This window comes from Pan paniscus, chromosome 11, assembly GCF_029289425.2.
Source record: "Pan paniscus chromosome 11, NHGRI_mPanPan1-v2.0_pri, whole genome shotgun sequence".
NCBI lineage: Eukaryota > Metazoa > Chordata > Mammalia > Primates > Hominidae > Pan > Pan paniscus.
In genome coordinates, this window is record NC_073260.2 from 16,985,678 (window position 1) to 17,107,573 (window position 121,896).

The window sequence follows — 121,896 nt, forward strand, 5'->3', positions numbered from 1 at the left end:
CTTTCCTCCATCCAACCTGGGGCTTTCTCGTGGGGCTGCCCAGTGGTTGTGTGGGGTAAATGTGGGGTGTTTGTGTTGGGGGGGAGGGATGTGTGTGTTGTGGTGGGGCGGGGTTATGTGAGTCACCAAGGCACCAGGGAAGGAGGAGGCCCAGCCATCCAGCCAGGACCACAGGACCACAAGAAAGAACTGGGTGGTGAGTAGGACGTGCAGCCGGCTGCCCATAGCCACCCACTCGTGAGGAGAGGAGCACCAGCTCTGTGAGCACCCCAGAGACTCCAAACCTGAACCCCTCCTCCAGGCCACCCTTAGGACAGAAACTGGGAGCCTCCTCGGGGCACCCGACACCCAGCACACAGGCGTGACCTCGCTGCTCTGTGATTCCTTCAGTTCCACTGCACCCATCCTGCAAATACTCAGAACATGACATCTTGGCCAACCTCCAGACAGGCCCCGGGAGTCCTCACCTCTCAAGAAGCTCCGAGATGATGGGGTGAGCCTCAGGAACAGAAGACAAAGCACAGACGAGAGCGCTGGGAACCTCCTTGGAGGGACTCACCTGCCAGATTCTTAGGAGGATCTTAATTCCCAAGTGCTGAAGGTCCACAAACCAGCACCTGACCTGTTGCCGCCTCACTGAGGCCACAAGTTCCATGACTAGGCCTCCACCTGTGAAGCGTCTCTGGGCTGCCCACTCCCTTATCTTCTCACCTCTTCTCTGACAGACCATTCAGCCCACCTTGTCTGCACCCCAGTCTCCTCTGACCCTCACTCTCAGTCCCCCAGCACCCCCCACCACCCTAGCTCATCACTCCCGCTCACCTCCCCTGCCATCCTTTGGTTGCTGTCACCCTAAACCATCTATGGTTTTCTGTCACTCTCTTGGCAAAAAGGGACACACTGACCTGGGTTTACATCACACTGTCTGTGTGATCTTGGCCTTGTTGCTTCAATTCATTGGGCCACAGTTCCCCCACTATAAAATAGAAGTATTTTGTGAGTGTTCAATACAACAATGGAAGCAAAAATACTCACCACATATTAGATGCTCAACAAATATTACATTTTCTTTTCTTCAAAGTCTGCTACCTATGAATTGGGTTAAGAAACTGAGAGGGGAGACTTTCTGACCTTTATGTTCCCCTTCATTCTCCTTAAAAAAATTTTTTCCAGCCAGGGATTCATCCAAACAGAACTTCTCAGTGAGAGTGAAGATTCTGCGGGATATTCATTCTCCACTGGAACATGCTGTAGCCTGGGAGGCATTTATGACTCACCTTTGGGGTATGTCAAGGGGATATCTGCACGTCTGGGTTCATTTCAGCATTATTCCCAATAGCCAAGATATGGAAGCAACCTAAGTGTCCATCAACAGATACATGGATAAAGAAAATGTGGTGGCCGGGCGTGGTGGCTCACGCCTGTAATCCCAGCACTTTGAGAGGCTGAGGCGGGTGGATCACGAGGTCAGGAGTTCAAGACCAGCCTGGCCAAGATGGTAAAACCCATCTCTACTAAAAATACAAAAATTAGCCAGGAGTGGTGGCGGGCGCCTGTAATCCCAGCTACTTGGGAGGCTGAGGCAGAGACTTGCTTGAACCTGGGTGGCAGAGGTTGCAGTGAGCCGAGATCGAGATTGTACCACTGCGCTCCAGCCTGGGCAACAGAGCAAGACTCCATCTCAAAAAAAAAAAAATAGAGAGAAAATGTGGTATGTAGATGCACTGGAATACTACACAGCCTTTAAAAAGACAGAAACATTCACAACATGGATGGAACTGGAGGACATTATGCTATGTGAAATAAGCCAGGCACAGAAAGACAAGTACTGTATGACCTCACTTATATGTGGAATCTTACAAAGTCACTCTCATGGAAGCAGAGAATAGGGAGGTGGTTACCAGAGGTTGGGAGAGGGAGGTGGGGAGGAGGAGAAATGGGGAAAGGAGAGATGTTGATGAATGAATGCAAAGTTTCAGTTAGGAAGAAGAAGTTTTAGTGATCTATTATACCTGCATGGTAACTAAACTCAGTTAATAATAATGTATTATATATTTCAAAATTGCTAAAAGATTTTTAACATCCTCATCACACACAAAAAAATTACAAGTCAGTGAAGTGAAGGATTTGTTAATTAGCTTGATTGAATCTTTCCACAACAAATACACAGATAAAAACATCACATTAGCCAGGAGCAGTGGCTCACACCTGTAAATCCCAGCATTCTGGGAGGCCAAGGTGGGCAGATCGTCTGAGCTTAGGAGTCTGAGACCAGCCTGGGCAACAGAGTGAAACCGTCTCTTAAAAAAATGAAAAGAAAATTAGCCAGGCAGGGTGGCATGTGCTTGTAGTTCTGCTCAGGAGGCTGAGATGGGAAGATTGCTTGAGTCCAGGAGATTAAGGCTGCTGTGAGCTGTGATCATGCCACTGCACTCCAGCCTGGGTAACAGAGCAAGACTCTGTCTCAAAAAAAAAAAAAAAAAAAAAATCATATTTGATATGGTTTGGCTGTGTCCCCACCCAAATATCACCTTGAATTGTAATAATGCCCACATGTCAAGGGTGGGGCCAGGTGGAGATAATTGAATCATGGGGGTGGTTTCCCCCATACTGTTCTCATGGTAGTAAGTCTCACAAGATCTGATGATTTTATAAATGGGAGTTCCCCTGCACAAGCTTTCTTGCCTGCTGCCATGTAAGATGTGCCTTTGCTTCTGCTTTGCCTTCCATCATGATTGTGAGGCCTCCTCAGTCAGGTGGAACTGTGAGTCCATTAAACCTCTTTCCTTTATAAACTACCCAGTCTTGAGTATGTCTTTATTAGCAGCATAAAAACAAACTAATACACATTGTACCCCATAAATATGCATAATTATTATTTGTCAATTAAAAATAAATAAATTTTAAAAATAAAAAAAGGAACCACCTTTGGGTATTTTTTCAGATTACACACACACATACACACACACAAGTGAGCACACATGCATATGCAATGAGATTCTGATATTCCCTTCTTCCCATGCCATCATGAGCCTCCATTACCAATGAGAGTGTAGAGTGCAAAAGAAAATGGAGAAACACTGAGATAAATCATTTATATGCCAAATCATCTCAGACTCACAGTCTGCTTAGATCTCAGCCATGGACACCTCCCCTAACCAGGACTCTCCTTGCTGGAACCTCATGCCACCTTCCTAAGGCATGATTCTCCTGGATCTGTCTCCTAGGAGTCTTTTAACTTTCTTATCCCAACCAACCCAACTTAATTCAACTCAACTCAATGCATCTCAACTCTCCTAAATTCAACTCAAGCCAACCCAATTCAATTTACTTCCACTCAACCCACCCAAATCAAACCTTACACAAGGTCAATCAAACTCAACTCCACTCAACTCAACCCAACCCAACCCATCCCAACACAACCCAACTCAGTTTAACTCTACTAAATTCAGTTCAAGCCAAACCAACTCAACTCATCTCCACTCAACCAATCCCAAATCAAGCTCCACTCATTCAACCAAACTAAACTAAATTTGACCCAACCCTTCCTGACATGACACAACTACGCAGCTCTACTCCGCTGTACTCTACCCAAACAAAACCAATTACACTCAACATAATTTAACTCAACTAAACTCATCCCTGCCCAGCTCAGTTCTTCATTTGTATCTCCTCCTTCCTTCCAACAACAAAGACCTTCCTCCCACCTCCCCACCAGATATCCTGTCATTCCCTAAATGACAGAGTAATGCCTATCCGTAAATGACAGGATATCTCGTAGGGAGGTGGAACACAAGAGTTAATGCCTGATCTAATGAAGGAAGGGGAGATTTTTCTTTGGACTTTGCCTCTCCTTGCTCTTCTCCCAACTCTAACCACATCCCCATACATATAATAACTATTATTCATCCCTGACTTTGCCATTTACTGCTACCCTTTAATGAAGCCCCAAGGCCATGAAGCCTCAGGCCTGTGACAGCTTTCACCTTTGCCCACACCACTTCTAGGGAGGTGAAGTCTGGAGGAGATTTAGATTGGGGGGGCAGGGAAAATTCCAAAAGAAGATTTGATGGCCAGAAGAGGGACCACCAGACTGGACACCTTGCAGGGAAAAGCAGGGTCTGAGTTGACCTCCAGGGAGCAGAAAACTCTGTCCCTGGCTTCTCTGCTCCATCCACCTGGCACTGTCTTCCCTCCTTTTTATGACCAGTCCTCCTTTGCCTGCCTTTATCAGCTTGGTGCTCCCTCGCTCACATCTCTCTCTCCCTCTCTCTCATTATGTCTGCTCTGTCTGTGTGTGGCTGTCTTGGACTCCCCTCCTCTTTCAATAACTCTGTATTGCTATCTTCCTCTCATTGACTCTTCCCTCTCTGTCTCTGTTTCTGGCACAATCTGCTTCATGTTCTAAGCTTTGGGTGGGGAATTGTTCCTCCTGAACAGAGATGCCTGCGTCCCTTCATCCCCTCCACCCTTTCTCCACCAGGGGAGCCCTAGGTCAGTCCTGACTGCCTGAGAACCAGGAGCTAAAGCTACTTCCCCAGTCAGGAAATTAGTATTAGACACAATAGAGCTGGAAGGAAACTGAGGCCAATCTTCTCATTTTAGGATGGGGAAACTGAGACCCAGAGACTGGAGGGGGCCTGCCCCAGATCATGCAGTGTTAGGGGAATCAGAATGAGGCCCTCCTGAGGCTGGAGAGCCCAGAATCTGAACCCAGAGTAAGGAGATTTGAGCATCAGGTTGGGAGGTGGGTGGGAAAACAACAGTGTCTGTCCCCAGAAGCCATCTTTATGAACAGAAGTATCAATCGCCATGCCATTACCGCCTCAGAGCAGTGCCTCACTGACTATATTTTTCCTCCATCTCTATCTCTTCTCTGTGCCTTTCTCTACCTCTCTCATAGTAAAATTTATTGTCTGGAGGGTGGGGACGAGGGGAACCAAGAAGCATTCTGGGTGTCCCTTTGATGACAGTCATCTACCACTGACCCCAACCCTTCCACCTCTTGGGATCAGGACTGCAGGTACCATTCTGAGAGCACCAGGGGGAAGGCCTCATAGGCCCAGGAGAGAGGAGGAAGCAGGAGTTTGCCTCCCACCACAGAGTGACTGCTTGTGAGGGATAGGACTGGGGTTTTATGACTCAACTATCCTAAATTCAACTCAGTTCAATTTACTTCCACTCAACCCACCCAAATCAACCTTACCCAAGTCAATCAAACTCAACTCCAATCAAGTCAACCCAATCAAACCCATCCCAACACAACCCAACTCAGTTTAACTCTACTAAATTCAGTTCAAGTAAAACCAAGTCCCAGTTCTAGACTGAATGTAGAATCCAGCCGTTGCACCCTTGGCCACAGGCCCCCCAGCCAGCCAGGCACAGCCTCCATGACTTTCCTGGTCAGGGTGAGCTCTCAGACAAGGCCAGGGCTGCATTCCTTCCTATCTACCTCCCCCGCCAACCCACACCAGCCTCCTGGGTAGTCCAGACTCCAGAAGCAACCAGTGCTGGGGGGTGGCTACTGGGCCAGAGGCAGGCTAGGGTAAGAAAAAGACCTCTCACCGCTCCCACGGCACTCAGTGTGGCCCCTCCTGCAGCCCAGCTGTCTCCTCCCAAGCCTGTGGCCTGCTGTATCTCTAACTGCAATCCCTTCTGCTAGAGTTGCCTCCTTCAGCAGCTCAGAGTTCCCAGGAGCCAGCCTGGGCCTTCCCCAGAACTCTAGGATATCTGAATATAGAAAAGGAGAAGAGAAGGCTGTGGTCTGTGTGGTGGGCAAAGGAGAAGCTGGGAGGGGGTGGGGTGGCTGCGGAACTCAGCTCTAGGCCCATGGACAGGCACCACTAGGACCCATCCTGACCCAACCTCCAGTTCCCTCCCCAACCTTTCTCTGAGCCCCAGCTTCCTGCCTTTCTGTAGGGGGTGCCTCAAGTCATTGAGCCCAAACCTCCATTCAACTGATCTAGAGACTGAGGCCTACAGCTGGAAAGAGTTTGCCCAAGAACACGAAACAGAGAAGGAGCTGGAATCCAGGGCTCCTGTCCCCCAGGCCAGGGTCCTTCCCCAGTTGGCTCTCAAGATGGAGTTTGTTTGAGGCCCTGATTTCTGCCCCATCTGCCCAAAAGGTCAAATTCAGGCAGCCCACCCCCAACCCAGAGAGCGTCTTGTTTCTCAGAACCCACGAACTCAGGCACTGGAGGGAGCTGGGAATCTCAGAACCCTCACTCCGAGCCCTCACTCCGAGCCCTCCCTCCTTCCTCTTCCTTCCCTCTTCCTTTGGCTCCTCTGCTGACCTCTGGCCGGACTGGCTCTTCCTTCCTCTTTCCCCAGAACCCTCTCCCCACCCCCAGCAGCACTGGGGATAGACAGAGAGGAGGGATCTCAGCCCAGGCCTGGACCTTGAGGCACATGGGTGGCAAATGTGCAAGGCAAGAGTTCATTTGCTGCCACCCCATCAGGCAGCCTGCATTCTTGGACACAAGAAACTGAAATCCACCACCCCAGCATCCCGCTGGCCCTGCTGCTGCTCAGGGCCCACAGCACAGGTCATTTTCTCTGCCCAGTGGGCCCTCAGAGTCAGGCAAGCAGCAATCACCCTCCCTGCCAGCATCACTGTTTCCAGAGGCTACAAGCTCTCGGAGGCAAGCTCCTCCAAGAGGCATGAGTTCCGCCTCGGCCCTTACTAGCTGTGTGACTTTGAGCAAATCACTTTGCCTCCCTAAATGGCCAAGCCCTCATCACTAACATGGAGATAATTGTATGCATGGGCTTTAAAGGAGAAAAGAGATAGCATGGATAAGCACCTGGCACAGAACCCGGCATTTAAATGGTTAATGTCATTATGAAGGAGAGGAAATGCCCCTCTTCTGACCATGGCTTTTCACCAGATTTGTGTCATTTATTTTCAAATCCTTTCTGAGTCTAATCTAGTTTTTAAGTTCTGTCCTATAGCACAGAGTTCAAAGTTTAACTTAATAACCAGTTCCTGGCTGAGCGCAGTGGCTCATGCCTGTAATCCCAACATTTTGGGATGCTGAGGTGAGTGGATCAATTGAGGTCAGGAGTTCGAGACCAGCCTGGCCAACATGGTGAAACCCTGTCTCTACTAAAAATACAAAAATTATCTGGGCATCGTGGCAGGCACCTGTAATTCCAGCTACTCAGGAGGCTGAGGCAGGAGAATCACTTGAACCCAGGAGGCAGAGGTTGCAGGGAGCCTAGATCATGCCACTGCACCCCAGCCTGGCAACAGAACGAGACTCTGTCTCAAAAAAATAAAAATAATGCAGGGATTAGGGAAACTGACCCCCATGCAGTCAAAAATTCTCATATAACTTTTGACTCCCCAAAAACCTAACCACTGATAGCCTACCGTTGTCCAGAAGCCTTACCAATAATGTAACAGTTGATTAACACATATTTTATATGTTATATATATTATATGCTATATTCTTACAATAAAGTAAATTAGAGAAAAGAAAATAGAGCCCCAATAAAAACTCTGAACACTGAAGCTCAGGTGCACTTCCTTAGTTGGCAATACTCCACAGATATTGTCACATTGATACTAGGAGAGTGACACATTCTGATTCCATGGGAAGGACAATGGAAGCTTTACTTTATGTTTGAAAGAAACCCCCCTGGGCTCTGCCCTATACATCTCTCCCTTTGGCTGATCTTAATCTGTATTCTTTCCCTGTAATAAACTATAACCATGAGTATAACAGCTTTCAGTGAGTCTTGTGAGTCTTTCTAGCAAATTACGGAACCTGAGGGTGGTCTGGGGAACCTCTTGAACTTGTAGCTGGTATCAGAAGTGATGGTGGACAGGCATGGTGACTCATGCCTGTAATCCCAGCACTTTGGGAGGCTGAGATGGGTGGATCACTTGAGGCCAGGAGTTCGAGACCAGCCTGAGCAACATAATGGTACTGTGTCTCTACAAAAAATAAAAAATCAGCCTGGCATGGTAGTGCATGCCTGTAGTCCCAGCTACTCAGGAGGCTGAGGTGGGAGGATCACGTGAGTCCAGGAGGTCAAGACTGCAGTGAGCCATAATCATACCATTGCACTCAAGCCTGGGTGATAGACTGAGACTCTGTTTCAAAAATAATAATAAACAAATAAATGAATAAATTTTAAAACTTTAAAATTTTTTGTCCAGGCACAGTAGCGCACACCTGTAATCCCAGCATTTTGGGAGTCCAAGGTGGGCAGATCACTTGAGCTCAGGAGCTCGAGACCAGCTTGGGCAACATAGTGAGACTTCATCTCTGGGTGAAAAAAATTAACACAAAAAATGATTTTTTAATTTTTTAATTTAAAAAATTGTTAAGAAATGAAGGTGGGCCGGGCACAGTGGCTCACGCCTGTAATCCAAGCACTCTGGGAGGCCGAGGCGGGCGGATCACAAGGTCAGGAGATCGAGACCATCCTGGCTAACACGGTGAAACCCTGTCTCTACTAAAAATACAAAAAAAAAAAAAAAAAGCCAGGCTTGGTGGCATGCACCTGTAGTCCCAGCTACTTGGGAGGCTGAGGCAGAAGAATCACTCAAACCTTGGAGGTGGTGGTTGCAGTGAGCCGAGATCACACCACTGCACTCCAGCCTGGGAAACAGAGCCAGACTCCATCTCAAAAAAAAAAAAAAAAAAGAAAGAAAGAAATGAAAGTGGTCTTGTGTGGAGTCTCTGCCCTCTAACCTTGTAGTTGGCCCAACTTAGCACAATTTCTTATGTGATATTTCAGTTAATAGTGCCTCTTAGGCACTATTATCATCAATCCCATTTTGGAGATTGGGAAAATGAGATAAGGAACCTGACTGAGGTCACACAGTTATCAAATGACAAAAGCGAAATTTAAAAGCAGATACCAGCAGGGCTTGATGGCTCACGCCTGTAATCCCAGCACTTTGGGAGGCCAAGGCGGGAGGATCATGAGGTCAGGAGATTGAGACCATCCTGGCTAATAGGGTGAAACCCCATCTCTACTAAAAAAAAAAATACAAAAAATTAGCCGGGCGTGGTGGCAGGCGCTTGTAGTCCCAGCTACTGGGGAGGCTGAGGCAGGAGAATGGCTTGAACCCAGGAGGCGGAGCTTGCAGTGAGCTGAGATTGCGCCACTGCACTCCAGCCTGGGTGACAGAGTGAGACTCCATTGCAAAAAAAAAAAAAAAAAAAAAAAAAGCAGATACCTAGGCACTAGCATCTACTCCTGTAACCACTGTGCTATGCTGCCCAGCTAGTGGGGGAAAGAGGGGGCCTGTGGGAAGCAGAGCTAGAGGGTTTGTAAGAGACTTTCTAAGAGGGGTTTCCTGGCAAAAAGGCTAAGTTTTGTCCTGGGGGTAATAGGGAGCCATTGATGGTTTCAAGCAGGGAGAATATAAGTATTCATGCATTTTAACAAAGTCCCTCTGGATGTAGACTGGGGAGTGGATTGCAGACAGGCCTGAGTGGGGAGAAGACCAGGTGAGGACAATGACGCGGCTGGACCCGAGTCGTGGTCTTGAGAATAGAGAGCATGGGACACATGCCATATGTGCCTAAAAGGTAGGCTTGACAGGACTTCGGGACAGACCGGATTTAGGGGAAAAGAGAGGAGGAAGAGTCAAGGGTAAAACCCAGGCTTCCAGATTAGACAATTAGGGTATTAAGTCCCTTAGACTGGGAAAGACAGAAGGAAGAACAGATTTGAGGTGGGCCATACCACCATTAATAGTCCCAGATTCCCAAAGGGGTCAATGCCCCAGAACAGGGCAACCCCCACCCAGGCACAGGATCCCGTGTCTAGACCATCAGTTACCAGGACAATGCAGCTAGCTCCCAGCAGAGAAGTGGCACCCTCCCCTGCCTGTGAGTGGCCACCAGGTGGCAGCATAGGCCGCCTTTTTCCAGGGCTGGCCTGGCAGGCCGGCCAGAGGAGGGAGAAGGAAGCATCTATTGCTGCTGGAGATGCAGCTTTGCCACGAGACCACGGAAACTGGACCACAGGCCTGTGGAGATGAGTTCCTGCAGCTATGAAGTCAAAAAAGCACCAATCTAGTAGTCAGGAGTCCTGGGTTCTAGATACACCAGGGACCCAGAGCAGACACCTGCCCCTCTCTGAGGCTATGGGTTTTCCTTAAAGAGGGCAAACCCTCCTTAAGGAAAGAAGGCCAGAGCTGCCAGACGGAGTATTAATTCCTTCTCTGTTTTCCATCCCCGACAGCTGTGGCTTTTAAACATATTTTTAGAGGCAACTTCTTTTTTTACAAGCAAAATCCAAAGACCCTCTCACTCCCTGCACCTCCATCCCATGTATAAAACAGAAAACATGTTTACACTGATCTGCTGTGGTTGGAGTAGAAGCTGGGGACTCTCCCAAGCCCACACAGAAGATAAAATCTGCACCCTGACATTGAGGCCCCTACCTCTCCAGTGCCATCCTCATTCTCCTATCCAGACTGAGCGATCTTTGCCCATCCTGGACTTTCTCTTGGGAATATCCTTCCCCTCCTCTCTTGATTCAAACCCTCCTCATCCTTCAATGTCAGATCCCTTGACACCTCCTCCAGGGAGCCCTCTCCAAAGCCCCTAATGGAAAGCGTCACTCCCTCTACCACACTGCCCTGGCACCTCAGTCCCCCACAAGTACCAAGCACCTGCTGTGTCCGGGCAATGCAAACAAGTGAACAGCATCTCTCTTCTCTCTGATCCTGAGCACCTGCGGGGGTCAGGGGAGGGGACCATGCCTGTTTCCCCCATAACAGAGTGTGCCCAGCCTCACCCAGCTAGGAGCTGGCAGACCAGCCTCTGCCCCACCAGGCTTCACTGAGCCACGTTAGTGGTCACCTTTTCTGGGCTTCACCTTCCCCCCTCTGTATAATGGCGGCAGCTAACACCTAATCAGGACTGTGTGTAGAATCAGGACTAGCTACATAATTTGAGGGGCCCTTTGAAAAATAAAAATACGCAGCCCCTTGTTCAAATATTAAAATGTTCAAGACAATGGCAGTAGAAGATTAAACCAAGCACAAGTCACACACCTGTGGAGTCTGTGCACTACACAAGAGGTCTGAAATCAGCCAACCTATGCCCAAGTGTGGGGCTGTGTCAGCCAAAAAAGATGGTCCGTTTTCTTCATGTAAGTTCACTTTCTGTTGGTCAAGCTGGGGACCAGCAGGACTGCATCCTCCCATTAGGGAGCACCTTTTCTCAAGTCAGACAAAGGTATGGTATTGGCCAGCAGGCACCCTGCCCGACTTCATAGCACTACCATGTAAAATGGGCTTGTTGAGTGAGGAGAGAGAACCGAAATCCAGACACAAGAAATTGGAGACCAGGGGCCAGGTGTAGTGGCAGGCACCCATAATCCCAGCTACTCGGGAGGCTGAGGCAGGAGAATCACTTGAACCTGGGAGGCAGAGGTTGCAGTGAGCCGAGATCATACCACAGTACTCCAGCCTGGGTGACAAAGTGAGACTCTGTCTTAAAAAAAAAAGATAGTGGGGATTTATACCAGAGATGTGCAATCAGGACAAGCCAAAGGGTGGAGATCCGAAACTGCAAACCTCACCTCAGAGCAATGTGATTCAAGGTCAACTTCCAAGTTCAGAGGTCAAAAGTAGGTGCTCAGTCCTTGCCTTGTTCTTTCAGCCAGTATTTACTGAGCACCTACTATGTGCCAAGCACAGTTCCAGGCTTCATGATACAGCAGTGAGCAGGACAAAGTCCCCTTCCTCCCAGGGTTCACATTCTTGCGGTGGGGAGAGGAAATAAACATTATTGAAAGAAAATAAATGAACCACCCAACTAAAGATAAGTGATATGAAGAGAATTAAACAGGGTGAGAGGGAAGGACTGCTGGTAGGTGGGCTGGTTCATATAGGGTGGCCAGGGAGGGTCTCCCTGAGGAGGTGACATTTGAGCTGGGCTCTGAATGAAATGGGGCCAGCCGGTGCCCCAGCTGCAAAGCATGGGGGTGGGCGTGTGGAGCTGCCTGCAGGAGGAGAGCCTGCAGATCCACACTTTGCTAAAAAGGCGAAGGCGAAGGCAGGCTGGGCAGGAAGTCTGGCCCCCTGTAACCATATCCCCAGGAAGGAGGAAGCCAGGAAGACGCTTTCAGCAGTCGTATTCATCAAGGCCTCTGCTCTAACCCGGGGCAGCACCAGAGGCTCCTCAGGCCCGATCCACCTTCGGCCAGGCCGCCTGGGGAGGGGACAGCAAGGGAGGGAGGATAGCCCTGGATTCTCTTCCAGACAATAAATGCTTCCAGGTTCCTAGGGAGCATTCTGTGGGTCACAGCTGCATCTGATCTCAATTACCCCAGGGTGTAGGGTTCCCCGGCCGGGCAGGGATAGGGGTAGAGGGGAGGCCGTTTCTCCATAATCAGAATCTCCTGGCCTAGTGGGTGAAGACACCTCAGGACAGGTCCCCAAAATTTCAGGACGCAGGAAGAGGGTTCTCCCCAAAAAGAGAGGTCTGGCTGTGTGTGAGTGGAGGCTCTGCTTCACAGCCATTTTGCTGTGTGACCTGGTGCCACTCACTTAACCTCTCTGGGCCCCTGTGGGAACTGCAAAGATTCAACCTTTTCCTTTCCTACCTTTTCCCACCAAAGAGGCAAGAGGACAATCTAGGCCAAGAGGGCAAAGCTCAATGCTATGGGCTGGGCTGGGCTGCAATGGGTGGGGTTGCTAACTCCTTACTTTTTCCTGACTTGATTAGATCTTAACCCTTATGCAAATATGTCCCCGCCCAAGATTATGGTGCCAGCATTGTCAGGAGTAACATCTCCCAAAACAGAGCAGGGCCGAGTCCCATTCCTCAACCAGCTGGGGCAAGACACTTTATATCTCTGGGCCTCAGTTTACTCATGTCCACCTCCAAAAGGGACGTGAGGATTCAGTATCAGGTGTGACGCGGGTTCACCCAGCAAGTGATCGTTCCATCAGTTTTTCAATCAACAACCACCATGGAAGTGGCAATGCCTCTAAGCACAGGAGAAAGCCCCCGGTTTGTAAAACTTTTGCACAATAGGGTTTTTGTTATTGATGGCCTTAAGCAAGTTTTTCCTCTTCCGGGTCTCTGTTTCCCATCCATAAAGGTGCCTGCAAACAACGTTCCGCTCAGAAGAGGGTGTTTTAGCCCAGAGTTGCGGGGCGTGGCTCAAGCTACAGTGGTAGGTTTCTTAGCTGGTGAAACTTTCCTCCGAAATCCTGGGTTTCACTGTGCACCTTCTCTTGTCAGGAGGCTGAGGAACCGTGGCACAGGGTTGGGTTTTTAGCGGAGCAGGAAACTGGACGCGGGGAGTGGAGGGGGCGAGCACGGGGGTCTTCCCTGAGATGGGCTTCCAGTAGCCAACGTTCATTTCCCAGGCTCAGGGAGGCGGCGAGCCGGGATTCGAATCTGCGCCTCAAAGCCGAGGGGCGGAGCCGGGAGTGGACGCCGGGGTCAGCGGAGCACGGGGCCGCGCTTCCCCCGGCCGCCCGGGCCGCTCCGCGGGCGCTCTTTCTCCTTTTATGTCCGCGCGGGGCCGGGAACTCCCTGCCGGGCCGCGGCCCGCGAACAATGCGCGCTTCCTGCCCGCCCGGCCGGGCCGCGGCCCGCTCACTCCCCGCCCTGCGGCCGCCGGGAAATGACAGCAGCCCGGGACCGCCGCGCGGGTACACGGGGTCGCGCCCCGGGAGACGGCCGGGGCCGCCCACCGAGGGCCGCCGGGCGAGGGTGCGAGGTGACCTAGCGATGGGCAAGCGGCAGCGGGCAGGCGGCCGTCGTGTATTCAGGCGCGCGCACAAGTCTTCTGCCGGTCGCACCCCTTGTAACATGCGTGTCTGTGCCATGCACCTAAGTCTCCACTGCACGCTGCACGTGCCCCACACAGCCGCATTGCCTGCGCAGACATCCACGTGTTGCTTCCACACGTGGTGGCTGAGTGGGTGGGCATCTGCCAGGGACCAGGCCCTGTGCCAGGCACTGGGGGTCCAGCGTGAACAAAGAGAAAAGCTGGCCAGGCGTGGTGGCGCGCGCCTGTAGTCCCAGCTACTCGGGTAGGTGAGGAGGGAGGATCGCTTGAGCCCATGAGTTCCATGCAGGCTGCAGTGAGCTGTAATGGATGGCGGCCAATACAGTAAAAACTGAGAAGAGCTTTGGACTTCTGAAGTTTATGCTCTAGTGAGGGAGGAAACAGAACATCCTAAATTACTACATTATATGGTATATTAAAAATCAATACTTTTAGGGAGAAAAGGGAAGAAGGGACTGGTGGGAAATTGGGGCTGTTTTAAACAGGGTAGCAAAGATGCACAAAATATGTTTCACAAACAAATAGATACATCTCAAAAGTATATACAATATATACCTCCAAGTATATGTATTACACAAACATACTCCACTTACATCCACATGCCTATAAATACCCCATGCATAAGCACCTCACATACATCTGCACATACTAGACCATATAAATGCATGGTATACAGTATATACATAGTCTAGTATACAACATGCATACTATCTCTGCTACATGCATACCTTTTTTTTTTTTTTTTTTTTTTTTTTTTTGAGACAGAGGGTTTCACTCCCATCACCCAGGCTGAAGTGCAGTGGCACAATCTGGGCTCACTGCAACCTCCACCTCCTTGGCTCAAGCAATTGTCTTGCCTCAGCCTCCTGAGTAGCTGGGACTACAGGTGCACGCCACTGCGCCTGGCTAATTTATCTACTTTTTGCACAGACGGGTTTTGCCATGTTGCCCAGGCTGGTCTTGAACTCCTGAGCTCAAGTGATCCATCTGCCTCAGCCTTCCAAAGTGCTGGGATTACAGGCATTAGCCACCACCTGGCCTACATCTGATCTCTCTCTATGGCATCTGCATCTATAATATGTATCACTTCTGTGCACACAAGTGTCCTGCTGTGTGCCATGTGCACATTTATGCCTGCACCCTAGATGTATACATATGCAGACCCCGGGTAGACCATATGTGTATCACACCCCTCAAGTATGTGCTTGTCTAATTTCATAAGCCACATGTCAATATAGTACATCCAAAGACATCATAATACATGGATTTACATGCCTTGTGTTCATCATGTAAAATATATCATATATTCATATACCCAAATACATGTGTCATAAACCTTGTGTAAATGTATGTCTATACACACCACACAAACACAGCTACACATCTCTCTGTCACAAATATACTACATGCCCATTTCCCACACATTCTTGTAGCTGTTTTATATGTCCCATATCGATGTGCAAATAATAGCAATAACATTTACCGAGTGATTACTATGTGCCATATGCACTTCTGGGTGGATGACCTCATTCAATCCTTCGGACAGGCCTATGCAACAGGTCCTATTCATTTAGCCTGGCTGCTAAAAGTTCACACCACAGTCAGATCACCTGAGTTTGAATCCTGGCTTCACCATTATCTAACCTGTGGCAAGCTTCTGTTTCCCCATCTGTAAAATGGGGCCGATAGTAGTACCTCCTTTTTTGAGTTGTTGGGAAGTCAATGAGATCATCATGCATGAGAAGCGTATAGTACAGTGCCACACATAGACTGAGTGCTCAGTAAATGTTAGCTGTGATTATTAGTATCTGTGTTACAGATGAGAAGTCAGGCTCAGAGGGGTTAAATGACTTCCCTAAGGTCAACCTGTAAGTGGAGGAGGCAGTTCAGCATTCCACAGTACTGTATCTGGAGCTCATGCCCCCCAATCACCCAATGGGGACAAATACACACACACACACACACACACACACACACACATCAGGCACATTCCCTGTAGACTCCAAATGCTCATATCATCAACACATGCCTCACATAGTTCCCCTGTACGTATCACACAGACATAAATTCGTTGAGCATCTATAGTTTTGTTTGTGTGTTTGTTTGTTTATTTGACGTCCAACTTTTTTTTTTTTTTTTTTTTTTTTGAGACGAAGTTTCACTATTGTTGCCCAGGCTGGAGCACAATGGCGTGATCTCAGCTCACTGCAACCTCCACCTCCCAGGTTCAAGCGATTCTCCTGCCTCAGCTTCCCGAGTAGCTGGGACTATAGGTGCCCGCCACCATGCCCGGCTAATTTTTGTATTTTTAGTAGAGACGGGGTTTCGCCATGTTGGCCAGCCTGGTCTTGAACTCCTGACCTCAGGTGATCCACCCTCATCAGCCTCCCAAAGTGTTAGGATTACAGGCGTGAGCCACTGTGCCCGGCCCGACTTCCAACTTTTATTTTAAGTTCAGAGGTATATGTACAGGATGTGCGGGTTTGTTACATAAGTAAACGTGTGCCACGGTGGTTTGCTGCACAGATCATCCCATCACCTAGGTATTAAGCCCAGCATCCATTAGCTATTCTTCCTGATGCTCTCCCTCCTCCCACCTTCCACCCTCCAACAGGCCCCAGTGTATGTCGTTCCTCCCCCATCTGTCCGTGTGTTCTCATCATTCAGCTCTCACTGTAAGTGAGAACATGCGGTATTTAGTTTTCTGTTCCTGCGTTTGTTTGCTGAAGATAACGGCTTCTAGTCATTGAGCATCTATATAATCAACAGCTATCCACCATGTGCCAGGCTAGATGCTGGGGTACAGCGGTCAGCTTCTTGCTTTCATGGCACTTACCAGCACACACCACTGTGAACACATACCACATGTAACCTGCATACATGTGGCCCTGCTGTGTGCACATTTCCCATTTGTAGCATCATGAACATACAGCCCATAGGTACGAACCACTCACTTGCCCCCTTGATGGATCAGCCCAGCCTGGACAACATAGGAAGACCTCATCTTTGCAAAAATAAAAAGAATTAGCTGGGCACGGTAGTGCCCACCTGTAGTCCCAGCTACTCAGGAGGCTGAGATGGGAGGATCGCCTGAGCCCAGGGGGTCCAGGCTGCAGTGAGCCATGATTGCACCGCTGCACTTCAGCCTGGGTGACAGAGTAAGACCCTGTCTCAGAAAAAAAGTCAAAAAAAAAAAAAAAGGTGGATCACCTGCACATAATCCATATAGACACATCTCCTATTATTTACCCACACCCAGTATATTCATACCACTTGTACCTGCAACCCACACATACACTCCAAAGTAGAGTGTGCACACAACAAATGTAGATGTACCATATACACATCTGCTCATGTTCATTCACCCTCTGCCAGCATGCACACTTTCCTTAAGGCATTTACCTATAACCTGTGTGCATACACGTAGCCGGTATGTGTGACTGGTGTACCTGTTCCCCTATCTACCCCACACGGGCAGCTTGGGAGGCCCAGGCGGGCTCCCCTGGGTGGGTCTGATGTGAGGGTGGGGGGGGGTCAAAGAGGCAGAACCTGGACCCCCATCACAGGGGAGAGAAGGTGGCCCTTGGCTTCACGGCTGGTGGCCAGGAAATTATAGTCGACACCAAACCAAAGCGGCCTCTTCTAGGGCCAGGTAATCAGGCCTCTCCCGGATTTGGTGTGACAGCTTAAATGTTCTAATTCCGCTGCCAGGGCCCCCACTCCCCAACTCCGGCCGTGGCCCAGGCCTCGGCCCTCTGCGGTAATTAGACCCACGTTTTCATTACCCTGAGATTAGACAGGTCCCCTCCGGCTGGGGGACGCCCACAGCTGCACGGGAACCATCCCCCGCACGAATGCATTTACCTGATTATGGAGTTTATTTTATATCAATTGCTCCAGAGTGTTGGAGGCCCGCTTTGCCCTACCCCCCGCTCCCCGGGCCCCAGAGGCCTCTAACAACCCCGGACAAGTGGTTTCTGCCTAATGTACTGATGCTGCCTCCTCCAGGCCCTGCAATTCTGGAGGCCCCACTGGCCCCCTGCATGGACTGGGTCCCCTGTTTTAAAATCACTTAAGGAATCTGAGGGGGATGAGAGTTAGAAAGGGCAGGAGGAAAGCATTCCAGGAATTTTCTCCTGCGGTACATGTGGAGGTAGGGATGGAAGATTCCTTTAGGGATCTTCCTTCCAAAGCTGTGTTTCATTTATTCATCCAATGAATGCTATTCAGTCCCTGAGCTAAACGCAACACCACTGATGGGTGAGAATGTTCATTCATTCAGCACCAACTGTGTGCCACAGAAGAATATGCACATGACCCCAGCATTCCTGGAGACCACAGTCTGGAGGAGGGAGGTAGGCAATAGTCATTGCAGGTGACTTTTGCTTAGATGAGGGCGGTGAGATTTGCAGGCTGATACAGAGTGGAGAAAAGAAGTTTAGGGAAGGGGGTGCGTTTCAGGCAGAAAATACAGCAAGTGAAACAGCCTCCAGAGAAAGAGGGTCTGATGTGACTGAGGAATTGACAAAAGAATGAATATAAAGTTTAGGGTGTGAGGGGCAGTGGTAACACCTGAGAATCAAGCTTTGCAGGACACCAACCATAAAGGGCCTCAAATGCCATGCTAAATTGTTTGCACTTATCCTGAGGACATGGGAGCCATGAGAAGCCTTTGAGCAAGGGAGGAACCCATTGTCTACCATTTATGTCTCAAGTCCTCACTATGTGCCAGGCATGGTTCTGAATGCCTTGTGTATAGGAACTCATCTTATCCCCTCATCAGCCCCATGAGCAAATACTCCAGGCTCATAATCCCTTAACCACAAGATTGAAATTCAAAAAGCTTCAGTGACCAAAAAGGTTTTCCACAGGTCTGATGCCAAATCTGACCTGGACTAAGGAGAGGCTATTTTGGGTCTTCGTTTCACTACCTGATATGAATATTTGTATGTTTTTGGGAAAAAACATGAATTTAATTATAAGAAATGCCCTAGATCCCACTGGGAGGTCACGCAGCACACAGGATACGTTTTGCGTTAGACTTTAGAATAAGAAAAACTCTGAAACTCATCTAACTTTACAGGTTTTAGAGAAGGGACTCTGGACTTAGAATCTTTATGTTACAGATGAGGAAACCGTCATAGAGTGGGTTAAGTACCCTACTCCAGACCACACAGCAGTACAGATTCAGACAATATAGATCCAGACTGTATTGGCTTTGGAGTCTGCAGCACACACCCTCTCTGTTGGCGTCCAGGCCTGGCCCAGAGTTTCAGGGGCCCCTGGGGATGGGAGAAGGAGCCAGCACTGCTCAGCACTTGCTCTGAACCTGGCCCTGTACGGACCCTGCTGGTCCTTGACTGTCAGCTGCACCCAGCTGTGGGCATTTCTACCACTATTTCGGAGGTGGGGAAAGCAAGGATCAAAGGGGCATAAGCTTGGCCAAAGTTCTGCAGCAAGAGGGTAGCAGGCCAGGCGTGGTGGCTCACACCTGTAATCCCAGCACTTTGGGAGGCTGAGGTGGGCAGAACACTTGAGGTCAGGAGTTCGAGACCAGTCTGGCCAACATGGTGAAACCCCATCCTTCTAAAAATACAAAAATTAGCCAGGTGTGGTGGTGTGTGCCTGTAATCCCAGCTACTCCAGAGGCTGAGGCAGGAAAATCGCTTGAACCCGGGTTGGGAGGTGGGGGGCGGAGGTTGCAGTGAGCGGAGAGCATGTCACTGCACTCCAGCCTGGGTGACAGAGCAAGACTCTGTCTCAAAAAAAAAAAAAAAAAAAAAAAAACAGATGATAGGGTAGCAGAACTGGGAATGGGGCCCAGGTCTGGAGTCACCAGAATCCTGATCTTCTTGCTTTTCTGGGGACCAGCAGATGAGGCACAAGCTGGGCCTGGTGGGGCTACGGAAGTAGACCCCAGTCAAAAGCAGATCTTGGTCAAGAGCCCCAGCCTCAGGCTGCAGGCAGCACAGCTACTGTACTCCAGGCCCTGGGTGACAGCCCCCACCCTACCTCCACCCCCACCAGGCCTGCCTCAGCCTCACTCCTGGGCTGCCCCTCTGCCTCTGTACCCAGCGCCCTCCAGAAAGCCTGCCCTGATTCCCCCAAGCCAAGCTTCCATCTTCCTCATACTCAGGCACTCTGCTTATGCCTTCTGTACTCCCCTTCATTAACTCAAAGTGTGTTTAAGCCATTTCACTCACATGGCCTCACCTGCCCAGGGATGTGGGGGTCCTCCCTTCTGAAGGTCAAGTGGTGCCAAGGGACTGAGCACAAGCTCTGGAGCCAGAATAGACCAGGATTCAAATCCTAGCTGGGATCATTATTAGCAGCGTGATTCAGGAAAATCACTTTACTTCTCTAGATCTCAATTTCCTGAACTGTAAATCGAAAACAATAGTAATAGCATCTCCCTCAGCGGCTGTTGTGAAGATTAAATGAGGCAATGCTTGTCAGATGCCCCAGCACGAGGCCTCTACTCGCGGAAGCTGCTGCCATAATCACTTTTAGCTGCCCGGTTCATTGTTGACTCTCAGTAAGTTCTGATCATTCCTTTTGCTGCTACGAGGGATGCTCAATTTTAAAAAGAAAAAGGAAAAAAAGCCCCTGAGCCTGGCTCTTCACACTGCCAGGATGTGGCCCTTGCCACTTCTGCCTCATGTCCTGAGACTTTCTTTTGGGACCCCTGACTCTGCATTTGTACTTCACATGCTCATGGTTCCCTGTCCCCTCTCCAGGGTTTCTTACCTCCTGCCTCTGCCTGTACCATTCTGGACACCTGGCACTCCTTCTCCATGCCCCATTTATGCATGTCTCAATTCTATGATTCACTCATATTTACTCATTCATTTATTCATAACAAATGTTTTATTAAGTCTACTTTGTGCCCAGCTCTCTACTAGCTACTTTCACATAAGATAATCTTCTTGACAGCCTTGCAGGGGAAGGAGTATTGTCTGCATTTTATAGAGGAAGAAACTGGGCTCAGAGAGGTTCAGTCACTTGCCTGAGATGACACAGCTAACAGGTGGCAGAGCTGGGATTTGTCGTGGTCCTATCAGTCTCCAGAGCTCAGCTATTTCCTCTCCATCCTGCAGGTGCGCAGGTTGGAAAGCAGGCGTGGTAGGGGAAGGCAGCCTTTTGTGCCTGGGTGGGAGAGAGGGGAGTAGGGAAAGGAGAGGCAAGGTAGATTCATTCTGCCAGGAGAACCTGGGGGAGGGGAGGCAGGAAAGGAGCTTCTTTGGGGGCAGCTGGCCGCAGACAGCAGCAGGTTTGTCTAGGATGATCCCAGTCGGCTTGAAGAGTCAGTGGGAGTCCTCTTGAACCCTCCCCACCCAACTCCAGCCCCCTCTTCCAGCCTGAGTGAGAATAGGTCTGTGATGAAAGAGAGCTGGCTGCTTCCCAGCCGTCCTTCCCTCGTCCTGGGAGGGAAGGACAGATGACCCAGTGCAGGTCACTGTAGGAAGACTCCAAAGAGTTCAGAAATGAGCCGCTCCCCAACCTCCCCCTTCCAGGGCCACAGCTCTAAAGGAAGCAGTCCTGGGGATCTCAACTCTGCCAATCCCAGACAGAGGCCAGCTCTGGGCAACACGTGACCTGACAGCAAAGGAGCAGATGTGGCCTGGCAAAGGGAACAGACAACCAGACCCAGGGAGATGAGGAGATGGACAGGGAGGCAAGGGAAGGGATGGGGGAGGAAGGGACAAGGAGACATACAGGGAGATGGAGACAGGGAAACAGGAGAGAAATGTACACAGAGATGCAAGCAGAAAGAGCCTAGGGAAGCTGAGCGAAAGCAGAAGCAGAGGTATAGGCATGGGCAATGACTGGATGAGTGGGGGCGTCCATTCAACCAGGAAAGAAGACATCTTCCTGACTGCACACAGAAGGACAGAATGATGAGGGAATGGTCCCCAGGGGCAGCCAGAGGAACAAGAAAGTGGCCCCCAGCCTGCATCAGGAGACTCTCACTTCAATGCTGTGTGACTTTTTACCCAGACCTCCCCTCTCCAGACTTCAGTAGTCCCACCAGCCACACAGGAGCCCTCTGCTTCAATTCAGATTCCTGCATCTCTACAAGCCCTGTCTAGGGAGCTGAGGGCAGTGACAGGAAAGAACCTGAGCCTGAAGTGGTGGCTGCACAGGTGTGTCTCGTTCCTGACCATGGCTGGCTATGACCCTAGCCACTTCCAGGTTCCCTTGTGTCGGTGATGGCAGTAGCTTGGGTCCCTCAATTTTCGTGCATCCACATGTCTCTCTCTGCATCCTATCAGGTCTATGTTTACATTTGAAGGTTTTATAAAGAAGCTGCCCAAAGGAAGTGAGGTTTGCAAAGTGCAGACCCTTGTCTTGGCTCTAATGCTTAGCGTGTGGGATGCACAGCTGTTAGCCCTGGTCCTCTTCCTCCCCACACCTCCCTCCAGCCTTGTGCCTAGTGTTGAGTCCAGGCCTGGACTATGAATCGTGACAGCCACCAGAAGCATTTGGAGGACAGACCAGGATAGGAGGCTGGAGGATGCCTTCTGGGAATGGAAGCTGCAGGAATCGAGAAGACCAGCCCTAGGAAGGTGACCCAGGAGAGCACAGTCACCAGCTGCTGACCTCAGGGGCTACAACGGGGCAAAGGAGCAGAGGTGGGCTGGGCCCAGAGCGCACAGTCAGGGCTGGGGAGGGTGGCTTCAGGAGTCATAGAAAGCACCTTCTCGCTATGGAACTGTGGGAGGCGGAAGAGGGTCCTTGCAGGGAAGGAGCTTCTCATTCCCAGGGAGGAGAAGTTGCCAAACCACTGGACAGAGGTGTCGTAGAGAGGATTCAAGCATCAGATAAGGGATGGATTAGGAGACTTCTGAGGCCCAATTCTGAGAATATCCTGGCCCTCCACCCAATAAAGCAATAGAGAAATCCAGAAAATGATGCTGGAGACAACTGCCTCAGGCTCCAAAATTTCCCACCTGCCTCGGGCTGGCTTTTATCTCTTACTGGTTGCCCACACGGCCACAGCTTAAGCCCTCCAGAGGGAGTAATGACAGTGATTATGATCATAACAGCAGCAGCAAATACACAGCAGGAATGCACTGCTATAGCCCCACCAGTTGTTAAAAGATTGAAACATGTCCACACCAGTTGTTAAATAGCCACTGCTCCAAGCATCTTGAGCACACCCTCCCCTGCCAGCCCAGCTGCCAGGGCCTTAACTTCACATTCCAGTCTCTGCCCAGAGAGAGAGCCTGTCCTACTCGGAGCATCCCTGTGCTTCAGTTCACCTGGAGAACACTATCCTGAATGGGGTGCCCAGCCTTGGCCACAGAGGCTGCCCACTGCAGGGTGCCCCCTCCTCCAAGGCCCCTCTCCCAAAGCCTGAGCAATCAAGGCTGCTGCCTCCCTGGGCTGGTGCAAGTGCCCGCCTCCTCCCGGCCCCTCTCCTCGGCTGCAAACCCAGCTCATTTGCATGTGGATCGCGCCTGCCACCATGGGTGCTGGGGTCAATTGAAACTCAAGAAAAGAGAAGAAATTTATGCAAAACTGTTGATTGCATTTGTATGTAATGAAATCATCCAATATTCATCTGACTATAGAATCTAATCTGAGAAGAGAACTGAAGGACATGAGTGTCACTGCAAAACCGTAATGAGCCACTGTAGTGATTAAAAAAGCTCTTGAGCCTTCTGAAAATCCAGGCAGAAATAGCGTCTAATCAACTCTGAATATAGGAGGCGAGATTGGGCTGGCGCGTTGCGCACGGCCCGCCGCGGTGCTGGGGGTGCGTGGTAAACCCTGGCGGCCGCGGTCTGTGGGTGCCAATCGCCCGGCACCCACCACAATCAGCCGAGCCCTCGGCGCACAAAGCAATCTCTGCCTCTCGCCATGCAGAGAGAGCCCAATCACAGCTGTTGTGAAGAGCAGCTTGAGGCTTCTGCTCCGGCCTCAAAAGCCTCACCTAAGGCCTCTTCTGGGTTTCTTGCTCCAACCGAGAGGCAGGAAGAGTTTGGGGACCTGGGCCTGCCATACCTGGACACACCTGTGGCCCAGATAGCCCCAGGCAGGGCAGGGTCTGTGTCTCGCAGAAGCCCTGGCTCATCACTGAAATGTCACCTCCTCTGTGAGGCATTCCCTGACTGCCCCATCTAAACTGACAACCCCCACCCCCTCACCAGCACCCTCCCAATTCTTTAACTTCTGCTTTGTTTTCCTTCACAGCACTCAGCTATGCCTGGCACTAAGTTATTTCTCTATGGATTTAATGCCTGCCTCTCCCAAGTAGACCGTGAGCTCCACAAAGGCAGGGACTTTGTGATGGTTTGTTTACCCTGTGGAGTGTGGAGAACCATGCCTGGCACTTAGTAGGTGCTCAACAAGTATCTACCAAGATGCTTAAATATTTGTTGAATGGCTACATCAGTTTCACTAGGAAGCCACATGTATTTATTTGTGCATTCAGCAAATACTTGTTGAGTGTACAGTGTGTGTCAGGCTTCATCCTGGGGACTGAGCGTGCAGTGTGAATGAGACAGTTCTTGCCTTCTCAGAGCTCACAGTTGGGGCAGGAGACAGATGTGAAAGTCGTTACATATAATCAGATGGGATAGTGCGGTGCTGGGGGCAGACCAGAGGCTCTCAGAGCTGCTAAACCCAATCTGGGGAGGTCAGGGAAGGCTGCCCGGAGGGAGTGACATTGGGTTGAGAGCTAAAGGACATATAGAAGTTAGCAAGGCCAGTAGGGCCTGGAATGTCCCAGGCAGAGGGAGCACCACGTGCAAAGTCCCTGAAGTGACAGCCACCGGTGGGGAGCTGAGAGACGCCAGAGCAAGGAGAGGCTGGGGTGAGATGGGGTCAGAGAGATGGTCAAGCCTTGCAGTTAAGACCTTGGGTTAAGAATTTTGGATTTTTTCCTGGAGGTCATAGGGAGCCTCTGAAGGCTAGTGGCCTGATTTGCGTTTGAAGAATTTACCCTCTGGAGAAAACGGATCAGAGGGCCAGGCATGAAGAAGAGAGAGACTGGTTAGGAGGCTATTCAGTCATCCAGGCAAGGGGGAGCCACTGAATGTTTTTGGGCAGGATGTTATAGCAAAGGCTGTGTTTTTTTGTTGTTGTTGTTATTGTTTGCTTTGTTTTTTGAGACAGAGTTTTCGCTTGTTGCCAGGCTGGAGTGCAATGACACAATCTCAGCTCACCGCTACCTCTGCCTCCCGGGTTCAAGTGATTCTCCTGCCTCAGCCTCCTGATAGCTGGGATTACAGGCATGGGCCACCAGGTGCAGCTAATTTTGTATTTTTAGAAGAGATGGGGTTTCTCCATGTTGGTCAGGCCAGTCTCAAACTCCCGACCTCGGGTGATTGGCCCGCCTCGGCCTCCCAAAGTGCTGGGATTACAGACATGAGCCACCGCGCCCTACCTAGGCTGTGTTTTAAGGTTATTAATCTGACGGCAAGAGATAGAGGAGAGGAAGGGAAGTGAGGTAGAAGCCAGAAATCAGCCTGGCAGTCCATTCATTCATTCATTCATTTGTGTATTCCTCATTCAACAGACATCTCTGTGTGAAAGCTGCCCTTCTCCACATTGTAATTTATAGTTTCCAATCTGCTCTGGGTTTTGATACCAAGTTACCTATTATTAACACAGGTTCTAAAGCTGTAGTCAGTCAGTTCTGAGACTCCAAGGGACTCTGTGGATCATGAGGCTGCTTATTTTGGCATGGACTTTCTGACATCAAAGTGTTCTTGTGAGTCATTTGCCCTGTTTAGGCCTTAAATTCCTCATCACTACAAAGAGGGCGCCAAACTAGATTATCTCTAAGACCCTTCTCTGCTCCCCAAACCCTGCCATTTTTTGCCCCATGAAGGCTTAAAGACATCTCAAACCCTGGCAGCTTAAAAATCCCAAAGTGCGGTCTGACCTGCAGTCTGTTAGACTCCACTGGGCAGCCAAAGGAGCAGGGAGGAAATCAGGAAATCTGGGTTCAAGTCCCAGCTCTGCTATTCACTGACTGTGTCGCCAGTGGATGAGTTCTTCCCCTCTCTGTGCTTCAGTATCCCACTTGTAAAACAGGGAGCTGTCTAGAAGTGGGAAGAGCTATAGCAGACCCAAGACACATCCACCTCCTAACAGGTCAGATGGGAGTCCCAGTTCCAACACTCACTGCACCTGTGACTCTAGCAAGGCACTTAGCCTTTCTGAGCCCGTTTGCTAAAAATCTAAGCCCAAAGGGCTGTTGTGGGAATGAAGTTAGATAATGTGGCTTAGGGGCCAAGCATCGCGTAAATGCTCCATAAGTAGTGGCTGCCTGGATGGGTGGGCTGGGACTGTTGTCCTTTCTCCTTCCTTCTCTACAATGGCTCCATTTTAACCAGCAACTGGGATTCACTGGGGGCTGGAGAATTAGTTTTTTTTTTTTTTTTTTTTGGAGATGGAGTCTCACTCTGTCAATCAGGGTGCAGTGCACTGGTGTGATCCCGGCTCACTGCAACCTCCGCCTCCCGGGTTCAAGCGACTCTCCTGCCTCAGTCTCCTGAGTAGCTGGGATTACAGGCACCTGCTACCATGCCCATATTTTACATCCATCCATGGAAACCCCACTCTTCAGCAGGTAAGTAAACGCGGTACATCTATACGGTGCAGTGGTCAGCTGGGGCCATGTTTCAACAAGAATAGGGCCCTCAACACATGATGGGCAGTGGAAGAAGCAAGCAGAGTCCTATTACAGCATGATGCTATTTATACGAACTGGAATTACACAGACACAAAGCAATTCCTTTAAAAATGATGCCTAAAATGTTTAAAAGGGCAGGAGGAATTTAGAGGGATTTCTATTTTTAGTAGAGATGGGGTTTTGCCATGTTGGCCAGGCTGGTCTCAAACTCTTGACCTCAGGTGATCCGCCCGCCTCTGGCTCCCAAAGTGCTGGGATTACAGGTGTGAGCCACTGTGCCTGGCCAACAATGGCTCCATTTTAACCAGCAGCTGGGATTCGCTGGGGGCTGCTGGAATTTGGGTTTATGTTTTAACCTGTAGCTTTGGGTGGAAGGGGTTAAATGCATCTCTAGCCCACTAGGATGGGTTGGGGAACGCTGCTAGCTAGAGGCCTTGTTAGCAATGTGGCCACAACCAACCAGCTAACAAGCAACAAAGCGATTCCTTGGCCACAGCAAACAAGACTTCCTCCTTCCTCCCCGAACATTTTTGAATAGCAGCTCCCCACTGGAGGTAGATCCTCATTCTAGAAGCCGTGCTTTGAATTTCAGGAGCTCCACCCTCCCACCTCCCCACATCGTAGTGGATTGTGGGTGTTGGAACCGAGAAATGGTCAGCACCTTCCTGGTTTGCCTCCTGCAGTAACAGGGTGGAAGACCTAGGCTCAGTCTCAGATACCTCTGTACTGGAAGTCCCTGCCCTTGAGGGCCTCCCATTCAACGGGGAAGACAGTCCATGAACATCACAAGGGGAACCGCGAGGGGGAAAGTGCTTAGAGCCCTGAGAGTTTGGTACAAGGGGAAAAGGGAGACCGTGTCTGATTGGTGGATGCATTCCTGGAAGACTTCCTGCAGTCGGAGGTATTTGGGGTGGGTGTGGAGGATAGCTAGAATCTCTCTCTCTCTCTGGAAAAAAAAATTAAAAGTACAGGGGAAATAAAAACAGAAAACGAGGTTAACAACCACACCTATTTTCACAGCTCCAAATTAACATTATGTCAAGTTTTCATGTACATATCCATACACACACACACACACACACACACACACACACACACACACACACACGATGACTTCAGGGTATACTTTAAATCTTCCCCCCACTCCCCAGTGTCAATCACCATTAGGAATTTAGCAAGTATCCCTCACAATCCCCCCTGCCCTTTTAAAACATTTTATAATGCAAAGTAGGCATCGTTTTTAAAGGAATTGCTTTGTGTCTGTGTAATTCCAGTTCGTATAAATAGCATCATGCTGTAATAGGACTCTGCTTGCTTCTTCCACTGCCCATCATGTGTTGAGGGCCCTATTCTTGTTGAAACATATGGCCCTGGCTGACCACTGCACCGTATGGATGTATCACGTTTACTTACCCTCTGAAGGGTGGGGTTTCCATGGATGGATGTAATAAGGGGAAGACATTCCAGGTAGAGAATGTGGCAGAAGCAAATGCATAGGGATAGAAAAGCAGGGGTCCAGGGCGGAGGGAGCACCGGGCATATTTGGAGGAGCAGGGGAGGTGCAGTTGGCACACTGGACATCTGGGTTGTGGGGGAAAAGGCCCCCCACTCAGAGCCACCACAAGTCCTCAATAATTCCACTTAACCACTTTCCAAGTCCTCCTCAGGGAGGCCTATGTTACTCTTTCCATTAATTGTCTCATTAATGACCCACTGAAGTCAAGTACCCATTGTTCTCTGGGCCTGGGGCAGCCTCCCTGGCTTTGCCCCTAGGGGGATTTGTAAACGTCTTTCCTTCCCCTGCTTTCCTTTGGCAGGCATCCTTATCTAGTCCCTGCAGCCCCGGCAGGGCTGATGCGACACTTCCTCTACCCACACCCTGTGCCAGAACCTGGGGCTGCCCAAAGCCACCGGGCCTGGCTCACCCTCCCTCTCCCCTACATCTCCAGCTGCCTCACTCCGTCTCCACCTATATGTGTGTCTGTCTTCTCCTCTCTGCTCCCCTCCCTTCTTTCTTTTTGTTTTTGTTTTAAGGAGCAAAAAGTTTAACACGCAAGAAAGAAGGAAGAAGAAAACAGCTCCCCTGCATAGAGACGGAGGGAGGGGTGGGATTCAAACAAGTAGAAAACCCCCTCCCCTCCCTTCTTTCTAAACTGTTTCTTTTCCTGGTTTCTGTTGCCTTCTCTGTTGTGTACTTCTCTGTCCTCCTCTGTGTCTGTCTCTATCTCAGTCTCTGTCTTAGTGGGTATCTCTTTTGGAGTATCTCTATAGATGATACTGTCTCTGACTCTCACTGTCCCTGTCTGTTTTCTGTCTCTGGGACTGTCTCCATCTCTCTTCCTGGGTGTCTCTCTGTGTCTTTGTCTCCATGTGCTGATCTCTGTGTTTGTATGTCTGCATGCGTGTGTGTTCCTATTTTTGTCTCTGATTCTGCCTCTATCTCCCTCCCTCTGTCCCTGTATCTCCCGTCTCTGTCTCTCTCCTCTCTCTGACTCACCTCCCCCAACCTGTCCCTCCTCCCTTGTGGGTCTCTCAACCCTTCTGATTGACTATTGTCCTGTTTCCAACCCCTGCCTCACTGCCACTGCTCACTCACCCAGGAGTCCCCGACACCCACACAGGTCAAACCACCTCCCTCCCTTGCTTCTCTCCCTAGTTACAGCTCCAGCTTCCCTTGGATGACAGCCTCGGGGACATCAGAACTAGGAGTAGGCGTGAGGTCCCCTAGCTCCGAGACTTTGGGATTCATACATTTGTGAGGTTAAAAAACAGAATGAAAGGAACCCACAGAATGTGACCAATTATTTTTTCTAAATAAGGATTTCTAAAGAATCACCAACTTATCATTTTATAATAGAAAGGATATTTTAATGCCAAAAACAAAAGAGAAAGCTCTAAGAATAGGTAATAGTCCATTAATTTAACACTTTTATAAAAACATTTGCTACATTACTTTTATTTTACTTATTTTGCCCCCGATGGGTGAAGATGTTAGGGATCAGCACAGGTTCTCTGGCCTCATTGGAAACCAGAGATCTTGCCCAAGCCTTTCCCACAGAGAAGTGGAGAGACCTTTTTTTGAGGGAAGAAAGGGCAAAACTGCGACAGGACCCAGAAGCTCTCACTGGCTACTTAGCACCTCACAAGTCCCTTTCCAGCCCCACTGTTCTCTTAGTGAAAATAATGTATGAGGCTGCCTAGTTGGGGGTCAGACAACAGACTCCCTGATGCCAAGTGTTCCTCTGTGTGGAGACAGAGTCTCGCTCTGTTGCCCATGCTGCAGTGCAGTGGTGCAATCTTGGCTCACTGCAACCTCTGCCTCCTGGGTTCAAGTGATTCTCCTGCTTCAGCCTCCCAAGTAGCTGGGATTACAGGCGCCCGCCACCACACCTGGCTAAATTTTTTATTTTTAGTAGAGATGGGGTTTCACCATGTTGGCCAGGCTGGTCCCGAACTCCTGACCTCAAGTGACCCGCCCACCTCAGCCACCCAAAGTGCTGAGATTCCAGGCATGAGCTACCGCACTAGGCCCTCTGTGTGTCTCTGGACATGTAACTTAACCACTGTCTGTGCTTCCTTCCTCACTTGTAGAATGAACAAAATAACAGCTAGCTCCTTGAGTTGCCTAAAATCTAGTAAAACTTGTTAGCCACTATTATTATCAGGAAGAGGAGGCCTGGGGAGTAGTGTCTTGGAAGAAGGGAGCTATTTGGATCAAGGCCTGAGCCAGGAAAGGAAGAGAATAGCAGGGACTTTTGCCCTGCCCTCCCCTAGGCAAGCTGTGAGCCTCCGTCAGGGGCAGCAGCTAGCTCGCGGAGGAGCTGCTGTCTTTGGAGATTTAGGGGCTCTAGAGCCTAGTGAGGCTGCTTTGGAACTCAGGGATGCACGGCAAATGTGGGATGTGGGCAGAGACCTTCTCCCTTCCTCTTCAGGGCTTCCACCCAGCATGCTCAGACCCCCTCAGCCCAGCAACCAGCACTTTTGTCACAGACACTAACACTCCCAGTAGTGGAGGTAAATCTCCCTTAAGTGTCACTTGTGGCTGCAGACGCTAGCAAAGGGAAGCGCCGGTGGGAGGGGAGTACAGTAGATGCCAGTGGCCTTGGATGCCATGCGGTCCCTTAAGATGTCTAGAAACGCCTGAGGCCGACTTAGCAGATGAGGTTGAAGGTCCTGGGCAGGCAGGTGAGGATAATTAGAGAAACTCTGGGTTATTCGTGTAAATGTGACGCCATTTGTATCAAGGCCTGGCAGGCCCCTTAGAATTAGACAAACATTTCCTCAACACCTGCTCTCGCCACACTCTGTGCTAGTCAGAGAATGCACAGACTAAGAGAGCAGGGGACTTTCTTGCCAGGAATTCACACAAGACTTATCTAGGGTTAGCCATGTTCTGCCTCTGAGCCAAGTGTCTAGAGACCCGGGTGAAGCCAGCCTGGAACATTTGCCACATCTGTTCCCTGGTGAGCACCACTCAAGGGTGTGCCCAGGAAGGAAAGGATGAGGGGAGAGGGACAGGGAGGCAAAAGTGGCTCCCAGTGTCCTGGCTTGGCACCTGGGTGGATGGTGAGGCTTTTCCTGAGAGAGGAAACGCAGGTGGGTAGCTGAACGTCAGATGCTTGAGGCAAATCCAAGCGCTTAATAGGCATAGGCAGGTTTAGGGATCAGGAGAGGCATCGGTATGGATAATGAATGAATGAATCAGGAGAAGCATCGGGATGGATAATGAATGAATGAGTTAGTGTAAGGAAGAACATGGGACCAAGAAGGGCTTATAAGACTAGGTAAGTTTTGCCTGCTGGTGGGGAAATGGTTTAAGGGAGCATACACTAGGCAAAGAAAATAGCCTAAGAAAAGGCTTGAAGGTGAGAGAAAGCAGCACAAAATTATTAGCTTTCAGAAAAGCTAATAATTCCGTTTAGCTTAAGCACTGGTGGTATCAGGGTAGTTGTAAGAGATGCATCACAATTAAAGGAATACATCAGGCCCAGATTGCAGAAGTTACTGAATGCCAGGGTGAAGAGTTTACATAATTCAGCAGGCAACAGGGAACCAATGAAGGTTTCTGAGAGAAGAGTGACATGATAAAAGCTATGTTTCAGGTTGTTCTAACTTAACAGCGTAGGATGGACTGAAACACAGACCAGAAGAAAGGAATGTAAGAGAAAGGGATCTTCAGGCACAGCTGTGCATATCTGCAGTTCCAGGATCACTTGAACCCAGGAGTTCAAGTACAGCCTGGGCAACATAGGGAGACCCCTCATCTCTTATTAAAAAAAAAAGAGAGAGAGAGAGACACAAAGAGGCAGACAGAGATAATCACTTATTTGTTTATTCCACAAAAACTGAACTTCGTCTATGTGAAGCAACCCTCTTCCTCATTCTAATCTCTAATCCTTTATCTGCTTAGGGCTAAAACACCAAATCACTTATGTTAATACTGAAAATAAAGAAAAAGTAAATGGGTTCTACTAAACATATCACTATTATAAATAAATGTAAATGAATTTAAGTGTCTGTTAAAAGGAGCTTTATATATACTTATTCATATATACAATAGATTACTCAGCCTTAGAAAGGAAATTCTGATACATGCTACAATATGGATATACTTTAAGGACATCATGCTTCAGTGAAATAAACTAGTCACAAAAAGACAAATCCTGTATGATTCCACTTACATGATGTTCCTAATCAAATTTATAAATTCATAAATGGTGGTTGCTGGGGGCTGAGAAGGGGGAACTGGGGTTGTGTAATGGGTATAGAGCGTCAGTTCTGCATGGTGAAGAGTTCTGGAGGATGGTTGTACAACAATGTAAATGTACTAAATGCTACTGAACTGTACACTTAAAATGGTTAAGGCTGGGCACAGAAGCTCAAGCCTGTAATCTCAGCACTTTGGGAGGCCAAGGTAGGAGAATCACCTGAGCTCAGGAGTTTGAGATCAGCCTGGGCAACATAGCCAAGACCTTGTCTCTACAAATAATTTTAAAAGTTAGCCAGGTGTGGCGGTGCACGTGGCTGTAGTCCCAGCTACTTGGGAGGCTGAGGTGGGAGGATTGCTTCAGCCCAGGTTGTCAAGGCTACAGTGAGCTGAGATCATGCCACTGAAATCCAGCCTGAGTGACAGAGCAAGACCCTGTCTAAAAAAAAAAAAAAATGGTTAAGAGAGTAAATTTTATGTATATTTTACAATTAAAAATAAAAATAAGAAAAAAGGAGTTTCAGAATGGTTCATCGAACAAAACCCAATTCCAAAAAAAAAGAAACACCTAAAATAGTGATTCTGAAAGCTTAAAAATCAAGAAATGGGGAAAGCAAATGTAAACAAAAAGCAAGCAAGAGCTGTAATCCTGATATACAACAAGATAAAATTCAGACTAAGAGCACTGAATGAAATAAAGAAGATGTAAGCGTCTGGAGCGCTATGTATAAAACAACACAGCAGTACTTTCACAAAGCAGAATCCATTTTCATAAAGCAGAAAATGCAAGAAGGAACAGAAATGTTAATAGCAGGGGTCTGAAACATACCACTTTCAGTCCAAGACTCATCAAAGGGTCAAAAAATAATGGAAAACCTAAACAACATACTCTATAAGCTACATTTCCTGCATACATATCAAAATTTGTACCCCCAAAATAGGGAACATATCATTTCAAATGCACATCATGAAAAATGACCGTCTATTAGGGCAAAAGAAAGCCTCAAAGTGGCTTTTGAGGATACAAGCTTTTATGATCACTCTTTGTCTAACCGCAAAGTTTCACTGAGTGGTTTCAATGCAACAAAGAATGTAGAAGCAGTTTGAAAACTAAAAAGCACCAAGCAAATATTAGTTACTGATCTGTCAATACTGTTATTGTTGTTATTATTATCATTATTCACTGCTTGGTGAACATTTTGCTTGCTCTCTGACATATTCTAGAGAAGTTGGCCAAACAGGTGGGGGATTAATATGTAATCTTTACTGTCTTCATAAGAGCTACCATTTCTTTGGTGTTTACAATGTGCCAGGTACTATGCTATTTTACTTGCAGTCATTAATTAGGAACAGCTTGCTATGTGTTTTATGAAAGCAAGACTTCTGCTTCTCTCACGTCACCGTCCAGGTCCAGAACAGCGCGAGGTCCCTTTTGAGTAAGTGTTCAGCGAAGACTTGGGAACCAAAGCACACTGATTAAGGACCTACTTCAAGGTCAGATGTGGGTTTGAAATTTCATTCTAGCACTTACTACCTGTGTGACCTTGGGCAAGTTAAATATCCTTTCTGAACCTGTTTTTTTCACAGAAAAACACAGATAATCATAACACCTACATTAACAAGGATTCATCAGAAGTTTCAATGTAGGAACACGTGTAAAGGGTCTAGCATGGAACCTGGCCGACTGTAGGCATTCAATAAATGTTAGCCTGAGGTTGAAGGAGAAAGAGCAGACCTTATCAGATAATCTTAGAATAGGGGCCTTTCTTTTTTCTTAAAAAAAAAAAAATCATCTTTAAACATTCTCCAATGCATGTGAAATAATTTTTAAATAGTGTCATGGGCTAATAGTGAATTAAGTTATGGTAGATCCATATTATGGAATACTGCATCACAATGAAAGAACAAATTGTATCTATTATGTACACACATGGACAGATGACCATGATTGTTACAGGGTAAGAAAAAAAAGCAAACATCAGAATATGAATAGTTCCCCTCTCTCCTTCTAAAAAATTATATGGCCGGGCGCAGTGGTTCATGCCTGTAATCCCAGCAATTTGGGAGGCTGAGACAGGTGGATCACCTGAGTCAGGAGTTCAAGACCAGCCTGGCCAACATGGTGAAACCCCATCTCTACTAAAAAAAAATACAAAAATTAGCTGGGTGTGGTGGCGAGCACCTGTAATCCCAGCTACTCAGGAGGCTGAAGCAGGGAAAACTGCTTGAACCAGGGAGGCAGAGGTTGCAGTGAGCCGAGATTGCGCCACTGCACTCCAGCGTGGGCGACAGAGCAAGACTCCATTGCAAAAAAAAAAAATTATATATGGCCAGGCAGAGTGGCTCACACTTGTAATCCCAGCGCTTTGGGAGGCTGAGGCAGAAGGACCGCTTGAGGCCAGGTGTTTGAGACCAGCCTAGGAAACAAAGCCAAAAAAAAAAAAAAAAAAAAGCCAGCTGTGGTGGTGCATAGCTGCAGTCCCAGCTACTCAGGAGGCTGAGGTGGGAGAATTGCATGAGCCAAAGAGTTCAAGGCTGCAGTGAGCTATGATTGTGCCACTGCATGATGGGCGACAGAGTGAGACACTGTCTCAAAAGGCAAAACAAAATGAAACGAACACACACACACACACATATATGCACAGAGAAAGGAGGTCTGGAAGGATATATACCTAATTTTAAAGGAGTAGGGCCTGGTGAGATTTTTTTTTTAACTTTCTGCATTCCAACTTATTTTGTAATTTCCAACACACACACACACACACACACACACTAAACAGGAAAAAAATTCTCAAATTCTCTCTGGCCTGAATATTTCATAGGACTTTGAAAGTCATTAAACTGAATAGAAGAGGTGGTTAATTCTTCTGGCAAGCGTGAGAATTTCCATACCCAGTGTTTCTTTTTGAGAGAGGCTGTAGGAGAGAAGAGATGGAGAATGAATTGCTCCAGCATTACTCATTCTCAGCACATCCAAACAGGTAGTCTCATTCTTGTCCCTGTCACCACTACAGCCCTGACACAGAGTCACAGAGAAACTCTTTGATAAATGTCAACTGAAATTGAGTAATCATCTGAAAGCCATTTGCTGAGCTGTCTGACTGCCCTGGGCTCGAGGTTTTCCTTTATTCATTTATCATGATACAGCTTTGGCCAACATACACACAGGAGAGAAATTGTTGACATGTGGAACCCAAGTACAGAAAATCTTTCATTTTCCTCCCTGTCTGTTCACCAAATAAGTTTTTGTTTATTTAAAGACTACAGAGGATTTGGCTGTTAAGAACCAAATGCCTTTGGAGTGGAATTACAACATAATTTATCATTTCCTCTGTTTATTAAAAAATCCTGCATCTTTGAGAAGCACATTTGCAGTGAGTGGGGGATTTCGGCCACTCATGAAAGACTGTTGCAAAGCCCCTGTCATGTGGCTTACCCCAAAAGAGGCTCCTTAATTGCTCTATCTATCCCTGCTCTTCCCCCAGCTGACTTCTGATCATGTGATGACCACTTAGGGCTGGTGGATGGGGTTAGAGGACAGGTAAGTGGGGTAGGAGACTGTGTTAGTTTAACTTTGACCCAATTTTGACCTTGAATCCTCACTGCATGTTTCACCAGTGTAAGTAAAGAGGGAAGTGCAACCCTTATTACCTCCAGCACAGGAGAGAATCTGGAGGAAGTCAAAGAGCAAAGAGAAGTTGGATGTTGCTTTGAAAGAACTCAGCCAGGCCTTGCCACCACCAAAGTGGGCTCCATTCTGAAAGCAGACACCTTGCAGAACTGGAATGAACTTCCTACTTTTCCACCCAATAGATTATTACAGACAGCAATTTAGTTCAGTGCACTATGTACCCCCCCAAAACAGGGGTCATATCTTTCCCATTTTTGTATTGCCAGTACATAGTTCAGCACCTGACAAACAATTGGTGCTCACTAAATGCTAATGAAGGCAGCAGGACACAGTGGTTCCTTCCAGATTGGTGAGGTGCTGAGAGAGTGTGAGCCCAGAGAAGGCATGGAAGCTCCACACCCTCTCCCTCTCCCTCAACCTTGCCCTGTGTACCTCCTTCATTGGGCTGTTCAGCTGTATCTTTTATAATAAACCAGTGAACGTGTTTCCCTGAGTTGTGTGAGCTGTCCTAGGAAATTAACTGAACCAAAGGAAGTCAAGGACTCTAGTTTGTAGTTGGTCAGTCAGGAGTATGGGTGGCCCAGACTCATGACTGGCATCAAGTGTTGGCAGTCTTGGGAGATGGAGCCCTCAACCTGTGGGATCTGACACTATTTCCAGGTAATGTCAGAAATGAATTGAATTATAGGATACCCAGTTGGTGTCTGCTGGAGAATTGCTTGGTGTGTGGGGGAAACAAACTCACACACCTTGTCACAGAAGTGTTCCATGTTGAGTGTGAAAGTACAAAAGGAAAAAAAGTTTGTTTTTTTCCTTTTACATTAGCACATCAGGCCTCAGTTTGAATGCCAGCTCTGCTACTTGCTAGGTGTGTAACCCTGCACAAGAAACTTCACCTCTATGTAAATGACGCTGACAATGAATCATGAAAACCTTCTACCACTGATCAGCTTTGCTTTGTTACTTTGGGCAAATTACCTAATACTGTCAAGACTTAGTTTTCCTATTTGTAAATGAAGATAATACACATCTCTTAAGTTTACTGTCAAGATTATAAATAATGCCTAGAACTATACCTAACTCATAATGGCTATATTAGGAATGAATGAATGAATAAAAAATAATTGGAGGGAAAAAAACCTAATAACCCAGTATCCGAAGATAAGCCACAATAAACTACTTGTCTGTCAACAATGGGCAGGCCCTGCAGGAAAGGTATGTCACTACCAAGTAAATGTTGAGAACAAGTACAAGAGTGGAAAATGATAGAAAGGGAGTATTAAGACTAGAAAGAAAAGAAGTCAGCATTTGCTGGGTAGCTACTATGTGCAATTTATTCACAATACAACATATGACTGCCTACTATGCTCCAGGCATTACATAAAGTTCTGAGGATATACAGGCTAATTAAGTGCAAAAAGAATACTTAGAATTCGTACAAAGCAGTAGACTGTGCTATGAGAGCCGGTAATGAGGGTCCTAGGTTAGAGGGGAAAAGAAGACTTCCCAGAGGACGTGATATCCAAGACAAGGCCTGATGATAAACAGGACTGGCCAGGTAAGGAGGGGAAGAGAGATCCAGGCAGAGAAAACAGCATGTGTGAAGATGACTCACAGGCAAAACTACTGTTCTGGGTGCCTCACATACAGATCCTCAGTGATCATCAATCCAGACCAACTCTATTCTTTCCTTTGTGGTTGTTATTCCTTCCAATTTATTTAGATTTTATTGTTTAGTGAAAATGGGCCTCTAGTAAAGTGTCCAGTCACAGGTGAAGGCCAATATCAGAGTTTTAAAATGGGAACAGAGCCTAATTATTTGAAAAGGAGACTCCTAAGATGAGGAGCAGGTGGTACTAAGCCTGCCAATGGCCTCAGTCCCTTGGCAACATCAAGTCAAAGCAAATGCCTGAGTACAGGCCTTTTGCCAGCAGCAAGTATTTTCTGAGAGCCACCCACATCAGAAGGCCCAGAGCAGAAGCAGGAAGAGAATGAACATGTCTGAGTGTTCCCCTGTAAGGCTGGGCCTTACAAGGACAGCCTTCTGTCAGCATGGTGACAGTCTTCTGTGTGGATGGGGGAGGGAGAGAAGTCCCAATGTGCCACCCATGGGATCCAGCAGAAACTGGGCTCTGGAGTATTGCTGGCCCCAGTGGACTTTCATCCAAGGAGTTCTTTGGTCTTCACTGCCAGATGCCTGTCCAGTTCTGCCACTGTGTCATCGGCCATTTGGCTGATCTGCAAGAACACAAAATGAGACAGCCTGATTAATGGGGCTGGAAAAGGGTAGGGGGATGAATATTCCAGAAACATGAAAAGGTTATGTGAGAAATAATAATAGTGACAAAAGTTCACATTAAGTACCAGTCAGGCACTGTACTAAGAACTTTATATATACATTCTTTTTTTTTTTTTTTTGAGACAAAGTCTCGCTCTGTTGCCCAGGCTGGAGTGCAGTGGTGCAATCTCGGCTCACTGCAAGCTCCGCCTCCTGTGTTCACGCCATTCTCCTGCCTCAGCCTCCCGAGTAGCTGGGACTACAGGTGCCCGCCACCGCGCCCGGCTAATTTTTTGTAGTATTTTTAGTAGAGATGGGGTTTCACCGTGCTCACCAGAATGGTCTCAATCTCCTGACCTCGTGATCCTCCTGCCTTGGCCTCCCAAAGTGCTGGGAGCCACCGCACCAGGTCTATGTATACATTCTTTTTAACTCCTAACAGCAAACCCATAAGATAGATACTATTATTATCCCCATTTTGCAGATAGGAAAACTGAGGCATTTAGATCGCTTATTCAGGACACATAGCTAGAAAGTTGGAATGACAAAATTTAATCCACAGCATTCAGATTCCACAGCCCAAAATTCTTAACTATTATTTTACAATATAGAGAAGCTAGTCTTATCTGTTCCTTAATGAGCCTCTAGAATTTCCTACACCTGAAATACTTTGTATATAAAGCCCTCATACAAATTGATAAGAAGAATATTAAGATCCCAATAGTTAAGTGAAAAAAAAAAAAGCCTTGAAAAAAAATGAGGTACATCTGGTTACCAAACATGGAAAATAGACATCAAAGAAATGCAAATTAAAACAAGATACAATTCAGCTATCATAGCAAAATTTGATGCTGTGGTTTTTAATTACAATATTCAATGCCAGCAAGCTATGATGAAATGGATAAGCTCGCATATCACTGATAGAAATTCAAATTGATGCAAATGTTCATACCATTTAACCCCAAAATCTCTCAACTGGGAAATTATCACATGAACAGGATCTGAAAAAATGTTCTGAAGTTCTATACACGAAGATATTTATCCCAGCTTTATATTTAATAATACAAAAATTAGAAAATCTGAAGTTATAGAATGAGGAAGTAGTTGAATACATATAGTCATTAAAAATGGTTAAGATTTTCTACTACTTAAGGATAGGGTGTTAATATGAATAACATTCCAGTACATATCATGGAAACATGCTCACATTATCCTTGAATTGAAGAAAAGCAGGACACAAAATTGTGTATATACATAGTAGAAATGATCTCTAAAATATGTAAACAAAAAATTGTGTATTTTTAAAAACTGGAAGGAAACTTGTCAAAATATTAATAGTGGTTATATTTTACTGATGGGAAGACAGGCAATGTATTGTTTATGTCCATCTCTGTCACATCCAGCCTAGGACCTAACACATATCAAGTTCTCAGGAAAAACACACTAAGTGAATAATTATTAAAGTTTTTTGTGCTGTTCTATATTTTCCAAATTTTCTGCCATAAACATGTACTCCAAGAATGAAAAAACACAATACAGTTTAGTAGCTGCCGCAGTCTCCTTCCTATGTCGAAAAGAGACTGAAAGCAGGAAGCCTTAGGCAGGAGGCTTTAAGGGCTGCAGCATGGTGCCAAGGATCTGCATGCTCAGCAGCATAGCGGCTGTTGGACATCTTTATTTGCAGACCACAGGCCTTGGCTAGGAATTGAGAACTAAATGCACTAAAAAGGGTAGAAACTAAAAAGGATTTAGTGCAATTGGTCCCAGGCAGGGAGGTGGCCAGGCTCTCACCATAGCAACAGCTGTGCATTTTTTCAGCTAGAAAAGCAAAACACCTGGGGGCTGCCAGACACTCTGCAAGAGTGGCTGGACTCAGAATGACAGCTTGGTCCCTCCTCACTCAGCTAGCCACAAAGCCTTGAGATGCTTTTGCCCCCTGTGGCTGCCTTGCATGGGGTGTGGCATGGTGCCCAGCAGTACTCCAACACCTGCAGGCTGGCAGCCTGGGACAGCCAGGAATGATGGCTAAAAGCCTCCTCTGGAAAAATGGCTTTGAGGGTAGTTTGGGGACAGGGATGGGGACTGGGAGGAGGGAGAGTACTTAGGGTAATACTTAGGGTAACAATTTGATAACATGGGTTCTGGGTGAAATTAGTGGGTTGAAAATGTGTAGGTCATTTCCCCACTTTGACTTTCAGTTTCCTCATCTATCAAATTAATATGCATGCACATTTTAAACTGGTTATTTGCTATTTCTTGTTACTATAACTTTTACTATCACTTCCTGACTTCTTTCCAATTAATTAATGAAAAAGGGCAGGTGTGGTGGCTCACACCTGTTATCCTAGCACTTTGGGAGGCTGAGGTGGGAGGATCACTTGAGTCGAGGAGTTTGAGACCAGCCTGGCAACATGGGGAAACCCCATCTCTAAAAAAACACAAAAAATTAGCCAGGCATGGTGGCACACGCCTGTAGTCCTGGCTACTCAGGAAGCTGAGATGGCAGGATAGCTTGAGCCCAGGAGGTGGAGGATGCAGTGAGCCGACATGGTGCCACTGCACTCCAACCTGGGCAACAGAGACTCTCTCTCAAAAAAAAAAAAAAAAAAAAAAAAAAATTAATGAAAATATTTACTAACATTTTACCATAGTACAAGCATAAGGTGTTCTTGGGGACAGCCTGCCTGTAAGTTCATCTTTTCCACCTTTATCAGACTTCTTAAAATAATGATTAATAGCAACAAGGCCAACAACAGCTTCCACTTACCGAGTTCTTACCAAATGTCAGACACTTGCCTAAAACTTCACATGCATTATTGCACACAATCCCTATAACATATGAAAGACTATTATCTCTCTTTACCATATAATAAACATTATTTAACTTGACGGTTGCATAGTAGGAATGCAAAAGTGTTTTATCTTCTGTTACTTCATTCAAATCCAACAACCTCACATAGCCTCTATAAAGCAGGTAGAATAGGTATTATCCCCATTTTACACAGGAGTAAATCAAGGCACGGAATGTTAACTGATCTGTCCAAGATCACATAAAAAGTCAGTGGTTGTAATCCCAGCACTTTGGGAGGCCAAGGCAGGCGGATCACAAGGTCAGGAGATCAAGACCATCCTGGCTAACACGGTGAAACCCCGTCTCTACTAAAAATACAAAAAATTAGCCGGGCATGGTGGCGGGAGCCTGTAGTCCCAGCTATTGGGGAGGCTGGGGCAGGAGAACAGCGTGAACCCAGGAGGCAGAGCCTGCACCGAGCCAAGATTGCGCCGCTGCACTCCAGCCTGGGGGACAGAGCCAGGCTCTGTCTCAAAAAAAAAAAGAAAGAAAGAAAGAAAGAAAGAAATTCAGTGGTGTGGCTGAGCCAAGAACTCACCCACCTTAATGGCCAGTTCGAGGCTCTTATTCCCTTTTGGAGGGGTCCCACAGCACCTGGCCTAGTCCCGCCTCATTCCAGACAGGCTGTGTTAGGGACATTAAGTGTCAATCCAAGTTCTACATTTAAAGTCACAAGACTGGGGAGAAGAGGATATAGAAATAGGGCGAACAATTATTGAGGACCAGCAACCATACTAGCCACTTTTAAGTATGTAGCCTCATTTGGTCCTCATATCAATCCTGTGCTCCCACTTTATGGATGAAGAAACAGAGGCTCAGAAAGATGACACCATTTGCTGACATTAACAGCTAAGAAGTAAAAGAGCCAGGATTTTAATCTAGGCCTGTCTCACTCCAAAGCAAGAACCCTTGCCAACATAATACCCTGCCTCATAGAGATTATAACATCGTCACCATCATTATCATCATCACATTTGCTACTTACAAATTCAGGAAAATGAAAGGCAGGGACAGAGAAGGGGAATGGCAGGAGCACAGAGTACACTCCTGGGGCAGGCCCGCCTACCAGCCATCCTTCCTGAGGCCTAGCTCAAAACACCCGCTGCCTTGCCTGGACCAGCCTCCCTGCCTTCCACCAGTCTGCCAGGAGCCTTTCCCTCCTTTAGCTCTGCTAGCACCCAGCTTTGCTCATTTCAGAGCAGCACTGTTTCTCAGGGAAAGGCAGCAGTGAAAGGATCTTGGCCAGATTTACTGGTGGCTTCTGCCAAGTGCTTTAATGTTCAGCAGGCTCATTTATAGCAAACCAAAGCAAAGGTGAAACAGCAGGCTGGCAGATGTCAGAGTCCTGAGCGGGAAGACCTCGGTCCTTCTTCAGCAGAGCTTGCCTGGAATGGGGGTTGGGAAGTAGTGGGGGGGGGGGGCGGGGAACAGGTGAGGAAATCTGGGGGTCAAACATGACTATAGGGATAGAACCTACAAATGAATCATTTCATTCTTATTTATTTTTTTTGAGATGGAGTCTCGCTCTGTCACCCAGGCTGGAATGTAGTGGCGCGATTTCGGCTCACTGCAGCTCTGCCTCCCGGGTTCAAGCGATTCTCCTGCCTCAGCCTCCCGAGTAGCTGGGACTACGGATGCCCACCACCATGCCCGGCTAATTTTTTATGTTTTTAGTAAAGACAGGGTTTCACCGTGTTAGCCAGGACGGTCTCGATCTCCTGACTTTGTGAACTACCTGCCTGGACCTCCCAAAGTGCTGGGATTATAAGCGTGAGCCACTGCGCCCAGCCTATCATTTCATTCTTATACACCAAAAACTGAAGAAGCATTTTTATAATAAAGCTTTAAAAAATCTGACCTCAAAAGATTTTTGAAAATTAAAAAAGATAATCTCACTCAAAATAAAATCCAAATTGTTTATAATCCCATCATCTGAAATGACCACCTTTAATATTTTGACATGTATAAGCTGCCAACCCCATGTGCATGTGACTTTTCTTTATAAAACTAAAATCAAACTGTTGTATAATCTACCTTTTAAAAGCAAATTCCAAAAAAATTTACCATGTCTATAAAATATTTTTATAACTTTCTATGTAGATTCTAATGAATGTAAAACAATTTACTTCCCACAGTCAGAAATTTATAGACAGTTTCCAGTTTTCTACTATTATATATATATCAATGAACATTCCTATAAATAAGGCTCTTGATTATTTATTTTGGGCAAATTCCTAAGTGACTAAATCAGAAATGTATGGATTTTAGTATATATTATCCTTTAGAAAGGTCGTATGGATTTATACAAAGAATAACAATCTTTTCTGTAGAGTGTGAAAGTAAAAGCAACAGTTCCCAGATAAGCAACATTTTCAGCTCAGATAAAAAATTCTAGGTTCAAGTGTTAGGGGTTATAAAAGGCAAATTAAATACATATATATTCTAAAAACACAGTAGTATGTACCAAGAATCTTACAAAAAATATGCAATCCCTCTGTACAGTAATTCCACACTTGGGACGTTCCAGTCTATTCTAAGGAAATCATCTCAACAAAGATTTTTATATATATATATATATATTCACTGCAACCTTATAACAAAAAAGTTTCAACAAACTAAAATGTCCAAAAAGAGGGCTTATGAAAGTGAACAGCACACCACCAACTATTTAGCAGCCATCAGAAAGAGTTTTACAGAGTTTTTCATGACATGAAAAATGCTAATACCTTTGAGGTCAAACAGAAAATAAAAAGCTGAATACAAAATTGTATATATACTATATGTTCTCAATCATGTTTAAAACTATGTAGTTTTTTTTTTTTTTTTTTTAGAAAAAAGGAAAAAAGAAATATTCCAAAATGTTAAGAGCGGTTGCCTCTCCAATGTGGGAGGGGAGGATGAACTTTCTCCAATGAACATATATTACTTTGATAATAAGGAACAAAAGTAAACAAAAATTTAAAACTGTCTGATGAAGCAACAATCAGCCATAACCTTGTTTTATATCTTTAAAACATGCACGCACACGTACACACACACACACGCACACACACACACACCAAAAATTCCAGTCTGGGGCCTTCTGACAGTAGAAAGAACACCATGAAGTATATATAAGGCTCTCTACTGTTCCAAACTTTTAACTCTATGACAGTAAATTAAGTTATTAACAATCCTGGTTAAGAATAAACATTTAGCTGGGCACTCATGCCCGTAATCCCAGCACTTTGGGGGGCTGAGGTGGGCGGATCATCTGAGGTCAGGAGTTCAAGACCAGCCTGGCAAACATGGTGAAACCTCATCTCTACTAAAAATAAAAAAATTAGCAGGGCATGGTGGCACATGCCTGTAATCCCAGCTACTCGGGAGGCTGAGGCAGGAGAATCGCTTGAACCCAGGAGGTAGAGGTTGCAGTGAGCCAAGATTGCACCACTGCACTCCAGCCTGGGTGACAAAAATAAAAAATAAATAAAAATAAACATTTAAATAATAATATTTTTAGAAAGATATCTATGATATATCGTATCATATAAATTGTATGATACTTTTTCTTGTTTCGAGAGATAACTTGAAGTTCTACACTAAAATGTTAACAACAGTCATCTGAGTGATGAGATTTCAATTACTTTCTTCGTTGTTTTAACAGCAAAATGAATACAGCTATTTTCACTTAAAAAAATCACAGTAAGAAGCACTGAAGAAAAAAAATTTAATCTGAAGAGGATGGTGAAAAGCCAGTGCTAATGAGTGAAGGCTTCCAGCAAGGTCTTTGTCAAGAGGGTTTTATCAAGAATGCTTGCTATCTGATCATTCTTCCTCTTTCGGGAGTTGTGGGCTCTGGTCCCTGAGGCAGATGTCCTGGCTTGCTGAGTGACTAGTGCCTGGCAGGCCCTGAAGGTCCATAGGCTTACCACCAAGGAGCAATGACAAGGCAAAGCAGTGAAGAAATCCCCTAGGAGAAAGACAAGGAGCCGGCCCAGCTGGAGCCAGGGTCCAGACTATTAATGAGGCCTGGTCAGTGCACAGGAAAGGCCCGCCTAATCTCTGAACCTCTTCTTTTAGCTGATACAGGGAAGGAGGAGGGCAGAGAGATGGCAAGAGGGGAGTTTTGAGGGTTTGGGTGTTAGGTACACTAATGGTGCTTTCTAGCATACCAAGGAAACCATTCAAGGCAGAAATTACCAATCCCTTTTTACAGAAAACAGACTCCAAAGAGTCAAGCAACTTCCCCAAGGTCATAGGACATCAAGTGCAGAACAATCTTTTTCTAACTCTAGTGTCATTACACAGGTACATTACCAGGCTTCTAGGTCATTATCTTCTATGTGTGCTTTTACACAATTACCTGAGAGCTTTTTAAAACTATACATTCCAGCTGGACGCATCTGTTATCCCAGCTACAGGAGGACTGCTTGGGCCCAGGAGCCCAAGACCAGCCTGGGCAACATAGTGAGACCCCATCTCAAGAAAAATGAATTAATAAAAGTAAGTAAAATAAAAATATACATTCCTAGGCAGAGCTACTGTATCAGAAAATGCAGGAGTAGGGCCCAGGAAGCCACCTAAAACTCCCCCCCAGGTGACTGTTGTGGCTGTCCTACTAGTAAAATGCTAGTAAAACTAGCATTTTAACTGCTGGTGGAGGAGAAGGGGAGCAGCTAGTCAACTTATGGACTTCTCCAGGGGTCCCTTGCTTCTCGCTTCTCTCTTCACTCCCTATCCAGCCCACATGCCTGTTCAATCTCCCTAAAACAATGCTTTATTGTGGATGAGGAGGCTTTAAGGCCTATCAAACCCTTTATATTACATTGAACATTACTAATTCTATCTCCACATCTTTCCACAGGTGCCACTCAGGTTCAGGCCACCATCACTTCCTGGCTGGATTTCTGCAGCAGCATCCCTATCGCCCTGCCTCCAGTCTTGCCCCCTACAATCTGTTTTCTACCTGGCCACCATAGTCATCTTTCATAAACATAGATGTGCTCTCTCCATCATCTAAAAAAAATCTTTTAAGTGTGTCACTGTATGAGAATCACCTGAGAAGGATTTAAAATACAAATTCCTGGCTCTGTCCCAGATTCATTGACTCAGTCTCTGGAAATGGGGCCCCAGATACCTGGATTTTTATAAGCTACCCAAGTGATTAAGGTACTTTGGTAGAGAGATGCTGTTCAGCAAATATTCACTTCTTTCCCCAGACCTCCATAAATATATATATTTCCTTGTACCAAACATATTGAGCTTGGCCCATGTGACTTGCTTTGGCCAATCAAATGTGACAAGAGCAGGTGTTTAAAATGTACTTGAGTGGTTGGGCTTATGATCTTGGCATCTGCTGTTACCATGAAAAGAGGCCCTAGGAAACCTGTTGGCTTTGGAAGATTGAGAGATATATAAAGCAGATTTGAACCCAATCCAAGATCTGGAGTCAAGCCCACTGAGCCCAGCCTAGAATAGCTACACCCCAGCTGGCCCATGGAAATGAGAACAAGAAATAATGCTTTGATATTGTCGATCACTGAGTTTTGGGGTAGTTTGGGGTAGTTGGTACCATTATTGTGGCCATACATGACTAATATAGATGCACAGCCAATGTGGGACAGTCTGTACATGTTAACGTTCAAACTCCTAAACCTGGTGTACGAGACCTTCCTTCTATTATCTAGCCACTCTGTTTTCTTTATTCATTCCCTAGTCTTATCCTACGTTCAAACCCCAATGACCTTAACTGAATATTGTTTTTATATCACCTTACCTTTGTACATATGGTTACACTTTTCCCCCTTGTCTCTCACTATTTTACTCCAGCAGCTTAAGACTTATTCAAGTGCCACTACTCAGCACACTGAGAACACTAAGTGCTCAATTCTCAGCAACCGGAAAACCAGACAGGAGAGCATTAGCGTAGAGGCTCTGAAATCAGTCTGCCTAAGTATGGATCCGATTTCTACCAATTTCCAGCAGTGTGATTTCGGGCAAGTTATTTAACTTGCCTGAATCTCAGTTTCCTTACTACCTACCTCATAGTTTTGTAGTGATGAGGGTAAATGAAGTAATATAAAGTGTTCAGCACAAAACCTGGTACACAATACAAGTGTCTTATCCTCCTCTATGGATCCCTCTGAATCTGGCATTAGGCTAGGCCCAGAACAGAGACTCAGACAATGTTGATAATGTGAATGAAAGATCAGAGGTATTCTGTTTTAACTGTCCTCACCTCAAACATGAACAAATGATTCCTTATGCTGAATACACAGACACTACTACATCGCTGGCAATAGTACCTGTTTCTCTATTAGCCTAATGGTGTCCTCCGAGACTGTATCCTTGGATTTCTTCAGCTTGTTCATTGAGTTGGTGCGAACCTTCCGTAAAGAGTCTTTGGCCTTGTTGGTGTTCTGTTTGGCCAGTTTCACCAGCATTTCTCTGTGCTCTCTGGTTACTCTGATAAAAGACAAAAGACATTCAACAAAATCATTCTATACATTAACTGCTGGCCAAGAATTTAACATCACTCTGTCAACCAGTTCAGCAGTTTGTAACTTTCCTCTCTGTGGGCTGAACTCCTGGAATTTCCAGGAGGAGGAAAACGCATGTATAAAGGCTTTAAGTTGCCCAAACATGGGCAAACTGGGTTTGACTTTGTAGAAGGTACCAAACTTCCCAGTGAGAGAACTGGGATTCAAATCCCAATATTTCTGGCCTGTATTCTTTCTGCTACTCTTCTAATCTATTTCAAGTAAATCATGCACTGCTGCCATTACTTCTGCTTCCAGGCAGAAAGCTCTTCACAGTCAGTAATATGAAGCTTGGGACTGAAAAGGACAAAACCACCAAGAGCCCATGCTTCATTTAAGGAATTGGCTGGAGCACTGATAACAAAGAAAGGAGTGACAAGAAAAGAGGCTGGGAAGCCATATCACAGACAGTCTTGCAAGGTCAAGAACCACGTTTTACGGATGAAGAAAATGAGGCCCAAAGAAATTTGGTACCTTATACAAAGTCAGACCCAGTCAAACCCAAGCTGGCCTGTCACAAAAGCCAATGGTCTTAGTATGACAGCATTCCTCTGCCCCCTGGGTCCTGAAATGGACATGCTTATGCTTCCTTACTCTCAAATCAACACGGTTCTTGCTCAAGGAAGGACAATCCTAAGTTCTGGGTACATGTTCAGTGTGGAATAGTGATGAGCAGCTGTTAAAGATTTAGTAACATCTACCTTACATTTTCTCTGCTGAGAAAAAAAATTAAAGAATTTTGAGAAAGAATAAGCTCTGAAGTGAACAGTTGTATTTATGTAAATCCTTTTGGATTCAGCTATTTGAAGGTATTCTCAAAATAACAATGAGTCTAATTACTACTATTATTAAACCGTTCTATGCCACATGAGTACTTTAAGTGTGTTACTTCATTGAATCCTCACAACTCTTCAAATGAGGAAACAGGCTCACAGATGTTAAGTGACTTGCCCATGAGCATGAGTGAGAGAACTGGGATTCAAACCCCGATCTTTCTGGCCTGTATTCTTTTTACTCTTGTAATCTATTTCAAGTAAATTATGCACTGCTGCCATTACTTCTGCTTCCAGGCAGAAAGCTCTTCAAAGTCAGTAATATGAAGCTTGGGACTAAAAAGGACAAAACCACCATGTCAGGAGTTTAGGGATTTGGATCAGATCTTGTTACTTTTATGGTTTTTAATTCATTGAACAAAAATCATGCTGACATGTTTAGGTCTCTTTTTTGTTCTGCCAAAGCATATGTCAGTATAAGGAAGGAACAGGAAAATTAAAACTTGATCCACTGATTCAAGAACTTAATCCTGCTGAAATACTAAGAGGGGCAGAAAATAAATGAATCTAAGTCTTTAAGAAACCTCATAAACTTCTCCAAAAAGAACATACTGAAGTATTTCAATATTGCATTTCACATAATTTCAAATAGGTATCTCACTGTTTAGAAAATGCTTAATCAAAGAAAAATATTATCTGATCAACTTTTCTTTTCACTACAATGTTATATTTTAAATGGAGGAAAAAACATACATTAAAAAATATAAAATGAGACTCAAAAAAATCTTAAGAATTAAAGGCTACAGAAAGAAAACAAAATCATAATATAGGTAATTTGGCCTTAATAAAATGTATTACTTTGTATTTATTAATGCAAATGTGACATTACCACACTATTAACACCAGTTTCCACATGTAATCGTGTCCAATCACTGACATTGTCAAAAATATTTCCATTTCAGGATGCAAAGAGGCAATAATCAAAAAGATACTACAAGGAAATGGAGAGTGGAGTGCAGTGAGAAGGGAGAAAGGGAGGGAGGAAGACAAACCATGCTGGACACAGGGAGGGCTGAGGGGGAGAAGGGCATGTGTGTGCTGGTTCAGGGTACTGAGCTGAAAGGTATCTAAAATACAAGATCAGAAGCAGTTAGGGTGATGGCAAGGCACTGGTTTTGAAGTCAGACAGACTAGGTTCATACCTGTATCTATTGCTCAGAAGCTGACTATCCTTGGGCAAGTTACTTAATCTCTGTGAGCCTCAGTTTCCTTATCTCTAAAATGAAGATTTAAAAAGACACCTTACAGGAGGATTAGGAGAAGCAGACACAACAGATAAAGTACCAATAAAGAGAGCAGCATATATAGTAGCCTTGAATAAATGATAGTGTTTATGAATGTTTTAATCAAACATGTTTAATTACTTCCTCATGAAACAATGAGGGCATATCTGTTTTAGAAAATAAACATATTTTATTATGGAAATATTTTCATTCTTTTCCAAATGTGATTAATACATCTGATCATCTCCACCTTGCATTCCTGGGTTTCTGTGAGTATGCACTAGAGTTTGTATTCCAGGCTTCTGAACTCAGCTGGTTAGTTCTGAGTACCCACTTTAAGTTTATGTGCATTCACCCATCAAGCACTGACTGAGCCTCCTACGCTCTGTGCCAGTTCTTGGGCCAGACCAAGGAGCTCCAGAAGAGGCAGACCTGGCCCACCTTTTCCAGAGGCTCAGACTAGTGGTGGAGACAAACTTGTCAGCCACTACTTAGAAAGAGGATGACTGTTGCTAGTATCTACTGCAGAAGGAGCATACAGAAAACACAACACTTCTATCTTGAGATTTGGAAACTGCCTTATGGATGCACAGTAACTTGTTAGTTGCAGAAGAATGCAAAGTGCATTTTGGGAAGCACAGTGGGAGATGTAGTGGAGGGACAGCATGAAGCTGAAAAGGGTACATCCCAGTCAAATATACTCTACAGGCCTGGAGTTTTCAAATTCTTCTTTAGCCACAAACCCCTGGCTCCAAAGAAAACTGAGGCAGAGGCCCCATTTGCAAAACAGATAAAAAGAGACTACTTCAGTTGATGAGGAGGAGCGGTGGGCTCTATCCCAGGCTACAAAACTCAGATCCGACCCCACTTCTGGGCCTGCCACTTACAGGCTGAGTGACCCTATGCAAGTTATTTAAACCATCTGAGCCTTGCTCTTCTCATTTGGAAATAGAAATTAAAAACAAACAAATGAAACAGAACCTCCCTTTCAGAGTTATTGTGAGATTTAGATGAGGTAATACATGGGAAGCATCCAGTACAAAGCCTGATAGAGAATAAACACTCAGGAAATGTAAACTGTCTCTGCTGCTGTTATTGGTTACATTTTTGGAAGCCCTGAAGCATCTTCAAATAATGAAAGTTTTTAATCAACAGAGAAATGACAGAGCAAAGATCTATGCTATGGCAAGATGACTTTTTGAGATCTCACTGGTAATTTAACATCTCACAGACATTTTAAAATCCAAACGCTCTCAGCATGTAGCCCTGAAATTTTCTCTTTTCAGGATTCATTCATTCAATCTATAGCTTCATTCAACAACTACTTACTAGGCACCTACATTATAGACATTATGACAGAAAAAAGGGAGATAGCATTAAATACACAGGAGTTTACCATTTGGCAAGGAAGGCAGTCATTACACAAACACATGCAAATTAATGAATAAATTACAGTGGTAATATGCACCATAAAGACATATAGATGTTCTACAAAAATAATTAAGTGGGGAAAGGAGTCTGACCAACCTTTCTTTGTGGGACCCCAGGAACTAAATGTGGAGATACTGAGGCTAAGTGATATTTAAGTTGCCTAAGAGTTGGGGGGATAGTGGAAGATCATTCTCACCAGAGGGAATAGCATATATAAGAATATAGCTCTTATAGGATGAAAAAAAGGTGATAGTATAGAAAGAAGAAGGCAAAGACTATCCCAAAAGAGAAGGGTGGAGAGGCTGGCAAGAGCAAGGCTTTGTAAGCCCTTCAATGTCTTAGTAGGTCTTAGTAGATCCACTGACAGCTCAATAAACAAAATATGGTATATGCATATAATATTATTGAGCCTTAAAAAGAAATGAGAATGTGATATGTGCTATCACATGGATGAACCTTAGCATAAAAAACAGTTAGCATAAAAAACATTATGCTAAGTGAAATATGCCAGACTCACAGAGACACATATTGTATGATTCCACTTACATGAAGTTCTTAAGAGCTGCCAAATTCATAGAGATGGAAAGTAGAATAGTGGTTACCAGGGGCTGGGGGAAGAGGTAAGTGGGGAGTTGTTTAATAGGTACAGAGCTTTGCAGGATGAAGAGCATTCTAGAGATTGCTTATACAGCAATGTGAATATACTTAATGTCACTGAACTGTACACTTAAAAAATAACTAAAATACAAGCCTGGACAAGTCAGTGAGACCCCATCCCTACAACACACAATAAAATTAGCCAGGTGTCATGGTATGCGCCTGTAGTCTTGGCTACTTGGGAGGCTGAGGCGAAAGGATCACTTGAGCCCAGGAGTCTGAGGCTGCAGTGAGCCATGATTATGCCACTGCACTTTAGCCTGGATGAGACAGCATGACCCCATCTTTTTTCTTTTTTTTGGAGATGGAGTCTTGCTCTGTCACCCAGGCTGGAGTGCAGTGGTGTGATCTCGGCTCACTGCCACCTCCGCCTCCTGGGTTCAAGCTATTCTCCTGCCTCAGCCTCCTGAGTAGCTGGGATTACAGTCACAAGCCACCATGCCTGGATAATTTTTGTATTTTTAGTAGAGACGGGGTTTCGCCATGTTGGCCAGGCTGGTCACGAACTCCTGATCTTAAGTGATCTGCCTGCCTCGGCCTCCCAGAGTGCTGGGATTACAGGCGTCAGCCACCGCATCCGGCCTGACCCCATCTTAAAAAAAAAAAAAAAAGACTAAAACAGTACATTTTAAAAATGCATATTTTACATTAAAATAAGAAGAAACTTGATCAGATTTGTAGTTTGTGTAGACAGCAATATACAAACCAGATCTAAATACATGGCAAGAGTCTGACCAGGAGCCTTTAGGCAGGTAGACAGGGAGCTCAGGACCCACCCTGTTGCAGTTTCTTGGCTGGGTGAGGAAGCCTTTTCCGCTAGGGTCAGAGAGCCTCTAGCACAAGGCAGGGGTTTTGGCTGAGCTGGCAGGGTCATACTTTGTTTGTACAAGCTCCACCAGGCAGATCTTCCAGTAACATCCTGGATGGGGGCCTTCCTGAAAAATTCCTTGAGCATGTTCCTATGAACAATAAGCAGAGGGCATGCCCCACTGCTAACTCACACAACAGAGAATCCCACTGACTGAAATGATACTTCCTATTGTTTTAATGAGAATGCAACACATGTACAAAGCTATACACCAGGTGCATATCAGAGGAAGCCAGGCTCAGCTCAGGTAATGACAGCAAAAAAGTTGTTAATGCAACAGACACTCAACTTCAGAAGGCTCTTTGGACACTTGAAGGGGGCTTTAAAATGTAGAAAGGACACGGTTTAGGGCCAAAAAGACCTAAGCTGAAATCCCAGCTCTGCCACTTGTTAGCTTCAGAATTTTGAGTATGCTATTCAGCCTCTCCAAACTCAGTTTTCTCCTACATAAAATGGGAGTAAGAATATTACAAAGAGGGTGGAAGGGAGGATTAAATGAAATAATGGGGGACAAGTACTTGGCGTGCTGTCAATATGTATGCATTGTAAGAGCTCAACAAAGGATAGCTGAGTAAATTATTCTTACTACAGAATCTCCAGGACTTCTCTCCAGGGGAGAATAGGATGCGAGTGGTGAGAGAGAAAATGGTCACAAAGGATTTAGCCACTTGGTGCTTAGGCAACTGAGCAGATAGTGAGCAGAGAGAAACAGAACGGGAACAGAGAAGAGCAGAAGGCAATGGGGAAAGCAGGGGACAGGAATTCTGCTCCAGCAGCTGTGGGGAGCAGGCTAAGGGAGAAGGAAGCTGCACTTTCAAGGAATGGCCTATCAAGATACATTCCTGACATTGCCACTGACAGAAACCTTGCCACCTCCTCCCTGGGCTTCCGGGACTCCCCCCTACAGGAGCATGGGCCTGAAATCAGCAGCACCACGTGCCTGCTTCACTGTTTGCCAGTGGGAGCTGCCCCATGCCTTGGGGCTGCCGGTCCTGACGGAAATGTTTTTGTTTGTGTAGCCCAGCCAGATTTCCTATGCTTCTAGGGACACCACCCTTGCCTCATCCCACTAGCCTGTTTTACGTACATTAATGTCTCATAAAGACATTAGATCTTCTGTAGGTGTCCCTTTAGCCCAAGGAAATCATACATTTTGGAAGGACTTCTAACACCAGTAGGAATTTTGGTTCTCTCTGGGGACACAACTGGGCACCTGCTTTCAAAGGACTATTCTGTGACTGATGCCTGGTTAAACCAGACATACCATTCTGAAATACAGCCCAGCCTGACCAAATGAGAAAGGAGGTTAAGGTCGGGGTCACAGCTCCACATTCCCAGCTGAGTGGTCTTAAGTCACTTGTCTTCTCTTTCCCTGTCACCACAGAAGGATGGAAACCCAAGTTTTGGGGTAAGTAGACATAACTCTTGCCTCAGCTCCATCATACATGCGAAAAAGCACAAGTTTGGTGGTCAAAGCAAACCTGATTTCCAATTCCAGCTCTGCCACTTACAAGTTGAGTACCTGTGGACTTTAATTTTTCCTCTCTGAATGCAAGGTTGTCAGGTGAAGCACTTAAGAGAACGGGCTCTGAAGTCAGACTGTTGGGGCTTGAGGTCCAGATCTATCAGTTTTTAGCTTTGTGGCCCTGGGCAAGTTATTTCACCTCTGCCTCAGTTTTTCCATCTGTCAAATGTGTATAATACCATTTACTTCACTGTTCTCCTCTGTTCCCATTCGGTCCCTCTTACAACAACTTAATTATTGTGAGGATTAAACAAGCTAATAAATGTGCTGGTACATGGGATGTACTCAATACACATTATCTGTTATTTCCTCAACTGTCAAGTGCAGGGGGATGAGGGAGGCCATACAGGATTTTTCCACAGTGTTATGAGCAAATGAGAGAAGACAGCTAAAGAACTTTGCATATGTAGGTAATAAACTATTTTAAGTTATCAATAATATTATTAATAAAAGTAATTGTGATGTTTCCTACTGGGGGAGAACACAGCATAGTGGCTACAAGCCCAGGCTCTGGAGAAAGACAGCCTGTTCTTTTACTTATTAACTGTGTAACACTGGGCACAAAAAAACCCATTCCTCTGTGACTTAGTTACCTCATCTGTAAGATAGAGATAACATACTGATCTCAAAAGTTGTTACGAGTATATTAGCTAATACATAAATGGCACCTGGAACAACAGTTGGCACAATGTTCCAGAAACAATGATTACATTATTGCATACTTACTACATGCTAGGCTCTGTTTGAGGGCCTAGGAATACAGCAATGAACAAAACTGACAAAGCTCTTCCTCTCTCCTCTCAAAGCACTCACATTCTAGTGAAAGAGAGACAGACACAGTAAACAATTAAGTAGATAAAGTGACACAAAGTGTATGAAGAAAATAAAGCAAGAGAAGAAGATAAGGAGAGACCACATTATTATCACGGCAAGGCCCACTTATATTTGCCCAGCCACCTGACCCCAGTGTCATCTGCTCCCCTTCAGTACTAATAATAATGATAACTGTTACAGAGCCATTTCCCTGTATCAAGCTCTGAGCTGATGCATTCTCCATGCATTAGCTCAGTAAATCTTCATAACATTCCTATGACATTAGTGGTATTAGTACCTGGATTTTACAGATTAGAAAGTGGACAGCCTGGACAACATGGTGAGACCCCATCGTTACAATTTTTTTTTTTTTTTTTTGAGATGAGTCTCAGTCTGTCTCCCAGGCTGGAGTGTAGTGGCATAATCTCGGCTCACTGCAACCTCTGCCTCCCAGGTTCAAGTGATTCTCCTGCCTCAGCCTCCTGAGTAGCTGGGACTATAGGCACGTGCCACCACACCAGGCTAATTTTTGTATTTTTAGTAGAGATGGGGTTTCGCTATGTTGGCCAGGCTGGTCTCGAACTCCTGACCTCTGGTGATCCACCTGCCTCAGCATCCCAAGATGCTGGGATTACAAGTGTGAGAGAGAGTGCCCAGCTACAAAGGTTTTTTTAAAAAATTAGCTGGGCATAGTGGGGCATGCCTGTATTCCCAGCTACTTGAAAGGCTGAGGCCGGAAGATCCTCGAGCCCAGGAATTCGAAGTGGCAGTGAGCTATGATCATGCCACTGCACCCCAGCCTGGGTAACAAAGCAAGACCCTGTCTGGAAAAAAAAAAAAGTGGGAAGTGGGGGTTCAGACAGATCAAGTAACCTGCCCAAGGTCACACAACAAGTTCTTGGCAGACACAGGATTTGAGTCCAGTATAGCCTGACTCCTAAATTCCAGGCCTTCTGCTCTATTTCCTCTCTTGTTGGTGCTAGACAAATCTAGCAACTATTCTTACCAGTGGTGGTAATAATAGTACTACTCTCACATTAAGACCGGCTTAGATATATCATTCATGCTACTCCCCGACACGTCCAAGAGCAGTAAGGAGAAAGAAGAGAGGGAATTTATGGAGGAATGCAATGGAATAGTGATCTGATCTGTGGTAGTCAACCGGTGGGTACCACAAATAGGTGCATGATACAAGGCATGGAGAAGAGAGGAGGGGCAGAGACAAGAGTAGCCTGTCCTTTTGTGTGCAATTTTTGCATAAGTGTTGGTGGCAACTTGCTCTTCAGCCTATCCTACACTTTCGATTCTTGACTGAACATCCTTGTGTGTTGCAATTGGTACATCTACGCTGGGAAGGAGCCCCATTCCACACACTTGGGACCTGCAATAGCAAGATGCACTCCTAAAAAGCCACAGGCCAGGTGGGAAGCAACACTGAGCAGAAGACAGGTGTTCAAAAACTGCATGAAGGCCTACCCAGGCCTGGAAAGTAGAAAGAAACAGTGTACTGGAACAAACCAGGAGAATGAATGACCCTGCAAATGCAGCAATGGCAAGCAGGCAGTGGGAATAAAAAGGCTAAAGAAGCAGCTGCAGTTGCTCAAATGCAGTTTGTGGCTGCCCGAGCCCAAGTCAGGTCATGAGGCATTCATCTTTGAGAGTTTTTTTCTTTCAATATCCCTAAAGGGGTTGGGTGGGTGTGTGCGTGTGCGTGTGTGTGTGTGTGTGTGTGTGTGTGTGTGTGTGTGTTAGAAAAGGGTATTACCAGTATTTCCTGGAATGTACAAACTATAGACACTACTCTGTGTGTGTGTGTGTGTGTGTGTGTGTGTGATGTAGAAAAGGGTATTACCAGTACTTCCTGGAATGTACAAACTATAGACACTACTCTGTAACAAGATCCACAAGGCAATATAGCAGCTAGCACAGGCAGGCCACAGAACTGAAAGGAAGTAGGTGTCACGTCAGCAGCCCAAGGAGCAAATGTGATTACATGGCAAGAGCCCGGGCTTTGGAAACAGACAGATTCAAGTTTGAATAACGGCTCCTTCACTTACTAATCTATGACCATGAGCAAGTTACTTAAACTTTCGGATCCCTAGTTTCCTCCTCTGTATTAAATCCATCTCAAAAGGGCATTTCTAGGCAGCCAAAAGAACAATGCGATCACCATGAAAATACGTACACAACTTTCGGAAGCTGAGGTGAGGATTGCTTGAGCCCAGGAGCTCAAGAAGAACCTGGGAAACACTGTGGGACCTCATCTCTACAAAAAATGTAAAAATTAGCCAGGCCTGGTGGCTCATGCCTGTAGTCCCAGCTACTCAGGAGGCTGAGTGGGAGGATCGCTTGAGCCCAGGAGGTTAGGGCCACTAATTGTGATTGTGCCACTGTACTCGAGCCTGAGTGACAAAGTAAAAGCCTGTCTCAAAAAGATAAGATTAAAAAGTACACAAGATATTAAGTCAAAGGGGGAAAAAAACAAGTTGTGGTATTGTAGACATTTCATCCCACTTATGTAAACTAAATATATATATATAAAATATATTTATTTAGGTTTGCATATTCATCTTTTGAAATCTGGAAGGATATACTGACAATGGTTACTTCTGGGAAGAACAACTGGGGAACAATAAATGAACTTTTCGTTATACTTCTGTAGGATCTGAATTTTTGGGATAAACGTATGTTATTTTTGCAATTAAAAAAGATGAAAGCCATGTAACTGATAAGAGTCAAATATCCAGAATGTATAAAGAAATCATGTAACACAAGAACAAACAATCCAATTATAAAATGGGCAAAGGACTTGAATAGACATTTTTCTACAGAAGATATACAAATGGCCAACAAGCACATGAAAAGAGCTTAGCACCATCAGTCATCAGGAAAATGCAAATCAAAACCATAATAAGATACCACTCCACAGCCTCTAGGATGATAATCATAACAAGTGTTGGCAAACGAATGGAGAAACTGAAATCCTCATATATTGCTAGTGGGAATTTAAAATGTGCAGTCCTTGTGGAAGTTTGGAAGTTCCTCAAAAAGTTAAACATGGAGTTACCATATGACCCAGCAATTAACTGGTCATAAACCACTCCTAGGTTTATATCCAAGAGAATTAAAAGCATGTTCACACAAAAAACTTGCACAATAATGTTCATAGCAGTGGTATTCATTTAACAGCCCCAAAGTAGAAAAAACCCAAATGGCCATCAACTGAGGAACTGATATATAAAATGTGGTATAGCCATATAATAGAATATTATTTGGCAATAAGAAAGAATGAAGTACTGACACATGCTACAACGTGAAAGAACCTTGAAAACATTATGCAAATAGAAAGAAGCCAGTCACAAAAGACCACATATCGTGTGACTCCATTTACATAAAATATTCAGAACTAGGAAACCCACAGAGATAGAAAAGTGGATTAGTAATAGCCTACAGCAATCCCTAGGAGAAGGTTCTGGGGTGAAAGTCAGGAGTGACTGCTGGTGGGTAGAGTGTCTTTTTGGGGTGATGAAGAAAATTTCCTAAAATGGATTGTGGTTATAACCGGTTGCACACCTCTATGACTATACAGTACTAAAAACCATTGAGTTGTACACTTTCAATGGGTGAATTATATTTCAATGAAGGTGACAAAAATGCCATATGCCTATCTAGTTCTCAACATTGAACAATACTTGTATCCTAGGTAGAAAGCTTGATGACAGGCAGCACGCCTCACGGCAGTAGAGACAGACAATACTCCCCCATAACAGTTAATAATCACCATGCAGGCCAGGCATGGTCTTATGCCTGTAATCCCAGCATTTTGGGAGGCCAAGGCGGGTGGATCACGTGAGGCCAGGAGTTCAAGAGCAGCCTAGGCAACATGGTGAAACCCCGTCTCTACTAAAAATACAAAAAAAAAAAAAAAATTAGCCGGGCGTGGTGGTGCATGTCTGTAGTCCCAGCTACTCAGGAGGCTGAGGCAGGAGGATCGCTTGAACCTGGGAGGTGGAGGTTGCAGTGAGCCGAGATCATGCCACTGCACTCCAGCCTGGGCAACAGAGAGAGACTGTATCTCAAAAAGAAAAAAAAAAAAAAATCACCATGCAGAAAAGTCATAGAATACTCAGTAACAATGGCTAACCTGATCATGACAACTTAAAAAATAGTATTAACTCTCATTTACTGAATTTCTTTCCTTTCTTCACTGGTGTCAGACCTATACTGCTGTCCGAAGGTTCTCCCTGTCTACTCCTGTTCTCTTCTCCCCTCTATCCTTCACAGGAGCTTCTCCCAACAAATCTTCACAAAAGTAAATATTCTATGATCCCATTTTTAGGTGAGGAAACCAAGGGTCAGAGAGTTGAAATAAGTAGCCTAAAAGCACAAAGCTCTTTCTCCTGGTTTTCTTTTTAGAGTTTTTCTGACTGCCACCTTGGCTCCTGCAGCTGTCAACTGCAGCTCTCCCTAGCTACACAGCTTCCCCTCTACATTTACCTCAGCCTGGGGACCACCCTGCTCTGCCTTACCCAGCTTGCTCTCTCTGGAAAAACCTGGTTATCATTCGTGAGAAACTGCACATCAGCATATGAGGGACGGCGGGGTGGAGGGAATAAACACGTGAGAAAGAATTTAGGCCGAGGAACTATAACTCAAGGCTTTTTTACTGTTATCCAGGACACTCCCTGGTCTCAGTGGCATTCTCCTTCCTATCATCAACTTGGAACAAAGTCTGGGGGAAAGAGCCTAGTCTAGCCATAAAGTCTATCATCCCCAAAAATGCCCAGAGGAAAATGACGATAGCAATTATCTAACGATCTTGAAGCTTTAGGAAGCGGTTCAGTGGGCTGAGAGTGCCAAGGAGAGCCAAGGCTTCTTGCCTTTTTCAGGAACGTAAAGAAATTCTCATGCCATAGGCAGGACTAGTCACTAGATTTTCTTATTTGGGATATGCCTTCCAGGAGGTCTTGCTCACACATAACTCATATTCAAAGAACAAACCAAGTGCTTATTAACAATCAAACTACAGTATGCCCAAGCAAGTTAAATTCCAAGATACTTCCAATATAATCACTCAACTCCTCCCATCTGTAAAAATGCAGGAAAAGATAGGGGAAAAAAAGAACATGGGGCTTCAGGAAGGGGGTTAGTGAGGAAGAGAAGGAAGGAGGGCATTAAGGATTAAAAGAGAAATCAGCAAACAGAAATAAAATATTACTTATTAGTTTTACTCCTAAATAATCAGGAAAAGGACATTTCCAAGAACCCCTTAACCAGGAGGATTAGATAATAACAAATACTCTAAGATAAAGGAATTAAAATTTAAGTACCTATGATATGCCAGGCTTCACACTATGAGCTTCACATATAATATCCTATTACTCTTCAAAACCATAAATACTACTCCGATTTTACAGATAAGGAGGCTGAAGCTTCAAAAAATTAAGCAACTTGCCCAAGTTCACTGCAGTGGGCATGAAGGTATGCTGCTCAGATCACCCTCCAGGAGAACCTGCTGTGAGGGGTACAGATGCCTGACAGCTTCCAGCCCCCACACCTTGATCCACTGTGACATTCCTGCTGAGATCACATTGAGGCCACATCCACTGTGCTTCTCCCAGTCAATGACCATGCATGGCAGAGGTACTAAAGCCAGGTTCTTAAGCCCCTACAGGCTGCTGTAGGGGCAATCTTTGCTCAGGAATGCCCCATCAGCCTGGCTGTACTGCAGTGTGAGTCTCCCTCCCCACAACCCTCTTCCTTCCCTTTCTCCACCAGTATCACACCTGCACTAGATCTACTCCTGCTCCCTCTCCCCTTTGTCTTTCCCAGACATCTGCTGCACATCTAATTCCATCCTGGCATCTGCTTCTCAGAAGACCCAAGCTGACATACCCACAGTGACAGAACAGGAATTTGAAGCCAGGTCTGTCTAACCCCAAAGCCCATCAATCTCTGACTAACCACAGAGACAGATTAATTGATCAATAAATTATGTTGCTAAGTCCAATAATCTCAGATCTTACCTTCTTTGACCCCATCACTCCCTCCCCTCTTTGAGATACTTTCTTCACTTGGTTTCCAGGACCCTATACTTTCCTAGTTCTCCTCCTACCTCACTGGCCACCTGTTCTCAGTCTTCTTTGCTGGTTCTTCCTCATCTCTCTGATCCCCAAACCTTGAAGTGTCCAAGGCTTAGTCCCCAAACCTCTTCTTTTCATTATCTATATTTAATCTCTAAAGTAATCTCATCTAATTTCGTGGCCTCCTTTACAAGTTCCTGATTCCCAAATTTATCTCTCTAGCCCACATCTGTCCTCTGAACTTCAGGTCCATATATCCAACAGCCTACTTGACCTCTCCAATTAGATGTCCAGTAGCACCTGAAAATAAATATGGACAAAATCTTCTCTTCCGCCAGGTGCAATGGCTCACGCCTGTAATCCCAGCACTTTGGGAGGCTGAAATGGGTGGATCACTTGAGGTCAGGAGTTCGAGACCAGCCTGGCCAACATGGTGAAATCCCATCTCTACTAAAAATCCCAGCCTTCTGAGTAGCTGGGATTACAGGCACATGCCACCATGCCTGGGTAATTTTTGTATTTTTAGTAGAGACAGGGTTTCACCATGTTGACCAGGCTGGTCTCAAACTCTTGACCTCAAGTGATCCACCCACGTCAGCCTCTCAAAGTGCTGGGATTACAGGTATGAGCCACTGCACCTGGCCCTCATCTTCTATTTCTCTTTTCTCACTCACTCTGCTACAGGCACATGGCCCTCTTGCTGTTCCTTGAACATCCCAGGTAGACTCCCACCTCAGGGCCTTTGCACTTTCTGCTTCCTCTGCCTCAGTGCTGGATATAGGCATGGTTTGTTCTTGTACATCCCTCAATTCTCTGCAAGTATCACCTTCCTCTGAATACTTCATGAACATCTACTTAATATTGAACCACCACTATCCCCATCTTCACAGCATGCTTTATTTCCTTTTACTGCCTTATTTTTCTCTACAGAGAGAAAAATATGACCATCCGACACATACAAACTATATGTGTGTGTTGTTAACCATCTCCCCAGTAAATGTTCCATTAAGGGCAAAGGTTTTGTCTGGCTTATTCACTACTTTATCATCAGTGTCTAACACTATGCTTGGCATATAATAGGTATTCAATAAATGTCTGTTGAGTAAATTTACGAATGTCCTAGAAGTTTTACATTTCAGCATAAAAACTCTATATCCTCATAAAAGCAGACAAGTGGTTGTCCGGGACCAGAGGAAGAGGATTGAAGACTGACATGCAAAGGGGCAGAGGATAACTTTTTGGGGTGACTGAACTCTATGTGTTGATTGGGGTAGTAGTCACAGGGACACATATATCTGTCAAAAGCCATCATCACATATACTTGAAATTGATTCATTTTATTGTATATAAGTTATACCTTGATAAAGTTGAGTAAAAATAAATAAATACCCTGTATTCCAGACTGCCTCTTGAACCAAAAAGTGGCAGACAAGTTCACTGTGAGATTAGGCATCCTGACTTGAGCTTTGTAAATTATGTTCCACATAGTTTGGGTTATTATATAATTAAACTTAAAAATGCCAATTGCTGTCCTTTGCTACAAAAACGAAGAAGCAAACACAAAACAAAAACAGAAAGTACTCTCAGAAGTCCATGGATGCAAGAATACAGACTTACAAGTAAAACAGACCCAAGTTTGAATCCTGCTCAACTCTACCTTTACTAGCTAAATAAACCCAAGCAAGTTACCTAACAACTCGGGCTGACTTTGCTCATGTATAAGAAATAGGGAACAGAATGAGTTCAATCATAGAGTATAGAGCCTAGAATACAGTATGCACTCAGTAAACAGTCACTTTCCTTAATATTATTATTGCCATACAGTGAGCGAGGGGAGGCATTAAAATACCAATCGGGTTTCCTAAAAGAACCACATCAAGTTTGGGTCTAAGTACCAACAGAGGGGTCACTTGGGTGTGTTGCAGATGGTTTTCTGGCCCTGAAATGTCCATGTCTCTAAGAAGCGCAGTACTATGCAGTGATGTTGCAAACAAGCACTCAATCAAGGGCAAGAGCCACAGCATCCCCCACATTCTGCATTCACTTCTTTCCCAATTACGGTCCCCATGCCACCACTTCCCACTCCCAGCAGAACAGGAAGTAGGCCTTAGAAAATCATTGAGACATGGTTAGCAAAAGAGAAAAAATTTAAACTAAGATACTTGACACTTGGGAACTGGTTAATGTAAGTGTAAAATGCCAATAGTACACCTTTAGAAAAAGAGTGAGGAAGAATTCTCATAACAGAGAGCAATGGCACACTGTTAAGTTTTTTTTTTTAGGTACAGAACACTATGTATAGTATAATCCCATATCATTACAAGAAAAATGAAGGAGATACCAGACATATGCTTGACTTTGCATTGGAAAAAATCTAGAAAATCAAGGTACTAAAAGTGGTTCCCTAAGGAGAAAAGGATGGAGGCATTTTCTCTTTTTTTTTTGAGATGGAGTCTCACTTGGTCGCCCAGGTTGGGGTGCAATGGCACGATCTCGGCTCACTGCAACCTCCACCTCCCGGGTTCAAGCGATTCGCCTCAGCTTCCTGAGTAGCTGGGATTACAGGCGCACGCCACCATGCCCAGCTAATTTTTGTATTTTTAGTAGAGATGGGGTTTCATCATGTTGGTCAGGCTGGTCTTGAACTTCTGACCTTGTGATCTGCCTGCCTCGGCCTCCCAAAGTGCTGGGATTACAGGTGTAAGCCACTGTGCTTAGCCTCATTTAAATATTTTATGTAATTTTATTTAAAATAAAACCAACAGAGATGCTGATGAAGGAATCGGAAGACAATCAAGGAAAGATGCAAACTTGGTGAGGAATGAGTCAATCATCTGTAGTTTTGTTTCCTGGGTGAATTCACAGTTTCCTTATAGCATTATTTAAAGCCAGGCATGAACTCAGCAATCTCAAACCAAAGCACCACTATTCTACTTAGTGTGGTTTTCCCATAGACATTTGGTAAAACAATGAGTAAGGGAGTGTATTCTTATTTGTTTATTTGCTTAGGGGCATAATGATGATGTGAATAAGGTGGAGGCAGAAACCTGGCCTGAACAAAATGAACCCCTGATCAAAACTTTTCAGGGCCCCTGATTAAGGAGTGAAAAGACTGATATTCCAGATAAATCTTCTATCAGGAGACAGGAACAGGAAGAAAGGCAGTGACAAAGACCCCAATTCTAACCCTGCTTCTGCCACTTACTAGCTATCTGATATTGGGCATCAACTTCTATGAGCTTCAGGACTCTCATCAGTCAAATGAGCCTAAAATAGTCTCTTCACCACATAGTGTTGTAAGAATTTGGGGAGAAATTGTAAAGTGTTCAGCTCAACACTTCCAGGCATTATACCTCTAGTTTAGGTGGTTGATAAATGGTACCTAAAATGTAATTACATGAATTGGAAAAATAGAAGAAACTATTTCAGTATATCTCCATTAACAGGAATGTCCCAAAAAAACCAATCCAGTTGACTAACTTATCTAAATAAAAATCACTGCCAGAGAAGCAAACAAAAGCTATCCACATTGTCAGTGGGAAAAGATATAATCCAGAGCCCCTAAGACTCAATGGTTATTTACCTGAGGAGACAGCCACGATAAAAAAAAAAACTCGCAAACAGCCACGCAGAGCTGAGTCTCAGAGGCTGTAAAAAGAGGTCTTGATGATAAGGACCACTCAGGCTCCAAGCCTGGCCTGTTATTGATTTAGGATTTATCTTTTACCTACTTCCCCAAAAGATCAGAGGCAGATTATAGTTAAGAGTCACATACTCAGTAGACTCATTTAAATAAGAATATAAGAATCAGAGGAATGTAATGAGGGTGAGGTAATAGGTGAGATCTGCTTCAATTGAAAATAAAATTTAGTTCTGGGTATCCAGAGTTAAGGCAAAAAAGCAAACCTACAGACTATCATTAGGCAGTGGAAGAATCAGGATCAATCAGAGGAGGCAAATTTTCCTAGAACTAAACTCAAACTTTTATAATCAGAAACTGATCTTAGGGGCCAGGCGCAGTGGCTTACACCTGTAATCCCAGCACTTTGGGTGGCCGAAGTGGGCAGATCACTTGAGGTCAAGAGTTCGAGACCAGCCTGGCTAACATGGTGAAATCCCGTCTCTACTAAAAATACAAAAATTAGCCAGACGTGGTGGCGGGCGCCTGTAATCCCAGCTACCTGGGAGGCTGAGGCAGGAGAATTGCTTGAACCTGGGAGGCGCAGGCTGCAGTGAGCTGGGATCGCACCACTGCACTCCAGCCTGGGCGACACAGTAAGACTCCATCTCAAAAAAAAAAAAAAAAAAAGAAACTGATCTTAAGAATGTATGCTTCCTATTTCCCCTACCCCTCAAAGTCCCAACTTAAGATATGATGTGTTATTTTCCTCCTCACCGCTTTGTCAATTACCAGCTGTGTGACCCAGAACCAATGCCTCACCTCTCTGAATCTCATTTTCTTCATCCCTAAAAAGGAATGATGCTCCTATTTGTGAAAGGGGATGATGGAAACAGCATATTTGCTAGCATTAATTGGGTGCTTACTAAGCATCAAAAGCTTCATGTACATTATCTCACTGAAATCTCCCAATAAGCATATATGGCAAGTCCTGTAAATTATCATTTCACAGATGAGCTGCCTGAGATTCACAGAGGCAGAGACAGGTGCCACTGTCACACAGCTAAAAAGCAGGAAATGTTGGAACTCAATTTCATGCTTATGTGACACCAACGCAAAATTTAACCATCATACTTTTCTGCTTTCCTGAATATGTAAGGCACCTAACCATTCCTGGCACATAGTAGGTGCTCGACCTATTAGTTCCCTTCTTCCCTCCATCCTTTTCTCCTAAAATTATATAATATGTAGAAAATTAAAAGTTTACTGAAGTAATATCTTATGTTTATATAGTTTAAGGAAATCATACCACTTAATTTATTTTCTCTATTAATCTCACCACATCTCTGCTTATCATTATGCACTAACCTATTTTACAAATAAGGAACTAGAAGGCAGCAAGCAACTAGGGCGCTGTGCCCAGAGTCATATGGAAGTCACTGCTAAAACCAAATGAAAACCTCGATCCTCTTACTTATAAATCAACCTTTATCCTCTCACGTAACACAGCCTCTATAATAAAGAACAGATCATTCATTTTTTATCTGGAAAACTACCAAACGTTATAATTCAGTAAGGGGCCTCATGACCCCACCACCTTGTCAAAGGGAAGAAAGTATATAAAAAAATGAGGTTTGCAGGAGCAGACGGTTTTGGTCCATCAACTTTCTCTTGGATTACACCCATTAACCAAAATAAAATAATGTAAAAAATAATGTAACAGATCCTCCTATCTTTGGAAATTCGAGTTAAACTCACTGATCTTTCAAACTTACATACAATGCACTGACAGTGATCATTTACTCTTGCGGGGCTGCAGAAATGCATGTTATGTCAACCAGATCTTTGAAAGAAAAATGTGATACACAACTGAGTCACCGTAAGAAGAATCCAAATCAGCAATGAGCATTTAGTAGCACAAATTCATAGCCCCACAGTATTTTGGAGCTTCAGAAAGGACCTGGCAGGCCACTAAGAACAACCCCTTCATCTGACATGTGAGGAAGCCAAGGCTCAGGGAGGTTAAGTGACTGTCCAAGGTTTCACAAACAGGACAGCAAAAACTAGAAAATAAGCCTGCTGACTACTATCTATTACTCTTGTAAATCTTGCTTCTAACGTCCATGTGTACATTTAGCACTTTCCAGAATTACGCATCTACACAGAAAATGCAGGAGAAAGGTAACAGAAAAACTCAGGCTTCAAATCCTGACTGCCATTTACTGGTCATGTGATCTCGGGCAAGTCCCTTAATTTCTCTGAACTTCACATTTTTCATCTATAAATGTGGGTCCTAGTAATTTCCATAAGTAAGTTGGAGGCAATACAAACAAGAGGCCTGGCACACAGCCTGTGAGCTCCATGAAGGCATACATCACGTCTATACATCCCCAGCACAGAGCCTGGCACATATACATTCTCAGAACATTCACTAAGCAAATCAATGAACTTGCCAAACAAACTTGAACTATCTGGTTCAAGCAGAAAGACTTGAACCTAGGTCTATCTGCTTCTTAAACGTTAGGTTATATTGTTCCCAATTCACATGATTTCAAAGCAGAGTGTTAATTCAGCCTCACAGAGTACTGAGAACACAATGGAATAAGACAGCTATTTTCTGGCCACGAGGCAGGAAAAAGTTCAGTGTGGAAAGTTTCTGGACTCCCCGTGTTGGGATTGATTCTTGTTGTCTGCATGGGTATGGGTACATCATGAGGCTTTGTTATCAACTAAACCTGGGTTTGGGTCCCAGCTTCAGCACAAGCTGTGTGGCTTCAAAGATATGAGCCTAAATTTCCACAACTAGGAAAAAACCTACTTGACAGGGATTAGACAAATGAGGTAATATATGTAAAGGAATACAGGATAATGTGTGGCACTAAAAGACACTCAACTAGTGTTCAACTCCATTTCCCTTTTAGTTATCTGGAAGCTTTGTTCATTAGGTCTTTGTTCAAAAGTCCCTTTCTTCATGACCCTCCCTATCCATAATAAAAGCCCCAAATCTCCCTATCCCCTTACTTTGCTTGTTTTTCTTCATTGTCCTTACTATCACTTGACATTCCATTACGTACTTATTTACTGTGCCTATGCAACTATCAGGGAAGCCTGAGGAAGAGAGGGACTTTTTGTTGTTTGTTTTGTTTACTGCTATATTCCAACAACTAAGAAAGTATCTGGCATGTCATTAGTACTTAATAAATATTTGTTGAAAGACTGAACGAGTTAATTCAACACTTATTTGGGCCTTGCTATATATGAGGCACTGTGTAGGAATAGGGATTTAAATCTTTTGCTATGGAATCTGAGAAGATGTGTCTCACCTGGACTGCTGCAGGTGCCTCCTGACTGTTCCCCTTGTGTCCACTTTGTCCCCCTATAGTCCATTTGTTAAACCAGCAGTCAGAGAGACCCTCACATAGTCAACATCAGATCAGGTCATTCCCCTGCTTAAATCCTTCCACTGACTTCCCATCACAGTGAGAATAAAGCCCAAACACTCACCATGACTTATAATGCCTAAACCATCAGCCTCTACTGACTAGTCCAACCTCCTCTCCTACCACCCTCTCCCTGCATTTCACACACACTGGCTTTTTTCTTTCTCAAAAAGGTCAAGGTCTTATATTTTCTCTTCTTTTTTTAAATTTAAAAATGAACATTTTTATTCACTTAAAACTTTAAGTTCTATATATTTATATAATTAACAATATTCTGTTCTCAGCTTAAAATTCTTCGACTAGCAAGGACTAATGTAAAAAAAATAGCTCTTCAAAGAACATAAGTTAGAGACTACCAGTGTCAAGGTCTTTTCAAACTGGAGGCCTTTCTGCTTGCTGTTCACTCTGCCCAAAATGCTCTCCCCTAGGCTGGTTCTTTCTCATCATTTAGCTCTTAGCAAAAATGTTACCTGCATAAAGAGTCTTCTCAGGCTACAGGTGCCCCTGCCACCATCATCCTTACCAAGTCACTCTCTATTGGATCCCACTGTCTTTTCTCTCCTCATAGCATTTCATTATCTGGAATGATTTTATTTATTTGTCCTACCTTCCCAACCAGAATGTAAACTATGTAAGGACAACAAATTCTCAAGCTTACTGCTGCAAACCTCACATCTAGTACATAACAGGCACTCAATAAGTATTTCTGAATCACTAAAGTGATCTCAAAAGATGTTTGCCACGGTGAAAGGTGCAGGTAAGGTATGTTATTGGCCTAACGGTATAGTAGGGTGTTTGTTGGTTTCCTTCCAAGGACAACCACCCCATTTCATCAAAATATGTGAATTTCAGCCAAACTTACTGGGGAATGGGTACCCGAATTAGCGTCCCTTCCACTTCTGGGTTCAGATTCATTCCACTTTCTCTTATAGCCTTGATAGCTGCAGCTGTACACTGAAAACCAGATCAAAAGGTAAACAGAATTAGTAAATAATTATTACCAGATGCAAGCCCTCTGTCGATAACTGGCAACCCATCTTGGCAGAACATGGAAACATTTAGTTCTGTTACCAGTAAGATCAGGAAGTTACATTGGTGTAGAGTGCTTTGATCAAGCTGAATAGCAAACTATGTCCACTCCTGGTACCACTGTACTGCAGGAGGAAAAAAAGAAAGAAGAAAAAATAAAAAGAAAACAGCTCTGCTTCTTTGAAAAGATTTCAATGGTTTGAGGCAACACAGATCAAAACCACAATAAATCCTCATGGGAGGGGGGCTGGTCTCTGCAAAGATTGGTGTAAAGACAGATGAAAGATTTCATACGTAAAAAAATCCAGTTGACATTTTACACTCAAAATATACCAGTGCCGATTTGGAATGAGTAAATAAATTTAACTCATTCGCATCTGCACTCACACCAAACTCACTCATATTTTGGAATGAGCAATGAATCTCTGCTGGTATATGCTCCCGCAAAGGTAGTGTGGTATACTAGCTTAAAGCATGGGCTTTGGAGTCAGAAAGATCTCAGTTCACATCCCAGCTCTGGTAACCATGTGACCCTGGGCATATGCTTGACCTCTCTGAACCTATATTTCATCATCTGAGACCATGTGGTCCCTAAACCTCAGAGAGGTAGTGAAATAACATGAGCGATGCATCTTGCTCTGTGCCTGGGACATAGGGACTCAGGCAAGGGCAGTTATATAAACATATTATATACATTTATTATATAAAGGTAAGAATGCATAAAACTCTCAAACAAGGTGGAGTTGATGTCTTCATGTAGCTGATGTACTGCTAACCTGCCCAACATCCTTCAGGGGTTTCTCTGACAGTTTGCTCACTAATGTGCCAGCTGGCACACTGGCACACCCATTCCCCAAAGTGCCTCACCTCACACTCAAGCAACATTATAACTATACCCTGTATGCAATCCTAGAGATCCTTTCATTGGCATGACAATGTGGAACTCATGAAAACAAAGCCTCTGACATTTTCAAAGAATTTTAGGCTTGACCGGAGACAATCCACATCACTTGGATTCAAAGGCCAATTCCTGCACTTGAGCTCCTCCTAGACTTTCTAATTTAAATGAATGGCGGTTGATATACACCTATTTTACTTTTCTGGGTTCTCTGCCCATAAAACTCTTTCATTTCATTTTTAAATAACCTTATTGCTACGGCTACCTGAGGTGTTACTATAAGGTCACAAAGACAAACCAGAACTTCCACATACACGTGAAGAATCCTCTTGGGAGGCTGTACACAGAATCTAACATTGTGGCCACTACCTAAAATAGTACATTCTTAAAATAGTACCTCTGGCCACAGATTATTAGAGCTGGAAGGGATTTCTGACATAACCAAGTCTCTTCATTATGTGAAGAGGAACTTGTAGAATAGGGTCACACCCCCAAGAGTAGACATGGTCTTCCCTGACAGCCCAAGAGAGGTGGTTTGAGGACTCCCATCCATCAAACTTCCAGTTACTGGCAGAGTTAAGAGGAGACTGAATAGGGATTTAATCCAATGATGCTGCTCTCCCTTTACTTTTTTCCAGATCCCCAAGCTCAATGCATTCAGTAATTATAACATTAAGGATTTGATTTTTCTTTTCTTTTTCTTTTTTCTTTTTTTTTTTGAGACAGGGTCTCACTCTGTCACTCAGGCTTGAGGGCAGTGGCATAATCACGGCTCACTGCAGCCTTGACCTCCCAGGCTCAGGTGACTCTCCACCTCAGCCTCCCAAGTAGCTGCAGGAGGAAAAAAAGAAAGAAGAGCTGGGACTACAGGTCTGCACCACCATGCCTGGCTAATTTTTGTATTTTTTATAGAGATGGGGTCTCACCATGTTGCCCAAGCTGGTCTCAAACTCCTGGGCTCAAGCGATCCACCCACCTCAGCCTCCCAGAGTGCTGGGATTTTATAAGCATGAGCCACCACGCCTTGCCTGATATTTTTCTTAAATAGCCAAATTTAATTTGGAATTATGTTTGCGGTATAAAGGTTATACTCAAGGTAATAAAAGAGCTGAATAAAGAAATAAAATTAATTTTTCTCTGCAAAAGAAATGCCATCTTCCTTAAAAAAAAAACAGATTCTAAAGTTAACAATAAAGAGAGAATCTCCATTGTGAAGGGGTAGTCCATTCTTAAGTCTTTCAATCCTCTACTATAGCTTCTCATGAATGACTGATAATCACTACTGTAACACCCCATCACCACTACCTCCCTTTCACAAGCTGACCCAAGTGTTTCCATACAACCTTCCCCTACAGGCACTAGGGCACCGACTACCGACACCAAGCTGGGCAGGAACTATGCTTCAATATTTACATCTTCCCAGTACAAGTTAGAGTGCCAGGTACATGGTAAGTGCTCAGTAAAAGCTTGTTGATTGAATATATTAGTGATCTGGTTCAGATGTATTAGAAAAACTCACTTCCTTTACCTCATGTATAAATGGCTCAAAATCTTATTTTATACTTAAACTTTTCTGTATCTTTTCATATGCAGAAAAATCATGAATCAAAGTTTCATTTTACAAAGAAACCTACTGAATTCTACATATATTTTCCTTTGACATGGTAGGACACAGAACCTCAGGGAATTAGTCATGTTCTCATATGACATCTGAAAAACTCTTTAGTTCAGACTAAAGGGGCATACATTCCTATAGACTTTCCATCTTTTATGCATCATCCCTTCACGGAAAGGATGCTCGACAGTATCACAGGGCAAACAGGTTGCTCTCAAATGATGACATAACTAACTGGTTGTGGCTGCTTGGAGTAGTGTTGAGAAAAATCACAAATCTCATCTGGGCGTCAGGCAGAGAAGAGTGATGTCATCAATTAGTAGTGTCTGCCTTTGTTATTCTAAGCTAATCTGTGCTAAATAGCAACAACAAAATAAGACTTTTGTAGACAGGTGAACAAGTCCTTGAGAATTTAGATTCAAGTCAACTCTGCTAGTGCCATATCAATTACTGGCCTTCCATTTTCTTCATATCCCAGTAAGTCCTTAGAATGTAGTCTATGAAAGTAGACACATAGTCTGTCTTAATAATCAGTGAATTCCCAGCACCTCAAATAGAAACTAATCACTTGCAAGGACTCAAAAAATATGTGCTGAATTAACAAATGAATGGTGAAAGGAGCACAGGCTTTTTCACGTCCAACAGAGATATGTTCAAATCCTGGCTCTGTCACAACAGTGTAAACCTAGTGGAAATATTTTACTGCTTTGAGTCTCAGTTTCCTCATCTATAAAATGAAATAAATAATGCCTAATTTTACAGAGTACCTGTGCTGATCATAGGAAACAAAACATGAGAAAGAGACTAGCGACAAAGCAGACAATCAATACACATTCATTTTCTTCCTTCCACAAGAGCAATAATGGTGCCTGCAGAGTTGTGCGTGGTTTTTTATTTTTATTTTTTTTTCATTTGGCTTGTTTTGTTCAAATCATGCTGTGGTTTTTATTCCCTTCTTTTCTTTCCCATCATTAACTCTAGCTGCAGGCAAGTTTATGGAAGGCAGCAACTATGTGTATCATTTATCAAGCAGGACACATGTTAAACAAATGCAACACAGTTTTCTGTCTTCAATGCATTCAAAAGGATCATGCATGTAAATCTGCATCGTGTCACTACAGCATGACACGGAAATGCTCAGGTTTGGAAAGAAAGCCAACTGTATGTGAAACAGAAATTACATAAACACAGAGAGGATTAGCTCAGCATTTTAAAGCTATGAACCTGGGTACTCTACGGTCAGCTTCGAAGCTGGAGGAAGGAAATCTTTAGTTAGAGCTATTTGTTTAATATATACAACAGATGAGATAAAGGAATTCAAAAGACAATGTAACTCACACTTCCTCATTCTGTTCCTGTAAATGAACCTCTCTACTGATATACTTCTAAGGATTTTTTCAAAACCCATGGAATTTCAACTTGAACAAATGGCAAAGATGTCTGAGTTGAAAAATGAAGATATACCCCAACTTCCTAAGAAAAAATTAAGCTGTTAATATCTCCTCCTGCTTCATAAGATGCTCTGGTGGCCAATCAGGTGCTTCTTCTGTGAATGCCATTTGCTATTTAATAAAAGAAGTGGCTGGCTCTGAAAAGCAATCTGCCTGATGAGGTCTTCAAGCTGTGTAATTAGGAGGCTATTCCCTAAATTGGCCCACAGTGCCTATGGGATTAGATGAACAAGGAGGAGAGGCCTCAGTGGTTCAGAGGGGCCCAGAAAGAGAAACAGTTGACAGTTCCCTTTTCATCAATTTCTCTGTTCCTCACTAACACCAGAAATGAGTGCCTCCCTTTTATCAACCTAATAACAGGTATTCATCCATTCAAGGAAAATTTACCAAATGGTTCCATGTGCCAGGCACTGTTTGGTGTTGGACACAATGAGCAAATTAGACATTCCTACATTCCAAGCTTACACTCTAGTAAAAGTGAGATGAAAAATAAATGTGTACACAAATGTACACTAGTAATAAGTGCAATAAAGAAAAAGAATTGTGCTGTATAGGAGAACTTAGTGTGGAAGAATAATTTAGATTGGAGAGGTCAGGAAAGGCTTCCTTAAGAAAGTGACGTTTAAGCCATGATCCAAAATGTAAGTAGCAATTAGCCATGCAACACTGTTCCATGCAATGGGAACAGGATATGCAAAGGCTCTAAGGATGCAAAGGGTTTGGTGTGTTTGAGGAACTGAAAGACCAATGTGGCTAAAGCATTGTACAAGGATGACAGTGGCACAAGACTGGCAAAACTGAAAAAACAGAGGCAAGATCAAGCAAAGCCATCTAGGCCATAATGAGGATTTTGGACTGTTTCTTGGCCACAGTGAGGATTTTGGACTGTTTCTTAAAGATTGCTAAAAGCCACCAATAAAGGCAAAGCATGGGAATGACAACTGACAAAATCTTTTAGACATATATTTTTTTTCCTTGTTTATTTAAGATACAAGGTCTTGCTCTGTCACCCAGGCTGCAGTGCAGTGGCATGATCATAGCTCACTGCAGCTTCAAACTCCCGGACTCAAGCGGTCCTTCCACTGCAGTTTCCTGAGTAGCTAGCACTACAGGTGTGTGCCATCACACCTCACTAATTTTTTTATTTTTGAAATTTTTGTAGAGCCAGGGTTTCACTATGTTGCCCTGGCTGGTCTTGAACTCCTGGCTTCAAGTGATCCTCTAACTTTAGCCTCCCAAAGTGCTGGGATTACAGGCATGAGCCACCACGCCTGGCACAATATATATTTTTCAAAAACTCATTCTGGTTGTAGTATGGAGAATGGAGTAGGGGAGTGGTAACAGCACACCCACAGGTGTGCCTGGCCCATTAGCTATCAGAGCCCTTTGATTTGAAACAGTGTGTTCACAGCAAGGGCTTTCCCTTTCTCCTATCTCTAGCCTAGTTTATCAAATACAACAGGTCCAATCTTGGTCTATGACTTTGGAATACAACTACTGAAATAGACAATAAGAACAGGAGGATTCCTTCACCTTATATTAGCAGATGAGGAAATGGAGGCCCAGAGAGTGAAGCAACTTGCCCAAGGTCAAACAGCCAGTTGGTGGTAGAGATGGGACCGGATTCCAGGTACTCTAAGACTCCTAATCCAGGCCAATTCCTAGTGGACCAATAACAAAAAGCCCAATTACCTTCTTCAACTACACTTAAAATCATAAAGCTTCAAAGATGCAATGACCTAATACAACCCACCTTCCAGTTTTGGAAGCACTGTGCTCCATGCAATATTCTGCAATGGTCAGTCTAGTATAAAAGGACTTCCTGGAGGGTCTGCTCCAAATACTAATGCAGAGGTCACAAATTGGTGGCCCTCAGGCCACATTTGGCCCATTAAAATATTGTTTTATTTGCTTCATAGTCTTTACAAAAAAAACTCAAATTAGTCATCAACATTTACAGAATAAAGATGTCACATAAAAATTTGTGTTACTAGCTTCTTCTGGAAATAAAAATCGTAGTATCAGGTAACACTGATTACCAGGCCTACAATGTGCCTGGCAATGATCAGCAGGAGCTGGGCAGAGGCATTCCACTCACACAAGGTACAGGCTCTCCAGCTCACCAGAGCCTTTTCACGCTGGCCAAGCACCAATCACTGCATCTCCAGTATTGTTTTTCTTAGATGGGACCCGTTTGGGTATTCAAACAACTTACCTAGCCTCTGTAGCATCTGAGTTTAACAGAAAAGGAATCTGGCAACAGGAAAAGAGCTTTGCCTTATCCTTAAGTTCTCTTTATTATGTCTTCTCTCTTGTTTCATCCTAAGCTGAGGGAACACTTCCTCCTGATATGACCCAGTCTCCTCCATTCCAAAAGAGACCACGGAGAGAGATTTTAGCAAGGCCATCTTACCTCTGGGAAGCTGGCCATATTCACCAAAATCAGCTGTGACGACTTCATGGAGATCTGGCTAATCTGGTTTAAAGCAAGCTTCCCATCAGCAGTTACCACAGCAATCTTGTCAAGGGATCCTAAAAGAAAAATTACAGAGTTTTAGAATTCCAAAGAACCTTAGTAGCCCCAAATCTAAGTCCTATCTAATTCAGATTCAGGTTGGATGCAGTGGCTCATGCCTGTTATCCCAGAGCTTTGGGAGAGTGAAGTGGGAGGAATGCTTGAGGGCAGTAGTTTGAGACCAACCTGTGCAAAACAGCAAGACCACATCTCTACAAAAACATTTTTTTTTAATTAGCAGGTATGGTGGCATGTGCCTGGAAGATGAGCTACTCAGCAATGAGGCTGAGGTGGGAGGATTGCTCGAACCCAAGAGGTAGAGGTTACAGTGAGCTGTACTGGCCACCGCACTCCACCCTAGGCAACAGAGTGAGATCTTGTCTCAAAATAATAATAATAATTCAGATTCAACAAACATTTAGGGATTCTTATCAATGTGACAAGAGTGTACAAGGGGCTTTCACAGGAACAGCAGTATCGTGATAGAAAAGCTTGAAATGTTGACAGAACTAAGTTGGAATTCGTCACCAGCAACTAGGGTGGCCAACCATCCTGGTTTGCCTGGAGCTGAAGAATTTTCTGACAGGGCTTTTAGAACTAAAACTGGAAACAGCTGATCACCCTCACAAGCAACTCTGTCATTTACTTGCTATGAAACCTCAGGTGAGTTACTTATCTTCTCTGTGCCTTGGTTTCCAATTCAGTCAAAAAATAACTACCTTAGAGGATTAGAGTGAGGACTGTAGCTAAAGGAGTCTAACTAAATATAAACAATGGAGTATACAATAAACACCAAAAAATATGCATTAAAGTGGTACCTCTTATTATCCCTTTTAGTCCTTACAACAACCCTGTAACACTGCATTATTACCCCCACTTTACAGATGAGGAAATAAGACTTGGGAAGAATAAACAGGCCAAGATCATAGGGGTAACAAGAGGAAAAACAAGAGCCAAGACCCAAACTCAGGTGTGCTTAATTCTGATTTCAGTCAAGGCTCTTTCCCTTACAAATGGAACTCAAATCCGGCTGTGCATCAGAATCACCAGGGAGCTTTGAAAATTAGATTCCTGGGCCCCACCCTGGAGAAATCCTGATTCTGCAGAGGCTTCGGAGCCTGTGATTTGGGGAAGCTTGTAATTTTTTTTTTAGGTTCACCACATTATTCTGACACAGCCAGATTTGGAACCATTTGCTAATACGACCCTTCATTTTGGTACTTAGATCCCCTTTAGAAACTAGCCCATTAAACAAACAACAACAACAACAACAACAACAAAACTATTAACATTTTCCTATTATCCTGGATATAATCTTTATCTGCATCTAAATTCTGGAAAACCCTGGGAAAAATTTTCAAAAATGGCAAGAAGGCAAGCAATAAAGCTACAGTTACAGATGGAAAAGAGGCATTATTCAAACTCCCTTATTTCCCATGCAAATGAGAACTAGAAGAAAAACCTTACTATTCACAGTAGGAACCACCCAAGGATGGCTCATTCTGAGACACAAAGAGAAAAGGGGGGAAATGGAGTCTTAAACAAATTGGAGTTGTCCTGGCAATATGTTGTTAGAATAATGCAGTACCATACTGTGGCCCAAAGATCTGATTTGAGATACTCAACCAGATTCAATGTCATCATAAGACAGAAGGTTGCTGACAGCAGTGGCTTCAACCTGGAAAAGTCCAGGAGGTATAATGGTAAAAGTCTTTGTTATTCTGAAGACCAATTACCTGAGTTCAAATACCAATTCTGCCACTTTCTGATTGTGTGACCATGGGTAGACCCCTTCAGCCTTCTTGGCCTCTGTTTCCTGATTTCTAAATGGGACATAAAAATTGTACTTATATCTCACCGGGTACAGTGGCTCACGCCTGTAATCCCAGCACTTTGGGAGGCTGAGGCGGGTGGATCACGAGGTCAGGAGTTTGAGACCAGCCTGGCCAACACAGTGAAACCTTGTCTCTACTAAAAATACAAAAAATTAGCTGGGCATGGTGGTGGGCACCTATAATCCCAGCTAGTTGGGAGGCTGAGGCAGGAGAATCGCTTGAACCTGGGAGAAGGAGGTTGCAGTGAGCCGAGATCGCGCCATTGCACTCCACTCCTGGTGACAGTGCAAGACTCTGACTCCAAAAAAAAAAAAAAAAAAAATTGTACTTATATTTCATAGGGTTTTTATGAATACTAAATGACAGAATGTAGGAAAAGCATTTAAACTGTGTCCCAGTAAATGCTGACTATTATTACTTCTTGACATTCTGTGTTTTAATTTCTCTAATACACTCTAATATTCTCTAATAAACTCTGTTCTGTCTTGCTTCAGGACCCTTGCATATATTTTTCCTTCTACTGAGAACACTCTTCTCTGTTCAGATAAATCCTGCTCATTCCTTAACAGTCAGATACAGTGGCATCTAATCTCAGTAATCTTGTCTGATCTCCTAGGCTGGATTATAAACCCCTTTTACAAGCCCCCAGCATCCAAGCACATTTCCATAATAATAACTGCCTATATTTACTGAATACTTCCTATAAGCAAGACATCATGATAAATGCTTTCTATAATGTATTTGCTGTCAATATCATATTAACTCTATGAGATAGTTATTATTATTTCTACCTTATAGACAAGGACACTGAGGCATACAGAGTAACTTGCCCAAGATCACAACAGCTCTTAATGGAACCTGAATTCAAACCCAGGTCTGACCAACTCCAAAGTCATTTGGTCTTCACCACTCAGCTTTGCTGTATAGTTTTATACATGTTGGTTTACTTGTTTGACCCTTCACATCAGGTTCTAGGCTTCTGGAAGGTGGGGACAATATATTTTCTCTCTGTATCCACAGCACATATTAATCAGCACAGAAAAAGTGCTCAATAATGCTTTGACGATAAATGAATGTATGCATGGATGGATGAAAGGGAAGAGGACAACAATGAATAAACAAATAAACCTGTATCTAGACAACTGTTCAAAGGTGTCAGTTATCTGGGAGATAGAAATTGCTGTGAGAAAGAGGAAAAGGTAGGGGGAAAAGTACCTGTTGGTTCAGATGGTAATGAAAGATAAAATGGAAGAATCTGGCAAAAGAGACTAGTTAAGTTTAGTCTGTTTCACCCAGTCTCTTCATGGCCCCAAGTTCTATATAGAACGTTATACAAACATAATCCTGAAGAGAAAGGAAAGAGGAAATACCAACAGGAGGCCTTTTGAAATGGATCTTAATTCAGTCTTCCTGATTTGCCATAAGATCCTTTGCCGCAGAAGTCCCAACACAGGCTTTTCAGAATGCAATTGTGGTGGTTACCATTCCTAAATCCATATCGACATAATGCATCAAATCCTTTTCCCTCAATCTGTCCCCAGCGAGAATCTCCCTCAGCCTCATTCCTGCCCCTCATTTTCTCAGAGGTTAACATTTAACAAATTACACTCCCAACCTCTTTCCAGGCCCATCATCTTTTTAAGTTCAACAAGAGTGGAGCTTGCTGGCTAATTTTAAGTATCACATTTCTCCCTGAGCTCCTCTCAAACTGCTCTCTGGTTTCGGCTGCAGAATGTTAACAGGCCAGAAAACACAGGGGAGACAGAGCACTTTATCAGTTTCATACCTAAAATAATAAGCAAGTTTAAAATAAACAGTTGAGAGAGATTGAATGGCACGCTCTACTGTCAGCAAAGGCAGAAATGCCCCAGCCCAAAGGTTGACAAGTGACGGGAACAGTCTTCTAGTTTCACACTGGATCTCATCTCTGAACTCGGTGTGTTTCTGATAGTGTTTATAAGTGGAGCTGTATTTTTCACTTGGTTTTCTTAAGAGCGAAATATTTCTAGTTTTCTTATGAACTATCCTAATCAAGATGTGAGTAGAAGCAGCCCAAGCTCCCACAGGTACCTTAAGAGGGGGGTCCCAGGTTTGACTTTAGGATGATGACAATTTGCAAAAGGCTAATTTAACAGCAATTGGATTTTTCCTGCCTGCTTGCACCATCAGCTGACAACTCACTTCTCCATCACATCTGCAAACAGTTGGCCTAGACAGTTCTGACATTTCCCACTTAGAAAAGCCACTTTCAGGAAGCTATTAACCCAAACGGAATCTTCCTGGTCAAGCTCAGGGGTATAGAAATGCCTCACGTGGGCAGGTCTGTATCCATTTGGTTCCCAGTAAGGGACAAGAACTGCCAAACAGGACAAATTGGAAAAATTGGACCAAAGATGTCAGTTACTATGAGACTAAATACCTAGATGTGTTTATAGTACATTCATAATAAAAATCTCATTTTTCTGAGAGTATAATTCCATGATAGCAAAGACAATACCTATTTTTGTTTACTACTATGCACTAGCACAATGCCTAGTTCCAAAGTAGACAAAAATTTGCAGCATGGATAAATAAATGTAGTGTTAACTATGCGCCAGGCACTATGCTAGAACCATAATACGTTACCTCATTTATTTTAACTACCACCCCAAAGCTGTAAGTTAAGAATCAAACAAGAAAACCAAGGACCAGAAAAGCAAAGTAACTGCCCATGGCCACCAGTTAGTAAATGGCAAAGCTGGGACTAAAACTCAACTCTGCCAAACCCATGCTCTTTCCATTACATCCCTCCCCAGAACATTGGTTCAGTCACTAACCTGGTGAGGTCCTTATATTGAGAGTCTTATTGAAATTATCCTTGAGTGCTTCTATCACAGACTTCATTTCTTCATTCACCTCTTCCAAGTTGATTATATCCTCAACCAAGGCAGCATTAATATTCACTCTGGTTTGGGACTGTCCTTTCCCTTTGGCTAAAAAGTGAACATTCAGTGAATAAAACAACAGCAGCATAAATAGAGCCAATAAGCAATTGGTGAAGAAGTACCTACTATGTACAGGGAAAAATGTCAAGTGTTAGAAAATTATAAAACATTATCACTCCACTAAAAAAGACCCTATATTAACTGAGTGTCAACTGTGCTAAACACCTTCTCAGATACTAGTGAGGGAGCACACTTTATAATCAGACACCCCACGTTAGAAGTCTGGCTATAATGCATACTAGCTTTATGACCTTAGGCAAGTTATCTTTCTGAGTATCAAGTTCCCTACCTGTAAAAGAATAGTAACATCTATATTGCAAGGTTGCTACAAGGATACAAATTAAGTCATTCAAACACCTAAAAGAACACTATTCACATGGCAGGGAATCCATAACTAAATTAATCCCTTACTTTTCAGAAAAGTAAACAGAAGATGAGAAAGGTAAAGCTATTTGCCTAATGTCACAGGTCAGGAAATGGAAAAGTCAAGATCTGGTTCCAGATCTGCCTAATTTTAAACCCATGAACTTTTCACTAGCCCATCTCCACAAAATCTAATTAGAGAGACAGGAAATACATTAATTCATTAAAAAATGAACACTAAGACAAGGATATGCACACAATATCTGATGGCTGGTAGAGTACAGACAAAAGGAACAATAGTAGTTTACAGACATTAAACACTACCAATGGTAGAGACAATGGCTTATATTTTAGAAAATCAACAGCATTGGGAGCTGAATATAATTTCATTTTATGTCTAAATCATCGTAGTGATTTTTCATATACATTCTATGTGTATACATAGATAATTTCTGTGAGTGATGCAAATATTCTTGCATTTCTTTTATAGGGAATGGGGAAGGAGAAAAACAATAAAATTTTAAACAATATTTACACTGTTTATTCATTAAACATTCAACAAATATTTATTGAGATTCATTCAATAAATTTTGTTGAACATCTACAGTGAACTCAATCCTGTACTATTTGGGTAGCATATTATAACTTGCAATGCAATTTCAAGTACTTTCTCCTCCTTGCTATCCAAGATAGCTCTCTGAGGTAGGAAGAATAGTGATTAGTATTGTCCCCATGGTACAGATGAGAAATCTAAGGCACAAGCCATTTAAATGTTTCGTCCAAAGTAAACAACTGGTAAGCAACAGAGTGATTTTTAAAAACATTTATTTGCCCATGTTACCATTATGCTTTGAAACCAATGGCTTAGGTTTTTTTTCAGAACTGATAGAAGATGTGGGGCTGGGCGCAGTGGCTCACGCCTATAATCCCAGCACTTTGTGGGGCCGAGGCAGGCAGATCACGAGGTCAGGAGTTCAAGATCAGCCTGACCAAAATGGTGAAACTCCATCTCTACTAAAATTACAAAAATTAGCTGGGCGTGGTGGCGTGTGCCTGTAATCCCGGCTACTCGGGAGGCTGGGGCAGGAGAATCACTTGAACCCGGGAGGTGGAGGTTGCAGTGAGTCGAGATCAGTGCCACTGCACTTCAGCCTGGGCGACAGATCAAAGAAAAAAAAAAAAAAAGATGTGGATCTTCGGATTGAGAAACACAAGTTTCAAATAGGACAATAAAAGTAAATTCACACCTAGACATGTTGTGACTGCAGAAAACAAAGGACAAAGAGATCTTTATAAACGCCCAAGAGAAAAGACAAATTATCCATGAAGGATTAAAACTTAGAACACTTTCCAAGAGCAACAACAGAAGCCAGAAGCAACTGAAATAATATCTTCAACTTTGAACTTTTAAAACCAAATATGCACATTAATAATTTAAAGATATGCCTGTCAATATTGGAATGAATAGTAATATTTATGAATGAAATACTATGCAACCATGAGAAAGAATGAACTACACACAAAAATTTAAATGAGTCTCACAAACATGATGTTGAACACAGAGGCCAGACACAAGAAAACAAAACTGTACAGTACAAAGGCCAGATATGAGAATATAAACTGAAAAGTAAAAAAACAGAGAAAACTAATCCATGCTACCAGAAGTCAGAATAATAGTTATCTGCAAAGGGTCAAGGGTAAGTACTTACTAGAAAGAAGCACAAAGGGGACTTTTGACATGCTAGGAATGTTCTGTTTTTTTAATCTGGGTGCTGTAAGTGATTTCAGCTTGTGAAATTTATGACAGCTGCACTTTCCTACAGTGCTTTTTTATTTCTATAAAAAGGTTAAAAAATTAGTTAAGGGTAACCATCAAAACAATAATAAATTAAAAGTATATCTTCCAAATCAGCAGAATTTAAAAAAGAGAGAGAGAGGGATAAAGAAATTTAATCTAATGGGAAAAGAAGAAGAAAAAAAGGAAAAAAAGGAATATTTCAACACAGCTAAAAGAACTTTAAATGTTCCCAACACATAAAAATGATAAAAGCTTGAGATGCTGGATACCCCATATACCCTAACTTAAATCATTTATGCATGTAACAAAACATCACATATACCCCATAAGTATGTACAAATATGTATCAATAAAAAAAATTTTTAAATATGCATTTAAAAAAAAGAAAAAAGGAAAAAACATGATATAAAGAAAGTCCAAAATAAGGCCAGGCATGGTGGCTCATGCCTGTAATCCTAGCACTTTAGCAAGCCAAGGCGGGCAGATCACCTGAGGCCAGGAGTTTGAGATCAGCCTAGCCAACAAGGCAAAACACCATCTCTACTAAAAATACAAAAAATTAGCTGGGCATGGTGGTGTATGCCTGTAGTCCCAGCTACTCGGGAGGCTGAGGCACAAGCATCACTCGAACCTGAGAGGCGGAGGTTGCGGTGAGCCGACACTGCACCACTGCATTCCAGCCTGGACGACAGAGTGAGACTCTGTCTCAAAAAAAAGAAAGAAAGTACAAAATAAAATAATAACACAAATATGCAGTGACTACAATAAATATAAATGGATCAAAATGACAAGTTAAAAGTGGGAGATTCTCAGTAAGATTTTTAAAAATCTAGCTGAATATAACATGACGGTTTTTAAAAATTATAAAAGATCACAGAAAGTTTGATGTATAGGGATGGAAAAATTATAAGCCTGGCAAACATCAGTCAAAAGAAGGCTGGTGTAGCTACATTATCATCAAACAAAAAAGATTTTAAGACAAAATTCACTATTGGAAATCATGAAGACAACTTCAAAATGATAATAGAAACAATTCACCAGAAAGATATATAACAATTCTAAGATTAAATATATCAATAAGATAGCCTCAAAATTAATAGAATTAAAAGAAGAAACTGGCTGGGTACAGTGACTTACACTTGTAATCCCAGCACTTTGTGGGGCTGAGGTGGGCAGATTGCTTGATCCCAGCAGTTCAAGACCAGTCTGGGAAACATTGCAAAACCCAGTCCCTACAAAAAATACAAAAATTACCAGGCATGGCCGTGTGTGCCTGTAGTCCCAGCTACTTGGGAGGCTGAGGTAGGAGAATCAGTTGAGCCCAGAAGATTAAGGTTGCAGTGGGCTGTGATTGCACTGCTGCACTACAGCCTGGGCAAGACCCCGTCTCAAAATAAAAAACAACAAAAAAGGAGAAACTGATCAATCTACAAGCATACTAGGAGAGTTCAATGTACGTTCCTTGATAACTGATAAGTAAGCAAATAAAAAAACAGAAAAGTTGATCAATAAAATTAGTCAATTTGATCTAATACAATACACCCAAGAAAAAAAGAATATACATTATTCTCAAGCACACTTGGACCTTCTATGAAACAACCATGTTTTACACACAAATCAAATCTCAACAAAAATAAAAGAATCTATATCATATAGAACATACCCTCTGAACAGAGTAGAATTAAGCTAACCCCAAAACAACCATTTGTTTGAAAAACTTTAAACACTTCTTAATAAACACTCATGGGCTATAAAGAAATGCATAATGGAAATGTTTAAATATTGAGAAATGACCATAATAAAAATATTCAATGTCAAAAACTCAAGTCAGACACGATGGCTCAACACCTGTGATCCCAGCGCTCTGGAAGGCCAAGGCGAGAGGATCACTTGAGCCCAGGAGTTCAAGGTTACAGTGAGGTATGATTGTGCCACTGCACTCCAGCCTAGGCAACAAAGCAAGACCTTATCTCTAAAATAAATAAATAAACAACCTTATAGGAAGCATTTAAAGTTGTATTTAGACAGAAACTTCTAACCTTAATACTTTAAAAACAAAACAAAACAAAACAGGCTGGGCGTGGTGACTCATGCCTGTAATTCCAGCACTTTGGGAGCCCAAGGTGGGCAGATCACCCAAGGTCAAAAGTTCGAGACCAGCCTGGCCAACATGGTGAAATCCCATCTCTACTAAAAAAAAAATACAAAAATTAGCTGGGCGTGGTGGCAAGTGCCTATAGTCCCAGCTACTTGGGAGGCTGAGGCAGGAGAATTGCTTGAACCCAGGAGGACAAGGCTGCAGTGAGCTGAGATCATGCCACTGCACTCCAGTCTGGGTGACAGAGGGAGACTCCATCTCAAAAAAACAATAAGAAATAAAAATAAAGAAGAAAGTATTATGCACAATGGTAAGATATGAAAACAACCAAAGTGTCTGTGGATAGAGAAATGATGTGGGTGCATGTATGGGTGTGTGTGTTTGTGTATAAAGTGGCATATTATTCAACCTTAAAAAACGAGACCTTGCTATTTGCCATGGATGAACCCGGAGGACATTACACTAAGCAAAATAAGCCACACACAGAAAAATACTGCATGATTATACTTGTATGCAGAATCTCAGGGTGGGGGTTTGCTTGTTTGTATTTTAGACAGGGCCTCACTCTGTCACCCAGACTGGAGTGCAGTGGTGCAATCTCAGCTCACTACAGGCCTCAACCTCCCTGGGCTCTGGTGATTCTCCCATCTCAGCATCCTGAATAGCTGTGACTACAAGCGCATGCCACCATGCCTGGCTAATTTTTGTATTTTTTTGTAGAGAAGAGGTTTCACCACATTGCCCAGACTGATCTTGAACTCCTGGGCTCAAGTGATCCACCCGCGTCGGCCTCCCAAAGTGCTGGAATTATGAGCATGAGCCACCATGCCTAACCACATGCGGAATCTACAAAAAAGATGAATACACACAGAGAATAAAATAATACTTAGCAGGGGTCAGCGGGGTGGGGTGGTGGTGGTGGTGAGGAAATGGAGAGATATAAATCAAAGGATACAAAGTAGTAGATATGTAGGATGAACAAGTCTGGAGATCTAATGTACAATAGGAGGACTATAGTTAGTAATATTGTATTATACTCTGGATTTTTTGCTAAGACAGATTTTATGTGCTTTCGCAAAAAAAAAAAAAAAAAAAAAAGGAGGTAACTATGTAAGATAATGGTATGTTAATTTGCATGTATGTAACCATATCACTGCATGTATATCAAAGCATCATGTTTATAATAAAATTTTTCAAAGAAAAAAAGAAAACAGGAAAGACCAAAAATTAATGAACTAATTGTCCAACTCAGAGGATAGAAACAGAACAAGTACACAGGAGAAAGTAAATAATAAAGAACAGAAATCATAAAATTGCAAAAAAGAGAGATCAAAAAATTAAAGACTCTTTTAAAAGGTTTATAACTTCTGTCAAGAACAATTAAGAAAAGAAGAAAGTAGATGCAGATAAATATTAAGAAAGAAAAAATGGACATGATTATAAAAATAGTAGAAATCTTAATAAGAGACTATTATGAACAACTTTATACCAACAACTTTGAAAGGTCAAAAAAATGAAAAATTTCCTAAAATATATAACTTACTAAATCAAGAGAAAAATCTAAGCAGTCTCATAATCATTAAAGGAACCAATTCTATGATTTAAAGTCTACCTACACACACACACACACACACACACACACACACACACACACACACCAGATTCATATTACTTTACAGGCAAGTTCTATCAAACACGCAAGGGGCCGGGTTTTGCCATGTTGGCCAGGCAGGTCTCGAACTCCTGACCTCAAGTGATCCACCCACCTTGGCCTCCCAAAGTCCTGGGATTACAGACGTGAGCCATCGTGCCTGGCCTAAATCTTTTTCCTTTATAAATTACCCAGTCTCAGGTTTTTCTTCATAGCAGCATGAGAACAGACTAACACAGTCTATGTGTCTGTTTTTATGCCCATACCATGCTGGTTTGGTTACTATAGCTCTGTGGTATAATTTGAGGTCAGGTAATATGATTTCTCCACAAACATAACTCTTAACGTTAACATATAAAGAAGTGTTTCCTATAAAGTCAGGAATAAAACAAAGATGCCTATTATCACCAGTCACATTTATTCAAATCACACTAGAGTTCCTAGCCAATCCAATGACAGTGAGGGGAGGAGAGGAGAAGGGAGGGCAATAGGACAGGAGGGGAGAAGAATGGAAAGGGACATATGTGCACCACAACACATGTACAAGAATGCTTATACTAGCATTATTTGTTTTAGCTCAAAACTGGAAACAACCCAAATGTCTGTTAACTGTAGAATGGATATTAAATTGTGGTATATACTTTCAGTAGAATATCATTAAAAAAATAAAAATGCACAAACAACCATTATGTGCACAACATGGACATATCTCACAAATAGATTATTACCACAGAAGTCAGACACAAAATCCATACTGACGTCACAAAGGACAAAACTAATCTGTGGTGTTAAAGTCAATATAGTGGGTTATCTATCCTTACAGTGAGACAGTAACAACTCAAAGGGACATGTGGTAAGTTTGGAAAACACAAGTGACAGTCTATTTATTGATTTGGGTAATAAGTACATGATTGTGTTCACTTTGTGAAAATTCACTGAAGCACAAACTTATGATTTATGTAAACACTTTTCCTTATATATAACTCAAAAAACTAATACATATAAAAGTGACAAAAAAAAAAAAGATAGGATTCCCCCAGAAATAAACCTGATTAAAGAACTGATTAAATAACTGTACAAGATCTTTTTTTTTTTTTTTTTTTGAGACAGGGTCTCACTGTCCCCCAGGCTGGAGTGGCAGTGGCATCATCATGGCTCACTGTAGCCTTGACCTACTGGGCTCAAGCAATGCTCCCACTTCAGCCTCCCAAGTAGCTGGGACCACAGGGGTGCACCACCACACCTGGCTAATTTTTGTAGAGACAGGGCCTCCCCATGTTGCCCAGGCTGGTCGGAACTCCTGAGCTCAAGCAATCCAACCACCTTGGCCTCCCAAAGTGCTGGGATTATAGGCGTGGGCCACCACTCCTGGCCTTGTGCAAGAGCTGTCTGGAGAAAACTTGACACTATGATCATAAATTTCATATAGAAAAGGAGAAAGTCAAGAACAAAAAGAAAAGCATATGTGTGGTGAGGGGAAAGATCTGTACCAGTAAATTGGACTTTATGACACTAAGTCAGGCAGTATGAAATTTACTGAAGGGAGAGATAAGCAGTTCAATAAAATCAACAGCTCAGACACAATGCCATATATATAAAGAAACTCACACAATGGGGCGGGGCATTACAAATCTGGGAGTAAAGAGTAGGCTAATCAATAAATGATTTTGACACAACTTCTTATCCATCTGGAAAGGAAACTTTAAAAATTACCTCACATTATATTCAGAAATAAATTACCTTGCAATAGAGGGGTATTTCTTAAAGAAGACACAATTAATAAAGGACTAAAAAATATGACATTAAAACCCATGTTCAACAAAAACATCATAAAGTAAAAAGCAAAGAAGACACTTGGAACATATGGACAAAGAATGAGCATCCCTAATATGAAAGAATCGAATAAATCTAAAAGAAGAAGTCAAACAACCAACTTCTGCAGCCTCAAACTCCTCACCTCAAGCCATCCTTCCACCTCAGCCTCCTGAGTACCTGGGATTACAGGTACAGGCCACCAGGCCCAGCATTTTTTTTTTTTTTAAGAGGCAAGGTCTCATTATGTTGCCCAGGCTAATCTCAAACTCCTGGCCTCAAGCAATCCCCTCACCTCAGCCTCCTGAGTAGCTGGGATTACAGGTGTGAGCCACAGCACTCGGCTTAACCAACTTTTAAAGAGGCAATCAAAGAAGACAAAACTGAATAGCCCACAAAATATGAAAAAATGCTGCTTACGCACTGTAGTTACTGTCTATTACACTAGAAGACTGCAGTACTGTAGGCATCAGGAGCTCAAGTTTCTGGTTCTGCCATTAACTATATAGGACCATGGGCAAATTTCTCACAAACTATCTCAGTTTCTTCGTTTATAAAATGGTGAGATCTGGATTAACTAGATAATTATAAGGATTTCTTCAATGGAAAATTATAATTCCTTCAATGGATAATTATAAGGATAAAATTAGTAAATGTATAGAAACTTTAAAAAATATAATGCTACATACAGATCAAAGGTTATTACTATTAACACTATTAACAGAATATAACTCTTCTAAGCATTACTGTTCTTCCAGTAATTTGTTAATTTTCCTATTACAGAAAGGGGAAGGTCTGCATGAAATTAGAAAAGGAAAGTCAGTGGGAAAATATTCAGCAGCATATATCTAGCGCCATTCTTGGGGGAGGACTCCCTGATCCACCACTGCAAATTGCTGGTGTGACTGACAATTTTCTATCACTCATTCTTTCATTCAACAAAATTTGTCAATACATACTAAATCCAGGCCCTGTTAGGTGCTAAATAAGAACAATATAGAACCTACCTTCATCAGGTCCAGCACAGAATACAGATAAATGATAATCAATCTTACATTTAATTAATTAATCACTGCTGTTCTAAGTGCATCAAAGGCAAAATAACAGAATGCACGAGTGCAGGCAACAGGGGACTTGACCTAGTCTAAGAGGTCAGGAAAGGCTTCCCAGAGGAAGTAGCATTTAAGCTGAGACCTGCAGTACATCAGGGTCTCATTCCTGGATGACACAAGCCATTAAGATCATCCATCTAAATCCATGGCTCTAATACCCACTTCACCCAACCACCTTCTGGTCTTAATTATACTTCCAACATGCATCTTCCTATAAGGAGACAATATATTGATCCCTGCTACAAGCATTCTGGCTTGCTTGGCACTTAAACCTTTAATTCTAAATCTAAAAGAAAGAAATTAGGCATTTTCTGAGCTACCAAGAAAACAAATGAGGCAGCATGGTAATGAGAAAACAGGCACTGGGTTATAACACCATCTCTGCCACTGTAACCTTTTAAGCTAATCAAATGAAATAGCTGAGGCACCATTTCCTCATGTTAGCAAGGGGAGAAATTCAGTACATCTGAGATACCTGCCAGCTATAATTCAAGGGCCAACTATAAGAAAGGGGTGAAGTAGGAGAGAACGTCACATGTCTCTACCTTTGGCTTTCTTGGTAGCAAAATGGCGGACTGGTACAGCTGAATAGGCCATGTATTGCCTATGGCCATGTGGTCTTTCATGCACTGTCTTCAGTGTAACTTCTGAAACGGGTCTGATAGAGGCTGCAAGATAATTGCGAAAGGTAGGGTGGACCATGCGGAAGCACTTTAATCCCAAGGCCATGACTGAAGACAATCCTTGGAAACATCCACTAAAAAGAATAAGACAAAAAGCAGATCTAAGTAAAAGAGACCTTATTGCAACTTCAGGTAATTCGTACCAATTATCAAGCAACTCCTATAAACTGAGCTAAGTACTAGACAATTTAAATACATTATCTCTAATCCTTTTCCCAACAGCCCTAGAAGAAAATATTCTTTGCCTCATTTTACAGAATGAAGAAACTAAGGCTCACAGAGATTTAAGTAACTTCCCCACTTTGGACTCCAAACCCCAAGCTCTTTCCACTGCACCAAAATGCCCATTAAGCAAATATGCAGCAGACTAAAACTTTAATGATGCTAATTAAACCCTTATATGAGAAAAAGCACAAAATCTTGATAAAGTTTAAAGAGGGAAGGCAGAGCACTAGAAGAGGACTTTAAATAAGAAAACCATCTCAACAGGCATAAAATGACTGGAAAATTCACACGACAGCATTTAATTAAAATTTTATTTGGTTCCTTATGCACTGATTACCAATTAGGATGCCCTTTAATGTGAGTCTAAAGCATGATTGAGGTTTGAGGTCTTCCATGGTATAGAACTAGAGCTCTGGAACATGCCACCCTCTACTGTGTTAACACAAGTTACGCATTCTACATCTGAGGTCTTTGACCATGGAAAGATGCCATCGCCTATAACTACCTCAGGATAGAACACAGCCCTAGCTAACTGACAAATATATCATTGATAGCTTCTGCCAGTAATGTTGCTATGGCTCAGGTAAAAATTAAGAACAATTAGTATCAAATACCTGGAAGCTGTTTCCTTTGAGTAACAGTCCCACACCTTATTTTTTTTTTGAAATCCCATCCTAAAATTTTGATCCAACACAATGGAATGGATAACATGGGCTTTGCCGTCAGGAAGACCTGGAAGCCAATCCTAGCTCCATTACTGACTAAATATTCCTGAATATTTCTGCTCCTTGATTTCTTCAACTATAAAATGGGAATAATTGTACTCATTTCTTAGGGTTAGGAATAATTAATGAGGTTATGCAAGTAAAGCCCTTGACACAGTACTTAGCAAACAGCAGGAGCCCCCCAAGATAATACCTGTTGATAGCTATCACCTTTTTTTTCAAACTTTAAAAAAAATATTATCTTTATTATCTTTTGAGACTGAGTCACACTCTGTTGTCCAGGATGGAGTGCAGTGGCACGATCTTGGCTCACAGCAACCTCCACTCCCAGGTTCAAGCAATTCTCATGCCTCAGCCTCCCATGTAGCTGGGATTACAGGCAAATGCCACCATGCCCAGCGAATTTTTTTGTATTTTTAGTAGAGACAGGGTTTCACCATGTTGCCCAGGCTGGTCTTGAACTCCTGGGCTCAGGCAATCCACCTGCCTTGGCCTCCCAAAGTGCTAGGATTACAGGTGTGAGCCACCATGCCCGGCCTCTAAAACTTTTATGCCAGGGTCAGACACAATAAAGAAACCTTGTATGTTATTAATGATGTACAAAATAGCCTACAATCAGTCAGACCTGGATGTAAATTTCAACTTTAGGCAATTTACTCTTCTTTTCTGAGCATCACTTTCCTCATCAATGATAAAAATAACCTTGAACTTAAAATAAAATTTAATAATGAATACATGTAAACAACTAACATAGTGCCAGGAATATAGCAGCTTAATGAATGATGGCTATTATTATTATTATTTTTTTTTTTTTGAGACAGAGTCTCACTCTGTCGCCCAGGCTGGAGTGCAGTGGCATGATCTCAGCTCACTGCAAGCTCCGCCTCCCGGGTACACGCCATTCTACTGCCTCAGCCTCCCAAGTAGCTGGGACTACAGGCGCCTGCCACCACGCCCGGCTAATTTTTTGTATTTTTTAGTAGAGACGGGGTTTCACCTTGTTAGCCAGGATGGTCTCGATCTCCTGACCTCGTGATCCACCCACCTCGGCCTCCCAAAGTGCTAGGATTACAGGCGTGAGCCACCGCGCCTGGCCTAATGATGGATATTATTTTTAAAGCAAATGAGTAGCACAAAGGCAAATCATTTCTCGCGATGGAATTTTTAACAGTAAGGGATACTAGAAGTTAGTGATCAGTGTATGAAGTCTATAAAACCAGATTTGATGAAAAAAAGGAATATTTTTCTTCTTTACTAGTATCAATAGCTACTATTAATTGAGGTCAAGTTTGGACTGTTTGCTTTAACCATACTATTTCATTTAATTCTCTCAATAATACCACAAAGAACGTATAATAATCCCCATTTTACAGACGCTGAAACTGACATTCAGAGAGATTAAGTCACTGTCCAAGGACATGGAGCTAATAGCCAAGCTCTATTTTAGCAGAACTGTTCACAGAGGTTTGGCTCAGAGTGAAGTTTCTATATCTAGGTTTTTCCCTAATAAAACCAATGCCTAACTCATACTTATAACCAAATATGGCTGTAGAATAATGAGTAGTTTTTTATTTTAGTCTACAGGGTCTCAATCTGGCTGCTCCATTTAAGACAGGTTTCCTGGTGTTCCTGTTGCAGGTCATAATACCAACTCACAAAGCAACAGGAAATCAAAATGGGTTAGAAATAAACAACCTTTGACAGAAAACGCAGCACCCAAAAGCAGACCCAGTACACGTGAACCGGAAGACAACTCTATAAATAAACCACATTGCTGAAATGCTTAAGGCGTAGATTTTAATTGCACAGAAGTCAAGAAATTTCAAAGTGGAAGTTCAATAAAAGCAGTCCTTTAGGTCCTTTACCTTAAGGGTATGCAAATTAACATTCAGTTCAGCACAGATAAAGAATTAAAGTTGAAGAAAAATTTGTTGAGATCCCAAGTATGAGCCAACAAAATTAACCTATACATAGAAGCAATGTGGGGAAGTGTCTGAGCTTTGGACGCAGTCTGGAACTGGAATCTCAATTCCCCCACTTACTAGCTGTGTGACCTTGGGGAGGTCATTTAGCCTCTCTGAGCTACAGCTTCCACATCATCATCATAGTGATATTAATGAGACTTTAAAAGATAACAATAATGACAATACCTAACATTTATATAACGATGACTACATGACAGAAACTATTCTAAGTGGCTTATGCACATTAACTCATTTCAGCCTCATGATAACCCTGAAGTAAGTACTATGATTATTCCCACTTTACAGATAAGAAAACAGAAGCAAAAATCTGCCCAAGATTTGAATTCAGGCAATCTAGCTCTAGAGTCTATGTTATTAACTGCTATACAATGCATATAGAACACTCAGCATGGCTGGGAACAGTGGTGGGTGCCTATAGTCCCAGTTACTTGGGATGCTAAGGAAGGAGGATCACTTCAGGCCAGGAGTCCAAGGCCAGCCTTGGCAATATAGTGAGACCTAGTCTCTTAACAAAACACATACACACAGTACAATGCCTGGCATCCAGTAGGTACACAATAAATTGTAGCTATTATAATAGCGTCCCAACTATTAAATTTTTTTTTTTTTTTTTGAGACAGAGTCTCACTCTGTTGCCCAGGCTGGAGAGCAGTGGCACGTTCTCAGCTCACTGCAACCTATGCCTTCCAGGTTCAGGGGATTCTCCTGCCTCAGCCTCCTGAGTAGGTGGGACTACAGGCACCCACCACCACACCCAGTTAACTTTTATATATTTTAAGTAGAGATGGGGTTTCACCATGTTGGCCAGGCTGGTCTCAAACTCCCTACCTCAGGTGATCCGCCCGCCTCGGCCTCCCAAAGTGTTGGGATTACAGGCGTGAGCCACTGCGCCGGCCTGAATTTTTTTTCTTTTTTTTTTTTTTTTTTTTGAGACGGAGTCTCACTCTGTCACCCAGGCTGGAGTGCAGTGGCGCAATCTTGGCTCACTGCAACCTCCGCCTCCAGGGTTCAAGCCATTCTCCTAACTCAACCTCCCAAATAGCTGGGATTACAGGCGTGCGCCACCACACCCAGCTAATTTTTGTATTTTTAGTAGACGGGGTTTCACCGTGTTAGCCAGGATGGTCTCGACCCCCTGACCTCGTGATCCGCCCGCCTGGGCCTCCCAATGTGCTGAGATTACAGACTGAAATATTTTTTTAAACTACTTGAAGCACACATTCTTTTTCCAAAGTTGAGGGTCTCAAAAGATCTCCCTGTTCTTCACAGAAGGTTCATTTTAATTTTGGCTAGATGACCAACCCAAAATCCTGGCTTATCTACTGTCCCAGCAACTCTTTTCAATGCAGCTGTATACTAGCTTATAACATAAGCATTTCTATGAGTGTGCATATACACAGGCTCTTGTATATAAAATACTTTCACATGTACCATCTTATCTGGTTCTCATAACTAAAGAGTGATAATCACCACCCGTATTTTGCAAAATAAGAAAAGTGATCTTTCACTTCTCCAGGGCTCCCCTTGCTCCAGGGTCTTCAAACATGCCATTGAATCTCCTTGATGATCTTCCCTCACCTCTTTAACTGTTTGTCTCCGTTTTTATTTCAGATTTCAGCTTAACCATCACTTCCTCAGAGGATGGCTTCCTTGGCCATCTCCTACAGCCCAACTAGGTCAAGTGTCCTGTAGTCTGCTTTCATAACACCCTTTACTTCATCATAGCACTTAATTTTTAACAATACAAGCTAACATTTGTGTAATTATTTGATTGTCTAATTCCCTCCATATGACTCTAAGTACTACAAGGACTAACCTATGATTTTCTTGTTCACTGCTGTATCCCCAGTACCTGGTACATTGCCAGAACACAGAAGACACTGTGAATGTGATGAATACATCAGTGAAAGTCCAGAAAGATAAATTCCTTATCCAGGGTCAACCAGAATCGGATGGGAATCTACCCTTACTATGGTAGGTTCTGGGCTTCCCAGCGTTGCCTCCACTGTCTCTGGTTTGCCAGATTTTTGCTTAGAGATAGTAGATGATGTTCTTCTCTAAATGCAGTACCAGGTAAAGAAAGGTACTTGTAGTATCTGACTATACACAGAATCATTATGCACCTGGCACGGCCAAAGAAGGAATGAGACACTTTAACAGGTAGAGAAAGGGCTTTTGCCTAAGAGTTAAGAGATCTGGATTCCAGTATGCCTACCTTATCACTCCCTGCCATCTGCCATTTAGATTCATAATCACACGTATTCAAAAAGCATTTGCGGCAGCTCTACCACTGACTTGTGACTTGTACCAAGTGATTTCTCCTACGTAGATTTTGTTTCAACCATAAAATGAAGGGGTCAGATCAGGTTTTCATTCTTTCCAACTATAAAGCTTTCCAAAATGGGGGGAAATGCAACAGTGTGGTTTAAAACAAAAAAAAGGCACTAAACTTAGAGAAAACTCCGAGTCTTGGTTCCAGCACTTCCTAGGCACGTGACCTTAAATCGGTCAAACTCTCAGGACTTCCGTCTCATCTGTAAAACGTAAATGACAATACTATTTGTCAGGGTTAAGTAAATGGAGAAGGGCTACTGAAATGACAACTGTTTTGCCACTGGGTGGCACAGAGTAGTGGTTAAAAGCCCAGGCTTAGGAGTCGGATAGACCTAGGTCTGAATTTAAGCGCCCTCACTTTCTGACCGCGTGACCCTGGTAAAATTACCTATGTGAGCTTCCGTTTCTTCATTATGGGAGATAATAATATCTACTCCTATGGGATTGTTCTGAAACTCAAACGTTCCCGTCAAGTGTGCGGCTACTCTTTAGTAAGTTCCTCCAGCATCCCCTAAATTCCTAGCTGGTTAAAAGGAGCCCCGCCCCCACCCCATGAGACTCGCTCCAATGCCACAGGTCCCGCCCTCAGCCTTAAAGGTCAAGCTGGACTCGAACGGGTCGGGGACGGTAGTCTGGTCCCCTGAGGTCCCCCAGAGGTCCCTGAGTAAGGGTCTCTGGCACCCAGATCACACGCGCCCCTCGAGGCCCTGTCAAGGACACTCACCAGCTATCGCCCAGGTTACTAAGGAAAGACTCGTGCGACGGCGGCGACCGCAGCTGCGCGGACGTCGTGACGTCACGAAGCCAGGAGGCGGCGCAGGCGTAACGCGTCACGGGCGGCCTGGCAGCTGGCGGCATTGAGGCGGACGCGTCTAGAGGTCCGTCTGACCGCGGCGTCGGGACCTGGTTTCCGGGCATGAGCTGAGAGCACCACGCCGAGGCCACGAGGTGAGTTCGGCCGCGACATGTCCCTGCACCTCAGCGATGGGCCCGCTAAGAGGTCTTACAGGAGGCCGCCCTCGCAGGACTGCATCTCAGGCCCCGCCCCGGATTGTCCTGTCGCTGGCCCGGAAATAACAATCCGAGTAATGACCCTTCGCCTGTAGGAATTCGCAGCCAGAAATCGGGAAGCCAGGGTTCCAGGCATGACCCCACCGCTTGCTGTTAGGATCAGGTGTCTCTTCTTCTCTGGATTGCACTTTCCCCAGATGACTATTTCTGGCTTCCAGAGTTACTGCAGCTCAGCTGGAAAGACAAATGTAACCGCGTTTTGTGAACTCTGGTAGTCTAAAGGATTGTTGCTATTGCAAACGCAAAGCATTTTGATAGTCCCATGACGTCTTGATCTTTTATTACCCTTTACCTTTCCTCAAAAAGCCATATTCTGAGCTGTCACCAAAATTGTCTTCTTTAAGACTCACAACGACCTCGTGAGACGACAAATTGTACCCGTTCTAGGAAGGAGAAAGAAACTAAGTCTCCGAGTGGAGAAGCGGCTTGCTACATCTAGTAAATATTAAGCACCAACCGTGAGACAGGCAGTGTACTTAAGTGCTAGAAATAGAACCGTGATCAAGATTGGCAAGGTCCTGTCCTGTGGGAGCTTACGTTCTAGTGAAGGAAATAGAAGAGGAAACATTAAGTAATACATTGAATTAGCATTTAGTAGGAGGAAAAAGATGGAAAAGTGGCTATGATATAGAATAACAAGGAACTCTGTTTAGGAAAGCTTTTCTATCGAGAGGATGCTTAAAGAAAGGTCATGTGACTTGCTAAAGGCGCAGTTACTAGGTGCAAAAGTCAGGATTTGAACCCAGACCCGCATAGCCTGCACTCTTACCAGTAAAACACGGTACCTTTTCGTGGTAATAAATATTAATAGCTATTGGTATTATTGCTGATTTTAGACAAGAGAAAATCAGAATGTCCTATCATTCAAGTCCCAGATGTCATCTCCTTTAGAGAGGCCTTCCCTCCACTCAATCTATAGTCGTCGAGTCCCTGTCACATCACCCTGCTTAATTGTGTTTGTAGCATGTATCACTAATTATATCTTCTTTATTTATTTTGCTTTTGTTTTGTCCTGCTCCCCTTCCAAATACAAGCATCCAGAGGATAGGGACCTTGCTTGTTCACTGCTCTGACTCCAGTAACTGGATAAGTCCTAGATAATAGAAGCAGTGAATTTATTTTTTGAATGAATGATTTGTTTAAAAAGTAGGGAGAAAGGAAAGCAGAGGGAAGACAAAAATGTGTCTCCCCTGGGATTAAATTTATGTCTGTTTCACCTTTCTCCCAGGAGGTAAGAACAACAGCTGTGGCTTTTTCATTTGTCTATTTCAGTACATAGCCCAGAGTTTAACAGTTCCTAGTTGCTTGACTTACATTGCTGAACAGATTAAAGATGTGAATGGGAAAGGAAGAAAAATAACCTCATGTGCAGGGTATTCAATAAACAATTACCTAGGGACTGCTGTGCTAGACTTTACAGGGTGTGCTGAGATGATTAAGAGGTAATGGCAGTTGTTGTGACTGCCTCCATGGTTCCTGTAGTGCTGACCTCTGAGGTACTTCTGGGTATAGGATATGTGTTCTCTAGCAGGGACTTCTGAACTCTGACACAGCCTGCTGTCCTCCCAGCCCCTAAAGCTTTATTTCACATCTGTCGTCTCATTTTTGGTCCTCGAAGCCTTAAGTTATAAACAGGGCAAAATTTATTAAAGATGGGTAAACTGAAGCTCAGAAAGAAGTAACTTCCAGTGGAAATGCCACAGTTTGTGCTGGGCATGGTGGCTCACACCTGTAATCCCAGCACTTTGAGAGGCCGACGTGGATGGATCACTTGGGGTCAGGAGTTGGAGACCAGCCTGGCCAACATAGTGAAACCCTGCCTCTACAAGAAAATACAAAAATTAGCCAGGCTTAGTGGCATGCACCTGTAATCCCAGCTACTCGGGAGGCTGAGGCATGAGAATTGCTTGAACCCGGGAAGTGGAAGTTGTAGTAAGCCGAGATCGTGCCACTGCCCGTGAGTCTGGGCAACAGAGCGAGAGTCTGTCTCAAAAAAAAAAAAAAAAGAAAGAAATGCCACAATTTGAAACAATGTCTTCTGACACCAAGGTTTCTGCTCTTTCTACTGCTGTCTCCATCATAATCCTCTTTTCTCCTTGGCTGTGAGATGAGACATTTCAGGAACTAAGACTAGTAATAATTTAAGCTAACATTAATTGAATGCTTCCTAGGTACCATGCACGGTTCTAAATGCTCTAGGTGTATTAACTCAGTGAATCTGCACTGTAATTTCATGAGGCATTATCCCCATTTTACAGATGAGGGAACTGAGGCCAACAGCTGTTAAGTAACTTGCACAGGGCTACACAGCTAGCAAATGGTGGAACTTGAATAACTAAGGAGGAAATTAGTCTCTTCTTCTTGGTCTGTCCCAAAAGAGTAAGCATGATAATAGCTAGTATTTATTGATTACTTACTGTTGTTAGATACAGTATTTAGTGATTTTTTTTACTGTCTTTAATCTTCACAACAACTCTATAAAATAAGCACTATTATCTCTCTAGATAATGAGGAAACTGAGGCCTAGAAAGTTCAGGTAATTCATCAAGTCATACAACCTGCTTTCAAACCCAGTTCTGTCTACGCACAGATTTCTTATATTGCCTCTTCTCTTTGCTATATTGCCTCTTCCATGAGGAAAAGGGATGGAGTGCTGCTCTTCCTTACCCATCCCTTTTAATGCCATTAAGACTCTTCCTGGTGGTTTCCAAGGCTTATTTTGGGTGACAGTTGTTGAACTGAAGTATCATGTAGTAATAGAGACTTTGGCCTCCTGCCCAGTCAGCCTCTGGCTTCAGAGGAGGAAAACTTTAGTTTCTCCACACAGAACCACGCCCCTTTCACCTTAAATGGCAGCTTGTGTGCTCTGGCTGCCAGAGCAGTTGTCCCAAGGGAACTGGTTCTGGGGCCCTGGTTGTGGAATCACTGAGGCCTTTGAAGGACTGCCCAGAGGGCATGCCCTCCTTGAATAAATGTTTGTTGAGTTGAATTTGAAGTCTTGTGTTCACACATTGTTACTCCCCTCCTGCCTGAATGTTCACATTTCCTTTAGTATTTCATAGACATTGATGGAAGCAGAAACCAAAACTCTTCCCCTGGAGAATGCATCCATCCTTTCAGAGGGCTCTCTGCAGGAAGGACACCGATTATGGATTGGCAACCTGGACCCCAAAATTACCGAGTAAGTCTAAGTTACCTTAGTTTTTTACCTACAATATTGGGATGTTTTGTGGTGATGATGTCAAGAAGAATTTTCAAGGGGTGTGGGATATACTTTGACCCTTTTACTTACATCGTGTCTTCGGAGAGATAAGATGTTGTTAGCCTGTTATCTTGTCACTTTTTTTTACATTTGGACTCTGCTACTGCAAGGACACAGACTTGGGTATCCTTTAATCCATATACCTGTTTTTTCCTATCTGCCAAAGACGTTCTCCCATTTCCAACTATCCTGGTACCTAGTAGCTCTAGGGAATTATTCTCTAGAATCAGCCTTGGGAATACATTTGTACCCAGAATAAAGGAATAAGCAGAAGTCTCAGTACCTTTGCAAACAGGCAGAGGAGACCACTTGACTGTAATTCATATTAAGAAGCCATAGAACTATAGAAGGTCAGAGTTGTAAGGAACCTTAGAAATCATGTCCCTTTGGTTTTCATTCATTCATTAAATGATTTGAGTGCCAAGTGCCATGCTAAGCAGTTTTCAGACTTCTTAAATCTGAAGAACCCTGTCTTAAAGTAAAAGTAATAATCAGAGCTGTATATAAAATAAGAGCTCAGAGTTGCTCTGACTAAAAGGGAGAAGAGATGGAACCAAAATCTTTTGTCAACTACTACCCTTTCTTTGGCCATCCCTGTATAGGCTCTGTAGAACTTCTAGGGCTCCATAGAGCACACCTGACAACCTCTGATGGGACCCAGCTTTTTTATCCTACATAGAGGAAACCAAGTCCCGAAAGACAGAAGTACCTTGCCTGAGTTCACGAAATTGATTGAATTGCCCTGACTCCCTGCTCTTTTACATCACAGCCATTAAGATGAAAAGGAATTTCTTAGCTGAGAAAATTGAGAGGTTTTTCCCTTCTGCCAGTTGTTTGATAGGGGGAGGGTGATGGTTGGTGGCAGAGTACAATGAGTGGATTGGCCTGTATGAGGTCAATGCTGAAAGCCAGATTTTTTGTTTGTTTGTTTGTTTTTGTTTTTAAGACAGTCTTGCTCTGTTGCCCAGGCTGGAGTGTAGTTGCACAATCTTGGCTCACTGCAACCTCCACCTCCTGGGCTTAAGCGATTCTCATGCCTCAGCCTCCCGAGTAGTTGGGACTACAGGCATGCGCCACCATGCTGGCTGATTTTTGTGTTTTTAGTAGAAATGGGGTTTCACCATGTTGACCAGTCTGATCTCAAACTCCTTACCTCAAATGATCCACCCACCTTGGCCTCCCAAAGTGCTGGGATTACAGACTTAAGCCACCATGCCAGGCAGAAAGCAAGTTTTGAGCATATCATCAGTCCTAGAAGTTACTCCCTTTAGAATAGTGTTAAAGACAAGGGGAGGCCGGGCACAGTGGCTCACGCCTATAATCCCAGCACTTTGGGAGGACGAGGCAGGCGAATCACTTGAGGTCAGGAGTTTGAGACCAGCCTGGCCAACATGGTGAAACCCCATCTCTACTAAAAATGAAAAAATTAGCCAGGCATGGTGGTGCATGCCTGTAGTCCCAGCTACTTGGGAGGCTGAGGCGCGAAAATTGCTTGAACCTGGGAGGCGGAGGTTGCAGTGCACGGAGATTGTGCCACTGCACTCCAGCCTGGGCGAAAGGTGAAGGGAGGAGATGAGGAAACCTGCTTCTTTGAGTGTGAGATGAGACAAGGTATATATGAGAGTTAAGATTAGGAAAGAGAAGAAAAGGATATAACCTTATAAATCAGGATTATAACAAAAAGTTCCTTAAACCTGCTCAAGCTCATATCAGCCAAATGTAAATATATGCAGTTCCCTTAGAAATTATGACAGTATTTAAGATGTGTTGCCCACATATTATGTTATCTTGGTCACAGGGACCCTAGAGTGGATTGCATTTATTTCAGTTCTCTTTTATGGTTCATGGCTTTTGAGGGTGAGTATATGAATCTGTCCAACCTCTCAATTAATGTCTCTTCATCAAAGAAATTTTTTCCATCATCCAAAACCCAGGCTATGAGGGGATGCTCATAGTGGTTTCCATTCCCACCTCTGCCTGTCTAAATGGAAATCTAAAGTGTGGAAACAACGTTGGTTGTGTTGGCTGCACTTCTCTGTAATGAGACTTTTGTTCTAATTGTGTCCTGCTGCTTGACGGGAAGGTTCAAATGGGCATTTGCCACCTCAGTTTATGTCATAAGTTGGAGTGTGTGGATTTTTTTTTCAATTAGAACATTGGCAGGAACATTGAATCAGAACTTTCCCACTGATATGTCTGCTCTTTTTACGTCAGGCCAGAGGTAGACATCAAGTAATAAACTGTAGATCAGAGCATGCTGGCTGGAAGTGCTGGGCTTTCCCTGTGGCTGGCTTCTCCACTTCTGTATCACAAAAGACCATTTTTATTATTTTTTTCTATACATTCTTTTTTCTTCTTCTTCTTCTTTTTTTTTTTTTTTTTGACAGCTCTGTCACCCAGGCTTGAGTACAGTGGCACAATCATAGCTCATGGCAACCTGGAACTCCTGGGTAGCTGGGACTACAGGTGCTCGCCACCATGCCTGGCTAGTTTGTTTTTTGTTTTTGTTTTGTAGAGACAGGGGTCTCAGTATGTTTCCTAGGCTGTTGTCAAACTCCTGGGCTCAAGCAATCCTCCTGTCTCAGCCTCCCAAAGTGTTGGGATTACAGGCGTGAGCCACTATGCCTGGCCATCCTATGGATTCTTTACTTTAAAACATTTTATCTGTCAAACAGACTGGTTTATTAAATTGTAATAAATTTATGCTTAAAGATATAACTACCACTGAGCACGGTGGTTCACACCTGTAATCCCAGCACTTTGGGAGGCCGAGGCGGGTGAATCACAAGGTTAGGAAATCGAGACCATCCTAGCCAATGTGGTGAAACCCCATTTCTACTAAAAATACAAAAATTATCCAGGCGTGGTGGTGGTTGCCTGTAGTCCTAACTACTCAGGAGGCTGAGGCAGGAGAATCACTTGAACCCGGAGGGCAGAGGTTGCAGTGAGCCGAGATCACACCACTGCACTCCAGCCTTGGCGACAGAGCAAGAATCTGTCTCAGAAAGAAAGAAAGAAAGAAAGAAAGAAAGAAAGGAAGAAAGGAAGGAAGGAAGGAAGGAAGGAAGGAAGGAAGGAAGGAGGGAAGGAGGGAAGGAGGGAAGGAGAGAAGGAGAGAAGGAGAAAGGAGAAAGGAGAAAGGAGAAAGGAAGAACTACCAATCATAGCTTATGGTTAACATGAAATGTTAATATTACCTCATTTAATTTACTTAATTAAAAGGAACCTGACATTTTAGTAAAGTAAATCTTATCTTGTAGAAATAGATTATTTCCTTCCATGTTTTTGAAATACAAAAACTTCTGGATCTTGTTCCTCTGAGGGCATGTAATGGTGAGCCTGGATGAACTATAAAATGCAGTAATTCCCAAACATTGAAGGATTACATAATGTAACTTATGTGAATATATGGTACCTGTCTTGTGGTGCAATCTCAAAAAGTATTGCTTGAATCCAAATCTCTAAACTTCTAATGACTCTTAACAGAAATTTGCAGAGCATCCTCCAGCTTTCCTGTTTAAACCTACCTTCTATCCACAAATTGCTGCTAGTTCCTACCACTTCCCCATTCAACAGACCCTTCTTACCTCTCTCTTTCCTATATGTGTCCCTACTCTCCACCTGATCTCTTTTATAAACTGATGTGAATACATCTCCCATTCAAATATTCTTTTACCGCTTGTTAGAAGACATTATAAACTTACTGTTATGAATGAATATGTAAAACAATGACAATTTTTTTAAATAACCACCTTTCCACCTGGTTTTTTAGTCTATTCTGTGATGATTTCTAGTCATTCTATGTGTGTGCCTGTTGGTTATTAATCTGAGTCCTGCTCAAGTTACACTAGGATGTCTATCAGTCTTCTCCCAACAGAATATGCGTTTATGACTGTCTAGCACTTTAATATTACTCGTCTTGTTTGTTTATGTTCACTCTGTGGTTGTAATACTGACCATTGGCTGGGCGCAGTGGAGTTCAACGCCTGTAATCCCAGCACTTTGGGAGGCAGAGGCGGGCAGATCACGAGGTCAGGAGATCGAGACCATCCTGGCTAACACAGTGAAACCCTGTCTCAACTAAAAAAGAAATACAAAAAATTAGCTGGGCATGGTGGTGGGTGCCTGTGGTCCCAGCTACTCAGGAGGCTGAGGCAGGAGAATGGCGTGAACCCGGGAGGCGGATGGTGGCTGTAGTCCCAGCTACTCGGGAGGCTGAGGCAGGAGAATGGCGTGAACCTGGGAGGCGGAGCTTGCAGTGAGCCGAGATCGCGCCGCTGCACTCCAGCCTGGGCGACAGAGCAAGACCCTGTCTCAACAACAGCAAAAAAATACTGACCATTTTAGGGCTATGTCAGATGCCAGAAATATTTATATGACTAAATACATCTTGGAGATTAGGATTTGAGGGAGTGATGATGCATTCTTGTTTATGGAGTTAGCAGATTCCAAACTTATGTTCTTTCCACTATATTCTGATTCCTGTCAACTATATTATATGTAATAATTTCTTACCTACAGAATGAGAATGTTCAGCTAAATGATCTGAGCATTACTTCTAGCTCTAGACTGCATGAGTCTGTCTTACATAACCCCTTAAAACTTTGTGAGGGAAGTGGAACAGATATTATTTTCCCTATTATATAGGAAATGAAGAGTGAAGTGAGTTGGCTTAGTATACTGAAGTAATGATAATTTCCACCACCTAATTTAGTGTTTTTTTGCACAAATATTCTAATTTTTGAACAGTCACAACCAAAAGTATCCTATTTTAAATCTTAAAATGTAAGGTTTTCTTTTTCTTGGTTGTGAGACCCAATCTAACTATAAGCATAAGCAATACCTCTGAATATCATTATAAGTGCCATCCACAAAGAAGCTGAAAAACTTAATGACCTCAGACATTATCTATTTTCTACACTGTGGTTTTCTTTCTAAAAGGGATAATACCAACTTTCTTTTACAAGTATTAGATGTGCTGTGTAAAATGCCAAAGTTGTAGCTGCTGTATTATGCATATAGAAGTATGAAAGAGAACAAAGCCCATGGAAACGCTAATAGAAGGAGGAATCTGAGTGGAGGGAAAATCGTAAATAAAGGCCTATAAGTACTAATAAGAAAGATTGTTATGTGTTAAGTAGAAAATGAGGAAGATCTTTCTGACTTAAGCAAAGTTTGAATACTGGATGGGAATGAAAATAGTGGCTGCATAGATAGAATACTCTCAGGTTAAGACAGGGTCTTTAAAATTCATTCAGACAAGCCTGAATTTCATGAAAAAGAGACTCATTGTGGGTGTTTAGCAGGAGGCTGACATCATGAAAGTGATGTGGGTTTGGTTTTTGTTGTTGTTGTTGTTGTTGTTTTCTTTTTGAGACAGAGTCTCACTCTGTTGCCCACGCTGGGGTGCGGTGGCTCAATCTCAGCTCACTGCAACCTCCACCTCCCAGCCTCAAGCAATCCTCCCACCTCAGCCTCCCAAGCTCAGGCAATCCTCCCACCTCAGCCTCCCGAGTAGCTGGGAGTACAGGCGTGTGCCACCACACTCAGCTAATTTTTTTGTAGAGATGAGGTCTCACTATATTGCCCAGGCTAGACAATGATGTGTTAGTAGAGAAATTTTACATCGATATGTAGGATGAAGGGCAGAAATTGAAGATGAAGATTAGCTGAGAGAGATCACCATGAACCAGTCAGGCCATCGATTATCACCTAGATAGAGACAGTGAACTTGGAGACTGATGAGTGAGTCTGAGAGATGAGGAAAGTGATTGAAATGGAGTGGAAGGTTGAGGTGATCCTGAGGTTTCTTGCCTGAGGAATATAAAAAGATCTTGTTCCCCCTAACCAGAGGGATAGCTGGAAGGATCATCAGTTTGTGGCAGGGAGGAATTCAGTTTGGGGTGTGTTAAGCAAACTTAAAAGCAGTGGAGAGCCATCCAGGTGGAAATGTCCTCCTGATACAGACTTTCAGGGGTAAACTAGGTAAGCTGGAATGCAAGGGAAAATAAATGCATGAGCATGCAAGAACAGTGTGTTCACCCCCGAAGAAACCTGTTTCTCTCTCAGTCCATTCCTTATGTCTCCTCATTGTCCATACTTCTTTTTATGTCTTGGTTTACATGAAACAGCCTTCACTGTTTGGTTACTTAAATTGGAAACACAATAAGACCATATAATAATGTACATATCATAAAACATAAAGACCCATCTCATAGTAATTTCTATATCCATTTATAAAGAAAATTTTCTCTACAACAAATTGTGCATCAAAAATAATATTAAATGTCATTTCATGGGCTTCCAATTGCCTACAACCCGAAATTAAAATTCCCTCAGCCTACGACATCCTTCACAACCTGTCCTCTGCCTACCTTTCAGCCCCATCTTACTGGCTACCCCCACTCTACTCCAATGGATCAGACCCTTTTTCACCTTTGTCTTTAGTACTCACTCACACTGACACAACCCAGTCAGATATCACTCCTTTCACAAAGCTCTCCTTAACCACCACCTTCCCTGCACCATTGGTCTTCATTCTGTGTGCTCGTATTCATCCCTCTGTGTACAAGCATCCCATTGATTTGTAATTGTTTGATTACATCTCTCTCTGTCTTAACTAGAATGTGAGGTTCTTGAAGGCAGGAACCTAGTTTTATTCATCTGCATAGCCCATAAGCCTGCTTGGCTCTAGACACATTGTAGGTATCTATTTTAACATTTGTATAGATTAATTATTTCTGTGCCATTAGGCAGAAAAGCTGTCTTAAAGACCAATTACAGAAAACACTGATTAAGTTGCAGATATATGTGTGGGGCTGGTGTGCTAATTTTCCAGCTCCTGAAGGCTGCGGGGCGCACATTTCATTAAGTGAAGCAAGCCTCTGCTGAGTAGTGTGCTCTCCCACACTTCAGCAGCAGATAAAAGTGCTTGCAGATGTGAAAGCAAGATCCTTCAGGCTTTTTTCACTATCAGAGCCTGCAGTCCCCATCTCCAGGAAGCAAAATAGTAAACATTTCATTCCTTTTGTTTCGGTGTTCCGATAATTTTAAGAAATTATCAAACAAGAAAAGAAATCCTGGAGAAGTTGAAAGACACAAACCTAAGCAGATGTTCCTGGAATCTTAAGGTCACACTTCTTGGGCAGAATGTGTTTGTTAGCTTTACAAAGAGTAATCTTTTGTTGGTGTGTGTTTTTTTTTTTTTTCTGAGTAAATTAAAATTCATTTCTTAGGAAATGCCAATCGTGTTACCTTCCTGCTTCTAAGCAGAGTGGAGCTAATGAAAAGATGACCAGCCCACAGTAGCCTTAGATTGTCTTTTTTGTTTTTTTTGTGTGTGTGGTTTTTTGTGTGTGTTTTTTTTTTTTTTTTGAGACGGAGTCTTGCTCTGTCGCCCAGGCTGGAGTGCAGTGGTGCAATCTTGGTTCACTGCAACCTCTGCCTCCCGGATTCAAGTGATTCTCTTGCCTCAGCCTCCTGAGTAGCTGGGACTATAGGCATGCGCCACCATGCCTGGCTAATTGTTTTGTATTTTTAGTAGAGACAGGGTTTCACCATGTTAGTCAGGCTGGTCTCGAAGTCCTGACCTCAGGCAATCCACCCACCTCGGCCTCCCAAAGTGCTGAGATTACAGGCATGAGCCACTGCGCCTGGCCTAGATTTTTTTTTTTTTTTTTTTTTTAAGAATAGGTTTGACTCCCCATTCTGTGGCAACTGGCATGGTGTTAAGATTTGAATAGGCTTAGTAATTTGAAGATACAGCTGTGAATTAAAGACCCTGGGGGAGACTCTTCTTGCCCATCTTTGTGTGTGAGAGACTCACCCTTGCTGTAAGCCTGTTCAAAAAGTCAAGTAAAACCACACATTTGCACTTAAGGTGTCTTCCTTTCCCCTGAAGTCACTTCCTACATTTTCTCTAGTGGTTGAGGTGTCCTGATGGGAGTTGGGAAGTTAGAAAGTAGGGGATCATGGTGGTTTTACCTTTCAAAATAGACAAGATTAATATCCACAATATGCCTTGGGATCCTTGCATTTGTCCCAGTACTAAACCTGTATTATGTCTTTCTTGTTCCACTGTGTCAGATACTCGATCCAGGATATTGGACTTGCTTGTTAATGTGCATTAGTATCAAATTTAGTATAGTGTATGGTCCATTTCATATCTTTCTGCCTCCCAAAGGAGATTCTTGCTCAAGAATAAAATTTTGATGAGTTTCTCTTAGAAAACAATGTGAATATAAATGTGGCTATAACGACAACTTTACTGACTCCCTGTGGGGTAGAATTCCCAGTAATAACAGATTTAGCATGTGGGCCGATACCTTTTTAGTATCACAGGGACAGCATTGTTTAGAGAAAGCCTTGACTCCATTTGAATAGCACGGAGGATGCCAGGAGGAAGGCCAAAGGGAAAGGAAACGGGAGAGCTGTTGGTTTGTCTCACCCCCACATCAGATGACAGGAAGTCGGAATTGAGATTGGCCACAGCAACCTGTTAAGGCCACATCTGTTTGAATAACTTAAAAGCTCTGTAGAAACCAAGTAAGTTTTGGAGTAAGGAATTTAATAGAGGATGAGGGGCAGAGTAGTGGTAAGCAATAGCTTGGAGTGAACATCCTGCCAGGAATAAATTTCTCCCTTGACCATCTGTATTCTTTACTTGACCGTACCCTAGAGTATAAACTGTTTTAAGGCAACTGAGGTTGGTTAGTTACCCATAGCTGGGTGATTTATAGGACTGGCCAGGTTCCCCTGCCCTTTGTGAAACCGGCCTCAGTCACATAGTTGTTCCACATTGTCCTAATGTTCAGTCACATCAGTCATTGAAACTCTCAAGTGCTATGGAAGTATCACTAGCTGTGGTTTGATTAATGGCAGAGTTTCTCACAAGTGCAATTTGGGTCTAAGAATTAACTACAAAATCTAATAGGAAGATCTTCCAGGACTGTTTTTTTGTTTGTTTGTTTGTTTGTTTGCTTGCATGAATGCATATATGTTTGTTACTTTGTTTATTTTTGAGATAGGTTAGGCTTTGTCTTTTGGAGGATGGGTGTGTGTTTCTGATGGAGTTATAGTTATTCACAAATGCCATTTCATTGCCAAGGAATTAAAAATAAATAAATCAACACTATTTTTGAGCTTTTCTCCAAAAGAAAAACAAATAGTGCTTGTAGGCCAGACAGCTGTTTGTAAGGTGTGGTTTTTTTGTTTGGTATTTTTGTGTTGGACAGATGCATAGCCATGACAATTCTAGTTCCCATACCAAATAGAGAAAAACAACTCTGTTTGCCAAATAAACTAACATAGCACTTTAGAGGAAGGCATGGGGCTGGGGCGAGAGATTTCATCCCTGGGGTAAATTATCTCCTGCTTTTATCTCACACTTCAGGCTGAGTGGCCAACAGAATTCCCAGAGCATACTCATGGACTCTTCTTTCTCCACAGATACCACCTCCTCAAGCTCCTCCAGAAGTTTGGCAAGGTAAAGCAGTTTGACTTCCTCTTCCACAAGTCAGGTGCTTTGGAGGGACAGCCTCGAGGCTACTGTTTTGTTAACTTTGAAACTAAGCAGGTAATTAAGCTTTCTCCCCATTTTATAATATTTATCAAGCTCTGTCATAATTATTTGTGCATGTCTCTTGCCTACTAGAATAGCAGTTCCCTGTAGGCAGGAGCCATGTCTGATTCATCTGTGTGCCTTACACTGAGTCCTATAAGAGATCCTCAGTAAACAAATGAATTAGTGGCTTTCACAATTCACTGTCCCTTGGCCAAAGTTTAAGGCAACTGACTCACCTACATTTTTGACCAAATGCACTGGGATGCCCACATGGAGCACATGTACATCCCCCTCCCTATTCTCTTTTGTTTGTTGCTTTACTGGCTGGCCAACTGACAAAGCCTTCTTTTCTTTCAGTAGTTTTGTCCTGTGGTACAGAAACCTATCTGTGATGAGACACCCACAAAGACTCTTTTATTATTTCTTCTCAAGGTCTCAGAACAAATGCATATAAATTTTAATGTATGTAGAAGAGCGCATTCACCTTCAACCATGATATATACATGGATCTCCTTGTATTAAAATTTAGTCCTTGAAGTGGAAGTGCATTGATAAAGAAATTGAATTTGATTGTTACTAAATGTAGAGATGCCGCATAGTACTTATAAATTTATTCATCATATGTAAGAACATTGCATAGTTAACGTTATATTAATAATTTAGGCCTGGCTCATACCTGTAATCACAACTACCCCAGAGGCTGAGATGGGGAGATTGTTTGAGACCAGCCTGGGCAACATAGTGAGACCCTGTCTCTAAAAAAAAATTTTTAAATTATGTGTGATGGTGCACCTATAGTCCTAGCTACCTGGGAGGCTGAGGCAAGAGGATCACTTGAGCCCAGGAATTCAAGGCTGCAGCAAGCTATGATCACACCACTATACTCCATCCAGCCTGGGCGACAAAGCAAGACTCCATCTCATCATCATCATCATCATCATCATCATAATTTGTATGAGTGTTTTTTATTATAAAATTAATGTGTGAATATTATAGATGAAAATATAGATAACTGAGAAAGAAAATGTAAATCACTTGGCCTAATACCCAGAAATAATCACTGTTAACACTTAGTCATATATCTTTCCAGTCTTTTTGTTTCTTCACATTCACACACACATAAACACGTTACAGTGTTGTAACACACAAATGGAATCATATTATCATGTTTATCATTCAAAGTATACTAAAATTTTTCTACCATTTAATCACATCCGGGTAACATTCTGTATCTTGATATTGTGGTTTCACTGGTGTTTGTATGTACGTGTGTGGAGGGGAGTAAAATCATTAATCTGTATTTGAGATTTGGGCATTTTATTGTATGTGACTTAGACTGCATTTAAAAACTAATCATTTTTGATGACTACGTAATGTGAATATATCATATTTGACTAGTCCCCAATTGTTAGCTATTTGGGTTGTTTCACTGGTATTTGGGTTGATTCACTAGTATAAATATCACAAGAGTGAGTATTTTTACAGCTCTAATTATGTATATCTGCCACATTTGTGGAGATGGAATGGCATCATCAAAGTCCATGCATAGTTTTTCTTAATAAAACTGCCAGATTGTCTTCAAGAAATGATATATCAGTATGTTCTGAGATTGTATGGTAGTGTCATTTCTCCTTGCCAGTGCTGGGTATTTTTTATTTCCTCTAATTTTTGTACATATGATAGCCAATAAATAATACATTGTTACTCTAATTGTTCAAGTATTTTGAGGGAAGTGAAATAATGCAATATAGAATTAGCATTCTTTTTTTTTTTTTTTTTTTTTTGAAATAAGGTCTTGCTCTGTTACCCAGGCTGGAGTGCAGTGACACAATCATGACCCACTGCACCCTTGACCTCTGGGTTCAAGTGATCCTCCCACCTCAGCCTCTGCAGTAGCTGGGACTACAGGCACATGCCAGCATGCCTGGCTAATTTTTGCATGTTTTGTAGAGACGGCATTTCACCATGTTGCCCAGGCTGGCCTCAAAACTCCTGGGCTCAAGCCAACTGCCCTTCTCTGCCTCCCAGAGTGCTGGGATTCCAGGTGTGAGCCACCACACCTGGTCAGCATTTTTAAATATTTTATTCTTTCTTAATGATAAAATGAAGTGTGGTGAGAATTCTTTTTTTTTTTTGAGACAGGGTCTCTCTTTGTCATCCAGGCTGGAGTATAGTGGCACGATCACAGCTTAGTGCAGCCTCAACTTCCTGGATTCAAGTAGTTCTCCCACCTCAGCCTCCCAAGTAGCTGGGACCACAGGCACACACCACTACCCCAGCTAATTTTTGTATTTTTTGTAGAAGCGGGGGTTCGCCATGTTGTCAGGCTGATCAAACTCCTGGGCTCAAGCAACCTGCCTGCTTCGGCCTCCCAAAGTGCTGAAATTACAGGCGTGAGCCACCATGCCCGGCCTGGGAATTGTTGCAGACAACTAAAATCAGTGATCAGGTTTGGCATAGATGTTGGTTTAAAAACACTGGGTTAGAATACAAAGCCTAGTTTATATTTCTGTCTTTTATTTATTAACTTTGAGCAAGTCTCCTAACCTCTTTTGGCCTCAATTTTCCGTCTAAGAATGGAGATTAAAAATACATATCCTTCTTACCTTATGGGAAGTTGGGAGAATAGATGAAAGTATAAAAAAAAGTAGACATTTAATAATATTTTTAAATATATGAACTTTGAAATAATGTGTACAGGTAGGAAATTATTTTAAAAAACATTTAAAAATAAGATGCCCCTGCTGGCAGCTTATTACTGCTCCTACTTTGGAACTAATAGAGTGCTCTATGAGTTCTCATTCACCAAATGAAACTTAAAAGAATAAAATGTTTCTTACCTGTCACTCTAGCTTTATGTGCTGTAGTGGGGCAAGGATGATTGGTGAATATCCAATGCCTACTATACAGTGAGAACTCAGTAAATATTTGTTAAATGTCGTACTGGTAGGTTCTGGAGGAACAAGAGAATCACCAGTAAAACCAGACTGGAATGCCAACTGGCTTCTATAGCCTCTCCCGCTCCCTGGGACATCCTATTCCTCCTCTGTTCCTTAAGGGCTTCTTCACCCTCACTAAACATGGGTTACACTTGGCCGAATGCCTCATGGATGCAAATGGGGCAAAGAAGGTTTGGCAGGATGGAAAGTACAGCCAGGTTTCCTGGGAATGACCTAGAGTGACTGTTAGCCAGCTTCAGGAATTCCTTTCAACCTTATTACTCCTCTGTCTGATGGGGAAAGGGTCAAGGAACTTTCGGTTCTGAAAACCAGGTGCATAGATTGACTCACACAGATACCTTGCTAACGGTCTCTTTGACTCACTCCTGCTTTTTCCGGCCTAGTTTCCTTGACTCCCATGCCCTTTAAAGCAATTATTCCTCACTATGAATCCAGGGAGTATGCCCTAGTCCAGGATATGGTTCCAGGGCCCTTGCGGGGAGTATAGTTTCTTGACATAGGAGGTGCTACCCTACCTAACGGAAGTGCATATATGGCTATCACCTAATAGGAACAGCACTGTTACTAACATATGTTAAGTGCATATCATATACTTCATGCTTTACATTCTTTAAGTCCTCACAACCACTGAGGAATAAGTATCCATATTATCTATTAAAAATTATACATTATTTATCTATATTTTACAGTTGACAAAGCTAGAGACACTTAAGTGACCTGCCAGATATCATACTGCCAGCAAATGACAGACCAGGATTTGAATTTTTGTCTGACTTTAAAAAATTCACGCCCTTAGCCAGGCGCAGTAGCTCACGCCTGTAATCCCAGCGCTTTGGGAAGCCGAGGGGGCGGATCATTAAGTCAGGAGATTGAGACAGTCCTGGCCAACATGGTGAAACCCTGTGTCTGCTAAAAAATACAAAAAAATTAGCCAGGCGTGGTGGTTCATGCCTGTAGTCCCAGCTATTCGGGAGGCTGAGGCAGGGGAAGCGCTTGAACCTGGGAGGCGGAGATTGCAGTGAGCCGGTATTGCACCACTGCACTCCAGAGCCTGGCGACAGAGCAAGACTCCATCTCAAAAAAAAAAAAAAACAACAACAAAACCATGCCCTTTTTAAAATTCTGCCTTGTAAAATTGTAAACCCTTGCCAGTTATTTACCAAAAACAATTTGTTAGAAACTCAGCCATCAAAGCTAGTGAAGCCCTGTGAGAATACATATAGCTAGTTAAGCACTTCAGTTTTTAACTAACATTTGTCCCTTTCCTGGACAGGAAGCAGAACAAGCCATCCAGTGTCTCAATGGCAAGTTGGCCCTGTCCAAGAAGCTGGTGGTGCGATGGGCACATGCTCAAGTAAAGGTACGTCTGAGAGGCTAGAAAGACAGCAAGCCTCATCCTAAACAAGCCTTCTGAAAGATGGTTGTCCACTTACCCATTTATGTCCCAATCTCTTCACACCTGAAACAGCCATACTTCAGTCTCCTACTTGTATCTACCATGTGTGTTGCCAGATTTTTCTTTTGAAAACATCTCAGGAGGGATTAAGTTCCTTGGTTATTTCTCTCCACATGCCCACTGATCCTGGTTTTGATTTTCTCATGTGGCTAATGTGTACGCTCAGACCTCTGTCATTTCTTCGGGTGGAGGGTTCTTTGGAGGAAAATATATATTTATTTTTAAAATCAGTTGCTCTAGGCATTATTAGACTCTTCCCAGCCTTTGACTCTGTGGAGATTTGAATTTGTTTATTCTAAACTCTTGAGAAATGGGTAGTTTCTGTGAGTGCTTAAAGCACTGGCATCTCCTTACTCCAGAAATCTTGGGAGTTACTACGGTGTGGGTTCGTGGGACTTTGCAGTGTCTGTATTGTGTCTAAGTCCTGAGAAGTAGCAGGCTGCCCTGTTCATTCTGTAATTAGTCTCCTGGGAGAATGCACTAGAAAAGCTTCAGCCACTAAAAAAAACAAAACAAATGGCATTCTGTTCCAGCTGGCACAGAGGTGGTAAAGTGTGTTGACTGGAGCGTTCCCAAGAGTTGATCTGCCTCCTTCTGCAGTGGGGACTCGAAAAACCTGCCTGCACAAAGATGTGTGACAGTTTTGGAGCTGAAATCTTTAGCTCTAAGCATGGTTTTTGATCAGAGGCTCTCTACCCCACTCCCCAACAAACTTCCCAGTAAAGAGTCACAGAGACTAAACAAGACATTTAAGCTCAATGTCCAAGCTGAAAAACTAAGTTCAGATACTTTAGATCCTTCTGAGTATTTCAGGTAATCACAGAGCCTTTTCAATTTCTAGGACACATTGCCTTAAAAATAGAAACAACAAGGAGAATTACCAAATGCTTTTTTACTCAAGGGAAAATCAAGTCTCATTTACCAAACTCGTTTTCTCGTTCTGCATCTCATTGAAAAGGCACGCAAGAGAAATCATCCTCCATTCCTGTCTTTCATTTGAAAATCTCTGTGCCTCACGGTTCTCTTCTCCTGTAAATCTTTTTTGACCAGAGGCTCTTGATTGCTCTTCAATATTATATTTGCTTTTTACAAGAAGTATGTAATTATCTGGCTAGGCATGGTGGCTCATGCCTGTAATCCCAGCACTTTGGGAGGCTGAGGCAGGAGGATCGCTTCAGCCCAGGAGTTCAAGACCAGCCTGTGCAACATAGTAAGACCCTGTCTTTATTTTTTCTAATAAAATTTTAAAAGAATAAAAAAGTATGTAATTATCTGGCATCAAATTAAACTACTACTTTACTGTAGAATGTTTTCTGTATCAACAACTGAAAGCTGTTACAACTTTTATTCTTCACTCAGGCCTGTTAAGAGTTGAATATTATGCTTGGTTGGTACTTTGCAAAATTTAAAGGTTTTTTGTTTTTTGAGATAGGGTCTGGCTGTGTCACCCAGGCTGGAGTGCAGTGGCAAGATCTTGGCTCACTGCAACCTCTGCCTCCCAGGCTCAAGCAATCCTCTTACCTCAGCCTCCTAAGTAGTTGGGACTACAGGCATGTGCCAGCATGCCCGGGTAATTTTTGTTTTTTGTTTTTTGTTTTTTAAATAGAGACAGGGTTTTTGCCATGTTTCCCAGCCTAGTCTCAAACTCCTGAGCTCAAGCAATCTGCCCACCTTGGCCTCCCAAAGTGCTGGGATTACAGGCGTGAGCCACCGCGCCTGGCCAGTTTAAAGTATTTTTAATAAAATAAATATTGTAAGAGGTGATATGTGACAGTTAAGAATATAAGAAGGCCACCCTCCTGTGTGTTTGTACCATCTGAGATATTGAAAGTTGACATTTTTTTCCTACCAAATAAGGAGGAACTGATGGCTGGATGGAAGCTTCTTTTTCTAAACTTACAGCTTTTAGGCCAAAACCATGTGAAGTTTTTCATTAATTCTAAGTGTAAAGTGGTCCTAAAATTGTCTAGAAGTAAGCTGATGATATACTGATGGTATTAGTTTCTGAACCCATCCACTACAGTAAAGGGCTGGTTTCTGCCCATGTGAAGTAATTTCTCTATTTCTCATTTTCAGAGATATGATCATAACAAGAATGATAAGATTCTTCCAATCAGTCTCGAGCCATCCTCAAGCACTGAGCCTACTCAGTCTAATCTAAGGTAAGATGATGTACTATAGAAAGACACAGTAATTCAGGAGCTTCAGCCATTTCATTATTCCATGTCTTCGTTCATAAAATAGTGAGTCTTCAGACTCTTAGAATTTATTAACTTGACGAGAGAGATGTTCAGTTAGTCTCCAGAATGTATACATTTCCTCTCCTTCCATCCACCTAAGGTCATATACTCCCCATTTACAAAATCATTCCCTCGAAAAAGACTGGGTGTAGCTACTACACACCAACCCTTGTGCTTGGCACTAAAATTACAAAGACAGGTCAGTCATTACCCTAAAAACAAGCATTTTAATAAGGCCTTGGGTCTCTTTGGCATTTGTCATTATATACTAATTTTTCCCCAATCTTAAGTTCCCTTATACAAAATTTTAGTTTGCAGATGTTTGATTCTATGTACCATTGCAACAGCCATAACAGTTTTGGTTCTAGTTTGTACAAATTGTTAGTTATTTGAAGTTTAAAACAGGAGAACTAAGGGTTGGGTAGAGGAAGGGGAAGTTAAGTGGATGGTTGAGCAGAAGTAGAAGGTGGGTTTTTTGTTTGTTTGTTTTTTGTTTTGTTTTGTTTTGCCTTGTAGCCTAGGGAGACATTTTAGCAATAACAATAACAATAGCCAGGATTTATTGAGCTTACGCTGAAGCAGGCACTGTGCTAAACACTTTATTTGCAGTATGTCATTTACTTATGGCTGAGATCACACAGATGGCAAATAACACTCAGGATTCAAAGCCAGGTCTATTAGACCTCAAAATTCAGTCTTGTAGTTACTACTTCAAAGAAGCCCCAGGCTGTAAATGCAGGACTAAAACCTGTTCCGGGGCAGGGGAAGAAAATATGTGAAGGAGCATCAGTGATACATAAGGATCAGAAACCAACAATTCTAAAGTCAGGAAAGTGATGCCTATTTGGGCGGAGTACCAAGCAGGGGAAATAAATGCCTTTCTTGTATATTATCTGCACCAAACAAAACAGATTTACAAGCATCTCATTAAACCCAAGGGAAGGTGTTCCTGAAATGTTTTCAGGAATGGTAAATTGGTAAATTTAAATTCATTTTATAGTTATTCATTTAAGTTTAATATGTTTTTTTTTTATTTTGTGCTCTAGGGAATTAAGGGACTTCTGTAGAGTCACTGGGAGCATATATCCACTGTGTTATTTTCCTCATAAGATTTGAACCTCCTTGATCACAGATTGATTTCCATGAAGGTTTTCATAAATCTAACTAACTCCTATTTGAAAGAGATGACTGCATTTATGCTTGGTGGTCTTCATGTTACAATGAACATGTCTTTAGTTTCTTATGATTTGTATATGCCACTTGTTTACAAGATAGCCTAGGGTTTTCCATCTATTTTTTTATCCAGAGGACCTCAGCTTACATCTCTCTATTAACATCTATGCCTAATGAGAGAAGGTTGCTTCCCTGTGACTTATACAAAATCAGTGACCGGCTGTGGCATTAATGGAAGAGGGGCCAGAATGCATCTCGGTAATATATCAGTGTTCTTTTTCTTGTAACTTAGTTTTTAAATTTCTCGCCCATGTATACCTTTCGAGGATCTCCAAAAGCCCATGTATATACTCCTTCCAAGTTTTTCTCACTGGCCATAGACCATTAACAGCATCAAGAATGGAAAATGAAGGTAGCCATAGGCCAAAAAATACCTACTCCCTGAGTGCTCTGCATTCTGATCCAGGGATAGCAATGATCTCAATCAAAAGCAAATTCCTCACAACTTCTCTAAGATCTCCTCTCCCTTCCTGTACAATATAGGACTATTCAGCTCTTAACTTGATGGAGAAGAAAAAATGAGGGCTTTGGTGATGAGTTGAATCCTCACTGCAGTTTGTTAACTGTGTGAACCTTGATCATATCACCACCTCTGCATTTGTTTCTATATCTATAAAACATGCATGATAACCCATGTAGAGCCATTGCAAGGATTAAAAACATTATAAGTAGGTCGAGTGCAGTGGCTCATGCCTGTAATCCCAGCATTTAGGGAGGCTGAGGCAGGAGGATTACTTGAAGCCAGGAGTTCAAGACCAGCCTGGACAACATAGTGAGACTCCATCTCTACAAAAAAAGTTAAAAAAATCAGATGGGGCTGGGCGCGGTAGCTCACGCCTGTAATCCCAGCACTTTGGGAGGTCGAGGCGGACGGATCACGAGGTCAAGAGATCGAGACCATTCTGGCCAAAATGGTGAAACCCTGTCTCTACTAAAAGTACAAAAATTAGCTGGGCGTGGTGGCGCTTGCTACCTGTAATCCCGGCTACTTGGGAGGCTGAGGCAAGAGAATTGCTTGAACCTGGGAGGCGGAGGTTGCAGTGAGCCGAAATCACACCACTGCACTCCAGCCTGATGACACAGCGAGACTCCATCTCAAAACAAAAACAAAAACAAATTCAGATGGATGTGGTGGTGTGTGCCTGTAGCCCTACCTACTCAGGAGGCTGAGGCAGTAGGGTTGCTTGAGCTCAGGAGTTCAAGGTTTTAGTAAGCTATGATGGCACCACTGTACTACAGCCTTGGTGGCAGAACAAGACCCTGTCTAAAAAAAAAAAAAAAAAAACAGTATAAGTAAAATGCACTGTGCCTGGCTCATTGTAAGCACTTTGTAAATGATAGTTTTTATTAACATGCATTCATCAGTAAAAAGAGATTGTATAGGATTTCCAGAATGGTTTTTTTCCATTTTTATTCAGTGATTCAGGTGAAACCTGGGCTTTTGAGTCAGTTTGTATTCAAATCTCTGCTCTATCGTTTACTTGCTGTGTAACATTGGGCAAATGAACCTTTCTGTGCCTCAGTTACATCATCTGCAAAATAAGGAATGTAACCTATCTTGTAATGTTGTTTTCAATTTTAAAAGAATTATTTTTAGTACCTACTCTCTGCCAAGCATTAAGGTGCTAACAGTGTCTGCGTCTGAGGATTAAATGTAGAAATATATGAAGTACTCCCAACAACGTCCGGGCTTATGTTAAAAACTTAATAGATGGCTCAGACTTGATCTGTTTCTTAGAATGAGAGAATTAGTTATTTCTGGCTTTTATATAAAATGTTTAAATGTTTGTAATTTAGTATCTTGTTGCTTCTCTAATATTCCCAAGAGGCTCAAGGAGAGGAACTATACAGGTATTTTCTGAATATACCTAGGCCCACTCTGATCCTCTGCTATTATTTTTCCAGTGTCACTGCAAAGATAAAAGCCATTGAAGCAAAACTGAAAATGATGGCGGAAAATCCTGATGCAGAGTATCCAGCAGCGCCTGTTTATTCCTACTTTAAGCCACCAGATAAAAAAAGGACTACTCCATATTCTAGAACAGCATGGAAATCTCGAAGATGATGGTTGTGAATTACTGTAGCAGCAAAAGCAAATTGGTCTCCACACCTAAAATCGTCTGCCTGTGTACTTTGTAGATGTGAATGGTACTATTCAACGGAGCACAATCACATGTTAGCATTTGGTAACATAATGTTTTTGGATGTTCTTATGGATGTTTCTTCCCTAAACTATGTATGGAATTGAGCATCATCCAGAATAAATAGCGTTGTATCCCAAATTGTGATTTGAACCCTGGGATGCTCTAATTGGCTGGTTGGTTTGGATTTGTAACTCCAGAAACATTCTATAGTGTGCCAGAGCAAAAGGCAAATACACAAAATATTATTTAAATCAGGAAACTAAATATATTAACATCTATTAAAAAATTGAGCATTTTTCTACGCTCATGTGTCTTTTACAACATAAAGAAAAAGTAAAAGGCAGGGAGGGAAGTGAGAGACAGATTTTAAATCATGTTCAGAACTGTTGTTCCAGAATTTACTACGGCAATCCCTCCAACTGGACTGAAAAAGAGAAAGTTCTTGGCAAAAAGGAGCTGATTCTTTGAACAAATGTTGTAGTAATCTGTTTAAGAATTATGCTTATTGTTTCAAAATCCCAACTAGGAAAACATGGTGTATATCTTAAAATTGTTCGTGTTGACAAAACTAGAATCAAATTTAACATTTTATACCACAACACAAGTTCTATTTGGAAATTGAACTTTTATTCTATAGCAATCATTTTTTTCAAATCTAAATAACCTTGCCTTCTATAATAACAAATGTTGCTATTATCATGGGACTTTTAAAATTACATTTATTGCATGGGATTGTTTTTATAGCATGAGAATGTTCTGTTTGGAATTATATCATGGTCAGTCTAAATAGAAAAAGCAAAATTTCTTTGAAAACCTAAACATTGCTATATTGGTCACTATCAAACATACAATTTTCTAATAATTGTGTAGCGGTCTAAGTGGAAGAGATTGCATTATCTTGTGCAGGACGAGGAGAGGACATGCAGTGGGCACAGAAAGTCAATGGAGCAGATGCCGCTGTGGCACCAAGACTGTAATGACTCTGTGTGGTAGGTGGTTTTAAAGGACTGCATGCCTTGGAAATGATTCTTCACTTGGAGAACATACTTGCCTCTAGATATGTTTGTCACTCTAAGCATCCTGAATATAACAATAGAGAAAGATAAGTCAACCAACAGATTTGGGGATGTGTTTCTTCAGCACATTTTGGTCATTTTGATGCCAAGTTTGACATACTGTTTAATTGGGCAGCACCTTTGCTCCTTTACCAGGTATGTATCACTTTGTTACTCCAGGTGCCATTCTTGGTGATGACAGAATGTTTATCACTATCGTTGTTAGCAAGAGGAAGCTTTCAAATATAGGAACTTAACATCTTCCCATGAGTATAAATGAATTTAAGACATTTGAATCAAAACTTCAGTAGAGGGAGGTTTTAGAATTCATAAAACTGGTTTAAGGAAATTCTTTTTACTTTTCCCAAGGTTAATCTTTTTAAATATCTCTAGACATCAAATACTTTCTGTATGTATTAGCTGTGTCTGTCTATGATGCAAGTAACTCTCCTCCTATTTGGGGGATAGTTCAGAGAGGTAGGAGCATTATCTCCCATTTTTCTGGTGACTTCTTGGAGTATAGAATTCACCATTTTATCCGTAAGTCTTCAAAGGATTATGGTGGACTAGAACTTACATAGTGCAAAATAGTCTTCTATTTTTAACAGGAACTTAGAAAAAACTTAGAATTATATATAGAGTTGTTTCCTTTAGAAACCAGAGCTATTTATTTGTATTTAAAGCACTGTTTATTATTTGTACTGATTCTTATCCCTCTGTGTGAATAAATGTAAGACGGTGTCTGTGTGGTTATATCTTCTCTCGTTCACTTACTGGCATAGACTGCAGTTCTCTGACAGGCTTGTTTCCACTCAGGACTCTGGCCAGCATGTCCACGTGGGGTGCTGCTTCTAAGTGCCTTCTCTGCAGAGGGTTCTGGCTAGAGAGTCAAACTCAGAGGCAACTCTCTTTACCCTTTATGCCTGCCTACCTCTGTTGTTAGAGATGAGAATAGAGACCGGCTGTTTCCATTGCAAATGTCACTATTTGAAAAGAAGTTGTTAATGGAAATCTCTGCAAGTATCGTACTGTGTTTAGTCTCTCATAGTAGAGATTTCAAAAGAAGAAATGTATGTATCCTAAATATGCTGAAAGCAGTCTGATGAAAGGTTTTTAAATTTCAGGTGTTAACTTGGTCAACTCTTTGTTAGGAGGTTGTCTGTACTTTAAGTAAAATTATTCTTTGGTTTACTGGTTATTTTGGTTTGCTAAAATTATGTCACTTATAATTTTGATTTATATACAAGAGTGAAGAATTGAAGGAAATATTGAGGAGAGACGTATGAACTATTTTCTTCATCTCAATTCCTATTTTATCAAATGCAAAATGTAATCCTAACCAGTTAATTTTCTATAATTGGTATCTTAGTACTGGGGAGGAGTATCACATGAGGAAAGATTTTTCAAAGCATGTCAGCTGAGGCACAAGAATCGCTTGAACCCAGGAGGTAGAGGTTCCAGTGAGCTGAGATTGTGCCACTGCACTCCAGCCTGGGCAACAGAGTGAGACACCGTCTCAAACAAAAACAAAAACAAAACAGGTCAAAAGTCAGTTGCACAAGTTGTATGAAACCAGGTATTCTGCAGCTCTGTCTCTTGTTTATTAAGATATGCACAGTTTCTGAATCAACAAATATATCTGTGATTCTTTTATACTACTACATAAAAGAACAGGAGTAATTCTTGCCTTATAAATTAAATGTCAGACATTTCCTATATGTAATCATTTGTTCCTAAAATATGATTTAGTCCCAGCATGTTTATCCCTGTTTTCTCTTTTTCTCTCCAGCTCCTATCTAGTTCTTCAACAAATCCTGTCAACTCTACCTTCCAAATGCCTCTTGAATCCAGCCATCTCACCACCTCCAACACTACCACCATTTTTCTTAAAGCCA

At 43.1% G+C, this 121,896-nt stretch overlaps 2 protein-coding genes across 8 annotated transcripts; one reads left to right on the forward strand and one right to left on the reverse strand.

Moving 5' to 3' along the window:
* Window positions 1–37,070: 37,070 nt before the first annotated feature.
* Window positions 37,071–95,936, reverse strand: MRRF (mitochondrial ribosome recycling factor). 7 transcript variants are annotated; one of them, XM_008958637.7, is made up of 8 exons: window positions 95,743–95,781; window positions 95,135–95,218; window positions 89,612–89,823; window positions 80,065–80,220; window positions 75,312–75,430; window positions 68,768–68,859; window positions 47,180–47,339; window positions 37,071–38,001 (listed from the first exon to the last, which is right to left on the reverse strand). In XM_008958637.7, exons 3-8 carry the CDS (start codon window positions 89,793–89,795, stop codon window positions 37,924–37,926), a joined length of 789 nt encoding a protein of 262 aa, XP_008956885.1. In that variant the 5' UTR covers window positions 89,796–89,823; window positions 95,135–95,218; window positions 95,743–95,781; the 3' UTR covers window positions 37,071–37,923. The 7 variants fall into 7 exon arrangements, with proteins under 7 accessions (XP_008956885.1, XP_008956884.1, XP_054973637.1 ...); XM_008958636.7 differs by having other exon boundaries at window positions 94,900–95,218; window positions 95,743–95,775; XM_055117662.2 differs by having other exon boundaries at window positions 94,900–95,218; window positions 95,407–95,747.
* Window positions 95,829–120,754, forward strand: RBM18 (RNA binding motif protein 18). Its single transcript, XM_003833120.4, has 6 exons — window positions 95,829–95,966; window positions 99,142–99,270; window positions 108,799–108,925; window positions 113,147–113,233; window positions 115,406–115,491; window positions 118,708–120,754. Exons 2-6 carry the CDS (start codon window positions 99,158–99,160, stop codon window positions 118,865–118,867), a joined length of 573 nt encoding a protein of 190 aa, XP_003833168.1. The 5' UTR covers window positions 95,829–95,966; window positions 99,142–99,157; the 3' UTR covers window positions 118,868–120,754.
* The last annotated feature ends 1,142 nt before the right edge of the window (window positions 120,755–121,896 follow it).

Bases quoted from the DNA above. Each gene is read 5' to 3' on its own strand.
- MRRF (XM_003833118.7), bottom strand. From the start codon at position 95,936: ATGCCCGGAAACCAGGTCCCGACGCCGCGGTCAGACGGACCTCTAGAC. The intron at 89,824-95,742 runs GTGAGTGTCCTT...TATTCTTTTTAG, and splicing joins AGTAACCTGGGCGATAGCTG to TGGATGTTTCCAAGGATTGT. The intron at 75,431-80,064 runs GTTAGTGACTGA...TTTTTCTTTTAG, and splicing joins CAATATAAGGACCTCACCAG to GATCCCTTGACAAGATTGCT.
- RBM18 (XM_003833120.4), top strand. From the start codon at position 99,158: ATGGAAGCAGAAACCAAAACTCTTCCCCTGGAGAATGCATCCATCCTT. The intron at 99,271-108,798 runs GTAAGTCTAAGT...CTTTCTCCACAG, and splicing joins CTGGACCCCAAAATTACCGA to ATACCACCTCCTCAAGCTCC. The intron at 115,492-118,707 runs GTAAGATGATGT...TTATTTTTCCAG, and splicing joins CCTACTCAGTCTAATCTAAG to TGTCACTGCAAAGATAAAAG.